General features: G+C 38.5%; 2 protein-coding genes across 2 annotated transcripts; one reads left to right on the top strand and one right to left on the bottom strand.

Annotated features, from left to right (window-relative positions):
• Window positions 1-30,420: 30,420 nt before the first annotated feature.
• Window positions 30,421-48,285, top strand: TRMT61B (tRNA methyltransferase 61B). The gene is given in 9 exon segments (XM_049903805.1): window positions 30,421-31,058; window positions 31,060-31,206; window positions 32,574-32,676; window positions 41,879-42,069; window positions 46,302-46,328; window positions 46,330-46,394; window positions 47,049-47,126; window positions 47,128-47,261; window positions 48,131-48,285. Coding segments are annotated over 9 exon segments (1,440 nt in total). The 5' UTR covers window positions 30,421-30,449; the 3' UTR covers window positions 48,217-48,285.
• A 312-nt stretch (window positions 48,286-48,597) lies between these two features.
• Window positions 48,598-90,107, bottom strand: SPDYA (speedy/RINGO cell cycle regulator family member A). Its single transcript, XM_049903804.1, has 6 exons — window positions 89,873-90,107; window positions 87,766-87,824; window positions 84,575-84,660; window positions 69,745-69,916; window positions 55,816-56,113; window positions 48,598-48,689 (listed from the first exon to the last, which is right to left on the bottom strand). Exons 1-6 carry the CDS (start codon window positions 90,105-90,107, stop codon window positions 48,598-48,600), a joined length of 942 nt encoding a protein of 313 aa, XP_049759761.1.
• Between the last annotated feature and the right edge of the window lie 26,114 nt (window positions 90,108-116,221).

Below are 116,221 nucleotides of genomic sequence, written 5' to 3'. Positions count from 1 at the left end.
GGGGAAAAAAACTCTTTTTTTTAAATCATGGTTGAAAGAAATGTTTAAAAGAAATATTTCCTTAAAAGTTCCATGATTGTAACAGCTGTTTCCATTTTTTCCTTATTTTCTTCCAATTCTTGTACAGCTGTGATAACAGTTTATTCAATCATGACACCACTGCTGTCCAGTGGATTGTGACTCATAGCGACCTATAGGATAGAGTACAACTGCCCCCGTAGGATTTTCAAGGCTGTAAAACTTTATGGAAGGAGCCCTGGTGGCCACAGTTTTCTCCCAAGGAGCATCTGGTGGATCTGAACCACCCCACCTTTAGGTTTGCAGTCTAGCGCTTTAACCACTGCACCACCAGAGCTCCTACAATCATAATAGTGTAAAAATAATAGGAGGAATGGATAGTCCCTCTAATTTTGTCAACATTTTTCCATGTTACTGCTTCAAGTAAACAGTTTAAATATCCCCATAATATTTCACGAAATCGATGCCTTAATTGAAAAAAAAAAAATGCCAGGTACAGTTTTGCCCACAAAGAGCTATTGCCTAGCAAGAAAGACAAAAAACACCATCCTGAGGGCTGTGAAAACCCATTACTGTGAAGTCATTTCGGACTCATAGCAAGACTATAGGATAGAGTAGAACTGCCCCCGTAGGGTTTCCAAGGAGCAGCTGATGGATTCAAACCGCTGACCTTTTGGTTAGCAGCTGAGCTCTTAACCACTATGCCACCAGTGCTCCTGAGGGCTACAGGAAGGCTGATTTTCACAGCTAGGGAGTAGCATGGTAAGATTCGCATTTTAGAAAGATTATTTGAAGGCAATGTGATGGATTAATTCAAAGGGAGTTAGGCTAGAGGTTTAAAGACCCAGGCAGAGATGATGGTGACTTAATGGATTAGAGAAATGGTAATAGGAATGAACAGTTTCAAGAGCTGTTTAATAAGTACAGTGAATAGGATTTCAAATGGAAAGTAAGAGGGAGGAAAGGGCCAAAGATGACTACTTGTGCAAGGAGTGCTTGGTGACCCAATTCACTTAGGATCACGAACCTAGAAGAAGAGCAGATTGTTGAAAGAGATGGTGTCTTCAGTCCGGGAATGTTAACTTGAGAAATCTAATTGCCACTTGTATTTATTTGGTAACTTAAACAAATTAAGTGCCTTCTATGTTCCAGGCACTGTTCTTGTGTTTAGGGTCACATCAGGATCCTAAACACAAGATTCCTGCTTTCATGAAGATTGCATTCTAGACAGAGAGGCTCATGACAAAAAAAATTAACTCTCTCTCTCAGGTAGTCCTAACTACCATGAAGGGAAATAAAGGCCAATAAAGGGAATATATTTTTCTAAAGGAAGGCCTCTCTTGAGCCATGCAAGGTCAGAAGGAAGAGAAGTCAATACACAAGAACTGCAAGTGCAAAGACTCTGAGGCAATCTTAACAGATTGAAGGAAAAGCAAGAATCCCCGGGTAGATACAGTGGACTAAAAGAACTGAAGGTGATAAATGCATTTAGAAGGAACCAAGTAATATAAAACTTAATAACCCATAGTAAAGTGTTTTGACTTTATTCTAAGCATGATTAAAATAAAGCACTAGACAGTTTTGAGCATTAAAGTGATATAAACAGATTTACATTTTTAAAAGACCTACTGGCTGCTGAATGGAGACTGTAAGTGGGCAAGAATGAAAGCAAAGAGGCAAGGTAGAAAGATGTTGACCAGTAATCCAGACAAAGGACAATAACGGGTAGGACTCAGATGAAAGCAGTGATGGTCAGAATCCAGGTGAAGATAGCAGTGAAGGTCAGCCGTGGTCAGAATCCAGATATAATCTGAGCAAAAGCCAACAGGGCCTGCTGAATGGGTTGATTGTGAACGGTGAGGGAAATAGACGAGTGAAGGATGAATCTAAGGAGTGAGTAAATAGGTGAGTGGTAATACCGCTGAGTGTCTGAATTGGAGAAATGTGCTTGGGTGGACTGGAAATCAAGAGTTCTGTTTTGAGCAGTTAAGTTTGAGGGGCCTGTTATACATCCAAATACAGTTGTTCACTAGGAAGTTGGATATATGAGTTGGGAGTCAGGGGAAAAGGTCAGAGTTAGAGTTATAAATTTTGGATGTATTACCACACAGATGCTATTCGAAACTGGGACTGGATAAGATTGTGAAGGGTGGAGTGCAGATTGAGAAGAGAATGAGCCCCAAGCTGCACTAATCTTTAGAAGTAGGAAGAGAAAGGACCAAGCAAAGGAAATTGAGAAGGGGTAATCAGTGAGGCTGGAGGACAACCCAGGAGAGTGTATCATGGAAGCCAAATTTTATAAGAATTTCGGAGGCGGAATCAAGATGGCAGACTAGTCAGATGCACTATGTCATCCCTGCACAACAAAGACCTGAAAAACCAAGTAGAACAGATAAAGACATCAATCCTGGAACCCTGAACTTTAAGTGAAGGAATAAAGTATTAGGTTGAAAATTACTGGGAAGAAGAAATTGAATACAGTGAACTCGTAGAGATATGGAGTGGAGGTTCCCTGCCAACAAGCACAGCATAGCTCAGCCGTTTTGAAATAAAACCAAAAGCCCCCACACAAAGAGGACAGAAAGGCACCTTCATGGAACTCCCAATAGAAGATAGAGAAACAGCATGGACACACCCAGAGCAAAGTAAGGTCCCATCTGTTGGCTGCAGCTCAAGGAAGTGCCCAGATACTCTCACATGATAACCAGAGGATCACAGTCCTAAAACTTCCACCCTCCGGTGAGTAGTGGCAAGAACCACCCCACCCTAGCAACCCCGACTTCCAGGGATGCAGTACAAACCTATCCTATCCCTCCCAGTCTAGACCCATCCACCTCCCCTTCATGCTCCCTCTTACCCCTCTCTTCCTGTCAGACACACCCCGCTGCACTGCAGCTGATTGACCCGAGTTATGCACACCTCCCTCCCTGACAGCCAGTCCAGCTGTGTCACAGCAGAGCAACCCATCCTGTACCCACTCCATCCCTGCCAGCTCTGCACTGCTGCACTGCAGCCAGGCAACACAGCACAGCACCCATGCCCCCACCTCCCCACCAGCGTTGCCCTGCTACAACACAGCAGAGTGCCTCTGCCCATGTCCCTCTCTCCCTGCTGGCTCTGTCCCTGCTGCACTGTAGATGGGCAACCCAGTGCACACTCCCTCCCTCCCTGCTGTATCTGCACTACTACACTGCAACCAGGTGACCTGGCACAGTGCCCACGCCCCCTCTCTCCCCACCAGCTCCACCCTGCTGCATTGCAGCACGGCAACCTGGCCCCGTGCCTGCTCCCTCTCTGCTGGTTGTGCCCCAGTGCCCCACAGCTGAACATCCCGGCCCATGACCCTCCCACCCAGCCAGCTTCACCCTGTGGCTCCATAGCAAAGCAACCCAGCCCTGAGCCCCTCCCCTCTGGAGAGCCATCCAGTTGCACCACAGCCAAGTGACCCAGCCTCTCATCTCACCCTTTACACTGGCTCTGTACACATTCCCTGCAGCTGAGTGTTCCAGCGCCATGCCCTATCATGCCATATCAAAACAAAACAAAAAAGCAGGACAAAACAAATATACAATCAATAAATAAAGAAAATAATACCTTAATGCCTCAGAGACAGCAGGCAATATCAAAACATATAAAAAAGCATACAAGGTGGCTCCAGCAAGTGACCAAAATAAAGAATCGGATGACCTTTAGGTAAAGAAAAGGCAGTGGAACTACCTATATGGAACTTGAAAGACTAATAATTAGGGCTCGCCAGGAGATTAGGAAAGAAATCAAGGAAAACACAGACAAAACAAAGGAAAAAATGCACAAAACGGAAAATACAGACAAAACCAACAAAAACATAGCCAAAATCAAGAAAACGCAGACAAAGCAATAAGAATTCAGGAAAATAATACTAGAACAAAATGTCAAAATAAATAAACAATTAGAAATCATACAAAAAGAGCAACTAGAAATCCAAAGATAATGCAATTTTAGAAACAGAGAACTCAATAGAAGGTCTTAGGAGTAAATTTGAAACAATGGAAGACAGAATCAGCAAGATTGAAGACAAAGCCATGGATGCCAATCGATTTGAGTAAAAATCAGAGAAAAGAATGAAGAAAACCTAAGAATTATTTAGGACACAATCAAGGAAAAAATTTGGCATGATCAGAGTTTCAGAACAGGGAAGAAAATAGAAAACAGAGAGTGGATTGATGAAGATTTGGTGGCACAAAACTTTCCTAATACCATGTAAGATGAAAAGCCGACCATCCAAGAAGTTCAACAAACCCCATTTAGGATAGACCTCAAAAGAAAGTCACCAAGACATATCACAATCACACTTGCCAAAATGATAGACAAAGAAAGAATACTTGGAGCAGCTCGAGAAAAAAGAAAAGTCACAAAGGAGAGACAGTAAGACTAAGCTCTGATTACAAAGCAGAATCTATGCAGGCAAAAAGGCAACAGGATGACATACATAAAAATGTGAAAGAAAAAAAACCGCCAACCAGGAATAGTATATCCTCGAATACGATGGAGAAATTGGGCCATTTCCAGATAAACCCAAATTAAGGGAATATGTAAAAACCAAAACAAACTCACAAGAAATATTAAAGGGAGTCCTTCAGGTAGAGAACAAACAACATGAGACAAGAACCTGAATCTAGGACACAGGACAGAATCAGCCAGATACAAACCTAGGTAAAGAACTCACAATAATAAAACTAAACTAAAAGAAATAAAACAAGGAACCAGAGATGTGCTTGTGTAAATGTTGACAACATCAAAACAATAAAAGGGGGAATAAACAGTGTAGGTATAGAACTTTCAAATGAACAGCAAATCAAGGCATATCAAGTAATAAATGACCGATTTAAACTTAGGAATATAAATGTAAATTTCAACATAATCACAAAGATAGCTGACAAACCAACTCATCAAAATAAAAAAAGGAAAACAAAGACTCATTAAATACAAAATCTACATTAATGAAAGAAATGAAAAGAAATTCCATTAAAAAAGAAAAAAAAAAGGAACTCGGCACAGGAAAATAACAGGAACAAAGAAAAAGTCAGCACCACACAAAAAAGTAACAGCAATAAACTTACAGCTGTCAATAATCACACTGAATGTACATGGCTTAAATGCTCCCATAAAGAACAGAGAGCAAGAGAATTGGATTAAAAACAACCCATCAAAAGAGCAATTAGGAGTATATAGCAAGGTGTTTATAAATTTTTGTATGAGAGTCCAACTTGATTTGTAAACTTTCACTTAAAGTACAATAAAAACTTTTTGAAAAATCAATATGCTGTCTACAAGAGACACGCCTTAGACACAAAGACATAAATATATTAAAAATCAAAGGGTGGAAAAAATATATCAAGCAAACAGCAACCGAAAAAGAGCAGGAGTGAGAATACTAATCTCACATAAAATAGACTTTAAGGCAATATCCACCATAAAAAACAAGGAAGGATATTATATAATGATTAAAGGAACAACCTACCAAGAAGATATAACCTTAATAAATACATATGAGCCCAATGACAGGGCTCCAAAATACATAAAACAAAGTCTAACAGCACCAAAAAGAGAAATAGACATTCCACAATAACAGTAGGAAACTTCAACACACCACTCTTGGTAAAGGACAGAACACCTAGAAAGAAACTCAATAAAGATACAGAATATCTAAAGGTCACAATCAACCAACTTGAAATCATAGCTATATATAGAACATTCCACCCAACAGCAGCAAAGTATACATTCTTGTCCAAAGCACATGGAACGTTCTCTAGAATAGGTTGCATTTTAGGGCGCAAAGCAACCTTCAATAAAATAGTGAAATAACACAAAGCATTTTCTGTGATCACAATGCAATAAAAGTAGAAATTAATACAGGAAGAGCAAGTAAAAAATAAGAAGAAGAACTTGGAAACTGAATAGTACATTGCTTAAAAAAACACTGGGTAATAAAAGAAATCATGGATGGAATAAAAAAAAATTATTGAATCAAACTACATATAAAAGCACATCATACCAAAACCTTTGGGACAGAGCAAAGGCAGTGCTCAGAAGTCATTTATAGCAATAAATGCACACATCAAAAAAGAAGAAAGGAACAAAATCAAAACGTTAGCCCCACAACTTGAACAGATAGAACAGTAAAAGAAGCCCACAGTCACCAGAAGAAAGGAAATAATAAAGATGAGAGCAGAAGTAAATGGAATAGAGAACAAGAAAACGGTAGAAAGAATCAACAAGACCAAAAGTTGGTTCTTTGAAAAGATCAGCAAAATCAACAAACCCATTGGCCAAATTGACAAAGAAAAACAGGAGAGGAAGCAAATAACCCAAATAAGAAATGAGATGGGGGACATTACAATAGACGCAACTGAAATAAAAAGATCATAACAGAGTACTAAGAAAAGTTGTACTCCAACAAATTTCAAAACCCAGAGAAAATGGACAGATTTCTAGAAACACACTACCTACCTAAACTAAAACAAACTGAGATAGAAAATCTGAACCGACCCATAGCAAGAGAAGCACTTGAAAAGGAATTAAAAAAAAAAAAAAATCCCAACAAGGAAAAATCCTGACCCAGATGGCTTCATTGGATATTTCTACCAGACATTCAGAGAAGAGTTCACACCAGCACTACTCAAACTATTTCAGAGCATAGAAAAGTAAGGGATACTCCCAAATTCATTCTATGAAGCCAGTATAACCTGATACGAAAGCCATGCAAAGATACCCCCGAAAAAAAATTACAGAACAATATCTCTCATGAATATACATGCAAAAATTCTCGATGAAACTCTAGCCAATAGAATTCAGCATCATAAAAAAGTAATATTAATACTCCATGACCAAGTGGGATTCATACCAGGTATGCAAGATTAGAAACCCTGGTGGCGTAGTAGTTAAGTGCTATAGCTGCTAACCAGAAGGTCAGCAGTTCGAATCCACCAGGCGCTCCTTGGAAACTCTACGGGGCAGTTCTACTCTCTCCTATAGGGTCACTATGAGTCAGAATCGACTCGACAGCACTGGGTTTGGTTTTTTTTTTTTTGGTATGCAAGGATGGTTTGGCATTAGAAAAATCAATCAATGTAATCCACCACATAAACAGAGCAAAAGAACAAAATCATATGATCATCTCAATTGACCCAGAAAAGGCATTTGATAAAGTCCAACACCCATTCCTGATTTTAAAAAAAAAACTCAATAAAATAGGAATAGAAGGAAAATCCCTCAACATAATAAAAGGCATTTTTTATACATAACCAACAGCTAACACATTCTCAATGGAGAGAGGCTGAGAAAGGGAACAAGATAAGGATGCTCTTTAACACCACTCCTACTTAACATTGCACTGGACGTCCTAGCTAGAGCAATAAGGCAAGAAAAAGAAATAAAGGGCATCCAAATTGGTAAGGAAGAAGTAAAACTATCCCTGTTTGCAGACAATGTGATACTATACATAGAGAACACTAACAATTCTACAAGAAAACTACTGGAACTAATAGAAAGATTCAGCAGAGTAGCAGAATACGAGATCAACATACAAAAATCAGTTGGATTCCTATATACCAACAAAGAGAACCACAAAAAAGGAAATCAGAAAAATGATACCATTTACAGTAGCACCTAATAAAATGCTTAGGAATAAATCTAACCAGAGATGTAAAAGACCTACACAAAAACAAACTACAAAACACTATTGCAAGAAACAAAAAGAGACCTACATAAATGAAAAAACATACCATGCTCATGGATAGGTAGACTCAACATTGGGAAAATGTCAATTCTAACCAAAGGGATTTACAGATGTAATGCAATCCCTTTCCAAATACCAACAGCATTCTCTAACAAGATGGGAGAGGGGGATTAATCATTACGTTTATATGGAAAGGAAAGAGACCCTGGATGAGTAAAGCATTATTGAAGAAGAAGGATAAATTACGCCTCACACTCCCTGGTCTCAGAACCTACTATACAGCTACACTAGTCAAAAGAGCCTGGAGCTAGTACAAACACAGACACATTGACCAATGAAACAGAACGGAGAACTCAGACGAAAATCCATCCACCTATGGTCAGCTGATTTTTGACAAAGGCTCGAAGTCCATTAAATGGGGAAACAACAGTCTTCTTAACAAACGGTGCTGGCAAAACTGGATGTGCATCTGTAAAAAAATGAAACAGGACCCATACCTCATACCATACACAAAAACTAATTCAAAATGGTTAAAGACCTAAATACAAAACCAAAAACTATAAAGATCATAGAAGAAAAAATGGGGTCAACATTAGGGCCCTAATATGCAGCATAAATAAGATACAAACCAAAATCTTAAAAAAAAAAAAAAAACACAGAACATACATTAGAGAGGCTGCAGGGAGACTGGAACTCTCATACACTGCTGGTGGGAATGTAAAATGGTACAACAATTTTGGAAAACAATGTGGTGCTTCCTTAAAAAACTAGACATAGAAATACCATAAGATCCAGCAATCCCACCCTAGGAATATATCTTAGAGAAATAAGAGCCATTATACAAACAGACATATGCATACCCATGTTCATTGCTGCATTATTCACTATAGCAAAAAGATGGAAACAACCTAAGTGCCCATCAACAGATGAATGGCTAAACAAACTATGGTACATACACACAATGTAATGCTACACGACGATAAAGAACAATGATGAATTTGTGAAACATCTCACAACATGGATGAATCTGGAGGGCATTTTTCAGTGAAATAACTCAGTCACAAAAGGACAAATAATACTGTATGAGACCACTACTGTAAAAACTCATAAAAAGGTTTACACATTAGAAACAAAACAATCTTTGATGGTTATGAGTGAGGGTAGAGTGGAGAAATCACTAACTAGATCGTAGATAAGCGGTAACTTTGGTGAAGGGAAAACAGTACACATTATAGAGGATGACCAAGGCAAAGTCACAGAAATTTCATAGACATATCTAAACACCCTGAGAGACTGAGTTACTGGGCTGAGGGCTGGAGACCATGGTCTCGGGGGAAAATCTAGGTCAACTGGCATACCATAGTTCATATAGAAAATGTTCTACATCTGACTTTAGTGAGTAGTGCCTGGGGTTTTAAAGGCTTGAGAGTGGCCATCTAAGACATATCTACTGGTCCCATCCCGTCTGGAGCAAAGAAGAATGAAGAAAACCAAAGACACAAGGGAAATGTCAGTCCAAAGGACTAATGGACCACAAGTACCACAGCCTCCACTAGCCAGAGCCCGCAACAACTAGATGGTGCCCAGCTACCATCACTGATCACTCTGACAGGGATCGCACTAAAGGGTCCCAGACAGAGCAGGAGAAAAATGTAGAACAAAATTCAAGTTCACCAAAGACCAAAGACTGTAGGAACCCCAAGTATGGCCCCTGGACACCCTTTTAATGTCAGAACTGAGGTCACTCCCAAAGTTCACCCTTCAGCCAAAGATTACACAGGTCTATAAAACAAAACAATAACACAAGTGAAGAGCGTACTTCTTAGCTCAATCATATAAATGAGACCAACACCTGCCCAAAAGCAAAGACAAAAAGGCAAGAAGGGACAAGAAAATGGGGAATATGAGGTGGAGAAGTGGAGAGTGTTAACACATCATGGTGATTTGCAACCAATGTTGCAGAAAAACTTGTGTATAAATTGTTGAATGAGAAACTAATTTACTCTGTATATTTTCACCTAAAGCACAATTAAAAAAGAGAATTTTATAAGGATTTCATAAGCAAGACATGATAAAGTCATATCAAATACTATAAGATGAAAAGTGAGAATTGACCAGTGGATTTGGCAGAATCAAGGTCATTGATGACTTTTCAAAAGCATTTTTGGTAGCTGGGGAAAAAATTCACTGGAGACAGAAGAGAAAAAAAGATGAGGAAGTCAATAGAGGATCCCAGACAGAGCTGGAGAAAAATGTAGAACAAAATTCAAACTCACAAAAAAAGACCAGACTTACTGGTCTGATAGAGAGTATGGCCCCTTGACACCCTTTAAGTCAGTACCGAAGTCACTCCTGAAATTTACCCTTCAGCCAAAGATTAGACAGGCCCATAAAACAATAATACAGGTAGCTCAACCATGTGTATAAGACTAAAGGTGCACACCACCCTAGGGGCAAGGTCTAGAGGAGGGGACAGGAAAGCTGGACAAGTAGAAATGGGTAACCCAGGGTTGAGAAAAGGAGAGTATTGACACGTCGCGGAGTTGGCAACCAAAGCCATTATCTCACTCTTGTACAAAGCCACACTGTTTCTTTACATAGAATATCTCATACAGTTCTGTTTGCCACTTTGAGGAGCAAATAACAAAACCAAAGAAAATGCAATTCGGCAATGTTTATTGAGTGCTTTTTATGCATAAACCTGAATATGATAAAAGGAATGTAACCAAATTGTTGCAGAGATTCAGAGGATTAGAACATCTGATTCAGTTTGGGAGATCTGATGAGATATCTTTAAGGTACAAATAAGATTTCTTGAGAGGACATTCCAGGCAGAAGCTACTGCAAGAGCAACGGCATGCAAATAGAAAAGTATGAGGCACATTTAAGGGATGGTATTATTGACTGAAACCAATGATCGATGTCCATGGAAGCAACAGTTAAATCGAATGTTGTATGGCATTGGGCAAATCTGCTGCAAAAGACCTCCTTAAAGTTCAAAAAAGATTGCATCGCTTTGATGACTACAGTGTGACCAACTCAAGCCATGGTGTTTTTAATCAATTAATATGTATGAAAAAGTTGAATCATGAAAAAAGAAGACAGAAGAAGAATTGGTGTGTTCAAGCTGTGTTTTTTGGCAAAGAATATTAACTCTGCCATGGACTGCCAAAAGAACAAACACATCATTCCTAGAAGAAATACAACTAGGATGTTCCTTAGAAACAAGGGTGGTTGAGTCTTTGACTTGCTTACTTTGGTTACATCATCAGGAAACACCAATTTCTAGAAGAGGACACCATGTTTGGTAAAACAGAGGAGCCAACAAAAACAAAGGAAACTCTCAATGACTTGGATTGACACAAAAACTACAACAATGGACTCAAACATACCAACAGCCATGAAGAAGGCTCAGGACTGGGCAACATTTCATTCTTTTATGTATGAGGTCACCATGAGTCGGAGCGTTTTCTAGGGAAACTAACAACTACAACATTGAGAGGAAATGTGGTCTTGGACCAATTTTAAAAGGCTTGAATGCTAGTAGAAGGAGTAAGAAGTCATTGAAAGTTTGGGGCAGATGAGTAAATCAACTGGAGTTGCACCTTACAAAAATTAGCCACATATCCAACTATCTATAGGGTATTTCCACATGAATAATTTACAGGCACCTTAAACTCAAGTCCAAATGAAATTCCCCGTTATTCCTTTTAAAACATCTTGTGGCAGAGGCAGGTAATTGTCCCCAAATTCTATTTTCCTCTTCTATATTAAAGAACCTTCCATTTTTACCTGGGCATGTGACTACCCAGAACAAAACCAAAAAACAAACCCATTGCTGTGGACTTGATTCCGACTCATAGTGACCCCACAGGACAAAGTAGAACTGCCCCATAGGGTTTCCAAGGAGCAGCTGGTGGGTTTGAACTGCTGACCTTTTGGTTAGTAGCTGAACTCTTAACCATTCCACCATCAGTGCTCCTCCCAGAACAAATACTGCATTTTAAAGCCTACGTTGCAGTAGTAAGAGGCCATTTGACTATCGGCCAGTAGAAAAATATTCTTAAAGTGAGAGGGTATGCTATTCTTCACTGCTTCTTCCTTCTTAATCCCTGGAACATAAGCTGGAACATCCATCTTGGATCTCAAGGAGAAAATAACATGCTGAGAATGGCAGAGCAGCAAGATAGAAGGACCTGGGATGCCCTGAAGTATTATACATGCTCTCCACTAACTTCTTTGGATCTCCTTTTTGTGAGAGAAAATTTAACTTTCTTCTGCTTTAAACTACTGTATTTTGGTTTTTCTCACATGCAGCTGATCTAATCCTGCTCCTTATTTTGTGTTCTTTGCCTCAGTGAATGATACCACCAGCCATCCAGTAGTCACTGTAGTAAGTCAGAAATCAGCGTATTTATTACCCAACCCCTTATGTCACTTCCACCCAAACACCTACACATATCCAATCAATCATCAGATTCTATTTTCTCTCTTAAACAGTTCCCAACTCAATTGCCTCGTCTCCATCCAATTCTAGTACCTCTGTTCTCGTATGAGCCCTTATCTCTCTCGCCTAAACTGACGTTGCTGCTTTTAATTGGACTTCCCTCTTTTTTTTTTTTTGACATGATCTTTGCAAATCATTAATCTGACCATGCCACATCCCTACTTAAAACCCTTCTCAACCTTTCTGACACCTACAGGAGAAAATCTATGCTGTTTAATGCATGTGGATGACAAGACGATCTATAACCTGATCTTTATTGACCTCCCCAGCATCATCTCTCACCATGAATTGCCTCAAATGTCACTTTCTAAATCCTGACCTTCTTGTGTTTTCCTGTCCTTACCACGCTTGTTCTGGGCTCTGCTGTTTTGCTCAAGCTGTTCTCTGCCTATAAATTAGTCTTCTGATACCTTCTCTGCTCCTGATTGTAGCCTTTCATCCAACTAACAGTTTAACTCAACTAATTCTTCTCAATTATAAAGACTCAGCTGAGGCAAGACAAGCTTTGATTCAAAAGACTTCTCTAATCCTTAACAAAATATTAGCAAACCAAGTCCAGCAACATATAAAAACAGTTATATACTATATGGTTAAGGTTGTGTGTCAACTTGGCTAGGCGATGGTTCTCAGTGGTTTGGCAGATGTATGATGCTGTGATGAGATTTGATATAATGTGATCACCTCTATGATGAGATCTGCTGTGAGTAGCCAATCAGTTGAAAGAGAGTTTCCTTGGGTGTGTGGCCTGCACCAAATATAAGTGGACATTCTGACAAGGCTTATGGGCTTTTGCTCACTCTGGGTTCTGCAGCTGGCTCCTATTTGTCTGACCTACAGTGCTTGGGACTTGAGGTAGCAGCTTACCTGTGGTCTTGCCTGCTGATATTGGGATTCATCGATCTTAGCAGTCTGTGAGCAAGAGCCCTGCTGTCTGATCTGCCCATCTTGGGTTCACCAGCACCTGTGACTACGTCAATCAGGCGAAGTCTATATCCTGACCCATGAATTTGGGATGTTCCAGCATGGATTTGGGACATTCCAGCCTCTACAAACACATGAGCCATTTGCTTTATATAGATATATATGTATATAAGCCTTACTGGTTTTGCTTCTCTAGAGAACTCAGCCTAAAGACGTATACCATGATCAAAATGGGATTTATGCCATGGATGCAAGACTGCTTTAACATCTCAAAATCAATAAATGCAATAAACCATAGAAATAGAATAAAGGATAAAAACCACATGAGCATCTCAAAGATGTAGAAAAAGAATTACACAAAATCCAACATCCATTCATGACGCAAAAAAAAAAAAAAGTTTAACGAATTAGAATATAAAAGGAAACATCCTCTAAAGGGAATCTACAAAAAAGAAAGAAAGAAAGAACCTATAGGTAACATCATGATAAATAGAGAAAAGATTGAAGTTGTCAAGAATTTCATTTTACTTAGATCCACAGTCAACGCCCATGTAAGCTGCAGTCAAGAAGTCAAACGATGTTTTGCATTGGACAATTCTGCAGCAAAAGGCCTTTTTAAAGTGTTAAAAATATATATATATATATCACCTTGAGGACCAAGGTGCACCTGACCCAAGCCATAGTATTTTCAATCACCTTATGTGTATGGAAAAGCTGAACAATGAATAAAGAAGACCAAAGAAGAATTGATGTTTTTGAATTACAGTGTTGGTGAAGAATATTGACTATCATAGTAAAAAAAACCTGTAAACAATATGAATGTCTATAGACTAGTGAGTAAACAAAAAGTGGTATATTCATACAATTACTATTATTCAGCCGCAAAAAAGGAATAAAACACCAATATATGCTACAGCATGGATGAACCTTGAAAGCAAGCTAAGTGGAAGAAGGCAGATGCAAAATACTACATATTGTATGATTCCATTGGTAGGAAATGCCCAGAAAAGGCATAGAGACAGAAAACAGATTAGTGGTTGTTTGGGGCTGAGGTTACAGCAGAGATTAAGTGCAAGTGGGCATGAAGAAAGTTTTTATGGTGCTAGAAGTTTCTACAATTGGATTGTGGTGATGGTTGCACAACTATAAGTTTACTAACAATCATCGTTTACTTAGAATGGATGGATTTTATGGTATTTAAATTAGACCTAAATGAAGCTTTAAAAAAGAAGTGTTCTTTTTTTAACACAGCAGAGTGCCAACAAATACAGAAAAAAACAGGGTTAGAAAATCACCGATGGATGCAAAAACTAATCTCAACCTATCTTCCCCTCAATTACTTACTAATTACAAAGGTGAAAATAGTAATTTTACAGTGGAGAAAACAGCTGTACTTGAACTAAGTGATCAAAGCTAACATCACCAAAATTGGGACAAAATGCCATTGCGTGAATCTTGATATGATGCACTAAGAAGGAAAATCTCATTTTAGTGGCATTTCTAAGAAAAACACATAATCGAATCAGGAGGAAACATCAGACAAAACCAAAGTGATGAAGAGTCTATAAAATAACTGGCCTGCATTCTTCAAAAGTATCAAAGTCAAGAAATAAAGAAAGAGAAAACCAAAGACTCAAGGGAGCAATTAGTCCAAAGGACTAATGGACCACATGAACCAGAGCTTACCCCACCCCCAGACCAGGAGAACTAGATGGTGACCGGCTACTACTAGTTACCGCTCTGACTGGAATCACAACAGAGAGTCTCAGACAGAGTGGGGAAAAAATTGTAGATCAAAAAATTAAATTCTCAAAAAAGACCAGACTTACTGATCTAACAGAGAATGGAGGAACCCCAAGACTACGGCCCTAAGATACCCTTCTGAACTGGTACTGAAGCCATTCCTGGAGACCACCTTTTGCCAAACCGTAGTCAGATTCATAAAATAAACAATAACATCTGAGAGGAATGAGTTCCTTAACAATCAATTATACAAGATCAAAAGGGCAACATTTGCCCAAAAGCAAAGATGAGAAGGCAGGAAGGAGTAGAAAATCAGGACAAAAGGAAATGGGGAACCTAGGACAGAAACGGGGAGAGTGCTGAGACACTGTGGGGAATGAAACCAATGTCAAGGAACACTGTATGTGAAAACTATAGAATGGGAGACTAATTTGCTCTGTAAACTTTCAGCTAATGCACAATAAAAATTAAAAAAAGAAAAAGTACAGCTGATGAATAGAGGCCACTCTGAGTCACAACAGTGGTATGTCATACCTCTAAACCAATTCCCTAACCTGAGCCAGTTCACAGGTCTTCAGCCTGAATGAACAAAAAGATAGGGTCCCTTGAAGAAAGAAAAAAGTAGAGGCTGAGAAACTGTTTATTCCAGATTAAAGAGACAAGACAGCTAAAAGAATGTGTGATCCTGAATTGGATCCTGAACTGGAAGAACCATAGCTATGAAGGACATTATTGGGCCGAGTGACAAACTTCAAATATGGTCTGTAGATTAGATAATGGTATTATAAGCCCGTACTATATCAATGATAAGTTGCCTTAATGTGATAACAGTAGTATGATTAGGGAGGAGAATGTCCTTGTTCTTAGTAAATACTCACTGAAGACTGAAGTAATAGGGTTAAAACGGAACAATATCTCCAACCTGCATTCAAATGGTTCAGAAAAGAAAAGTGTGTGAGTGTGTGTGTGTGTGTGTGTGTACAGGGAAAGAGAAAATAAAAAAAGCAAAAGGGGTAAAATGAAAAGAATTGATTGTACAGGGAGACTTGGTGCAAATTCAAAAATTACGTAAATATGAAAATTACCAAATAATTAAGTAAGGCTTCCCTGATCCCCAGACTCACCCTTAGGCGATCCATGTCTGAGCTTTCCCTATGACAATTTCTATCACTGCATTTACCATACTGTCCCAAGGTCAATCAGCCCAGTGACATACCTAGCATATCTGACACCCAAAGTGAAAGTTTTTTTTTTTTTAATTGTACTTTAGAAGGTTTACAGAGCAAATTAGTTTCTCATTAAACAATACATATATTCTTTTGTGACATTGGTTGGCAATCTCATGGCATGTCAACACTTTCCCCTTCTGGACCTTGGGTTACCTATTACCAGCTTTCCTGTCCCCTCCTGCCTTCTTGTCCTTGCCCCTTCTTGTGCCCATTTATTCTCGTTTTGTTTTATGGGCCTATCAAATCTTTGGCTGAAGGGTGACCCTCAGCAGTGACTTCAGTACTGATTTAAAAGGGTGTCTAGCGGTCATACTCTTGGGTTTTCTCCAGTCTCTGTCAGACCAGTAAGTCTAATCTTTTTTTGTAAGTTAGAATTTTGTTCTTCATTTTTCTCCTGCTCTGTCCAGGACCCTCTATTGTGATCCCTGTCAGAGCAGTTGGTGGTGGTAGCCAGGCACCGTCTAGTTCTGCTGGACTCAGTCTGGTGGAGGCTGTGATACTTGTGGTCCTCTAGTCCTTTGACTAATCTTTCCCTTGTGTCTGTGGTTTTCTTCATTCTCCCTTGCTCCAGGCAGGGTGGGACCGGTGGAGTATCTTAGATGGCAACTCACAAGCTTTTAAGACCCCAGATCCTACTCACCAAAGTAGAATGTAGAACATTTTATTCATAAACTGTGTTACGCCAGTTGAGTTAGATGTCCCTTGAGACTATGGTCCCCAATCCTCATCCCAGTAATTTGGTCCTTCAGCGAGTTTGCATATGTCTACGAAGCTCCCATGACCATGCCTTGGTCAAGTTGTGAAGGCTTCTGCAGCATTATGTCCTGTCTTACCCTTCACCAAAGTTACCACTCATCTATTGTCTAGTTAGTGTTTTTCCCTCCCACTCCTCCTTTCCCTTGTAAACATGAAAGATTTTTTTCTTTCTGTGTGGAAACCTCTTTGAGAGTTTTTATAATAGTGGTCTCATACGGTATTTGTCCTTTTGTAATTGACTTATTTCACTCAGCATAACGTCCTCCAGATTCATCCATGTTGTGAGATGTTTCATGGATTCATCATTGTTCTTTATCATTGCACAGTATTTCATTGTGTGTACATACCATTGTTTGTTTATACATTCATCTGTTGGTGGGCACTTAGGTTGTTTCCATCTTTTTGCTGTTGTGAATAACGCTGCAATGAACATGGTTGTGCATGTGTCTATTCCTGTGGCAGCTCTTATTTCTAGCTTTTTAAGGAAACGCTATATTGTTTTCCAAAATGATTGCACCATTTTACATTCCTGCCAGCAGTGCATAAGAGTTCCAGTCTCCCTGCAGCCTCTCCAACATTTGTTATTTTTTGGTTTTTTTTATTCGTGCCAGTAATGTCAGGTTAAGATGGTATCTCATTGTAGTTTTCATTTGCATTTCTCTAATGCCTAGTGTCTTAGGCTGGGTTCTTTAGAGGAGCAAAACCAGTAAAGCATATAAATACATACATATATAGAGAGATTTATATCAAGGAAACAGCTCATGTGATTATACAGGCTGGAACGTCTCAAGTCCATGAATCACGAAAGAGGCTTCTCCTGATTCACATAGCTGCAGGGGCTGGCAAACCCAATGGCATGTCAGAGAGCAGGGCTCTCGCTCACAGGCTGTGAAGGTCAACAAATCCCAAGATTGGCAGGCAAGAACGCAAGGCTTCTCCTGATTGATATAGCTGCAGGGTCTGGCAAACCCAAGATTGGCAGATTGGAGAGCAGGACTCTTGCTCACAGGCTGTGAAGATGGATGAATCCCAAGATCAGTAAGCTACTAGCTCAAGTCCCAAGAACCAGAAGTAAGATGAACAAGAGCCAGCTGCAGGATCCAGAGAAGGCAAAAGCCAGAAAGTCCACTTGTATATGGATGCAGGCTACAGGCCCAAGGAAACTCCATTTCAACTGACTGGCTACTCACAACAGATCCCATCATGAGGGTGATCGCATATAAACACTGAGAATCATGGCCCAGGCAAGCAGATGCACAATCTTAACCATCACATCTAGCGATCTTGAGCATTTCCTCTTGTGTCTGTTAGCCATCTGAATATCTTCTCTGGTGAAGTGTCTGTTCATATTCATTGCCCGTGTTTTAATTGGATTATTTGTCTTTTTGTCGTAAAAGTGTAGGGTTTCCTATACATTTTAAAGATTAGACCTTTGTTGGATTTGTCATGGTCAAAAATTTTTCCAAGCCTCTAGGTTCTCTTTTTACTCTTTTGGTAAGAATAAGTGTTTAATTTTTAAAAGATCCCAGTTATCTAGCTTATCTTCTGGTGTATATGTATTGATAGTTATGGTTTGTATTTTATTTATGCCACGTATTAGGCCTCTAGCATTGACCCTATTTTTTCTTCTATGATGTTTGTGATTTTTGTTTTTATATTTAGGTCTTTGATCCATTTTGAATTAGTTTTTGTGTATGCTCTGAGGTATGGGTCCTGTTTCATTTTTTTACAGATGGACGTCCTATTTTGCCAGCACCATTTGTTAAAAAGACTGTCTTTTCAAGCAAACTTAATGGTCTGACTGAAGACTGGAGGGACCCCAGAAGACATGGCCCCCAGATTCTCTGTTAGCCCAGAACTAAAACCATTCTGGAAGCCAACTCTTCAGGCAAAGGTTAGACTGGACTATAAGACATAAAATACTTATGAAGGGTATGCTTCTTAGCTCAAGTAGATACATGAGACTAAATGGGCAGCTCCTGTCCGGAGGCTAGATGAGAAGGCAGAAAGGGACAGGAGCTGGTTGAATGGACATGGGAAATCTGGGATGGAAAGCAGTGTGCTGTCACATTATAGGGGGAGCAACTAGTGTCACATAACAATTTGTGTATACATTTTTTTGTATGAGAAACTAACCTGAGGTGTAAACGTTCACTTAAAGCACAATTTAAAAAAAAAGGCTGTCTTTTCCCCCATTTAATGGATTTTGGACCTTTGTTTAAGGTCTGATTGCCGTAGGTGGATGGATTTATATCTGGGTTCTCAATTCTGTTCCATTGGTCAATGTGTCTGTTGTTGTACCAGGGCCAGGCTGTCTTAACTACCATAGCTGTATAGTAGGTTCTGAGGTCAGGTACTATGAGTCCTCCGATTTTATTCTTTCTCTTCAATAGTGCTTTACTTATCTGGCGCCTCTTTCCTTTCCATATAAAGTTAATGATTATTTTTTCCACCTTGTTAAAGAATACCATTGATATTTGGATCAGGATTGCATTGTATTTGTAGATTGCTTTGGGTAGAATTGACATTTTCAGCATGTTGAATCTACCTATCCATGAGCATGATATGTTTTCCATTAATGTATGTCTCTTTTGGTTTCTTCAGTAGTGTTTTGCAGTTTTCTTTGTATAGGGGTCTTTTATGTCCCTGGTTAGATTTATTCCTAAGTATTTTATTTTTTTAGGTGCTATTATTTTATTTATTTATTTTTTTAAATTATAAATGGTATTGCTTTCCTGATTTTCTTTTTGTAGTTCTCTTTATTGGTGTATAGGAATCCAACTGACTTTTGTATGTTGATCTTGTGTCCTGCTGCTCTGCTGAATAGTTCTACTAGTTTTCTTGTGGAGTCTTTTGGGTTCTTTCTGTATAGTATCATATCATCCACAAATAGGAATAGTTTTCCTTCTTCCTTACCAATTTGGAGGCCCTTTATTTCTTTTTCTTGCCTTATTGCTGTAGCTAGAACTTCCAGCACAATGTTAAACAGGAGTGGTGATAAAGGGCATCCTTGTCTTGTTCCTGTTCTCAGGTGGAATGTTTTTCAGCCTCTCTCCATTAAGAATGATGTTGGCTGTTAGTTTTGTACCCAAAACAAACCAAACCCAGTGCCGATGAGTCGATTCTGACTCATAGTGACCCTATAGGACAGAGTAGAACTGCCCCCATGGAGTTTCCAAGGAGCGCCTGGCAGATTCGAGCTGCCGACCCTTTGGTTAGCAGCTGTAGCACTTAACCGCTACACCACCAGGGTTTCCTAGATTTGTATAAAAAAAAAAAAAAACCCAGTGCTGTCGATAGTTTTGTATAGATGCCCTTTATTATGCTGAGAAATTTCCTTTCTATACCTATTTTATTGAGAGTTTTTATGAGAATGGGTGTTGAACTTTATCAAATGTCTTTTCTGTGTCCATTGAGATGATCATGTGATTCTTTTGTTTTATTTATGTGGTGGATTTCTTTGGCTGATTTTCTAATGTTGAATCATCCTTGCATAGCTGGTATGAATTCCATTCGGTCATGGTGTACTATTTTTTTACGTGATGATGAATTCTATTGGCTGAATTTTGTTGAGAATTTTTGCATCTATATTCATGAGAAATAATGGTCTGTAATTTTCTCTTTTTGTGATGTCTTTGCCTGGTTTTGGTATCAGGGTGATGCAGGCTTCATAAAATGAATTCGGGAGTATCCCTTATTTTTCTATGTTCTGAAATAGTCTGAGTAGTACTCATAGAAGCTCTTCTCTGAATGTTTGGTAGAATTCTCCAGTGGAGGCTTCTAGGCCAGGGCTTTTGTTTTGTTTTGTTTTTTAGTTATTATTACCTTTTCAATTTCTTCTCTTATTATGTATCTGTTCGGATTTTTGAACTCAGTTTGTGTTAGTTTAGTTAGGTCGTGTGTTTCTAGGAATTTGTCCATTTCCTCTAGGTTTTCAAATTTGTCAGAGTATAGTTGTTCGTAGTATTCTGATACAATTCTTTTTATTTCAGTTGGGTGTGTTGTAATGCCTCTCTTTTTGTTTTCTTGGGTTATTTGTTGATCCTTTCAAAGAACCAACTTTGGGTTTTGTTGATTCTTTCTATCATTTTCCCACTCTATTTCATTTATTTCTGCTCTTATCTTTATTATTTTCTTTCTTCTTTTAGCTGTGGGCTTCTTTTGCTGTTCTCCTTCTATTTGTTTGAGTTGTATAGCTAATGTTTTGATTTCGCCCCTTTCTTCTTTTTTGATTTGTGTGTCTATTGCTATAAATTGAACTGGAGTACTGCCTTTGCTGTGTTCCAGAGGTTTTGGTGTAATGTGTTTTCATTCTCATTTGATTCTAGCAATTTTTTTCATTCCATCTTTGATTCCTTCTATTACCCAGTGGTTTTTAAGCAAAGTGTTATTCAATTTCCATGTTTTTAATTTTTTCCCTTTCTCTTCCTGTTATTAATTTCTACATTTACGTCGTTGTGATCAGAGAAAATGCATTATATTATCTCAGTGTTTTGGATTTTCTTGAGGGTTGCTTTGTGGCCTATGATGTGGTCTATTCTGGAGAACATTCCATTTGTGTTGGAAAAGAATGGGTACTTTGCTGCTCTTGGGTGGAGTGCTCTATATATGTCTTTGAGGTCAGTTTGGTTGATTGTGGCCTTTAGATCTTCTGTAACTTCACTGAGTTTCTTTCTAGATTTTTTTTTTTGCCAAGTTGGTGTGTTGAAGTCACCTACTATCATTGTTGAACTGTCAATTTCTCTTTTCAGTGCTGTTAGAGTTCGTTTTATGTATTTTGGAGCCTCATTAGGTGCATAGATATTTATTATGGCTGTATCCTAAAGGTAGATTGTCCCTTTAATTCTTCCTTCTCTTTTATGGTAGACTTTGTTTTAAAATCTATTTTGTCTGAGATTATTATTGCCACTCCTGCTGTTTTTTGGTTGCCGTTTCCTTGATACATATTTTTTCATGCTTTCATTTTTGAGGTGTGTCTCTTGTAGACAGCATAGTGATGGGTCCTGTTTTTTTAATCCGTTCTGTCACTTTCTGTCTTTTTATGAGTGCATTTAAGCCATTTATGTTCAGTGTGATTATTGATAAATATTGAGTTTATTGCTGTCATTTTGTAGTGCTTTTTTGGGGGGCTGACATTTTCTTTGTTTCTCTTACTCTCCTGTGCTGAATTCCTTTTGTTTGTGGATTTTTTTAGTTCCTTCATTTTTGTAGATTTTGTGTTTACTGTGACTTTATATTTTTCTTCTTCTTTTTTTTTTTTTTTTTTGGATGAGTAGGTTTGTTAACTTTCTTTGTGGTTACCTTGAAATTTACCCTTACCTTCCTAAGTTTAAACCAATCTTTTATTACTTAATTACACTTTGACTCTCTCTTTGTTTTAAAGTTCTATACCTACACTGTTTATTTCCTGTTTTATTGTTCTGACATTGTTGTTATTTACCGAATGACCTCTCTGATTCCCTGTTGTAAACCTTTTAGTTTTGTTTTATCCTTGAGAGTTCATTACCTAAATTGATATCTGACTGATGCTGTCCTGTGTCTTAGATTCAGTTCTTTTTGCTCTAACTGAAGGTTCCCTTTAGCGATTCTTTTAAGTTTGTTTTGTTTTTTTTTCATATTCCCTTAATTTCTGTTTATCTGGAAATGTCCTAATTTTGCCATCGGATTTGAACAAAATGTTGTAGAATATAGTATTCTTGGTTGTCAGTCTTTTTCTTTCAAGTTTTTATATATGTCATCCCATTGCCTTCTTGCCTGCATAATTTCTGCTGAGTAATCAGAGTTTAGTCTTACTGTTTCCCCTTTGCATGTGACTTTTCATTTTTTTTGAGCTGCTCTCAGGATTCTTTCTATGTCTTAGGTTTTAGGGAGTGTGTTATGATATGCCTTGGTGATTTTCTTTTGCAGTATATTCTGTATGGGATTTGTTGAGCTTCTTCAATGGTCAGCTTTTCATCCTTCATGATATTAGGGAAGTTTTGTGTCTGCAGATCTTTGGTGATTTTTCTCTGTGTTTTCTGTTTTCTCTCCTTGTTCTGGAAGTCCAATCATATGCATTTTTTGCTTTTGAGTGTACCTCACATCATTGTCAGTGTTTCTTCTTTTCTCTGATTTTTTCTCAAAGTCGTATCAAAGGATTTGTCTTCAATTTTGCTGATCCTGTCTTTCATTGTTTAAAATTTGCTCCTAAAACCTTCTATTGCACTGTCCATTTCTGAAACCCTGTGTTTGTTTTTTGAATTTCTAATTGCTGTTTTTGTTTGATTTCTAGCTGTTTACTCATTTTGACATTTTGTTCTTGTATTATTTTCCTAAATTCTTCCATTGCTTTGTCTGTGTTTTCCCTGATTTTGTTTGTATTTTTCATTATTTTGTCTATTTTTTTTTTCTTATTTTGTTTGTGTTTTCCTTCATCTCTTGGAAAGCCCTGAATATTAGAGTTTTGAATTCCCTATCGGGTAGTCGGGTAGTTACAGTGCATTTTCTTCTATGGGACATCATCTGGTGTTTTATTTCAGTCTCTTTGTGGAGCCATCCTTTTTTTTTTTTTTTTAATATGATTTGATATTGTCTGCTGTCTCCAGGACTTTCAGGAATTATTTTCTTTATTTATTGATTGTAGACTTGTTTCATCCTACTTTTTTGTTTTATTTTGTTATAACTGCGCAGGCGGGCTGTGCATGGTTTGTTGTTTGCTCACCTGTGAGCATGAGACTTCTCATCGCCTTTTCCCAGTGTGCAGGGCTGGTCACTTGGCTATGGTACAGCAGGGTGGGTCTAGCAGGGGTTGAGGGGCAGAAATGGCTAGTTTGTGGAACAAGCAGGGGCTGACGGGGCAGAGCCAGAGGACAGTGCAGGGTGAGGTCCGGGGGACCACATCAGTTTCACTCAGGGATACAGCACTCAGCATATGGTGCAGATAGGCAGGAGGGGATGGAGAGGATGTGATCTGTGGGGCTAAGTGGGTGAGTGAATGAAGAGAAAGAAGAGAGATATAAAATCAAAAAAAGGTGAAATTAATTTAAGAAAAAAATTAAATTAAATGGCAGCATGGTAGAAATTGGTGGGTAGTGGCGGGGCAGACTCAGTAAGGCCATGAGCCCATCACTCTCTAGCAGAGTGGTGTGGCTTGGCCTGGGGAGAAAGGGCCTCAGTGGTAAATGGGACTAGGTGAGGAAGAGAAAGGAAACAGAGGAAATAGAAAACCAAGAAGAAAATATAAAAACAACGACAAAGAATAAATAAATATGGTGACGTGGGAGCTGGCTTTTGGGGGTGAGCTGATGTGTCTCTTGCTGTGGGCACAGCATGGCCCATCAGGAAGGGGCAGAGGCAGTGTATGGTCCTGGTGGGAGGGAGATGGGAAAGGGAGAATGGAAAAAAATAAAGAAAAATAAAAAACATGGCACTGAGGGAGCTGGTCTGTGGGGATGGTGCAGTTCAGGGGAGGCCATGTGCCAGCAGCTCTCCAACTCAGCGGTACAGCACAGCCACTAAGGGAGGAGGGCAGTGCATGGGGCTAGGTGGTTTGGGGAAAGGAACAAAGGGCAAGAGAGAAGAAACAACAAAAAGAAAAATAATAAAATGACACGAGGATAGCTGGTCCGTGACGGTGGTGCAGATCTGGTAGGCCGTGCACAGTGACTCTCCAGCTGAGCAGTGCAGCATGGCCCCTCAAGAAGGGACAGGCGCAGTGCACAGGACTGGGTGGGTGGGAGGAAGGAAAGGAAGAAGAAAGAAGAAACAGGAAAAAAAAGAAAAAGAAAACAAACCAAAAAAATCACAGCCCATCAAGAAGGGGAGGGGATGGCACATGAGGCTAGCTAGGCGGGAAAAAGGAAAGGAAGGAAGGGAGAGAGATAGAGAAACAACAAAAAAGCCAAAAATAAAAAAAATAGAAAACATACACACAAAATGGTGCTGAAGGGGCCAGCCAGTGGGGGTGGTGCAGACCCGGGTGGCAGTGGGCTCGTGTCTCTCTGGAAAGCTATGGAGACCTCGTAGAGGGAAGAAGGGTGTGTATCCCTGGTTTCTGGGTGCCCTGTCTCCTTTTGGGAGCTCCATGAAGTTGCCTTCCCATACTCCTTGTGTATTTCCCTGGTGGCTGTAGTCCAAGATGGTGAATCCATGTTGTGTTAACTGGTAGGGGATCTCCACCTCATAGCTCTCCTTATTCTCTGTTCTCTGTCAGTTTCTTATTACAACTGGTGCCTGATCGAATGCTCTATCCCCTCATTTGACACTTAGGGTTCCAGGATTGATATTTGCATCTGTTTCACTTAGTTTTTCAGGTCTTTGCTGCAGAGGGAGGGCATGGTGCTTCTGTCTATACCACCACGTTGGCTTCACCTCCTTTCTTTTTTAATGGCAATATATGGCAGAATCATTTTTTTATGAATAATCATGAAATGAAAAAAATAATAAAGAAAAGCAATACACTGATAATTTTCTTTTATTGAACTTCACATTAAAAAAGACAAATAATATAACAAATATTACAGTAAAAAAGAGGAAAAGAGTTATGGATCCATATTTTAATTACATTAAAACATTTTTAAAAGGAGGAAATTTATACCCACATATTGGTCCGTTGTAGTACAGAATATTAGTTTTTGTTCTCAAGTCTTTAACTCTGTAGGTTTGTCTATGACTTCAGCAAAATCGATCTTCACATACTCATGTTCAGTAAGTCAGTTCTGCTATATCTATATTTGTACATAATTGCTAGACAACACTTTGTATTAATTTTGAGCAGTTTTTTTTTTAACAAAAGCAAGAGATATAGAAATATTTAGGAAAGGTCTTAAACATAAGTCTGGCAGAGATTCATAAAAATCTCATTTCAAAATAAATTATATCTCGTTCATGTCTTTGTTTCTTTGGGTAGCTAAGTAGCTTTCAGATGTCTCTACATTCAAAACATTTTAAACACAAATGAAAATTCAAAGCAGTCACATAGAATGACAGAACTGAAGTAACTCAAGTTCTATTTCTTAATCTTTATGACCACTGTGCTATCATTGTTTATTTCAAATCTCCTGCTTAAACACAAGAATATGTAGTACCACAGGGGTTGGAGACATGAATTGTGCTCACAGCAAGCTTAAATGATTCTGATACTTTAAGAACTTAGTTCTTGGAATTAACTTTCTTACAGAACACAATGTTTATCAAAAGATAAATAACAAAAATGTGCTAATTTGAAGCATATATGGAGGACATGACCTTCTTCCTCTTCCTCCTTCTTCCTGACTGGGATTGGAATATGATGGCTGGAGCTTAAGCACTGTATCAAACTAAGAGGTGAGCTTTGGAATAGAGACTACACCCAGGAGTACCTGACACTTCAGAGTGCCATCTTAGCTCTGAATTGCCTACCTTTGCATGCAGCCACACTGTATCCTATACACAACCTTACCAAATTGTCTGAACTTACAAAGCATATGTGAGTCACTTAATTAGGCAGATTTCTTGTATTGTGAAAGCTCATAATGGTAACACTTGTATATGGTCTTTCTTAGGTGTCACTGAAAGCATTTACTGCTGCTTATGCTCATTCATAATCTATAACAGAAAGAGTAAGTATGAAAAAAAGTGAAAATATTACTGTGATTTTGCAAAAACTAAACAATAAAAGCAATGCATAGATGCAAGATTAGAACAGTATTTGTCTTGGGTGTTCAGGGAAGTCCTTCTGAGGTGAGATCTGCATGATTAAAAAATTTTAGGAGCCAATTAAGCACAGTAAATGAATTAATTAATTTGTAGATGGATGGATTTGCCCAAGGGTTTAAGACTTAGAGTTTATTTTATGTACATTCATTATAAGCTTAGTGAACAAAGTCAGAGAACATAAGCAAAAAGCTTAAATGCCTCATACGTAATTAACTTAAAAATCAGAGAACTGGTTGTTGAATTCTGCAGCGTGAGATGGTGGCAGCTAAGAGATGGAGGGGGAATGGAGGGACATAGTGAGGTGGTTCTGTGAGGCCAGCAGTGTGAGTGGGAGGGATGGCGGTGCAGAGCCAGTCCATTCTCCAAAACAAGGACCCTGAGAAGGAAAGAGCTGTTGCACATCTTGGATCCTCCTCGGGAGAGGAACTCTAGAGAGGACTGGTCACTTCTTGAGATTCTAAAAAAAAAAAAAAGAGAGAGAAAGGGGAGATTATTACAAGAATTTTGACGGCTCACAGTGTGCTAGTGAACTGATTCTGGATCATCCTGCATACTGTCCTCTGATTCAGGAACAAAAAAGTGTTTAGTGAAGGGTGATGAGTGCTGATAAGTAAGAAGAGCTGATAAGAAGAGCCTTCAGCTGCATAAATATGCATTTTTTAAAACAGGAACACATATTTGAGTAGTTTTAAAAACTAGATCTGAATTTAGATTTGCAGTTTATGCTAATGTACCAGTAAATCCTAGAGAAGAAGTTCTATAGAGTCTAGATTCAAGTTCAGCAGCAGCTGGGGGAAAAATGAAAAAGAGAAAAACAATTATATTCTTAGACTTAAATACTTTATACTTCGCTACAGGTCAATAAGAAAACAATCTGTGAATTTCAATAGTTCTGATAAAAAACTAAATACATCTACAGGTACGGAACAAAATATAGCACACCATTAAATTTAACTAGGCCATATTTATACCTTCAATTATTTATTATAGAGGCCAAGGTATCAGGGCTGCATTTTTTCTCATTTGCAATTTTCTTCATTTATTCAACAAATATTTATTGAGGGAATATTGTCTGCCAGGCATTGGAATTATGATGACCAAGACACATCCTCTCCTTAACAATCTTATCCTTTAGCCTGGGAAATGGATAAACAATTTCCATACATTGTGACATGGCCCTGACAGGTATAAAGACAGGGCACTTTGGGAGCACCAAGGAGAGTCTCTTCTCCCAGTGTTTCTGAGTCAGTATTAGCCACCATTATGGTGGTAATGTGAGGTTAATTGCTGAAGGACAAGAGGAAGGTGTACAAAATAGAGGGAGGAAGCACATGCAAAGAGCTAGAGAAGAACATTTGTGGAACTATAATTGGTCTAGTTTGAGTGGAGATTGAAAAACGTCAGTTGTCAGCCACAGTATTTCTTGACCATCATTTGGACTGTAAAGTAATTGCTTGACTACTTGTCACTGGAAGACAATGTCTTCCTTGGACTTATATCATAAACATGATGACTTGATGATGTCTCATATTTTCAGGTTCACAGGTTCATAGGGAAGATGGAAGCAAAAGATGAGTAGAGCCAGAAATAGAAAGGCACATACAGTGACTTTCTTGTTGTTGTTGAGATTTTAAAAGCTCTAAAAACTGTGAATAAGGAAAAATTATACTTTTAAGAATGCACTAATGTATTTCATTAGATGTGTATACCCCAAAAACTCCACTGCTGTTGAGTCGATTCCGACTCATAGCGACCCTATAGGACAGAGTAGAACTGCCCCACAGAGTTTCCAAGGAGTGCCTGGTGGATTCAAACTGCCGACCCTTTGGTTAGCAGCCTTAACACTTAACCACTATGCCACCAGGGTTTCCATATCGGACAAAATATTTACAACATTTTGTCTGTTATTCAAAGGAAAGATATGATTTATTTCTTAGTTTATTTCAGAAATCAAGGATACTTCACATATTTGTCAATACACCATTTTTTTCAATTCTTGCTCCTTCTGAAATAATAGTCAAATATTGTTTCATTCTTAAGAGATAACAAAGTAGGAATAAGTTTAAAAACCATCATAGGTTTTGGAATTCAGGAGGTTCCAACTTAGACCCATACTTGGAAATGATACCTTTCTTAATTTCAAGAACTTTATATTCAGTAATGACTTTTTCTCCAAGAAAGTCTACAATGAAAAGAGGCAGTGAGAAAAGCCCCATGATCTTGGAAAAGACTGGTCATAAAAACTTCCCTGAAAAAAACAAAAATTGAGACACCGCAGTTGGGGGAAGAGGGAGGAGCAGTTTCTTGATCCATTTTTAACATTGAGAAATCCAATAGTTGAGGTCTTACGAAGTGCAGACTAATAACAAGATTTCTTTTATCAAGTTTAAATGGAATTCACACTGGATTCGTAGCCCTTTGTATGGACTTTGACTTCAACTTTGCATTTCACTGCACTGTTTATCAATCTTTGAGAAGGCTTTATAGTACACAGAACATGGACTGCTTAACCAGACTGAACTAGGATGGAAAACCCTGACTTTCCACTTGTCAGCTATGGAGCTTGGCTAAATCAATTTCCCTGTGCCATTTTTTTTTTTTTTTAATGTGTAAAACAGGAATACTAACTTCAAACACAGCGTTGTTGTAAATTTAAATGAAATAAGTATTCACAGTGTCTGGTATTGCTAGACTTTCAAGTGAATTAACATTAAGCAAACAGCAGCTTAGTGATCTCTAATATTAATCTTTGGACTCTATTGTAAGGGTAGATAACTTTTCCTGTTTTACAATGCTTCTATTTAGCTTTTTTGACTGGATGGCAACAGGTTTCGTTTTGGGTTAGTTTTCTGGAAGAATTAGGTAACTAAATATTTTAATTGCTTTTTAAAATCCCGTTAAATAAGCACATAGTCAATAGTGTCACTTTTCTTGACCTTGTCACACTCTCTGGGCCTTACCCAAACCAAATCCACTGCCGTTGAGTCGGACTCATAATCACTGTAGGACAGAGCAGAACTGCCCCATAGGGTTTTCAAGGAGCGCCTGGGGGATTTGAACTTCCCAACTTTTGATTGGCAGCCATAGTTCTTAACCACTACACCACCAGGGTTTCCATTCTCTGGGCTTTAAGTAACAAGGCAAGGGCCGCTGGGTGCGGGGGCGGGGGAATCAGGCTGGTGGTCACTGCAAGTCAAAAGGGACTTGTCAGATGTTAAGGGCATTTGCTAGACATCAGCTGGCAAAGGGGCGGAGGTCAGTGCGTGGCACACCCAAACGCGGTCTGTCAAACACATCTGGGGCTAGTTTCACTTATACGCCTTGGTGGTGACCCGGTGGCCATCTTGCTAATTTCAGCGAGCTAATGCTTGCCTGTCAGTTTGTCTACTGGGATGACTTGCGTGTTGCTGCGATGTTGGGAGCTCTGCCACCGATATTTCAAACACCAGCAGGGTCACCTATGGTGGACAGGTGTCAGCGGCTGAGACTGGGAAGAATTAGCAAGTGAAAACCGTTAGGCTGCGGCGGAACACTGATACAGTGCAGAGCCGGGCAGCATTTTGTTCTGTTGTACGTAAAAGGTCCACATGGTCGCTATGACTAGGCACTCACAACCATCCTGCTTTACGGTTTACACAGCGCTTTGACAAGTTTTGTCGCAATCCTACCCCGCTCGAGGCAACCAGGGATTGGTAAACGGTACTCTGCCCTTATTCCACGAAGAGTAGGCCTCCCTCCTCGGAGAGTAACTGAACGCCGCCGGGACGCCCGCGTCCCAGGCGGGGCCTCCGGGTCGCCTCCTCTGCGCGCGCAGCCACAGTCGCGGAGTCCCTCCCACGTCGCTGCGAGTCCCTAGACCGCTACGTAGGAAGATTGAGCAGCAATGGCCGCCGGAAAGGGCGGCCCCGCCCCCGCCCGTACGTCACTTGTCTGCGACGGCGCCTGCACCGGATACTATGCTGCTGGCCGGGCGCGGCTGCCCCCTGCTGCTACACGTTCGGAAGCGATCGAGGCCTGGGCTCTGTTCAATCCCGGTGAACTTGGGCGAGAACCTTTCGGAGGAGCCCGGTCACTATCTTTCGAGTCCTCGCGCAGAGACGCGCGAGATGGAGAAGGAGGGCACAAAGTGGTGCGGCTGCGCGCAGAGTCGCTTCCAGGTCTCTCTCGGCGCCCGGGCATTGGGGTTCGATGTCTTCCGTCACTGGACAGTGTCAGACCGCTGGCGCCGCGGGAGATGTCACCTCCCCGGGAGAGCGAGGACTCGAACGGAGCCCAGGGCCAGTTCGATCTCGCACACAGAGGATCCGGGGATCACTCTCAGCCCGCCCTGGATCAGTCCGCTACCGAGGTCGCAGAGCTTCCTGACTCAACTTCCAGGGAGGGCCCCTTTCGGGCTGGGGAGCTGATTTTAGCCGAGACTGGCAAGAGAGAAACACAATTTAAAAAATTATTTAGATTGAGCAACGCCGGACATTTAAATAGTAACTTTTTGAGGGCTAGTCCTGTTCAGCGAGATCTTGGGGAAGTTCCCCGGCCAGATGCTGAAGAGTTCTTCGGGTAAGCACTTCATGCTGAGGAGGCCGGCCTTGGAAGACTATGTATTATTGATGAAAAGAGGGCCTTCCATATCATATCCAAAGGTAATGCGACGGGGTTTAGGTGCATGTTGGTTCCAGAAGAAGCAAAGACAATAGTAAGGTCCGCTGTATTGGATGGAGCCCTGGTGGAAACTGGCTCAACCCTACAGTCCTGATGAATGTACATAAAGCATGCCTCAGAACATTTAAATTTTTTTCTTGTTCTCAGTCTTTTTTTTTTTTTTTTAACCAATGGATACCTTATGATGAAAGTTACCATGTTGCTAATTTTAGGAAGAAACGCTCATAATTTAATTTTAAAAAATTTACCCAAGTATTTAAGACTTACTGGATATGACTGACATTGCCGTTGAGTCGATTCCGACTCATAGCGACCCTATAGGACAGAGCAGAACTGTCCCACAGGGTTTTCAAGGAGCCGCTGGTGGATTCAAACTGCTGATGACCTTTTGGTTAGCAGCCAAGTTCTTAACCACTGTGTTACCAGGGCTCCAGACTGACATACTACCTTGGCCTAATTTCATTTCTATTAATCCATGCTTCTTCCCGTTTAATACTTCTTCTCACTTAAGTAAGGCATGACTATGTGACCTTGGGCAAATTACTGAGCCTCTTTGATTGCTTGTCTTTAAAATGGGGATGATGAAACCTATCTCATTATCCTGATTAAACAAGATAACGTTTGAAAGTAGTTTTCATAATTATGGAAGCGTGGCACATAGAAAAGTTTTAATAAACAGCTCTTATTCTCATCCATGATATTTCTGTTAACAAGATAAGTCTTCAATTACAGTGTTTGGCAGATGGATCCTCCTGTTTATCCCTAATATTTTAATTGTAAATTAGAGGTTCATCATTTCATGTGGAGATTATAACTTCCTAACTAGTCTTCCTGCCTCTAGTTTTTCTCTACCCTAGTGCGTTTTGTATTCCCCTGCCAGATTAATATTCCTGAGATGCCCTTTGTGTCACCTCAGTGGCTTGGCCCAGATGCTTACCAGGTCAAGTTCAAATGCATTAGACTGACATTCAGGTCTCTCCATTCCTCCCTTCCTGAGATGGGCAAACTGTGTATTTATTCTGTCTCTGCTTTGTTTAAAGCTGTTTCTACTTTGTAGTTATTTCCTTAAATTCTTCATGCCTTTAAGATAGGGCAGTCCGCTGATCTCTTCCTTGTCTGAGCTCCTGTTGTACTTATTGTCTATAATTTCAGCATTATATTGAAGTACTGCCTTATTTGCTAATTGATTCTTGACACTCTCTTATTTTATCTACCAAAATACAAACTTTTTGTAGGTAGGACCAAAGTCTGATCCTATTTTTCACTCCCTTCCTCTCCATATGCAATATAGTATCAGGTACAGAGTAAGTGCCTAGTACGTATTTATTGGACTCTTTTTCAATTACAGGATATGAATATGATACTGCTGCTGATGAATATCAACCCAGGTGATACTGTTTTAGAAGTTGGTTCAGGCTCTGGTGGAATGAGCTTATTTTTATCCAAAGCAGGTAAGAGATTGGGATAAGTGAGCTGGATTTAGAGGACGGAGGAAATACTCAATTCTTTCATAGTAACAAAGTTAAAATACATAAAAATATTTGGGAAAATAATTCATATAACTTTGTGATTGCCTTGAAACCAAATGTAAGCAACTATTTTTCCTCTTTCTGTATATTTGTTCCAGTTCATCTGTTTCTGTCACTTCATTTTCTTTGCTTTCTAATACTCCCTCCATACTTTCTAATGCTTTTACCTTTTTTATTAAGTAAACTTTTTATTGAAGCATAACATACTTACAATGAGGTACACAGATGATAAGTATATACTTCAGTAAATTTTTATATGGGGAGCACACTCATGTGGTTATTACCCAGATCAAGACAGGGAATGTTAACTGCAGACAGAAGCCTCCCTCATGCTCCCTCCCAGTCCCTGTCTCCCCCAAAGGTAACAACTACTCTGATTTTTATTACCATTGATTAGGTTGCCCGTTTAGAACCTCATATAAATGGAATCATACAGTTTGTACTCTTTTGATTCTGGCTGCTTTCGTTCAAGGAGCCCTGGTGGCACAAAGGTTAAGTGCTCGACTGCTATCAGGTCGGCAGTTTGAGCCACTAGCAGCTCCTTGAGAGAAAAGACCTGGTGGTCTGCTCCCGTGAAGATTACATACAGCCTGGGAAACTCTATGGGGCAGTTCTACTCTGCCATATGTGGTCACTATGAGTTGGAATTGATTCGATGGCACACAACACACATGCAAACTTTAATTCAACATTGTTTTTGTGAGATTCGTCCATCGCATGCAGGAGTAGTTCTTTCATTTTAGTTACTGTGTGGTATTTTAAGTAAATTCCATTCCAATCTATTTATCCATTCTGCTGTTGGTGGACATTTGAGTTGGATATTTCGAATACTCTGCTCTGAACATTATTATTGTGCTTGTCTTTTGGTGCACACATGTACACATTTTTGTGGAGGATTTTTTTTTTTTTATACCTAGGAATGAAATTGCTGGGCCATAAGGTATATGTTTTCTCAGGTATAGTAGATACTGCTGAATAGTTTTTCAATGAGATTATACCAATTTACACTTCCATTTGCAGTGTATAAGATTTCCAGTTGTTTTACATCCTCACCAACACTTGGTATCATTGGTTTGTGTTATTTTTATTATGAATATTGTTTTGCTTTTTATTATGGAGAAATTCAGGCGTACACAAAAGTATACAGAATTGTATGAACTGTCATTTTTTTTTTTTTTTTTTAAATGAACTGTCATATTCCCATTACCCAGCTGCAACAACTGTGGCCACTTCTGTGTCCCCCTGTGTAATTTAACATGTTCCTCTGTCCTTTCTATTGACTTAAATCGGTGACTAGATCTAGAAAAAGTTTTAGAAAACTTTTTCAGTAAAGGGCATATAGAAAACATTTTAGGCTTTGCAGGCCATGTGGTCTCTGTTGCAGCGACTCAATTCTGCTGTTATAGTGCAAAAGCAGCTATAGAAAATACATAAATGAATGAGTGAGGCTGTGTCTAATAAACCTTTATTTACAAAAACAGAGAGCAGGCCAGATTCAGCCTGTGGACCATAGTTTGCTGATCCCAGATCTAGAAGTTTAATAAGGTTTAGGTTGCCTTTTCTTCCCCCAAGATTGCTTCATAGGAAATGTTGTGTTCTTCCAAAAGGAGGCACATGTTTGGTTGTTTCTCTTGGTGGTGGTAGATTTTTTAATTTTAGCCGTTCTATGGCTGTATCTCTGTATGGTTTTAATTTGCATTTCCTTGATGACTGATAATGATGTTGAATACATTTTATTGGCCATTTGATATCCTCTTATGTGAAGTGCCTGTTCAGGATTTTTTTTTTTTTTCATTGTGCGTTAGGTGAAGGTTTACAGAGCAAACTAGTTTCCCATTCGATAGTTTGTACATAAGGTGTTCCATGACATTGGTTGCATTCCCCACAGTGTGTCAGCACTCTCCCCATTTCCATCGTAGTTTCCCTGTTCCCTTTTGTCCTGGTTTTCTACTCCTTCCTGCCTTCTCATCTTTGCTTTTGGGCAAATGCTGCCCTTTGGATCTCATATAATTGATTGCTTTAAGGAGTGCATTCCTCTTGGGTGTTATTATTTTATGGGTCTGTTTATGGTTTGGCTGAAAGGTGGTCTCCAGGAATGGCTTCAGTTCCAGGTCGCAAGGGTGTCTTAGGGCCATAGTCTCAGGGTTCCTCCAGTCTCTGTCAGACCGGTAAGTCTGGTCTTTTTTGAGAATTTGATTTTTTGTTCTACAATTTTTCTCCCACTCTGTCTGGGACCCTCTGTTGTGATCCCAGTCAGAGCGGTTGGTAGTGGTAGCTGGGCACCATCTAGTTCTTCTGGTCTTGGGTTTGTGTATGTTGTAGTTCATGTGGTCTATTAGTCCTTTGGATTAAATATTCCCTTGGATCTTTGGTTTTCTTAATTCTTGTTTGCTTTGGATGTAAGAGACCAATAGTTGTATCTTAGAGCCTGTTCAGGTTTTTTACCCATTTTTTAAAATGGATGTGTTCCTTATATATTCTGGTTATGAGTCATTTGCTGAAAAAAAAAAATATATATATATACATATATATATCAGATATCTTTTCCTCTTTGTGGCTTGCCTTTTCACTAGCTTAATGGTCTTTTGATGATCATATGTACTTATTTTTCATGAAGTCAATTTATCAATCTTTTCCTTTATGGTTAGTACCTTTTGTGAGCTAATTAAGAAATCTTTATCTACTCCAAGGTCATGAAGATATTTTCTTATATTATCTTCTGAAAAGTTTGCTTTAGCTTTCACGTTTAAGTCTATAGTCCACCTGGAAGTGATTTTGGCAGACAGGGTGAGGAGGCAGTCAAGATTTCATTTTTTCTTTATGGTAAACCAGTTGACTCAGAACAATTTATTGCAAAAGCCATTCTTTTTTTCACTGCACTGCAGTGTCGCTCTTGTGAAAAATCAAATGATCATATATGTATGGGTTTGTTTCTAGTCATTGTTTTTTAATTGTGCAAATACCAACAAGTCTTGACATCTGGTAATTTAGTTCCCTCAACTTTAATTTTTTCCTAAAAGATTGTCATGCTATTCTTGACCCTTTGCGTTTCCATATAAATTAATAATCCATACAATTAAATTTACTGGGATTTTGATTGGGATTACATTTAATCTGTAGCTCAATTTAGGTAAAATTGATACCTTAATATTACTGAGCTTTGAGATCTACAAACACAGTATACCCCTCCATATTATGTAGGTCTTTCATTTCTCTCAGCAATGTTTCATAGTTTTCTATGTAGCCGTCTTGTACATTTTTATTGGTTTATTACTAGGTATTTGATGTTTTCTCATGCTGTGGGAAATAGTTTAATTTTAAACTTTCACTTTTTGCTTATTGCTGATACATACAAATACAACTGACTTTTTATATTGACCTATTACTAGTTTTCCCCACGTGTCTGTCAGTTTGTCATACTGTGGGGGCTTGCCTTTTGCTGTGATGCCAGAAGCCATGCCACCGGTATTCAGATACCAGCAGGGTTACCCATGGAGGACAGGTTTCAGCTGCACTTCCACACTAAGACAGACTAGGAAGAATGACCCAGCAGTCTACTTCTGAAAAGCATTAGCCAGTGAAAACCTTATGCATAGCAGCGGAACATTGTCTGATATAGTGCTGGAAGATGAGCCCCCCAGGTTGGAAGGCACTCAAAAGATAACTGGGGAAGAGCTGCCTCCTCAAAGTGCAGTCAGCCTTAATGACGTGGATGGAGTAAAGCTTTCAGGACCATCATTTGCTGATGTGACCCAACTCAAAATGAGAAGAAACAGCTGCAAACATTCATTAATAATTGGAACCTGGAATGTATGAAGTATGAATTTAGGAAAATTGGAAAACATCAAAAATGAAATGGAATGCATAAACGTTGATATCCTAGGCATTAGTGAGCTGAAATGGACTGGTATTGGCCGTTTTGAATCAGACAATCATATAGTCTACTATGCCAGGAATGACAACTTGAAGAGGAATGGTGTTGCATTCATCGTCAAAAAAGAACATTTCAAGATCTGTCCTGAAGTACAACGCTGTCAGTGATAGGGTAATATCCATATGCCTACAAGGAAGACCAGTTAGTACAACTATTATTCAAATTTACGCACCAACCGCTAAGGCCAGAGATGAAGAAATTGAAGATTTTTATCAGCTTCTACAGTCTGAAATTGTTTGAACGTGCAATCAGGAGTTGTGGAATGACATCAAGGACATCATACATGAAGAAAGCAAGAGATCGTTGAAAAAACAGGAAAGAAAGAAAAGACCAAGATGGATGTCAGAGGAGACTCTGAAACTTGCTCTCGAATGTCAAGCAGCTAAAGCAAAAGGAAGAAATGATGAAGTAAAAGAACTGAACAGAAGATTTCAAAGGGCGGCTCAAGAAGACTAAGTATTATAATGACACATGCAAAGAGTTGGAGATAGAAAACCAAAGGGGAAGAACACATTTGGCATTTCTCAAGCTGAAAGAACTGAAGAAAAAATTCAAGCCTCGAGTTGCAACAGTGAAGGATCCTATGGGGAAAATATTAAATGACGTGGGAAGCATCAAAAGAAGATGGAAGGAATACACAGAGTCATTATGCCAAAAAGAATTAGTCGACGTTCAGCCACTTCAAGAGGTGGCATATGATCAGGAACTGATGGTACTGAAAGAAGAAGTTCAAGCTGCACTAAAGGCACTGTCAAAAAACAAGGCTCCAGGAATTGATGGAATATCAATTGAGATATTTCAACAAACGGATGCAGCGCTGGAAGTGCTCACCTATCTACGCCAAGAAATTTGGAAGACAGCTATCTGGCCAACCGACTGAAAGAAATCCATATTTATGCCTATTCCCAAGAAAGGTGATCCAACCGAATGTGTAAATTATCAAACAATATTAATATCACATACAAGCAAAAGTTCATTGAAGATCATTCAAAAACGACTGCAGCAATATATTGACAAGGAACTGCCAGAAATTCAGGCTGGATTCAGAAGAGATCATGGAACCAGGGATGTCATTGCTGATGTCAGATGGATCCTGGTGAAAGCAGACAATACCAGAACATGTACAGTGGTACATGTTTACCTGTGTTTTATTGACTATACAAAGGCATTCTACTGTGTGGATCATAACAAATTATGGATAACATTGCGAAGAATGGGAATTCTGGAGCACTTAGTTGTGCTCATGAGGAACCTATACATAGATCAAGAGTCAGTTGTTCAGACAGAACAAGGGGATATTGAGTGGTTTAAAGTCAGGAAAGGTGTGCGTCAGGGTTGTATCCTTTCATCATACCTATTTAATCTGTATGCTGAGCAAATAATCCAAGAAGCTGGACTATATGAAGAAGAACGAGGCATCGGGATTGGAGGAGGACTCATTAACAACCTGCATTATGCCAATGACATACCCTTGCTAAAAGTGAAGAGGACTTGAAGCACTTACTGCCGAAGATCAAAGACCACAGCCTTCAGTATGGGTTACACCTCAACATAAAGAAAACAAAAATCCTCACAACTGGAACAATAAGCCACATCATGATAAATGGAGAAAAGATTGAAGTTGTCAAGGATTCCATTTTACCTGGATCCACAATCAACACCCATGGAAGCAGCAGTCAAGAAATCAAAAGATGCATTGCACTGGGTAAATCTGCTGCAAAGGGCCTCTTTAAAGGGTTGAAGAGCAAAGATGTCACCCTGAAGACTAAGGTGCGTCTGACCCAAGCCATGGTATTTTCAATCGCATCATATGCATGTGAAACCCACTCGACGGCACCTAACGACAACAACGTTATTAGTTTACTATAGGTTCTTTTTAGATTTCTGTGTACATGATGATGATGTCTGTGAATTATTATCATTTCTAATTCCTTTTCCCTCCCCTTCCCTTACTGCAGTGTCTAGAACTTTCAGCTCAGTGTTAAAGAACACGGTGAGATAGAGGGCATCTGTGTCCAATCCCTTTCAGGGTGGGGGGAAGAACTTTCAATATTTCACCATTAAGTGTAATATTTGCTTGTCCCCTGATTCTTCGAAATCCAACATGTCACCACAGTCAAATTCTATCGAATATCTTTTGAACCTACCTTTACTGCATCCTTACTCTCAGGCCTTTTATCATCTTTACTATGTTGCATCCAGATACATAATTATAATAAAATGATAACAAATACTTTAAGTATCAGACACTGTTTTAAACACTATACAGAGAACAGATCGTTCAATCTCATAATAATCCTGAAATTAAAAAAAAAACCAAACCTGTTGCCATCGAGTCATTTCCAACTCATACTATTATTATCCTCATTGAACAGCGGAGGGAGCAGAAGCATGAATCATTAAGTAACATTCCAGCGCCAACAGCTAGGAAGTGACAGAACCCAGCAACTGTGGCTCCAGAGGACGTGCTCTTAACCCCTACACTGTACTATTTTTTAGTTTCCTTGCCTCCTGTGTGGTTCTTCCAGGTCTTTCTCCAAAGAACGATCTTTCTAAATGCAATCTGATATGCTCTGTTAAAGCTTTGTAAGTGGTTCCGCAGTCTCCTTAGGGTAAAATGCAGTATTTTTAGCAAGGTACACGGGCGCCTAACCATCTGGCCCGTCTCATTTCTCACTATTCTTCATCTCGTATTTTATTCTCCACTAGTATTGACTGGCTTTTAGTCCCCTAAACGACCCAGGCTCTCCCTGGTTCCCCTGCCTTTGCATGCCAGGTCTGGAATGCTCTTCCTCATTTGCTTCCCAGCCAACCCCTCAACCTTCATCTCCTGCCGCATCCAAGGAGCTTCTTCCACCCTTGTGTTCCTCTCCTACACGTAGTCTTGTGTCCTGTACTTATTACTGTGACACAGCTTTGACATTGTCATGTGTTTGTTTACATGTCTGTCTCACTACTGGACTCCACACTGTGAGCTTCTAGAGGGTAAGGAACATGCCTTTGATCTTACAGTAGCCTCACACTTTGTTATAAATTCACATTGTTAAGTGAAAGCATTCATTTATGAATTTGTCACAGATTTGGAAAGAATCCAAATTTGGGTTTGCTGGATTTGAAAATGGGTCATAGATAAGTCATCTGAGCCACTGTTCCTGTTCATGTCTGATGACCCACAGAGGGATATAAACTGGCTGCAGCCTCTCCTCCCCTCTCCGGGAGTCAGGTTTGCTTTGGCTTGTCTGGCTGCTTGTGCCATGTCCCCTTCTTCACCTAATAATAGACTGCCGAGCAGTCACAGCATTCTCTTTGGGTAGATTTTATAAAGATTACAAAAAGAAATAAATTGAAATTAAACCGTTTGCTCTTTGGCCTATTCCCATCACATACAAACATAATCCAGATTATACTAGGTTAGTAAATTCATTCTGGTTCCACAGATCTTTTGTTTGACTCTTTTCTATACATAGTTAAAGGCAGTCATTCCTTCACAATATGTGACAAATTCATAAATGAATGCTTTCACTTAACAATGTGAATTTATAACAAATTGTGAGGCTACTGTCAGAGGAGTATTGTGGCATGAATAGTCCCAAACTATGAGTAGTCAAGAAATTATTGCTATTTAGCTTTGGAATGGAGGCCTGGTGGCACACTGGTTGAGAGCTACTGCTGCTATCCAAAAGGTCGGCAGTTCAAATCCACCAGGCACTCCTTGGAAACCCTATGGGGCAGTCCTTCTCTGTCCTGTGAGGCAGCTATGAGTTGGAATTGACTCGACAGCAACAGGTTTGTTTTTGGTTTTAACTTTGGAATGGATGATTTCCCTCCATAATTTTTTCCTCCAATTGTTTAGCTTATGCTATTATTAACATTAATTTTTATTCCCTGAGAACATAATGACTTACAGCTGGAGTTATGTTTCCAAAGACATTCTGGAATTTAAAGTTTTTCTTAGTAAAATCAGACTGACTGAGGTGGGACAGCCTCCAAATAGTATCAAATTGCCTCAGATAGAAGAGGGTGGAAGATTACTTGGCTTAAGTTAAAATGTAGCAGTCTTCTCTGGAGCTGCAGTACTATGCTAAACAGTTTAAAAGTTCTTCTGACACACGTAAAAATACAAATAGCTTTAAATATGTGAAAGACTCAGCCTCATTCATAGCAAAAGAAATGCCATTAAAACTACAGTGAAACCTGTGAGAGTCGGGAGCTCGAAGGGGACTGTTGTGTTTTTCTGGGTCTTGCATGTTTTCTGCCTTTGACAAGGTGCATGTCTTACCACTTTTCTATCATTTCTTTTAGTGGAAGATATTTTAGTTTTCCTTCTCTGACAGGTTGCTGCCTTTCACAGGTTCCAGCTTTTGCAGGTTAACTGTATTCATTATGGAGCCCTGGTGGTGCAGTGGTTAAGAGCACAGCTGCTAACCAAAAGGTTGGCAGTTTGAATCCACCAGCAGCTCCTTGGAAACCCTATGGTGGGGCAGTTCTACTTTGACCTATAAGATCACTATGAGTCAGAATCGACTCGATGGCAAAGGGTTTGGTTATGGGTTTTGGTATTTATTATTAGAGTGATACAGAAGTGTAAATTGGTACCACTTTTTTGGAGGACAATTTGGTAATAATTTTCAAAATAAAAATACCAATACCTCTTCAGCCAGCAATTCCATTTTTAGGACTTTATCCTGTAGATATACTGGCTCATTTGTACAAAAACTTAGGCATAAGAATTTTCATCATAGTATTGTTTGTAAGACCATAAGACTGGAAACAGCTAAACGTTCATTGGAAGGTAACTGGTAAATGAACTATGGCGTAGCCATATAATGGAATATAATAACTGTTAAAAAGAATGAGGTAAGTCCATAATCACTGAAATGGTGTTGTTAAGTAAGAAAAGAAGGTACAGGACAACGTGTATAATTTGCCACGATGTGTGTTAAGAACACAGAGAGATACTTGCACACTGGTGTAGGTGTCTACTATCTTGGGAAAGGCAAGTAACTGGCAATATGGCTGCCTCTAATGAGAGATTGGGGTCAGGGATGGGATGGAAACTTTTGTAACCCTGAACTCTTTGAATTATTTTTTCATGTACATGTAATACCCTTGCAAAATTAATGTTTGACACTCTCTTTATAAACTGAGTAGTACTATGAAATGTCATAAGTTATTTTTTATTTAATTAAGTTGGATCAAAAGGGCAAGTGATAAGGTTTGAAATAAGAAAAGACCACCATGATCTGGCTAAGAAGAATTACAAACAATGGCGTGATTCATGGAAAATAAGTCATGTGAAAGAGTGGCCAGACAATGTGGATTTTATTCATAAGGATATTTCAGGAGCAACCGACGACATGAAATCCTTCACATTTGATGCAGTAAGTTTTCGCAAGGAAAGTAGGTCTTATGTTATTAATACAGAGTACAAGAAAAACAGGACCAGGCTTCTTTTGTATGGGCAAAGGTCTTCCTTCATTATTTGCCCCATTTCTGTCTCTAAGGGTGGGAAGAATATTTTCCTTCAATGCCCCTAATGATCATGGTGGGATCTGGAGCAGAGAGAAACATCTAGTCAGGTGCCAAAGTTGTCAATAAATGTGGGGTAACAACCAGAGACTAAGAGGAGTAGTTGGGCATGATGAACCTGAGCGTTTCCAGGATGGAGGTGTGATAACTTGGAAGCAGCATTGGGAACATGTTGAGCCTGACTTCATGTTTTGATATTTGAGGGAATACATAGCTTCCATTTGAGAGGGAGCAGGCAAGAGGCATCTTTAGACAGTTACGATGTAGAGGAGTGTTCTTTAAAGATGTTGAGGATAGAATTTATCATGAACGAAGTTCAAGAAAGTGGAGAGGAGGGATTTGTGAGGAAGAGGAGCAGTGGAAGGGTGAATTAGGGGAGAAACAGTACACATTAGTATGAAGATAAAAGTATAGATAACAAGAGAGAAGGATATTCTAACCAAAGATGGCGGCGACATGGGACATGGAGGGACTAGCTGGCTTCAAAGTTTCAGAATTCTAGTAAAAGCTGCCGCATCCTTGGTGATGCCACTTAACAGCTCACAGCTTGACACTATAGACAGGTTTAGGTAAGGAGTCTCTCTTTCCTTAATTAGCTCCTGGAAAGCTAGATTATCATAGGACCTTAATGAAGAAAGCTAAGTGAGAAATGAGGCACAGTTCACAGAAGAAGAGAAATGATTTTATCAGAAGTGATTCCCATCTCTAGTGGCACAGCTTACTGGACACAAATGCCGTAACTCTCTCCTCATCCTGGTTTGGCTTCATATTTACAGCTCAGTAAGTGGAAATAAGAATTGCTCTATTTCGGCCATCCACAGGAATATCAAAAATACCTGGTGAGATAATTCATATAAAGTACACAGAACAGTGCCTGGTACATAATGAGCATTAAATAAATGGTTTTTTGTGTGTGTGTGTGTGTATTCATCATTATTATTTCTCTTTTTCATTTTTCTCCAACTGCTTAAATTCTTTTCCTTCAAAACTTAGATCATAGGCCATCTCCTTCATGGAATATCTCTTAATCATCTAGCTGGGGGATTATTATCTTCCTCTGAATTACTGAACCCCTTTGTTTCTTAATTCAACAAACATAACCTACACTGTGTCTACATACTATGATAAGTCAGAAATGAATGATACATTTAAAGGAGCAGCACTTTGGCATATAAGTAGTTATTAGAAAGACTCAGAATTATGAAACCCTGTGGCTATAGAATTGGGTACAATGAGTAAGCATGAGGAGATGAAGCTGGAAACACAGTCATGAGGGATTAGATAATGTAGAATGTTGTATGTATGTCAGGTTAACATATATGAAAATTATCTTGTAGATAATGGAAAACTTGATGAATTTTTAAGTAGGGGAGTAGAATGTCCAGATTTCTGTTTCAGAATAATTCTAGTGGAAGAATGGAGGCTGGAAGTCTCCTTAGGTAGCTGTTGTAATATTTCAACAAGATATGATGAGGTCTTGATCTAAGGCAGCAATAATAGGATGAATTTGAGACGTACTTATGAGGTAGATTTGTAGGGCTGGATCACTTTAATTCAAACAAGTATTAAAACCCCACAGATTGTCAAAAGAGAATTCAACGTAAAGAAAGTGATGACACTAAGTTTCTAGTTTGAGCAACTGGGTAAATGGTGATGCTGTTAACTGAGAACAGGGCATTCAAGAGCTTTAGCAGGTTTTTTGGTTATCTAACACTGGTCCTTGTCAATAACATAGTAAAACTATTGTCTAAGAACCAGTTTATGTCTGTCATGTTGATTCTTTGAGTCATTCACCACATCCACTGCTATTTACTATTGGAAGCCAACATCATCCTTCCTTGCCCTGTGTATGTTGTTGTTACTTGCTGTCAGGTCGACTCATGGTGACTCCATGTGTGCAGAGCAGAACTGCTGCATAGGGTTTTCAAGGCTGTGACTTTTTGGAAGCAGATCACTAGGCCTGTCTTCTGAGGTGCCTCTGGGTGGATTTGAACTGCCCGTTTTTCAGTTAACAGTCCAGTGTTTGGCTATTTGTGCCACCCAGGTTCTCCATTCTATGTATCCCATTGCCTTTGAGTCGATTCTGACTCATAACCCTGTAGCATAGAGAATTGCCCTGTAGGGTTTCCAAGGCTGTAAATCTTTATGGAAGCAGACTGCCGCATCTTTCTCCCATGGAGTGGCTGGCAGGTTTGAACTGCTGACCTTTTTGGTTAGCAGCCAAGTGCTTAACGATTGTGCCACCAGGGCTCCTTATTCTTTGTATAAAAAAACCAAAAACCACATCTGGTGCCGTCGAGTCAATTCTGACTCATAGCGACCCTATAGGACAGAGTAGAACTGCCCCATAGAGTTTCCAAGGAGCACCTGGAGGATTCAAACTGCCAACCCTTTGGTTGGCAGCCATAGCACTTAACCATTACGTCACCAGGGTTTCCCATTCTATGTATAAAACCAAAACCAAACCCAGTGCCTTTGAGTCGATTCCGACTCGTAGTGACCCTGTAGGACAGAGCAGAACTGCCCCATAGAGTTTCCAAGGAGCTCCTGGCGGATTCGAGCTGCCGTCCCTTTGGTTAGCAGCCATAGCACTTAACCACTATGCCACCAGGGTTTCCTATGTATATACTTTGAAAATTAAGGTAGACATGTCATTCTTTAAAACTCTCCAGTGGCTTTTCTCATTCTGAGTAAAGCTACCAATCAGTTGCTGTCAAGTCAGCTTCAACTCATTGCGATCCCATGTATGTTAGATTAAACTGTGCTCCACAGGGTTTCCAGTGACCGATTTGTGTAAGTAGATCATCGAGCCTTTTTTCCGAAGAGCCTCTGGGCGGACTCGAACCTCCAACTTTTCAGTTAGCAGCTGGGTGCATAAACGGTTGACACCACCCAGGGACTGCTTGATTAAAGCTAAAGCCTTTGTAACGGCCTGCAAAGTTCTACATAATCTGGCCCTCCCCAACTCCTACCATATCCCCACCATTTTACACCTCATATCATTTTCTTTTTTCTCCACTGCAGTGACAGTGGCCTCCTTACTCTTTCTCAGACTCACCAAGTATCCTATTGCCTTAGAGCATTTGTATTTGCATTCTTACCCTCTAAATTTCCACATGGTAAGCTTAGTCATTTTCGTGAAGTCTCTTCTGTATGCGCTTCCTCTCCCTGCCTTGTCCCTCCCCATACCTCTTATTCTGCTTTATAGTTGTTTGTATTACTAATTACCCTCTGGCATATATATTTATTTTTTGTTTAATATCTTTCCGTTTGTTAGAATATAAGTTTCTGTGAAAACAAAATAGTATATAAGCTCCTATTCATTGTACCCTTACTACCTAGCAAAATGCTTGCCTTGTAGAAGGGGCTCAATAAGTATTTAGTGAATAAATTAACAGTGAATGATGGCCCTTGGTCCATTAAAAGTTAAAATATATATAAACAATAGAGTAATTTATCATTTGGTAAGTATATTGATGTGCTAACAACTCTTAGCCTTCTGGTGTTATCCACCAAGAAAAATTATTCTTTTATATTTTGACCATATTTATTTTTGTTTTTAATTATTTGAAAGTTTCAGTCCTTTCTTTACTCATTGTATTCATTGAGCATCTTTTATGAGTACAGCCGTGTACTCTACAATTGAATGAAGAATAAAGAATCAATAAGGGATGTGGTCCTTACATTTTAGAGAACTCTAAAATTAATATTCAAGACTTTTCTTTTGAACATAAAAAATTTTAAACGTATGTGAGATAATGTGAATTTCTATTGGCAAAAGTTGAGATAAAGCATTTAAACTTTATATATGTACCTAACTTAAAAATTCCTGTATTATTAGTATTCCCAAGTGTAAGACATGCAATTATGCTTTTTATGTATAGTTAAGTACTATAACAAATTCTATAAAATAAACACCCTTTGCTGAACAGTAAAGTCACAGTTAATAGTACTATATTCTTAAAAGAAATACTTTAACTGGGAAATTGCTTTCCAAAATTATGCCATTTCACCACACTAAGAAAAGAAAACCTGTGCTTTATTTAAACAAAACTCAGCTCAACTCTCTTTTTAACCCCCACAGGTAGCTTTGGATATGTTGAATCCTCAAAGTCGCTTTGCCTGTTTTATACCCAAGTCTTAAACAGGGCGGCATATGTGCTGTATATCTAGCAAAGTGAGTAATGTGGTTTTTCTTTGTAATGTGATTTTTAAACATGCTTTTATTTCATCTAAGTGTCAAATTAAAATTTTCATTTTGTAATTGAGTAGGGTATATGTGTCATAGTAAAACTGTTATAAAATGAACACATGTCCCGAATTCAGTTTACCCAAACCCACTGCTATCAAGTCAATTCTGACTCATAGCGACCCTACAGGGCAGAGTATAACTGTCCCATAGGGTTTCCAAGGCCGTAAATCTTCACAGATGTAGACTCCCACATCTTTCTCTCACCGAGTGGCTGGCGGGTTTGAACTGCTGACCTTTCAGTTAGCAGCCAAGCGCTTAACCACTGTGCCACCAGGGCTCCTTAATTATACTGCTGTTTAAACCATCCTTTATATAAATGATAATATAAGATGCATATTTCTTCTTAGAATTTGGGAAAAAAAAATTTAAAAGTGTAATGTGGACAGTAACGTTAAGTTATGGTCTCTGTAATTTTCTACTTAGTATTATGTGAAATTGCTTATGTGCCCTATCTTTCATTTTCACTTTTCCCACCCTTGATTTAATTATAGCATTTCAGTTTGGGTAAGAGGTGTAATGAACCTAAAATAAAGCTATTACTTTAGTATAAATTTAAGGTATCTTTCCCTTTCCTGAAAGCATTACACAGGTTATTGAACTTTTAACTGGAATTCACATCTGTGAACTTGCTCTCTCGTGTGAAAAGACAAGCGAAGTCATTGGTTTGCTTGGCAAAACAGAAAAATGGAATTTTATATCAAAAAGTAGTACCTAAAATCAGCACAGATTTACAATTATATTCTCAAAAGAAAATTGGAGTTGAAAGTGAGATGTTTCAAGAGGATGACCATGGTGAGCTTTAATTTTATGTTATGCATGTATTTGCAGTAAAAAAAATAGAGAATGAGTGTATTGGCCAATACATTTTAAAAATATTCCCCATTTTATTTTCCTATAGAAATTGAAATGTAGTATTTATTCTGTTAAAATCTGTAAGGGATAAAATAATGACTTTTCCTGCCTTTTCTGTAAACTGATATCTCTGAAGAACTGAGCTTCTTAGAATACTCATATTTCACTTGTTTCTAAGAAGGAGCTTAGATTGTGAAACGGTTTAAATATTCTAAGGAATGTTTTAATTTAGATCAGTGAGTATTACTAAGAGAATGAGTTTAATAGGACCTAACATGCAAATGGAAACCCTGGTGGCATAGTGCTTAAGAGCTATGGCTGCTAACTAAAAGGTTGGCATTTTGAATTCACCAGGCACTTCTTGGGAACCATATGGGGCAGTTCTACTCTGTCCTGTACAGTCACTATGAGCTGGAATTGACTCAACGGATTTGGGTTTGGTTTTGTTTAGTATGCAAATAGCTAATATTCCAAACAACAACTTCTGAAATACTGCTGGAATTCTTCAAAGAACTAAATTTAGGTCCTTGTATGTACACATTATCTAGGCCATGAACAAGTTTTCAAATAGCCATTGATTTATGATATGGACTTATCTCTTTGATTATATCTATATACAATTTTGTCATATAACACTAACAAATTATTTATGTAAGATAAATGGCAGAGTAGCTCTAAAACAAATGCTGAAAAAAATATCTGGGAGAAAAAAACTTACAGTAGAAGCAGTAATTTGTATTTTAACAGTTTTTGTGAACAAATTATAAAAATTTTATTTAGCTTACAGTATATATTTTGTGTTACACCAGAAGAATCCTATTCTGATTTCTCATATGGATCGCTTCCCTATATTGCTAGGCCTGTACACTGGCAAACTGGTCACACAGTTGAGTAATGTTTTCAGGCATTATTAAATCATGGTTTTCTTCTAATTATTGAATTGACCTTACTTTTTCCCTTCTTAAATTAGCTTTTCTTGTCAAGTTGAGGAAGTTCAAACCACAACTGAACTGAATATCCCAGATGACAGCAACTGAATTGAAGACTGGAAAGTACCAAAAGAGAACTTTATATTGTAAATCACTGCTTTCATAGATTGGTATTTTTAGCTATTACTATCATTGTATAACCTTTTTTACATATAGTTTTGAAAAATAACCAGAGCTAAAGAAAGATGTATGACATTGCAAAACTGCTTAAATGTCCCATTTTGACATCTGTCTTACAGTTAGTTTGACATTTTGCAGTTAGTGATTCCAAGTTTAGTTGAACCATCTCATTCTTCACTTCCTGTAAACCACTCCATAGATTTGTCTTTCTCCATGAAATTAGTTTTCTTTTCTTTGTTTGATTGATGATCATTGGCTACTGAAAATAAAATAAGCATTTTAAGATAAATTTTATGTATTTGTGTATTTTAAATACATATTTTAATGACATGTATGTATATTAAAAAGTAACAGTGAAATCTAGGTTACAGCAAAAAGTAGGGGAAAACAGAAATACTGGTGTAATGTTATTATGTAAATCAAATGTTTGGGGAAATGTACTTTATAAACAAGAATTAATTAGGAATAGGATTTATTATTCATAGGCAGTAGTTTTGAGCATTTACAATAAGCCATGCATTGTTTGGAAACCCTGGTGGTATAGAGGTTAAGAGCTATGGCTGCTAACCAAAAGGTCAATGGTTCAAATCCACCAGACACTACTTAGAAGCTCTATGGGGCAGTTCTACTCTGTCCTATAGGGTCGCTATGAGTCGGAATTGACGTGACAGCAATGGGTTTGGTTTTTTTTTTTTTTTTTGGTTTTACACATTGTTTTAAGAAATTTATATATATTATTTCATTTAATATGCACAACTTCTCCTTAAGATTATCCGTATTTTATAAATAAGCAAATAAGCTTAGAGTGGTTAAGCCGTTGTTTACATATGAATGTGTTATAGGTTTTAAAGTAGTAGGGCCTGGGAGGATAAATGCTGCTATTCCTGGATTTATTTTTAAGGCTAAAATTATTTTAAATAATATGTATTCTAAAAACAGTGTACCTATTTCTCAGAATGTGGAAAATTTTCAACTAAAACCCCTGCCTTTATAGACTTTACTGTCTATCGTAGAGCTAGACACTGAATAATCACACAGATATATAACTAAAACTGTTGTAAGTGTTCAAAAGAAGTACAGGGTACTATGAGGGGTTTTGCTCTAGTCAAGTAATTACCCAAGCAAGTGACAACTGAACTGAGATGTGAATGATAAGTAGGAGTTAACTGTGGTGGGGAAAGGCCAGGGATAATGGGGTTGAGTGAAAGGTGGACTGCAGAAGTAAGGCTGGGAAGATAGGCAGGGGTCAGGCCATGCAGGATCTTGTAGGCTTGTGACGGAGTTTGTCTATTCTAAGAAAAACGGGGTACCATTGAAGGATTTAACTAAGTAAAGGTAACATATTTGATTTGTGTTGGAAAAAATCACTTCTAGCTGCAGTTGGGGAGAACTGATTGAATCGGAGCAGGAGTATTCTTCTGGTGTCTTATTTCTATATAACTATCTGAACATTCATTCAACAGTAATGCCTTTATAGTTTTTCTAACATTTTCAGATATACAGAAGCTCCGAAGTACATTTTTAAGTTCTGTCAAGGAATACTCCCCCTTCCATTCTTCTATTTAACTAGTAGCAAAGTTCTGTCATTCATTCATTGTTTTGTTATTCAGTGCTTGTTATGTGCCAGACCCTAATGGTACTACTTGGAGAAGGGGGTAGCTTAAGAGCAAAGAAAACTTCTGCGCTTTACTCCTGTTTCATATAGAATAGTTAAGTTTCTGTTCAGCATACTGTGCTCAGTCGTTGTTGAACTGAACAAAAGCTTTCTAACACCTCTTGACCTCTTTGGTCAGGAGTTGAAGACCAAACTACCTAAGCATTTATCTGTATAGTTAGTCAAAGTCCACCTTAAGCCCTTTCTCCACTCCTCCTCTGAACACTAAGCATGTTTATAGTCTGGCTTATGGGACAGATGCCTTCTTTTAAAGTTAGCTTTCTATGTCTCTGTCTGGCTCTCATCACCATACTGTAAACTCCTAGAGGCTTGGGACTGGCTCACATCTTCCCAGTACCTTCCAGAGGCCCCATTTTTCCATGCAGTAAATGGTTAACAAAAGTTTGCTGACAGCATTAAGCCTACACTGGATCATGTATTGTTTCATATATTACTTCCTCATCAAGTCTCCCACCCCACAGAATTAATTACACAATCCTTTGTGTTTCACCCTAAAACTAACCAGCTGCCATCAAGTCAACCCTGACCCATCGTGACAGAGTAGAACTGTGTTCTATAAGGTTTTCAATGGCTAATTTTTTTGAAGTAGACCACCAGCCTTTCTTCTGAGCATATAATTAGTGTAACCCTTATCACATTACTAATTTATACACCCTGATTATGCCTTCATTAAGTGTAAGAATTTTAACCTGGATGAGTGGAATACTGGTGATGACAAAAATAAATAAGAAATTTCAGAAAAGGATTTATTTTTGAGGAAAAATTATTTACTTTTAGAGTATAGCAATTGGAATCAACCATGCCTGCCTATATGATCCAGGGCTATTGCTGCTGTTGTTAGGTGCCATCGAGTTGGTTCCAACTCATAGTGACCCTGTGCACAACAGAACGAAACACTTCCCGGTCCTGTGCCATCCTCACAGTTGTTGCTATGTGTGAGCATGTTCTTACAGCCACTGTGTCAGTCCATCTCTTTGAGAGTCTTCCTCTTTTTGGCTGACCCAGGTCTAAGGCTTGGTATATTTTGCCCCCCTTGGCTTCACTCTAAAATCAGAGAGGTCCTTACATAATACATATCCATTTCTCAAATGGACTAGTCTAAGCTTAGTCCTAGGTCATAAGGCTTAAGTCATAAGTCTTTAAGCCTAGTCCTAGGTCATAAGGCTTAAGACAGTATAAGGTAAGGAGCTTAGAACAGTATAAGGTAAGGAGAAACAATGGTAGTTTAGTTAGTATACAAATGCTGTGTATTCAAATAGAATTCGGTTCCCATACTGCTGTTTTTGTTGCTCCTGCTGCTGTTGCGTTATCTGGTAACTGCATGACTTTACTGAGTTTGTTTCTTCACCAGTAAAGTGAGATTTCTTGCGGGGTGGGGGGAGGTGAAAGGTCAGGTGTTTGAACTTTTATAAATGCCTAGTGCACAGTTGGTGATTTTGATATATTGTATGTGAATTTGTAAAGAAGGCCTCGTCTACCCTCCGAAGATGTTTTAACCCCCACCTTGTCAAAGTGAAAAACATTTTGTTCTTAATAAATGTCATAAACATGTTTTGTAAAAATTTGTTTTTTGAACATGTTCTTTTCGAGAAAAAATCTTTTTAAAGTAAAAAAACGTGTTTTTACCTGAAAAGGGAGAAGCTTCCTGCTTGTGTTTGAAAGAAAGCCTGTGTAAGCACCTGCTAACCATCTGTGCTGAATTTTAACATAAAAACCTGGAGAAGAGTATCCGCTCTCTGTGTCTGAATTGGGTTTTCTGCAACCACATACCAGTTACTGTCTAGTCAGAATTGACTCATGGCGACCCCATGTGTATCACAGTAGAACTCCATAGAGTTCTTAATGGCTGATTTTTTGAAAGTAGATCATCAGGTCTTTCTTCGAGGCACCTCTGCATGAACTCAAACCACTAACCTTTTGGTTAGTAGCCGGGCACATTAACCATTTGCACCACCCAGGGACTCTGCAACCATATACTATCAGGCAATTTCAGCCACCTCATGTCAACTGGAGGAAGAAAAATTCGCTAGCAGAGGTCACTGATGCATTCTACTGGGACCCTGCAGTTGCTGAGGCAGTGAGAGACTGACCACCATGCCTATCACCTTTACAACCCGCCCCCCCCCCATTAACTCACTCCCTGCTAAGCTTAATTAAGGAAAATGAATGCAGATATTGTACCGGTCAAGTGTGTATGTGCCATCAGTAACAGAGGGTTTTAAATTTAACCTTGATTTAATACACAGAATAAAGTAATGATGAATAAATACTTGCTCCTTCTAATATGTTGTTGTTAGGTACGATCGAGTCGGTTCTGACTCATAGCCACCCTGTGTACAACAGAATGAAACACTGCCCAGTCCTGTGCCATCCCCACAATTGTTGCTATGTTTGAGCCCATTGTTGCAGCCACGGAGTCGATCCATCTCACTGAGGGTCTTCCTCTTTTTCGCTAACCCTCTACCAAGCATGATGTCCTTCTTCAAGGACTGGACCCTCCTGATAACATATCCAAAGTATGTGAGACAAAGTCTCGCCATCCTTGCTTCTAGGAGCATTCTGGCTGTACTTCTTCAGAGGCAGATTTGTGAGTGCTTCTGGCCAAAAAAACCAAACCCGTTGCCGTCGAGTTGATTCTGGCTCATGGTGACTCAATAGGATAAAGCAGAACTGCCCCAAAGAGTTTCCAAGGAGTGCCTGGTGGATTCAAACTGCTGACCTTTTGGTTAGCAGCCGTAGCTCTTAACCACTATGCCATCAGGGTTTCTGTTCTGGCAGTCCTTGGCATATTCAATATTCTTTACCAACACCATAATTCAAAGGCATCAATTCTTCTTCAGTCTCCTTATTCACTGTCCAGCTTTTGCATGGGTATGGGGCACTTGAAAACACATGGCTTGGATCAGGCACACCTTAGTCCTCAAAGTGACATTTTTGCTTTTTAACACTTTAAAGAGGTCTTTTTGCAGAGATTTGCTCAATGCAATACATCGTTTGATTTCTTGACTGCTACTTCCATGGGCATTGATAAAATGAAGTCATTTTACTTGGACCCTTCCTATATAGGACCTATGTAGGATCTAAACCAGGAGTTCAGGGCTTTCATCCAGAGATAGGATGAAAGCATAGAGTTCCTTACTCTTTGGATGTACTCCCATCTCCTGTTGAGATGTCAAGGCCTAGAACATACTCCCTTGACATCTACAGGGGTTAGTCTAAATAATATATAATTGCTTCTGTTCTGCTTTTGTAAATTCTTCAGATTGTTGGAATTCTCTCCAACTCACTCCATACAACCTTTCACTGGGGACTTGGCTCTTTGTGTGTGTGTGTGCGTGCATGCTTTAAGTAAATGTTCACAATTCAAGTCAGTCTCTCATACAAAAACCCATACACACACTTATGTGACCCTAGTTGCTCTCCCTAAAAATGTGACAGCACACTCCATCTCATCACCCTGTGTTTCTTGTGTCCATTCAACCAGCTCCTGTCCCCTTCTGCCCTCTCATCTCGCCTCTGGACAGGAGCTGCCCATTTAGTCTCATGTATCTACTTGAGCCAAGAAGCACACTCCTCACCAGCATCACTTTATGTCTTATAGTCCAGTCTAATCTTTGTCTGAAGGGTTGGCTTCGGGAATGTTTTTAGTTCTGGGCTAAGAGAGAGTTTGGGGGCCATGTCTTCTGGGGTCCCTCCAGTCTCAGTCAGACCGTTGTCTGTTTTCTTTTTTTTAACTGCAATTTGAGTTCTGCACCCCACTTTTCTCCCACTCCATCAGGGACTCTCTGTTGTGTTCCCTGTCAGGGCAGTCATTGGTGGTAGTCGGGCACCATCTAGTTCTTCTGGTCTCAGGCTGATGGAGTCTCTGGTTTATGGCCTTTCTGTCTCTTGGGCTCATATTTTCCTTGTGTCTTTGGTGTTCATTCTCCTTTGCTCCAGGTGGGTTGGGACCAACTGATACATCTTAGATGGCTGCTTGCTAGCTTTTAAGACCCCAGACACCACTCACCAAAATGGGATGCAGAACATTTTCTTAATAAACTTTGTTATGCCAGTTGACCTAGATGATGGGGACTTGGTTCTTAATGTTTTCACCACCAAAGGGAGGGTTTCTTCAAAGGGAGCAGTAGAGCATTACAGTTAAGAATTCAGGTTCTAGTCTAGTCAGACCTGAGTTCAAATATAGCTCTATCACTTTGGGCAAATAACCTCTCTAAGCCTCATTTTCTTCATCTGCAGAGTGGAATTAGTAGTATTTACTTTAAGGTTGGCTGTGAATATTAATTGACATTATGAATGTAAAACCTTCCAACTAGACCACAACTGGTGTTTTGTTGCAGAAAATCCAATTCAGAGAGCTGATGCTCTGCTTCAGGCTTTTATGCTAAAACTCAGCATAGATGACTACCAGGTGCCTCTACTTAGTACACTGCCTGAAACATTTCAAACTTCCAATAAATATTACTATGATAAAAAAAAAAAAGAAAAAATTTTTTTTCTTTTTTTTATGATAAAGATCAAAGAATATAGGTAAAAGGATCTGGGGAGGGAGAGGAGGGGTGCTGAAAGGCAATTCTTATAATTTAGCCTGTGGTAAACCTACTTGCCTTCAGACATGACTGAACCAATTAAAAACTATGCTCAGAGGTGCTGAAAAGGAAGAGACTATACTTGTACTGTCATTGAAATCTGTTGACTACTATGGCTAGGGAACAAAACAATGACTGATGCATGACCCCTACCTTCAGAAGTCTTACAGTCTAGTTTCTCTTTTAGTAAAACTTCAGGAGCCACTGTTAATCTCATAAGGATGTGGTAAAACTAAATAGGTGAAAATCTGAAATAATGCAGGTCTGTTCATTTCTCATCATAGAACTAGAAAGGATCATAGGAAATCTGTCAGTCTTATCTTCAAATGGGTGAAGATCTGGAGGAAAGGCTTTGTAAGAAGCAAAAAGAATCACTGCTAGCAGAATATTATTGTACTATTTCAAATCTAGAAGAGATATGCCAGAAAAATGCTATATCTTTATAAAAATAATTTTAGTGAAAATTATAGTGTGATTGACTAAAAGTATTTCCAGTTCATATGATTATTTTGTAATTAAGATACCATTATAAAAGCCACTTAAATTCCAATGAAAGTGAAATATGCAACTAAATTATGGTACATATATCATACCATATCATGTTTAAAAACCAGATTTTAAAAGATTATTTAATAGCATGGGGAATGCTTTTTTAGTGAAGAAAGGCAGGCCTAGATATAGTATGGTTCTAATTTTGTTAAAAATAGAAAATAGCAACAGAAAAGTGTATAGAAGGAAACACAATAGTTAATCAGTCAATAAGGCTGGAGTATGAGATTACATATAAATTTATTTTCTTCTTGCAACCACGTCTGAATAAAATAAACATTTCAAAGAAAATGGTTCAGGCTCTTATAATACTTATAGTTGAAATACCTGAACCTTATGGTGTATTAAGCTTCATTTTAACATAAGTCACAATAAAAATCCTTTTAGGTAGGCTACCACAAAACAGATAGGGATATAAGACAAAAAATGATAACTGAAAGTGGGAAAACTTTCACTACTAATTTAACTCATGTCGTTTTAGTATATAAATTATGTATCTCTGACTGTAAGGATCACTAGTGCTCAATAAATAACATGCATAAATCTAATTCGGATATATCACTAAATCATACCTTGAGAATAGCTATCAGCTTGAGAAGGATCAACTGCTTTGTTCATTGAGAACGAGTTGTGTGATTCCTGAGAATGTTTTTGCATCACTTCTGCTATACCAATGGACGAAGATGACGATGAAGACAATCCTAGTCTAACATATCTTCCTTTTTTGCCACAGAGTGAACAATCTACTGGTGTGGCACTAGGTCCCCGGGGCAGTTGAACTTCATCTCTGTTGTAGTTTCTCACAGCTCCACTGTGATGCACAGAGCGTTCCCGCTGCCATATATAGTGGGTTGGTGCAATGGCCATAACCTATAGTGGAAAACTTACTTTTAGAATTTTATAAAAATTTTATAGTTTAGTAAAATTAAGAACAAACATTTTAACTCAAGAATAGCTATCTCTAAAACTAAGTTAACAATGTTAAAATAATAATGTATTTCCAGATCAGGCAGTGTTACCTATAAAGTGATCCATTGCTTGGATCCTTAAGACAATAATTGAGAATGTATTTAAATTATTTCAAATAGGAAACAGGACTGAAGCAAACTGCCAGGCTATCAGGGTATTTATTTTTCAATTCTTAAATATTCTGAGTTTGGGAAAAATGAAGTTAACCCAAAACAAAATATAATTCTTAACTTTGGAAGGTGCTGGGATTAAAAAAAAAAACAAAAAACTTTGAGTTTCTAACTATGTATATTAGGCTACTCTTAAAATGTTTGCAATTATGGTAAGAAATATGGTGACTAAGAACACAGGCAAGTTACTTAACCTTTCTGTTCCTCAGTTTCCTGATTTGTAATATGGAGATAATAATACTGTTCATCTTAGAGCGTTGTTGTGAGGATTGGATGAGGTATTATTTGTAAAGCACCAACAGTCCTCACTACATGTCAAGCATTATTCTCTAAGGTTTGTTAAATAAATGGGCTTTGGAGTCTGGATAGACTTTGCTTCTTATCCTGGCTCTGCCACTTGTTCGCTATATGCTGGGCACATTATTTAACCTTTCAGAGGTTTCCTTTGTACATACCTAAAATGTACATCATAGGATTGTTGAGGATTAGAGGAAATGTATGTAAGTCTTTATCACATAGCATCTAGCAAATATGAGCCATTTTCTTTAAGAAGTAAGCAATACAGTAATGCTAGGAAGTGTACTTAATGTGCTGACCTCATGACTGAAGTTTAGAACTTCTAAGCATTCTAAGCAAAAATGTTTAGTTCCATTTATCAATAACCCAACATAAATGAGAACTGTAGAATTTTAGAGCTTGATGGAGCCTTATTAATTACCTGGACTACTGATATCCAAACTGTTTTGAGCCCTAAGTTTTCACAGAGGTATATTAGGGACCCCAGGAAAGGGTAAGGGAAGACTGAGCAGACAGAGCAGCTCAATACTTATTTTATATGGGAATGTGTGTAAAATTTTGTTAGGAAAGAAAGGCTTTTGACGTTAAAAAGAAAAATAAAAACCTTTAAAACCCCAGATTTAGACCAGTCCCCTCAGAAAAAGGGGTTACTCTGTCCTCCCCCCACATGAAGAATACTAGCTATGCTAATTTGAAAAAGGATATTTTAGAATTGAATTTATTTTATAATCCACTTCTTAATCCTTCAAAACATTTGAACCAAAGACCTAATAAAGTTACGTACATTCAAAAATAAATAAATAGATAAAGATATTACCTATAAACATTTCTATGACAATGTAAAACTAGGTTCAGAGTTTACTAAGGTGATGAAGTAGAATATTAGAATTTCTTATTCCTTCCACATTGATCTACTCATCTTCCCCAACACTTCTGTATCTTTATTTCCCATGTCTTGAGTGTCCCCTCCCTTCATTTGTCTTGGCATTGCTTCAATTCCTGGCATAAGTCCCAACTTTCTAACAACTCCAGCTTTCAGGTTTTCTTGTCTCTTAGGGCTTTAAGTGTAAAACTGTCTAGTACTAGATACACCTTTTTATGCACGTAACCTACATTAAGGAGCCCTGAGGGCATAGTGGTTAAGAGCTCAGCTGCCAACTGAAAGGTTGGCAATTCGAACCCACCAGTCGCTCAGAGGAAGAAAGATGTGCAGTCTGCTTCTATAGAGATTTAGCTTGGAAACCCTCTGGGGCAGTTCTACTCTGTCCTGAAGGGTTGCTGTGAGTCAGAATCCACCCGACGGCAACGGATTATTTTGGTGTTTGGTTTAATCTCCTATACTAAATGCCCCCTCAGGGCAGGAATTGCCTCTCTTATACCTCTGTACCAAATACTCTCCACACAACATTATGCAGTCAGTAAATATTTTTTAATGGTATATGAAAATAAGAATTGGAGGCCACCTTAACCAACATGATTTTTGTAGTGATCCTACAGCAAAGTTTAGTGAGAAGAGCAGAGGGAAATAGGAAGGGCACAAAATAGCAGGTGTGGTAAGCTCAGGAATTCAGGAACCTGTTATTTCTGCAATAAGCTAGGCATCGTGGGCTTTCCACATACTAGATCAGCTCGCTAGAAAAATATACATGCACTTATTTTTTAACATACAGTAAAATCTGAGAAAGCTGGAACCTGTGTAAGGCAGAAACCTGTCAGAGAAGGAAAACCCAAATATTTTCCATTAAAACAAGCAATAGAAAAGTGGTAAGACCGCACCCTGTCAATGGCGGAAAATTTTCAATACCTGGGAAAACAAGGCAGTCTGTCAAGTTCTGGCTCTTACAGGTTTCACTGTATATTCTGTTTACATATATTTTATACTGATATATATAATGTTATTGTGGTAACAACAGTGAATTATATAACTTCCTGGGCCACAGGGCACTTTTTTTTTTAAATAATTTTTATTGTACTTTAAGTGAAAGTTTACAAGTCAAGTCAGTCTGTCACATATAAGCTTATATATACCCTACTCCATACTCCCACTTACTCTCCCCCTAATGAGTCAGCCCGCTCCCTCCTTCCAGTCTCTCCTTTTGTGACAGTTTTGCCAGTTTCTAACCCTCTCTACCCTCCCGTCTCCCCTCCAGACAGGAGACGCCAACACAGTCTCAAGTGTCCACCTGATTCAAGTATTTCACTCTTCATCAGCATCTCTCTCCAACCCATTGTCCAGTCCCTTCCATGTCTGATGAGTTGTCTTCGGGAATGGTTCCTGTCCTGGGCCAACAGAAGGTCTGGGGACCATGACCGCTGGGATTCTTCTAGTCTCAGTCAGACCATTAAGTCTGGTCTTTTTATGAGAATTTGGGGTCTGCATCCCACTGTTCTCCTGCTCCCTCAGGGGCTCTCTGTCAGGGTGCCTTTTTTGTATGAGAAAAATGAGGTCACCTTCAGTCCTCAAGTTCTATGATTCTGTGGAAGTGACTTCTCTGAAACATTGGTAGCGGTTGCTGTACTAAAAATGTTATCCTCGTTTTTGCTTTATCTTACTCTCTGCTATTTCCACGTTTTTTTGTTGTTGTTGTTGTTGCCTTTGATGGGTGTTGCTAAAATTTAATTCTTGGCCCTTTGTTTTTCTCTCTTTATACTCTACCTCCCTGTTGTCTCGAGAGGTGTTAAAAGCACTGACTCTGGAGTCGGACTGCCTGGGTTTGAATGCTGATGTGCTGCTTTTCTCCACTGGAATAGTCACTTCTTTGTGCTTTAGTTTCCTCATCTGGGGTTACCTAGCTCTAAAAATTGTTATCAGAGTTAATATTTAGAAGTGTCTGGCAAGTATTACCCAAAAAGTACTAGTATTACTTCGCAAGTTCAAAAAGTATTAGTATTACTTTTACCTTGGATCTCTTATCTACTAAGCTTGAAACGTCACTTATATGTAGACTCACCTTAACCATACGTGTTGACCATTCACTTAACTATTCAGTTACCACTTTAAATTCATTATGTCTAATACCAAATTCCTTATCTTCCCAATAAACCAGTTTCTTTCTCTAGCCTTCCCTATTTCCATTATTAATCCATTATTTTCCTTGTTATATAGATTTTTAACTCTGATACCTCCCTCTCCTATATGCCTTATATCCAACTGGTCACCAAGCAGTGATGATAATAATTTTGTTATATTCTAGCACTGATTCTTTTTCTTCACCACTGCCATGAATGTAGTTAACACCCTTGCTTCTCTATATTGGGTCTCTTCTGCATACTGTCACTGGATTACCCTGCCCAAAACGCTCCTTACATCTCACCACTGCTTTCTAAATTCCTAATCTGGAATCAAGTAGTAGCTGATGGAGAACTTGGCTGTGATGATTTGTGGGATCTAGGCCAGACAGAGTACATAAGTGGAATAGAGAAAAGCTTCCTTCTGATTAAATAGCTACCTGCCATGATGCATGAGATTCTCTTTCTCATCAGATAGGCATCCTCCATAATCTGTGAACTAGGCTAGAAATTAAGCCATTACAAACCAAGTAAATTCCACCTCTGAGGAGCTGATGTCAAAAAAGGTAACTGATCGTAAGAAAGTAAGATCAGAATAAGTAGGGAAACAGTCTTTACTCTTTTCTGGAGAAGACCTTCGTATTTTTCTAATTTAATCACAACCCATCTCTTCCCAAAAAAGGATTTGAGCTAACTTACAAAAAGAGCAACTGCAAAAAAAAAAAAAAAAAAAAAGATTAAACTAGGACCCAAAAGGGAAAATTGAGCTAAGGGGAGGTAAAAGCAGATACGCCAGCAATAAAGGGTTACAAGTTGACCAGTTGCCATCAAGTTGACTCCTGCTCATGGTGACCCCATGTGTGTCAGAGCAGAACGTACTCCATAGGGCTGCCTTGCTGCCCAGGTTAAAAAAGGAAAAGAAACAACTTACAAACTCATTATTATCTGAGAGAATATGTTCTTTTTTTGACAGTGGAGTATAATGGAAAGTCTGCTGAGTTTAATGACAATGACAAGTCACAACCTTTCTAAGCCAAAGTTTCTTAATCTGTGAAATAGAAAGAACATTTATGCTATTTATATCCCAAGACACAATGATAAAAAATATACATTTTTTAAACTAACAAATAATGAAACTGTTTATGAACTTGGAGAGTACTATACCCAAAACCCATTGCTCTAGAGTGGATTCCAACTCATAGCCACCCTGTAGGACGGAGCAGAACTGCACAATACAGTTTCTAAGGCTGTAATCTGAAGAGTGGCTGGTGGATTCAAACTGCAGATCTTCATCAGTTAGCAGCTGAGCACTTAACCACTGTGCCACCAGGGCTCATTAAAGTACTATACAAATGTAAAATATTATTGTAAGCCAGTTGGAAGCTACTATCCTAACATGGGTTTATTTTAGGATATGGGACCATAGAAATGTGTAGCAGTATGCCAATACAGGGCTCTCAAAACCAAATGCATAGAATGTTTGCCTAATTTTCTAACAGTATGTCTTGCTACTTCAGTGCAGCAAACTGCATCCCTTCAGCAAACTTCAGGAATGATGTAATACTTATTTATAATAAACTTGATGTCTTACTCATAAATGAACTGTTGATTGAATACTTAGAGAACAAGATAAAATCTATGAGGTAGTTGCCTTTTCTATACACCAACATGATTCAAAGCCTTTCTGAAAAAGACATTTTTATCACTATAAAGGGTACCTACTTGGAACAGCCAAAAAGAAAAAAAAAAAAAAGCTTATCTATCTGCCACTGGAGTAGGGGGGTGGTGCTAAGTGAGCTCAGTGAAGACTTGTTTTATAGTTTATTGTTTTTCTATTTCATTGATAAGGTTAAGTACAAAAAAGAACTGGAAGTCATTCCATTCATTCCATCAGTCAGTAAATATTTATTGAGTACTACTAGGTGCCAGACACTATTCTAGGCACTGGAGACACAATAAAAACAAAATATCTTGTCTTCTTGGAATTTATATCCTGGTGGGGGGAAATAAACATTAGCAAGATAAATAAAACAGTATATTATATGGTGATTAAATGCCATGAAGAAAACTGAAATCAGGAAAGGGAATACAGAGTAACAGCAGGAGATATTAGTTGTTATTTTAATAGCTTTACTGAGATAAAATACCACACCATTCACCATTTAAAGTGTAACATTCAATGGCTTTTAGTATATTCACAGAGTTGTGCAACCATCACCATAAAAAGAAACCATCGTCCCCAAAAGAAAGCAGTCACACTCTTCCTCACTCTTCCCAGGCAGCCACTAACCTTTCTTTCTCTACGCCTTTGACATCTCCCTGCCACTTCTGTCCATTCTGGACATTTCATATAAATGGGATCACAAAACATAAAGTCCTTTGTGGTTGGTTTCTCTCACTTAGCATGTTTTCAAGGTTCATTCGTGTTGTAGAATGTATGTTTCATTTCTTTTTCTTGCCAAATAATATTCCAGTGTATAAATATGCCACAGGTTGTCTATCTGCTCATCAGCTGATGGACATTTGTGCTGTTTCCACTTCGGGCTACTATGAATAGTGCTGCCAGGGACATTCATGTACAAGTTTTTGTGTGCACAGAAGATTGCACTTTCCTTGGGTCCTGGATCATACGGTGACTCTATGTTTAGTCTTTTTGAGAAACTGCCAGAGTGTTTTCCAAAGCAGCTACACCATTTTGCATTCCAGAAGTGTATGAGGGTTCCAATTTCTCCACATCGGCACGTCTTTTTTATTATAGCCATCCTAGTGGGTGTGACGTAATATCTCATTGTGGTCTTGACTTGCATTTCCCCTGATGGCTAATGATCTTGAGCTTCTTTTCATGTGCTTGTTGACCATTTGTATATCTTTTTGGAGAAATGTCTATTCAGATCCTTTGCTCATTTTTTAATTGGTTTATTTGTCTTTTTATTATTGAACTGTTTCTTCATATATTCTAGGTGCAAGTCCTTTACCAGATATATGATTTGCAAAAATCTTCTCCTGTTGTGTGGATTATCTTTTTCACTTTCTTAATGTTGTCTTTTGAAGGACAAAAGTTTTTAGTTTTGATGATGTCTAATTTATCTATATTTTCTTTTGTTTTGGTGTCATATCTAAGAAACCTATCATGAAGATTTATCCCTATGTTTTTTTTCTAAGAGTTTTATAGTTTTGGCTCTTACATTTAGATCCTTGGTCCATTTTGAGTTAATTTTTGAGTACAGTATGAGGTAAAGGTATAATTTCATTCTCTTGTCCGTGGATATCCAGTTGTCCGAGCACCATTTATTGAAGACTGTTCTTTGTGCATTGGATTTTCCTGACATCTGTCTTAGTTATCTAGGGTTGCTATAACAGAAATACCACAAGTGGATGGCTTTAACAAACAGAAGTTTATTCTCTCACAGCCTAGTAGGTTAGAAGTCCTAATTCAGGGCGCCAGCTCCAGGGGAAGGCTCTCTCTCTCTATTGGCTCTGGAGGAAGGTCCTTGTCATCAATCTTCCCTTGGTCTAGGAGATTCTCTGCACAGGAACCCCAGGTCCAAATGATGTGCTCTGCTACCAGTGCTGTGTTCTTGGTGGTATGAGGTCCCCCGTCTGTCTGCTTGCTTCTCTCTTTTATATTGCAAAAGAAGTTGACTTAAGATACAACCTAATCTTGTAGATTGAATCCTGTCTCATTAGCATAACTGCTGCTAATCCCACCTCATTAACATCATAGAGGTAGAATTTACAACACATAGGAAAATCACATCAGATGACAAATGGTGGACAATCACACAATACTAGGAATCATGTCCTTTCCAAGTTGATACACATTTTTGGGTGACACAATTCAATCCATAATAGCACCCTTGTCAAAAACCAGTTAAACATAAATTCTATTCTATTGAGGGAGATACTTCTTTACACAGGGTGGTTAAGAAAGGTCTCTCTGAGGTAATATTTACATAGAGTACTGAAGTGAAGCATACTGATATCTGGGGGAAGAGTATTTCCAGCAATGGGAATGCCAAGTACAAAGATCCTGAGGCAGGAGTGTGCTTGATATGTTTGAGGAACAGCAAGGAGGCCAGTGTGACTGGAACAAAGTGAGAAAGGATAGGAGATGAGGTCAAAGAGATAAGGTGGAAAGAGTTGGCAGACCATGTAGAGCCATGATAAGGCCTTTGACTTTGACCCTGTGCAATGGGAAACCACTGGAAGCTTTTGAGTAGAGGAGTCATGATATGACTTACTTTTTAAAAGGTATACTCTGCTGCTGTATAAAGAATAGACTATAGGGGAGAAAGATTGTAAGAGACCATGTGGAAGACTATGGCAATAATCAAGGCAAGAGATGACAATCACTTAAAGGAGAGTGTTAGTGGTGGAGGTGGTGAGAAATTATGGGCTCTAGATAATTTTTTCAGATATGCATATGAGAAAAAGAAGAGTCAAGGATGACATATATTAGTTTTTTGGCCTGAGCAACTGCAAGGATGGAGTTGCCATTTATTTATTAAGATGTAGAAGACTGAAGGAGGAGGTTTGGAGGTCTGTCGGGGGGGGCGGAAATCTGGAGTTCAATGTCTGGCACGTTAAATTCAAGATATCTATTAGACAATGAAGTGTGAGTAGGCAATTAGACATGTAGGTCTGGAGTTAAAGATCAACTGGTAAGTGGTCCCAAAAGAGAAGAGATCCTAGGACTGAACCCTGGGGCACTTTACAAGATTGGTGGTGTGAAAAGGAACTGGCAAAGGTGAGTGAGAAGAAGCTGGCATCCTGGAAACCAGGTGAAGACAGTGTTTCGGGAAGAAATGAGGGATGGTGTCAAATGCTTGCTGCTGCTAAATTGCATAATCTGAGGATTGAGAACTAACCTTTGGATTTGGCAATACAGAGATCTTTGGTACCTGACAAGTTTCTATGGAGTGATGAGGAAAAGACTGAAATAGGTACAAGGAGAATGGAAGGAGAGGAAGTGGAGACGGAGTACAATGACACTTTTAAGGAGTTTAATTGTAAGGGACATGGGCAGTGAAATTTTGTTTATTGGAGATCTTAGAGTAATTTTGTATTGTTGGCAGTGATCCAATAAAAATAGAAAATGTGAAAATGCTGGAAAGAGGCTATAATTACTGGAGTGATGCTCTTTAGAAGGCAAAAAAAGGATGAGCTCTAGTGCACAAGTAAAGGGAATGGACTTGGGTAGAAGCAAAGATAGTTCTTTCATAGTAACAAAGGGAGCACAGATTCATGGGTAAATACACGGTAGGAGGGTAGATAGTGTGGGAACATTTGGTGTTCTTTTCTGGTTGCTTCTATTTTCTCAGTAAATGAGAACGAAAGCATGATACTTGTCAATGGAGTGTGACAGAAGTGGCAGGGAGATGTTAAAGGCGTACTATATTTTTGACTTCATTAAATTTAGTTTACAGTTTAAAGAGACAACAAACAAATAATTCTTAATTCTGTTAAGTGCTATAAAAGGAAACAAACAGGGTACTGCGATAGAGGATAAAGGGATGAAACTCATTTAAATAAAGTGACCCTTTTGAGGAGGCAGTACTACTTAGGTTTCATTTATCTTTTTTGTGTGTTTCATTCATCTTTAATAAAATGTTGATACATTTTAAAAGCATAAGTAAATAGTATAGCAAATATCCATATTCCTACCTCTCAGAATTAACAGCTGTCAATATTGCTATCTTTGCTTCAAGCCTTTTTAAATGACAAGAAATAAAATAGTTTAGTGTCTGGTAGATACTAAGTTCTCGTTAAATAAATATTTGCTGAGTGAATGAATGGATTCTAGCAATGTTAAGGAGCGGCCTAGCTTGCCCAGTAAGAGCGTAGGCAGTAAATATTTATAAAATATAACTGCAATTTCAAAATTTAGAGTTGGAAGAAACTTTAGTGGCCATCTAGTTTAATTGCTTACCTGAAGCATGAATTCCCTCTATAACATAACCATCTATGTGTTTAAAAAAAAAAATCATTAGTGAGACAGGAATCACTGCTTCAGGAAAAGTCATCTCATTTTTTAGAAAGATATACAACAAAACATATGCCAATTCAACAATTTCTACAGTATAATTCAGTGACATTGATTATATTCTTCAAGTTGTGCAACCATTCTCACTATCCTTTATCAAATTATCCCACCACCATTAACTTAAACTCAATGCTCCCTAAAGAAAAACTCCCCTTTTCCATGCTGGTAACCACTAATAATTTTTGGTTTCTATATATTTACTTATTTCATATAATCATACAATATTTGTCCTTTTGCTACTGACTTATTTCACGTGGCATAATGTTTTCAAGGTTCATCCATGTTGTGGCATACATCAGGACTTCATTTTTCTTTGTGATCATGTAGTATTCCATTGGATGTATATACCACATTTTGTTTATCCATTCCTCTGTTGAAGGGCATTTTGGTTGTTTCTGCATTTTGGCTATCGTGAAAAGTGCTACAATGAACGTTGGTGTACAGGTTTCTGTTTGCATTCCTGCTTTTACTTCTGGGTATATACCTAGGATTGGGATTGATGGGTCATGATAGTTCTATGTTTGACTGAGGAACTGCCAAACTTTTTTCCACAGCAGCTGTACCATTCTACACTACCACCAGCAATGGATAAGCATTGCAGTTTCTTAAGAACCTTGCCAACATGTATTATTTTCCATTTTTTGATCATTATCATTCTGACGGGGTAAGGTGGTATCTCATTGTGATTTTGATTTACATCTTCCTAATGGCTAATGAGAGGCCCTGATGGTGCAGTGGTTAAGAGCTCAGCTGCCAACCAAAGGGTCAACAGTTGAAATTCACCAGCCATTCCTTGGAAACCCTACAGGGCAGTTCTACTCTGTCCTATAGGGTCACTATGAGTCGGAATCAACTCAATAGCAATAGGTTTAATGGCTAATGACACTGAGTATCTTTTCATATCCTCTTTGGTGAAATGTCTCATTTTCAGATACCTGTTAAGATGATATTCTTCATATTGAGCTACCTTTCTCTTTTACTTTTCCATCCACAGATCTTAGTCCTCTGCTTTACAGTCAAAAAAAGACAAATCAAATCTATTTCCTGTCCAACGTTGGCCCTTTAAATATCTGAAAGTAGGTAGCAAGCTTCCTGAATCTTCTCTTCTTCATACTAAAAATATCTAATCCTTTCTATCATTCCACATATGACATTTTTCTTTTGAGACTATTCTCTCGTCTGGATAGAGAGCTGTTGGTCAATGTCAACAAATGTATGTTAGGTATAATCTATTTATCCTCCTTTTGTGGACACTGGAGTCCTTGGGTGGTGCAAATGGCTAATGTGCTTGGCTGCTAACTGAAAGGTTGGAGGTTTGATTCCACCCCGAAGCACCTTAGAAGAAAGACCTGGAGATCTACTTCCGAAAAATCAGCCAGTTGAAAAGTCTAAGGTGCACAGAGCTATTCTGACACACATTAATTATTAATGCAGCCAAAGTCTACATAAACTTTTCTGTCAGTCCCATTACACAACCATGTTTACAAGTGTCTAAAACTCTTTAAGTCTTTTACACATATATCATTAAACCACATCATTGTCTTTTGCTCTTTAGTAGTCTGGTATCAGTACCTGCAGGAATTCTCAGCTCCAATAGTGTATATTAAAGTTGATGCAGTTAAAATGATAATACTTGTTGTATCTTTTTTATCTTGGAAGGGGTTGGGTAGTCCACTGGGAGGCAAGTCACTGCCTATCCCCACCTATTGCCTCTGGTGTTCCCTCTTTGTTCTTAGCTAAGTGTCATGTATTGAATTTTGTCCCCCCAAAATACGTGTCAACTTGGCTAGGCCACCGTCTTAGTCATCTAGTGCTGCTGTAACAGAAATACCACAAGTGGGTGGCTCTAACAAAGAGAAATTTATTTTCTCACAATCTAGTAGGCTAGAAGTCCAAATTCAGGGCATCAGCTCCAGGGGAAGGCTTTCTCTCTGTTGGCTCTGGAGAAAGGTCTTTCTCATCAATCTTCCCCTGGACTAGGAGCTTCTCTGCACAGGAACACCGGGTCCAAAGGATGCGTTGTGCTCCCGGCACAGCTTTCTTCATGGTATGAGGTCCCCACTCTCTGCTTGCTTCCCTTTCCTTTTATTTCTTGTAAGATAAAAAGTGGTGCGGGCATACTCCAAGGAAACTCCCTTTACATCAGATCAGGGATGTGACCTTAGTAAGGGTGTTAAAATCTCACCCTAATCCTCTTTAACATAAAATTACAATCACAAAATGAAGGACAATCACACAGTACCGGGGATCATGGCCTAACCAAGTTGCCACATATTTTTGGTGGACACAATTCAATCCATGACAGTCCTGATTCCCAGTAGTATATAATTATCCTCCATTCTGTGATCTGATTATCCTCCATTTTGTGATGTGCTGTAAATCCTAGCCTCTATGCCTGTGGTTATGGTCCCATTTGGGAGTGAGGTGTCTATTATGTTAATGAGGCAGGATTAGGTCATGTTAATGAGGATTAGGTTATGTTTGTTATGTCACTGAGGTAGGATTAGGGTGGGTTGTATCTTGAGTCACCTCCCTTCACCACCCTGCAAGAGATAAAAGCAGAGAGAAGCGAGCAGAGAGAGAGGACCCACTGCCACCAAGAAGAGCTAAAAGTGAAGCATGTCCTTTGGACTGGGGATCCCGGGGCTGAGAAACTCCTAGACTCAGGGGAAGATTGATGAGAAGGACCTCCCCCAGAGTCAATACCCTGGAGTTGGAACCCTGAATTTGGACTTTTAGCCTCCTGAACTGTTTGAGATAAATTTGTTTGTTAAAGCCATCCACTTGTGGTATTTCTGTTATAACAGCACTAGATAACTAAGACAGTGTCCCATGGGGCCTAAAGTGTCTACTTTGAAAAAATTAGTGTTCAAATCAGGCCCACTACCAAATCCAAGGATGGCAGCAGGTGTGCAAATTACCCACTGTTGACACAGGAAGACAGTGACAAAATAACAATAAAGAACTCTTTCAAGGCCGTGTAATTGGAATGAGTCTACCTTAAATGCTTTAATGAGGACCCATTCATTTCAGGCGTGTATACACCAATCTTGACGTCTTTTTCTATTAAATTTAATCTTGTACACTCTTGCTGTACAGTCTTCTAAGTTATTTCTGAATCCTTGCATTTCCTCAACATTTAACAATCCTAATTTAATCCATAAATAGACATATTTGCCATATCTTCATCTCATTAAGAAATGTAATTAACATGGTTAGTTCTGGAAAGAGTTCTGTGACAAACCACTGAAGTCTTCCCTCAGGTTTGATATTAACCCATTAATTGTCTCTCTGGGGCAATAGTCATTTAACTGGATATGACTTCACTTAATTACAAGATCATGTAGCCTACATTTATCAAACTTTTCTGAACTAATACTGGCTTACAGTGATCACTGCTTTCCATTTAATTTTCTAGAATTTTTTTTTAGTTTAAAACACGAGCTTTCTTCTTTATTGAAAACCAAAGCATTTGATAAAACAATTGATCTTTTAAATGTTAGTGTCCCGCTGCTTTATCATAATAGAAACTGCCATCAAGGAAACTTACTTTATGAAGTCTATGTTAAAAGAGGTATGGTTTTTAAACAAATTTAATTAAAAAAAATTTTTTTATACCCTGTGGTTGGTATTTCAATCTTAGGAACTTGAAACTACACATTCTTTAATGTAAATTATTATTCAATTCCAGTGTTATTACCATTCTCAATAAGATATTTTGGTATGTTCATATCACCCTCTCCCAATATATTGATGATCTTTTAGATAGGAGGAACACACTAAAATAAACATGCTTGTTACAGAAATAGGCTGCCCTGAAATACAGAAATGACAATTTTTAATTATTGTGATACAAAATTAAAATGGCAACATTTTAATCATGATAATGATCAAGGATAACGGTCTACCCTTACATACACAAAAAGTGAAACATCAGAAGCACATTAAAAATAATACAAAGAAAATTACACGACCAGATGATAGAGATAACATATATACTTTAAAATCCTTACCTCCTCACAGCATCGCCTGCTTACAATAGCCCTATAGTCAATTCTATCCCAGAGTTGGTCCCTTAACTTTAAGAAATTAGGGAACAATTTTCTCCAGTTTTTTCCTAAAGCCCATGGAAAAATTTCATACTTCGATTCTTCTTCATCTTCTTCAACTGTATTTGCCAGATACCTAACAAAGATCAACAATCCAAAAAAGAAATGGGTAAAGGACAGGAACAGATAGTACACACACACACTCACACACACACACACACACAGCTTATAAACACATAAAAGATATTCAACCTTACTCACAATTCAAGAAATGCAGAGAATTCAAGACACCAAAAAATGAAAATACAGAGAATTTTACCTTGTTTGGTTCTGGATATTTTTGTATTTTTATAAATCTTCTTAAGGTTTGTTCTCAGATGCAGTTGTTACTTGGATACAGCCTGATCCTTTCAGGTCTTGTTTTTATGACTTGTTAGGTGGATTTGGGGCAATCGCACCACTTTTCAGTATAGAGCTAATTCCCCACTTTTTTATGAGTTGGAATCGACTCGATGGCACTGGGTTTGGTTTTTGGGTTTTTACTGAAATAAGACTTTCCTGAGTACTCTATTCAATGCTCATAATTTTTTTTTTTTTTTTCAGTTTGGCTGATGGAAACAGGCACTATTATTAAGTGAATATTACTGTGTGAATGAATGTCAGGCACTGTTCGCTCTAATCCTTTATTATGGTATTTCCCCAGAATTAGGTAGTTTCCTTATACACATAAGGAAATTAGTACTCTGCTTAATACTTGAGGGGGACAAGGCGTACATAGAAGCATACATAACATGACCCATAATAAGAATAATACTAAACTAATACACATTAATACACATGGTGGAAGTAACAGACAAGGATATTATAAGTTGTAACTATTCCAGATGTTCAAAAAGTTAAGTAGACACATTGAAGATGTAAAAAAGACCAAAATTGAACTTCTAGAGATGAAAACTACAACGTGTGTGATTAAAAAAAATACACTGAATGGGATTAATGACAGGTTAGGCAATGCAGAAGGAAAAAAATTTTTTTTTCCTGATTGACTATATATATATATATATTTTTTAAATTGTATTTTAAGTGAAGTCAATTTCTCATACAAAAATTTATACACACATTATTATGTGACCCTAGTTACTCTCGCTAAAATGTGACAGCACAATCCTCCTTTCCCTTGTCCATTCAACCAGCTCCCGTCCCGTTTTGCCTTCTCATCTTACCTCCAGACAGGAGCTGCCCATTTAGTTTCGCGTATCTACTTGAACTAAGAAGCACTATCTTCATGACTATCATTTTATGTCTTATAGTCCAATCTAATCTTTGTCTAAGGAGTTGGCTTTGGGAATGGTTTCACTTCTGGGCTAACAGAGCGTCCAGGGGCCGTGTCTTCAAGGGTCTCTCCAGTCTCAGTCAGACCATTAAGTCTGGTCTTTTCAATAGAATTTGAGTTCTGCACCCCACTTTCCTTCTCCTCCGTCAGGGGCTCTCTGTTGTGTTCCCTGTCAGGGCAGTCATTGGTGGTAGCTGGGTACCATCTAGTTCTTCTGGTCTCAGGCTGATGGAGTCTCTGGTTTATGTGGCTCTTTTAGTCTTTTGAGCTAATATTTTCCTTTTGTCTTTGGTATTCTTCACTCTCCTTTGCTCCAGTTGGGTTGAGACCAATTGGTGCATCTCAGATGGCTGCTCGCTAGCTTTTAAGACCCCAGATGCCACTCACCAAAATGGCACACAGAACATTTTCTTAATAAACTTTGTTATGCCAATTGACCTGGATGTCCCTGGAAACCATGGTCCCCAGATCCTTACCCCTACTACTCTGTCCATCTAAGTGTTTGGTTGTATTCAGGAAACTTCTTAGCTTTTGGTTAAGTCTAATTGTGCTGACTTACCCTGTATTTGGAAACCCTGGTGTCATGGTAGTTAAGAACTATGGTTGCTAACGAAAAGGTTGGCAGTTCGAATCCACCAGGTGCTCCTTGGAAACTCTATGGGGCCATTCTACTCTGTCCTGTAGGGTCGCTATTAGTTGAAATCGACTCTATGGCAATGGATTTTTTTTTTTTTACCCCGTACTGTGTGTTGTCCTGCAGAAGAAAAATTTTGTGAATTTGAAAACATAGCAATAGTTGTTGTTAGGTGCTGTCCTTGGCTAAGCCATGATTCCCAGTATTGTGTGGCTGTCCTCTATTTTGTGATCTGATGAAATTATCCTATGTGTTGTAAATCCTAGCTTCTATGCCTGTAGTTATGATCCTGTTTGGAACTGGGCTGTTCATTATGTTAATGAGGGAGGACACAATCTACAGATTAGGTTGTATCTTGAGTCAATCTCCTTTGAGATATAAAAAAGAGAAGCAACCAGAGAGGGACCTCCTACCACCAAGAAAGGAGAGCTGAAAGAGGAGCATATTCTTTGGACCTGGGGTCCCTGAGCTGAGAAACTCCTAGACCCAAGGGAAAATTGATGACATGGACCTTCCTCCAGAGCCAACAGAGAAAGCCTTTCCCTGGAGCTGGCGCCCTAAATTCAAACTTCTAGCCTCTTAAACTGTTAGAGAATAATTTTCTCTTTGTTACAGCCATCCACTTGTAGTACTTCTATTGTAGCAGCACTAGATAACTAAGATACTATGTTTGAGCCCATTGTTGTAGCCACTGTGTCAATCCACCTCGTTGAAGGTCTTCCTCTTTTCATAGACACTCTACCTTACCAAGTATGATGTGCTTCTCCAGGGACTGGTCCCTCCTGATAACATGTCTAAAGTACATGAGATGAAGTCTTCCCATCCTCACTTCTAAGGCGCATTTTGGCTGTACTTTCTCCAAGACAGGCTTGTTTGTTCTTCTGGAAGTCCATAGTATATTCAGTTTTCTTCACAAATACCATAATTCAAAGGCATCAATTCTTCTGTCTTCCGTATTCATTGTCTAGCTTTCACAAGCATATGAGGCAACTGAAAATACCATGGCTTGAGTCAGGCACGCCTTAGCCCTCAAGGTGCCATGTTTGCCTTAACACTTACAAAAAGAGGTCTTTTGCAGCATATTTACCCAACACATTATGTCGTTTGATTTCTTGGCTGCTGCCTCTATGGGCATTGATTGTGGATCCAAGTAAAATGAAATTCTTGACAACTTCAATATTTTTTCCTTTTATCATGATGTTGCTTATTGGTCCAGTTGTGAGAATTTGTTTTTTCTTCATGTTGAGGTGTAATCCATACTGAAGGCTGCATTCTTTGATCGTCATCAGTGAATGCTTCAAGTCCTCTTCACTTTCAGCAGACAAGGTTGTGTCATCTGCATATTGCAGGCTGTTAATGAGACTTCCTCCAATCCTGATGCTGCATTCTTCTTTGCATAGTCCAGCTTCTCAGATTATTTGCTCAGCATACAGACTGAATAACTATGATGAAAGGATAAAACCCAGACATATGCCTTTCCTGATTTTAAACCATGCAGTATCCCCTTATTCTGTTCAAATGGCTGCCTTTTGGTCTATGTACAGGTTCCACATGAGCACAATTAAGTGTTCTGGAATTCCCATTATTTGTAATGTTATCCATAATTTGTTAAGATCCTGTCATGGATTGAATTGTGTCCCCCCAAAATATCTGTCAACTTGGCTAGGTCATGATTCCTTTGTATGATTGTCTACCATTTTATCATCTGATGTGATTTCCCTTTGTCTTGTAAATCCTATCACTATGATGTAATACAATTGATTAGCAGCAGTTATACTGATGCAGTCTACAAGATTAGGTAGTGTCTTAAGCCAATCTCTTTTGAGATATAAAAGAAAGAGGTGAGCAGAGAGACATGGGAACCTCATACCACCAAGAAAGCAGCACCGGAAGCAGAGTGCGTCCTTTGGACCTGAGATTCCTGCGCTGAGATGCTCCCAGACCAAGAGAAAACTGATGACAAGGACCATCCTCCAGAGCTCACAGAGACAGAAAGCTTTCCCCTGAAGCTGATGCCCTGAATTTGGACTTGTAGCCTATTAGACAATGAGAGAATAAATTTCTCTTTGTTAAAGCCATCCACCTGTGGCATTTCTGTTGCAGCAGCACTAGATGACTAAGACAGATCCATACAGTCAAATGTCTTTGCATAGTCAATAAAACACAGGTAAATATCTTTCTGGTATTCTCTGCTTTCAGCCAAGATCCATCTGACATCAGCAATGATATCCCTCTTTCCACGTCCTCTTCTGAATCCAGCCTGAATTTCTGGCAGTTCCCATTTTTGAAATTATCTGTAGCAAAGGAAACTATCTAAAATGAAACACACAGAGAATAAGAAACAAAAGTACTGAAGAGAGCATCAGTGAGCTGTGGGACAACTTCAAGCAGGCTAATTTAGGTGAAATTGGGGTCCCCGGGGGGGGGAGGTGAACAGAAAAAATATTCCAGGAAATAATGGCTGAATATTTTTCCAAATTTGATAAAAACTATAAACCTACGGATCCAACAGAAGACCCAGCGGTGCAGAAGTTAAGAGCTTGGCTGCTAACCTAATGGTCAGCAGTTCATATCCATCAGTTGTTCCCTGGAAACTCTATGGGGTAGTTCTACTCTGTTCTACAGGGTCACTATGAGTTGGAACCGACTCGATGGCACCTAACAACAACATGGATCAAAGAAGCCCGATGAACCCCAAAGCACAAGAAACATGAAAAATAAATCAATGCACGTCATAATCAAATTGCTAAAAACCAGTAATAAAGAGAAAATCTTAAAAGCAGTCAGAGAAAAAAAGACATGTTAGATAACACAGAAACAAAGATGAAGGAGACTTCTCATCAGCAATAATGCAAGCCAGTGTAGTACCATATTTAAAGTACTGAAAGAAAGCAACAAACCTGTCAGCCTAGAATTCTCTCCCCAGCAAAAACATCTTCCAAAAATGAAGACAAAATAATAGGAGGAGGAGAAAATGGAATGTGTGGCTAATTGCCTCCATGACCAACTGCCTCTTTTGCCATGACACCAGAAAAACTGGATGCTACTCGGCTACCATTACTGAACATTTTGATCAAACATTCTATAGAAGAGTCCTGATCAAATAGGGGAAAATATAGACCGGAATTTCAAATTCTCATGGACTCCAGACTTTCTGGAGTCATGGAGGCAGAATGAATCCCTGAAACTACTGCCCTAAGATAATCTTTAAACTTTGGACCAAAAATATCCTTTGAAGTCTTCTTAAAACCAAAAAATAGTTTAGCTTAACTAGTAAAAAAGTCTGCGTTCAGTATTACGCTCTCTTAAGAACTATCTATATGGGATCAAAGTGACAACAGCAACTCAAAAGATTAGGTAGGAACCTTAGGGGGCAGTGAGTTTATGTTAATGGGAGAGGAACAATTCAGAAAAGGAAGGTGAGGATGGTTGCACAACTTGAAAAATATAATCAATGTCACTGAATTGTACATGTAGGAACTGTTGAACTGGTTTATGTTTTGCTGTGTATATATTCTCAACAATAATATAAATAAATAAAACTTTTAAGAATGAAGGCAAAATAAAGATGTTTTCAGATATACAAAAGCTGAAATAATCACCAGCAGATCCACACTACGAGAAATGTTAAAGGAAGTCCTCAGGCAGAATTAAAATTATACCAAATGAAAATATGGATTTATCCATACAAATAAAAAGCACCAGAGATGGTAAATATATGGGTAAACACATAAGATTTTTTAAAAAATCTCTTAAAAAGATAACTGTTTAAGCAATAGCATAGAGGCTTAGAGGAGAGAAACAGAAGTATTTACTGTAAGGTTCTTAATACATGTGAAGTGGTATAACAACATTTGAAGGTAGGCTGAGATAAGTTAAAGATGTATACTACAAGTCCTGCAGCAGTCACGAACATAACAAAACAGAGTTATGGCTAATAAGTCAACAAAGGAATTGAGAGGAGTGTGTATTTAATAAAATGGAGTCATAATAAATAATCCAAAAGTCAGAAAAAAGGAAACAAAGAACAGATGGGACAAATAGAAAACAAACAGAAAGATGATATCTTTAAACCTAACCATATCAATAATCACATCAAATATAAATGGCCTAAACACTCCAATTAAAAGGCAGAGTGTGTCAGACTGGATAAAAAAGCAAGACCCAACTATATGCTGCTTATAAGATATATACTTTAAAGACACATATAGATTAAAAGTAAAAGGATAAACAAACAGAAAGATGATATCTTTAAACCTAACCATATCAATAATCACATCAAATATAAATGGCCTAAACACTCCAATTAAAAGGCAGAGTGTGTCAGACTGGATAAAAAAGCAAGACCCAACTATATGCTGCTTATAAGATATATACTTTAAAGACACATATAGATTAAAAGTAAAAGGATAGAAAACTAATATTCTAACACTAGTCAAAAAAAAGCTAGAGAGGCTATGTTAGTATCAGATAAAGTAGATTTCAAAGCTAAGAATATTACCAGGGATAAAGGATATCAATTCATATTAACAAAGGGGTCAATTAATTAAGAGGATAATAATCTTAAATATGTAAGCCCCTAAAAACAGAGCTACAAAATATATGAAGTAAAACCAGATAGAACTGCAAAGAGACAGACAAATTCACAACTGTAGTCAGAAATTTCAATACCTCTCTTAATTGATAGTACAGGTAGACAGAAAATCAGAGATACAATAGATTTGAACAACACTATTAACCAGCTTGACCTAACTGAAATTTATAAAATGCTCCACCCCAAAACAGCAGAATACATATTCCTCTCACGTACAGGCAGAACATTTACTGAGACAGACCATAATCTGGGCCATAAAACAAGTATCAATAAATTTACAAGGATTCAATTCATACAAAGTATGTTCTTTGACCACAATGCAATTAGATATTAATAACAAAAAGATCTCTGGAAAATCATCAATAACCTGTAAACTGAATAACATATTTTTAAAGAACTCATGGGTCAAAGAAGAACTCAAAAAGGAAATTAAAAATTATTTTTGTACTAAATAAAAATAAAAACAGCATATCAGAATGTGTGAAATACCACTAAAGCACTACTCAGTGGGAAACTTACAGCACTGAACACCTATATTATAAAAGAAAAATTTCAAACCAATGACATCAACTGCCACTTTAAGAAACTAGAAAAAGAACAAATCAAATTCAAAGCAAGCAAAAGAAAGTAAATAATAAAGATCAAAGCATAAGCCAATGAAACAGAGAAAAGTCAATGAAACCAAAAGTTGCCTCTTTGAGAAGATCAGTAAAATTGACAAACCTCTAGCAATACTGATGAAGAGAAAAAAAAAGAGATGACACAAATTACTAATATCACAAATGAGAGATGTTTTCAATACAGCTATTAAAAGGATAACAAGGGAATATTACGAAAAAATGAGATTTTTTTTTTAACCAGGAGATTGGTAGAGAAAAATCTGATAGTATATAGTGGTTGTAACAGCGTGGAGAAAAAGACCCTCTCATAAATTGTTGATGAGAATGTTGCCTCTTTGAAGGAGATCTGGACATTTATTAATTAAACATACACAACTCTTTGATTAAACAATTCTAATTATGGAAATTTATCTTACAGCTGCACTTTTAAAAAAATATTTTATTGTGTTTTAGGTGAGAGTTTACACAACAAATTAGGTTCCCATTTAACAATTTTTATACAAATTGTTCCTTGACATCTGTTACAATTCTTGCAATGTATCAACATTCTCAGTATTTGTTTGTTCTGATTCCACTGATACAGCTCTTCTTCTGCTCCTTGCCTTCTCATCTTTGCTTCTGGGTAAATGTTGACCATTGGTCTCATATAGTTGAGTGTTTAAGGGAGCATATTACTCAAGGGTCATATTGCTGATTTTATAAGCCAATCTATTATTTGGCTGAAAGGTGACTGCCAGGAGTGGCTCCAGGGCCAAATTCAAAGGGTACCTTAGGGCAATAGTCTCAGGGGTTCCTCTAGTCTCTAAATGCCCAGTAGGCCTGGCCTTTTTTTTTTTTTTTTAGGAATTTGAGTTTTGTTTTATATTTTTCTCCCATTCTATCCAGGATCTTCTACTGTGTCCCTGGTCAGAAAGATTGGTAGTAGTAGCTGGGGCTATCTAGTTCTTCTGGTCTCATGTTAGAAGAGGCCATGGTTTGTGTGGGTTATTAGTACCATGGACTAGTTTCTTATTTGAGTCTTTAGTTTCCTTCATTCGCTTTTGCTCCAGATGAGTAGACACCTAGATACACTTTTACATGTGGGCAAAGATAGGTATATGGTATCTAATGTATTACAAAAAGATGGGAATTAATCTGACATCCACCAGTAGGAGCCTAGTTAAATGAATACAGTTAATTCCAGGTCGGGGACAGGATATATATAAGATGAGCCTGGAATATCTTCTCATACCAGAAATTAAGGGAGTTTATGACCTGGAATTAACTGTATTCATTTAACTAGGCTCCTACTGGTGGATATCAGATTAATTCCCATCTTTCTGTAATACATTAGATATACCATATACCTATCTTTGCCCATTTTTTTTTTTTTTTCATAAGCCAGTGAGATCATGTCAAAAAGACTCAGGAGTTAACTTGAATTGGCTCTCCCAGGCCAAAATGAGAAAATTTGAGCATGAATAATAACTGCAATGAATTGAAATATATCACACATATTTAAATTTACGAGTTAATAATTCTAAAAAAAGTCACTTTGGGGGAATGTTAGGGAGCCGACTCATCATTTTTAAAATTTGTAAAGAAAGGAAAATAATCTAGTTATTTTTTCTGCTTTCCATACATGAACTGGTATCTTTGAGTAACCAAATAATTGAGGAGGGGAAGTTTCTCTTTTTTGAAATATGCTAATAATAGTAAATGAAGCTAATAAATGAAGAAGAAATGGCAGAGTTAGAATATCACCATTTTTCAGCCCCTTCTGAAATAATCGATCCAGGTGATGACCATCAAAAGAGAACTAGACAATATGTGCCACCTGATAAAAGTACAAAAAAAAAAAAACCTATAAAGTATTTTTGGGGGTGAAGGAGAGGAAAAAGAGAAAGAACTTGAATCTGATAGAGCCTTATTTACCTTTACACGGAAAATACAGGGGACAGAGGAACATATTAAACAATATCATGGGGGATACTCAGCAACATCTGTGACTGTGAGAAATTCCACAGGACAAATGACCTGCTTCCTCCCCTCCCCCCAAAAAAATAAACTGCAAGGAAAAAAAGGAAGGGAGACCTATCTATTAAAAGAGACTTAAGGACCTATCAGTCACAATGTATGGGCCTTTCTGGGATGGGGATTTAAACACATCAAGAGAGGGGAGTAGAGAGGTGCAATCTAAACACTGACTAGATATTTAATGGTACTAAGGAATTAATGGATAATGAAATTATGGTTATGTTTTAAAGAAAAAAAATTCCTCATTTTTTAAATATGCGTACTGAAATATATGGATGAAATTATAAGTGTGGGATATGTTTAGAAATAATGGCTGGAGAGAAGTGGGTGGGGTATTAGTGAAACAAGATTGATCATGAGCTGGTAACAGAAGGACGTAAGGGCTTATTATATTATTCAGTCTACTATGTATATCCTGCAATTTGCCACAATAAAAAGATGCAAAATACTTCTATTTCTGACAATATGGCAGACTAGATATGCTGGATGATCACCTGATGAAAACAACTAAAGGGATGAAAAAAAAAATTTTTTTTTAAATTAAATGTCATTGAGTTGACAGGAATGGAAACCACAGAAAAAAAAACTTAAGGCATCTGAGGAATCCAGGAAGGTAAGTGAGTGTCAAAACTGGCTTTCATGATGAATTTTCTGCTGAATGCTGAAACAAGAGCTTCTGCTTAGACAACTGAATAAAGTCCAAGGAGCAAACTTCATGAACCACCTAAGACAGGGAATAAAAAGGAGACTTCCTGTCTAAAGCTGGAACTCCAAAAGGCTATGCCCACAGTGTAAAAGTGAATGGTAAACCCTGCTGTGCATAAAAGAATAGTAAGGAAACATGTTTGAATCAACCCTGGCACTAGATGGAGGAGGAAAAAAAGTGTCTCCTGAGAATACATCATCAAAAAAATGGCACTTTCATTAGTTTTCCATTCATACTGAATCCTGGTTCCCTGCATAGTTCAGAAAACCTCGAAGAAAGAATTGTGTTTAACATGATCCCAAGTAGGAAGCACCAGCTCTGGACAACTGGTGGGCACAAATACATATCCTCTCTGGAGGAACTCTGCTTCAACCTAGGCTTCAGAGAAGCCTCATAGATGACTTTCCCAGAAAAATGAGTAATTTACAATAAAAAATTACAAAGTCACATATGAAAACAAGGTACTATGAGCAGAAACAGACCCTGAAGTCTGAAGATACTGGAATTAATATACACTGAATAAAAAATTAACTATGTCTAATATGTATAAAAAAATTAAGAGAGTACATTGAGAATATGACTAGGGGATAAGTACATTTGAAAAATAAACAAATGCAACTTCTGTAAGGGAAAGATACTATAGAAATTAATTTCCATATTAGACTTTCATGACAATCTAATTAATGAACTGGAAGACAGATCTAAAAAAATTATCCAAAATGCAGCCCAGAGAAACAAAGATAGAAAATGTCAAAGATAGGTTAAAAGATACGGAAGACAGAGTGAGGTATTATGTGTTTAAATGGAATTTCAAAAGGGAATAACAGAGAAAATGGACAAGAGGAATATTTGATAGATAGTGGCTAACATTTTTCCAAGAATGATTGAAAGACACCAACATTCAAATTCGAGAAGCCCTTGAAATCCCAAGCAGGTGATAAAAAAGAAACCAATGCTTCAGTAACACATAGTGGAACTGCCAAACATCAAAGAAAAAGAGGTCTTAAAAGCAGCTAGAAAAGCTATAGAAACAGTAAAAAAAAATCAATGGTTGTCAGGGGTTCAGAGGGTAGGAAGGAGAGATGAATAGGTGGAGCACAGGACATTTTTAGGACAGTGAAACTATTTTGTATCATACTGTAAGGGCGGACACATGACACCATGCATTTGTCAAAACCCACAGGACTGTATAACACAAACAGTGAACCCTATCTTTAATAATGTATCAATATTGGTTCATCAATTGTAACAAACACATACCACATGAATGCAAGATGTTAATAAAAGAGATACAATTTTCAGGGGGGTAATGAGTATATGGGAACTCTGCACTTCCAGCTCAATTCTTCTATAAACCTAAAAGTGTTCTAATAAACACCAAAACCAAACCAAACCTGTTGCTGTCGAGTCAATTCCAACTCATAGTGACCCTATACAACAGAGTAGAACTGCCCCATAGGGTTTCCAAGGAGTGGCTGGTAAATTCGAACTACAGACCTTTTGATTAGCAGCCGAGCTCTTTGCCACTGTGCCATCCGGGCTCCGATCTAATAAATAGCCTATTAAAAAAAAAGGGGGGGGGCAGCCCGAAAGAAAGGAAAATAATCCTAAGCGGAAGGTTGCATATGCAAGAAGGAATGTTAAGCAAAGATATAAACATATGGGTAAATTTAAACAAATATTAAATGTATAAAACAATAATGACTAATGAGGGGCATCAGGTAAAACCATAAAATTGCAAGATAGGAGATTATAAATTGGGAAGGGGGTGATCAGCATTAAGGTATGCAAGATTCTTAAAATAAAAATAAGGATGGTAACTGCTAAAAGAATATATGCAGGCTGCATCATTTCCAAACATGTAAAGGAAAAAAAGGTCGCAAAAAGAAAAATATAAAAACCTCGATCAAAAAGAAGATAAAATGGAGGGGAAAAAAGAAATAGAAAAAAAAATGGGACAAATAGAAAGTACTTGACAGGATAGTAGGAAAAATCCAAATATATAAGTAACAATAGAATATATTATTCTGCACTGAAAATGAGCTGCATCTACCATGCAATACAATATTTGTATTGTATACACGCAGGTTGTCCTCTAGTTTGAACTAGTCAGATTTCCTTGGAGCAGAGTCCATTTCTTTTGTATAATAGTGATATTTATTTAAAAAGGATTAAGAACCTCCTATATATTAGCCATTAAAGGATATGAAAAATAATAAAATATACATTTCTTGACCTTAAGGAGCCTATAGTCAAGTTAAGTATGAAACAAATACCTGTGAGATAGAATATGGAAGAAAAGTAATAAAAGTTCAGTGTTATAAGAACTCTATATAAGAATATATAGAAATGTTATAAGAATACATAGCAAGGAAAAGAACTTGAGCTTTAGAACTGTAGCTGAGAAAAATATTTAATGAGAAAAGAACTATTGAGTAAAGCTATATAGAAGGTATTATTAGACATAAAATGGAAATTATACTTCATGTTATTTTGAATATGGAGCTTATAAAAATCTAAAATGCAATGCAACTGTTATGGATTGACTTGCATACCTCAAAAATGTGTGTCAATTTGGCTATGCCGTGATTCCCTGTGCTGTGTGATTTTCCACCATTTTGTTATCTGATGAGATTTTCCTCTGTGTGGTAAATCCTACCTCTACGATGTTAATGAGGCAGGATCAGAGGCAGGTATGTCAGTGATGCTGTGTCCTGAGTCAATCTCTTTTGAGATACAAAAGAGAGAAGTGAGCAGAGAGACAAGTGGACCTCACACCACCAACGAAGTAGTGCCAGTAGAACCTTTGGACCCGGGATCCGTGGGCTAGGAAGCTCCTAGATCAGGGAAAGATTAATGACAAGGACCTTCCTCCAGAGCCAACAGAGAAAGAAAGCCTTTCCCTGTAGCTGGTGCCCTGAATTCAGAATTCTAGCCCCCTAAACTGTGAAACGATAAATTTCTCTTGGTTAAAGCCACCCACATGTAGTATTTCTGCTATAGCAGCAGTAGATAATTACAACAGCAACCTTATAGATGACTGCAGTGTAAGCTGACATAGTGCTTTACTAGTAATAACTACAAAGCAAAGGAGACAAATCCAATATCAGTCATATTAAACTAAAGCTTCTTTGGGTTTGTTTTTAATTCTCAGGTGAGAAAAAAAACTACAAAATAGATATTGCTTAATCTAACCTAACCTTGACATCAAGTTGATTCCAACTCATAGCAACCCTATAGGACAGAGAAGAACTGCCACATAGGGTGCCCAAGGAGCAGCTGGTGGATTTGAACTACCAACCTTTTGGTTAGCAGCCGAGCTCTTAACCACTGGACCACCAAGGCTCCAGATATTGCATAGACATACAGATAAAATGCAAAGCTTCAGACATGTAAGTAGCAATATAGCTTAGTGGTCAATGGCTAAGACTTTGGCATCATGCCTGAATTTATGCCCCAGCTTTGCTGCTTACTAACTTTTGTGATCTTAGAAAGTACTTATCTTCCTAAGTCTCAGTTTCCTTATCTGTAAAATGGGGGTTAAGGAAAAAAAAAAAAGGTATATTGTAGAGAAGATTAAATGAGTTAATGTATTTAAAACATTTTTGTGGTGCCTCGCACATAACCCTTACACATAAGTATTAGCGAATACCATTATGCTGTTGTTGTTAGGTGCTGTCGAGTCAGTTCTGACTCATACTGACCCTGTGTACAACAGAACGAAACACTGCCCAGTCCTGCACCATCCTCTCAATTGTTGCTGTTTGAATTCATTGTTGCAGCCGCTGTGTCAATCCATCTTGTCAAGGGTCTTCCTCTTTTTCGCTGACTCTCTACTTTACCAAGCATGATGTCCTTCCCCAGGGACTGATCCCTCCTGATAACATGTCCAAAGTATGTGAGATGTAGTCTTGCTATCCTTGCTTCTAAGGAGCATTCTGGTTGTACAGATTTACTTGTTCCATTACATGTCTCCCCAATTTTGCAATCACAAAATTTTACACATGCTGACTGTTATCAAGTTCATTTTTCCCTAATTCACTAGAAAATGTGTCCCCTGAATACATGGAGAGATCAGTTTCTTCTAGCCCTACTTAATAACTCTTTGATTCTGAATTAAACACACTTGAGTAAAAAATTATTCTTCAGGACTGACAGCTACTGTAGTATTCAACGTAAATATTTTTATATGTGGTTCCCTAGTAAAGTACTTAAAATCATAATCAAACATTACAACTGTATCATTATATTCAGGTATAGGGTAGGTATGGAAATATATTCTTAAATTACATTGATTCTAGCAGCATTCTGACCTATTGATTAGAAAACCATGTCATTAAAACCATTTAACAGATCACAAAGCTAGTATGAAGTATCTAACATAAAATCAACAGAAGAATTGGGAAACAAACTATTCCTTTGTCACAGTCCATTGTGTTCAGTAAGATAGTGAATATTAATGGTATCAGATATAAATAACTCCTTATGTTATACACATAATTCCACAAAGAGTGTTTCCACAAGCTGTTCAATGTAAAACGACAATGATGATGATGATTTTACTATATATTAACTGGAAATCTCAGAGAATACTCTAGCTTTAAAATAATATCTAAGTCCAAAAGAGACAAATCTGAGATAATTTATATGGGAAAACTCTGAAAAAGGATAACAGACACAATACAAACTCAAGTGCAATATGGAACTGTAACAGCATGATGAGGTCAGTGAAAAGAACATAGAAAATACCCTAGGAAGGTAAAAATGTAATGCTTTTATACAGGAAGACCTATTCAAAGATTATATAAGACTTTAAAAAGCCTGTTTTAAAAAAGGTTACATACATTATAAGTAACTACCACAAAAATCACTTAGTAGAAAGCATACTTACAGAGCAATAAAGAAATTTATCCTGGTGTGCTCATTTATAGTAAATTTAGCCCTCTTGAAATAAACAAAGGTCATAGCCAGAAGATACTATAGGAAAAAAGTTAAAGATTAATATCAATGGTTTGTTTTAATAAGTAAAACTGCATTAAAATAGTTAACTTTTAAAATTTTTGATGAATAAGTGAAAACAATAGAACATTATTTATTTATCCTTATTATAGAATTATCTATTTATTTGAGCACTTTTTTTTTGTTTTCTGTAATCTATATGAACAATGAGAAATAGTTCTTGACCATCTATCATAATTAAAATTATAACTAGATGAACTTCTAAATTTTATATTGCCAATATTTTTTAACTAAAAACTCAATTTTTCCCTAACTTAAATTTCAAACCTATAGAGAAGTTGGAATACTGAAATGAATAACCATATATCCATTACCTAGAGTCAATATTTTGCCATGTTTGCTTGGTATCTATGATGTATGTATATATATGTACATATATATACATATTTCTTTCTTAAACCTTTTGAGTTCGTTGCACACATTCATACTCACTTTTTAAAATGACCGCCTAATCAGAAATTAGAATAACTTTGCTGTTTTCATGGGGAAAAGTCATTTAAATGCATTATTATAAAGATGTCTAGTCTGCTATTAGGACATTATGTCAAGTTCTGACTATTCAAATTACAAACAAGTTGTAATTTGATGTATTAGATTCCCTACCTAAAATGCCTATTCATCTCATCTTCACAAGCTTGGCCACAAAGATGATTCCAAGTTTTCCAGGTAACTTTCAGTAGCAAGCCAAAACCAAACCCGTTGCCGCTGAGTGGATTCTGACTCATAGTGACCCTACAGGACAGAGTAGAACTGCCCCCTAGGGTTTCCATGGAGCAGCTGTTAATTGGAATTGCTGACATTTCGGTTAGCATCCAAACACTTAACCACTGTTTCAGCAGAGGACTCTTGAAACAGTGTTAAAAGATATAGTACTCCTGGTTACTTTTCAAACACTGCCCCCTGCTGTCCAATGACTGTAATGTACTCAACTCAAAACATTAAAAAAAAAAAAAACTAACTTCACATGAACTGGGTATTTGATAATATTAAGGCATTAGTGATCATTTTCAAAAGTATTAGTGACACGGCCTCCACCAGACTGAGTCCAATACAACTAGATGGTGCCTGGCTACCACCACTAACTGCTCTGACAGGGATCACAATGGACAGTCCCAGACAGAGCTGGAGAAAAATGTAGAACAGAATTCTGACTCAAAAAGAAAGTCCAGACTTGCTGCCCTGACAGAGACTAGAGAAACCCTGGGAGTATGGCCCCTGGAAACCCTTTCAGCTCAGTAATGAAGTCACTCCTGAGGTTCACCCTTCAGCCAAAGATTGGATAGATCCATAGAGCAAAATGAGACTAAAGGGGGATACCGGCCCAGGGGCAAGGACTAGAAGGTAGGAGGGAACTGGAAAGGTGGTAACAGGGAACCCAAGGTTGAGATGGGGGAGCGTTGACATGTCATGGCGTTGTTAACCAATGTCGTAAAACAATATGTGTACTGTTTAATGAGAAACAAGTTTGTTTCAGTAAACCTTCGTCTAAAGTACAATATAAAAAAAAGATTAGTGACATCATGATTGTTTAAAAAGAGCCCTTTTTTCTTTTTTTTAATTTTTATTGTGCTTTAAGTGGAAATTTACAAATCAAGTCTCTCACACAAAAACTTATATACACCTTGCTACATACTCCCAATTGCTCTCCCCCTAATGAGACAGCCCGCTCCCTCCCTCCACTCTCTCTTTTCGTGTCCATTTCGCCAGCTTCTAAACCCCTCTACCCTCTCATCTCCCCCCCAGAGGAGATGCCAACATAGCCTCAAATGTCCACCTGATCCAAGAAGCTCACTCCTCACCAGCATCCCTCTCCAACCCATTGTGCAGTCCAATCCACGTCTGAAGAGTTGGTTTCGGGAATGGTTCCTGTCCTGGGCCAATGGAAGGTCTGGGGGTCATGACCACCGCGGTCTTTCTAGTCTCAGTCAGACCATTAAGTCTAGTCTTTTTATGAGAATTTGGGGTCTGCATCCCACTGCCCTCCTGCTCCCTCAGGGGTTCTCTGTTGTGTTCCCTGTCAGGGCAGTCATCGGTTGTGGCCAGGCACCATCTAGTTCTTCTGGTCTCAGGATGATGTAGTCACTGGTTTATGTGGCCCTTTCTGTCTCTTGGGAAGAGCCCTAATCTTTGAAAGATACACCAGGAAATATTTATTGGTAAAATGTTAGAATGTCTGGGATTTGCTTCAAAATAATCCAGTTTAGAGAGGAGAGTTTAGAAGAAACAGAATGGCCAAGAGTTGATGATCGCTGTAGCTGGATGATAGGCACATGGAGGTTCTTTGTTCTACTCTCTCTACTTCAAGTTGTAAATGTATGAAATTTTCCAAAATAAAAAATCTCCAATTTTACCTTTGTCTTCTTAAGCTTGAAATAAAAATGTTCACATCAATACTAAATTGGTATTTGATCACAAGCTAGTCTCTGTTCATTCCCTTTTCTGTAGGTTGTCACAGTACTGTATGATGTGAAGTCATGCTGAATTTTCTAATATGTCTAAAATGACATTTACAAAGCTGAAATCTTGACCATTTAGCTAATTCTTAAGGGTATAGAAACATCACTGTTCCTAGTATATTAAGCTAGTGGCATGATCTTCTTTTATGAAACACTGATTTCTAAATAAAGAACGTGTTGAACAAATTTTACCTTACAAGATTATTGGAATTTGCTTTATGTAAATTACTTACAAAATATTAAACATTAATATGTGTAACAGGTTTAGTGGGGTAAATCTCAGAATATTCTTTTTCCACAGCCTGATGAAAGATAACAATTCTAACAAAAAATATATTAAGTCTATATTGCTTCTTGCTTCCAATTAAACAAATATGAACTAAAGGCCATTTAAATCTGTCAACAATGTTCTACAATTCCCTGAGTATAGAATGGATCTATGGTGCATACTAATTTAAAAAGTTAATGTGTAAGGATTCTAGTTTGAAGGAACAATGCAGGTTCATTCTTTCCTAACTTTAATAAGACAAAATTCTTAAAAGGTCTCATTAACGTTCTGAGGGCTCAGGAACACAATGCTGGTTAATGCTTTTGTTACCAAATTTACCTTGTCTGCAATTTTACAGCAGCAGTCCATCCATAAGAAATCTTGAATTAAATCATCATCTACAACAAAAGACAGCTATGACTTGTCTTTTAAAGGCAGAATGTTTCTTTCTGAAAAATTAATTTCTACATAAGATTATAAATGATGCTTAGAGATCAAAGGCAAATGCACGTACCAGTGTTATCTTAGGTGCAGTTTCCAGCTCTTTGGTGTATTTACTACCATTACAAGCACCGGACAGACAAAAAGCTACCACCTCATTCTCTGTCTTCTCATCTGATTTGCCTTAGCGTATACCTCAGATTGGAGGGGTGTTAGAATTGTTTGATTTATTTAATGTCCATTAGCACTTTGAGAAACGCGTCTTGGGTAGTTCTAAACTACCTCGTTATTCCTTTACAAAATCAGTCTTTAACAGGTGGAAATGCACTCTGATATAAGCTAACTCAGTCTCTGCGAGATCATGACTTAATGAGTACTCTGTTTTCTAAATATGTTTTACTTTTTCTACTCCTTTCTCCTTTTAGGCTCCAGGGTATTTTTAGTTTTGGATTCTTCTTCTCTCCTCCTACTTACCTCTGTTCCACTTATCTATTATTTGAATTTACATGAGAATATTTACGTAAAAAGGTTCACAATTCATTAACAACTTATAATTAACATTTGAAAACTGAGTATCTGACAAAAAGATCTACAAAGAAAAATACTGTTAGAAAAAGAATAATATCCAAAAAGTAGGTCAAAACATTTATTGCAATTTTCAAGGGCTAAAATATATTGGTAGTTGTTAGACTATAACCTGGGAAAATCTGCTTTTTCCCCATCTCTTCTACTCCCTGCATTTTAAGTTAAGCAACAAAGCATAACTTCTTTATATTCATTTTACACCTCAGAAATCTCCAAGAATAGTTATTTTCTGAGAATAATCAATTTCTGTGACATTAATTACATTTCCATTTTTTAAGTGACCTAAAATGGCACAGCCAGGTATTTTCTCTTATTTCTCATGATCACTTATGGGTACTAAAAAAGTTTTTGGGTAGTAATTTTGTTCTACCCATAATAATGACAGAGAAACTTGTATTAACAGCATTCTAGATCCTGATGTTTTTCTATTTACATTCCCTATACAGTTTTTTTTTCTTCTAATCTCATCTTCTCATTTTGCTTTTCTTTAAATCTTAACAAGTTTGTGCCCCCCCGCTTTAAAAAAAAAAAAAGATTTATGTTCTCTCAGGAGTCCAAAGACTCTTGTCCCCAGCTCACTTCTTTTATATGCAGCACCTGGCCGTCCTCTACAAACAAGGAAGCCTGTTACAAGGATCTACAAGACTTTGCTTTCTACCTGACCAGATTTGTTCCATTCCCACAGATATTTACCAAAATCCATAAATCCTACCCCTTTTTCTAATCAATTCTATCACTGTCACTGTCTACTTGCTACCCTACCTAAACAGCAACAACAAAAAACAAAACCCCTTCTCTTTCTTGGCCAGTAGGAGTACTTATAACAAGTTTCATTTTGGCTATTTGTAAAGTAAAAAAAAAAAAAAAAAGTTTTTTCTTTTTTTTTTAAAGAGATTTATCAGAAAAGTAGCGTTGTCTCATGCTCTGAACAAATTCAAACTAATTTTCATTATATGAGCATAATGACAAAGGACAGTTAATTTTTAAGCAATATTTCCAAGGTGCAATACTGAAACTTCTCCCATTGGCCCTATTTAATACTGACAATCTCAGGAAACCCCTCAGGGCCCGGCAAACTGAGCCGGTCTGCTCACCTAAGACTTCATGCAGTAGTATTACTTTAGGTCAAGCAAAAGTCATGCTATGAACCTGAGCTGCCCAAAACTTACATTTGACATCTGGACCTAAGTAGTCTTAGAAGCTAGATAAGTCTGAATTTTTAATCCAAGAGCAAGCAAATTAAAACCCAACATAAAAAAAAAAAAAAAAAGATAAAGCAAAAACAAATATGGTCAAAGATGGGAAATGTGACATAGAAAATAACAGCATTCTCTTTAATTACTTGAAAATGATAAAAATAGATATTTACATTCTAAATAAGTACTTTACAATTACCAGTTTTGCAATATTTTAAACCTACCAAATAATTTAAAGAAAGCTGTCATTTCCTGACGCTGTATAACTAGACAAGGTCCTTTGGGGCGTTTAGATTTGCTGTTACTTTGTGCATTTTTTTCAGATGCTTGCCAACTATCTTTAAAAATAGGACGCTTCAGATTAATGGTTTTTTTAGGCTGATGTGATCTATTCGACCCTGATTTTACATGAACAGTGACAGTAGGTGGTGTCTCACAACACATCTGATTGTGCCTCATTTTGGTTTCCCAAGATTCCTGTGAAAATAAAAAATACAATTATTTATCATACTCTTACTCATTTCTACATAAAAACAACTAACTCAATGAAGCTACAAGATGCATTCATATAAAATGTTACTGAACTTGTTATTAAAATGTTGTGACAGCAACTCAGTGGGAAATTACTTTTAGAATTTAGTGCTAGGAAAAAGCTGTGTTTCCTCTGGGTAGCTGATATACTTCCTCTTCCCAAGTACTAAGAATTATATAAGAGATTCTGTATACCATTTTTCTTTGGCTACTAGGAAAGTCAAAACCAAATTTGAAAGCTAATTATAGAAATTATGCTAAGTTTATAATCTATTGGTGATGTTCTTTTTTTCCTGACAGTTTTTTATTCTACTTATATAGTAATATAATTTTATTATGTTATTTATGTTATATGCGACCTCAAAATTTTTACAGAACAAGGCAAACTATTTCTAGAACTTAATTATTATCAGTTTTACTTTTAAAAGTAACAGCCCCTCAACAAAAACATATTTTCTTATTGGTAAACTCTTTGGTATGTTCAACAAGCATTTATTGGTATTTGTTAAAAAATTAAAAACAATTCTAACAAAGAAATGTGTGATATATGTGCTTTGAGGGATTCTCATAAGTTGAGAATCTAATTTTTAAAGTTATGAGACTATGACAATGCTATGTGAGTAGCTGATTATAAGTATATATGAAATTGACTCCATGGCACTGGGATAATGTTATTACTGAATAAGCCTGAAAGGAAGTTAATCCACCAATATTTAACCATATGCAAAAATGTTACCATGTTTGGTGGTAATTAATAAACATTATACTATAGTTAGGGAAATGGAGGTATGAAGAGACAAAGCTGAAACTACTCTAAGACCCTAATGAGAACCTGAATCCATAACTCACAGTGACCCTGGCAGCCATGTCTCCCTTGGTGTTCAAGGAGTTAGGTACAGATTCTCCTTCCTGACCCTCAGAAACTTCCCTGCTGAGGAAGGAAGGGAAAATAAGACTGGAGGTAGTGGGGCTAGATGAGCACTGTGCAATATAGTGAAAGCTGTATATGTAAGTTCATATATTTTAAAGAAAAGAAAAAAAAAAAGAAATATTTTAAAGCCACATTAAAAAAGTACAAATAAACAGGTGGAATAAATTTTAATAGTACATTTTATGTAACCCAGTAATCCAAAACATCACTTCTACATGTAATCAGTATATAAGTTAATAATGAGATATATTACATTCTTTTTTTCATACTAAGTCTTTGAAATCTGGTCCCTTACACTTACAGCACATCTCAATTCAGATGCTAAATTTTCAACAGTTAAGGTGAAATTCAGTCCTACCAAAACCATGCAGTGGTTAAGGGAAAAATATTTTACATTCCTTAAGTTTTAAAGTTTAAAGTTCAGTTCTTCAGTTGAACCAGCCACATTTCAAGTGCTCAAAAGCTGTATGTGGCTAGTGGCTACTGTATTATACAGTCCAGGGCTAGATTATGAAAAAATTATACTTAATCCGTTTTATAATTGCTTCTTTTCCCCTACTTTGCTTCCCTCCTCTTCCCCATCTTCCTAGATCTTAAGGTCTAGGCAAATTAAAGACAATTATGGAGTTGTGGATGGGGTTGTACAAACTCCATAGAAAAAGGAATAGGTGGTTGAAGCTCAAATTGAGCCTTGAAACTTGTGTAAGAACTTCCTGCTCTTTCCTACCCACCTCATCTGGGAGACAGCTGGAGGTCTCATCTGTATCTTTTTTTTGAAGAATAGCCTTACATCTAGATGGAAAAAACTAAGTAGTAGTTAGTCATACTTCTGAAATTGGGGTGTCAGGGCTAGAGCGAGTGTACCAGAATATAGAATACATCTTCTGGGAAGTCAATTTTACTCAATGGTTGTTGTTGTTGGTAGCTGCTGACAAGTTGGCCCCAGACCCCATGCACAACAGGATCAGATCATTCTGATTTTCATAGGCTGACTTTTTGGAAGTAGATTGACAGGCCTCTCTTCCTACTCTGTTTTAGTCTGAAAGCTCTACTGACACCTGTGCAGCAGCATGTTGTTGTTAGTTGCTCAGAAGTCCGCTCTGACTCATGGTGAACTTTTGGATATAACACAATGAAATGTTGCCTGGTCCTGTTCCATATTCATGATCGTTGGTATGTTTGGGTCCATTGTTGTGGCTATTATGTCAACCCACCTCATTGAGGGTTTTCCTCATTTTCTTTGACCTCAACTTTATGATGTCTTTCTCTAGCAATTAGTCTTTCTTAATGGCATGGCCAAAGTAAGTGAGCTGAAGTTTCATTACCCTTTCTTCTCAGGAGCTTCCAGATTAATCAGACTAGGAAGAAAGGCCTGGCAATCTACTCCCCAAAATCAGCCAGTGAAAAGCTATGGATAACAACAGAACATCCAGCATCACAGCATGCTTAAAAGAGTGTTTATATATTTTTTAAAAATGGATATATCATGAAATAGTAAATTTTCTATCAATAAAAAAGATAAAATACAATAAATGTCATACTCGCAGTACGCCTTTCACACTATTCCCCTAAACACTTATGGATATATTGGGATACTTCATATAAAAATTTGAGAAAACAGGAAGGAAATTTCTGAAATGTCCCAAATAAAGATTCCTTGGGGTTGATAAGAAAATACTGGAGAGGATTTAAGGATAGAAGATATCAATGGTTCATTTTTGGTCAAATTTCACCTTGAGGTAGCTTTTAATTTTGCCTCAAGTTTAGATATACTAAGTGAATGAGAGTTCTGACGGCAAGCAAGAGGAGAAGAATGAATGGTAATTTAATATATAGGCCATTTGGGAAGGGCAAGAGACAGGAAAGGGAAGCCAGGTGAAACTATGCTCGTATGACAAAATTCTTTAATGAGTTTAACATGAACTGTAGCAGTGGCATAGCGGTTAAGAGCTATGGCTGCTAACCAAAAGGTTGGCAGTTCAAATCCACCAGGTGCTCCTTGGAAACTCTATGGGGCAGCGCTACTCTGTCCTCTAGGGTCGCTATGAGTCGGAATCAACTCGATGGCAACAGGTTTTTCATTTGGTAGCAATATTAAGAAAAATCATAGCAGAATTTTTACTTGAACAGGATGTCTGGGATTTTTCTTTTTTGTAAATAGACCATGGTTAATCTTTAGGCATCTGAAATAATTTCTTCTCCCTGGGGGCTATATAAAGAGTGGTGGTGGTTTACAGAATCATACAATGGAAGAAGTAGAAGTAGTTTGGAGATTCATTTGAGTACATAGCCCCCACACTCTTTAACTATTAAAGAGCTGTTTAAGGATTAAATGAAATCATATGTAAAACACTTATAGTCCCCTTGCCAGGAAACATAAACCCAACTATAAGGCTATGTTGTTGTTGTTAGGTTGTTAGGTGCTGTCTAGTCAGTTCCAACTCATGGAGACACTATAGGACAGAGTAGAATGGTCCCATAGGGTTTCCAAGGAGCAGTTGGTGATTTGAACCGCTGACCTTTTGGTTAGCAGCCAAGCTCTTAACCACTATGTCACCAGCGCTCCTTAAGGCTATAAAAAAAAAAAAAATAGTTTATATAAATTTAATTCTAGCATTAGCAGTGTAAATGTACACAATGCAATGTGACTTGGTTAAATAAGTCATTACTGTGGGAAAGAAAGACTGGCTTATCACCTTTTTGCTAAAACAAAATAACTCTTAAAAAAAAGAATTCTTATTGATATGTCTATAGCATTTTTTTTCCCACCATAACCAGGAGAATCTAATTATTGACAAACAATAGAGTAAATTTAAGAAAAATATCCTGGACTGCGGCTATTATCAAAGCTCTAATTTTTCTAATTTAATCAATCATCTAATTGTTATACTTTTGGCCCCAGCCCAGTGCTAGGTGCTATGGTGTCTGTAAAATAAACACTAAGGCATGGCTGTTTCCATAAGTTCAAATCTGATTGGAAATTCAACCCATGAGTGAATAAAGCAGTGTTACATTTTTGTTACTGGGTTACATTCAACAAAGCCGTGGGAATAAATGGAAATCAGATTGACTAGAATTAAATTAGTGATGTGCGAGAAAATGAGGTAGGAGGTATGAACCCACTCACCCTCCCCCACTCTTTATAATGTGGCAATGATTGGAAGAAAGAAAATTAATAGCAGCTAGAAGGGAAAACAGTGAAATAAGGATTTTTTTTTTTTTTTTAAAGACAGAGGATACTTATGTGCATCTGACAGCAGAAGGGACAGTAAGTTGAGATTATCTGTTAAAATATTGGAGAATGGACTTGAATTTAAGACCTCATTCTACCATTCGCTATGTGACCTTAGGCTACTTCTGGGAGTCTCAGTTTCCTCACGCACAGGACTGAGATAATAAAAGCATCTATTAAGAACTTGGTATGTTATGTGTTATTAATAATACATATCTTGTAGAATTAATGAGGAAAGGAACTAGATAATGCCTAGCACAGTGCTGAATGCATAGTAAAAACTCAATATATAGCAGCTCTTATTATCGTATCATTAGCTCTTTTATAAGAAGGGTGTCCTTCAAGGAAGAAGAGTCTGAATACTGGAAACAGTTAAATTTCTCCTGATCTACTAAATATACCTGAAATGTTAAGAAAATTGTATCGGTAAGAGAGATCATAGGTATTTTAAAATAGGCTTGTTAGAGGATAGGATCTGTAAAGAGACATTACCTCAATTTTAACATAGTGTGAGTTTGTTAGTCTCTAAATGCTACATTACTTCAAAGGTTTTTGTTTTTAAAGTTGTCTATTTGGTCTCCAACCGTACTGAAAATGTAAGAAAATAACATTTGTAAATTTGGAAAAATGAGCCAAGAGCCTAACACTGGGATTCACCAGCTTGGATTTCAAGATTCTGATGAGGACGGTCCTGAGAAAAATGTGTTTAACGGAGCGCAACTAAAAAAGAGGCAGTAAAAAAAAAAAAACCCAAAAACCTTTGCCGTGGACTCACAGGGACCCTATAGAACAGGGCAGAACTGCCCCATAGGGTTTCCAAGGAGCGGCTGGTCGATTCCAACTGCCTACGTTTTGGTTAGCAGCCTCTTAACCACTGCGCTACCAGGGCTCCAAAAGAGAAGCAGAGCTTATTGAAATACCACTGTCCTCAAAGAATAAGGGAGGCAAGCCAGCGGGGTTGGAAGCAGGGGCTACTGATAAGGCCGCTTCTTCCGGGCCACTCGGCCCGAAGAGGCCCGCAGCAGATCACTGCTCGCCGGCCACCTGACGGGAGCCCCCAGTCGCGGGCTTCGGGCCCGGTCACGTCTCCTTTTGGCCCCTGGACAGCACAGGCGAGCCCTTCCTCCCCCCGGCCCCACCACACGCTAAGCCGGGAGCGCAAAATGACCCCGATATCCCCCACAAACATCGCAAACAAAGAGTGCCACCTCTTGGCCTCCCTCCTTTTTCACAAACGCAAGGTGATCCCCTGCGTTTCCCCGCTCCACAGCCCAGAGCCTCCCCGCTGAGTCCCCCCCCGCACCCCAGCCCCTGAGCTGGGAACGCGGTGCTCTCGGGGCAGCGAAGTCCCCACGGGGCATTCCCAGGTGAAAGGATGTGGGGAAGAGGCTGGTGGCGATGCCGCCACATTCCGACACAAGGGGAGCGACGGTCCGTCCGGGTGGGAGAGGGAATGGAGGGGCCTGGCGCCACAGAAACTGGATCTTCGCTGGCGGGGCCCGACCTCCAGGTGTGAGCCGAAGGTACCTGCGAAAATCTGGGGCTAGGTGAGCAGGGGACCGGCCGGCGGCGAGGAGCCTCGACCAGAGCACTCCGGGCCCCTCAGACGGTTGCTCGCAGCCTGCTCGACGGCAGCACGATCTGGAGAGACGTCCCGCCAACCAGCCCGAGGCCAATCAGAGCGCAGCGCCCGCCGCTGGGGGCGGGGCTGGCCGGGGCAGCGCGCCTACACGCTGTGCCTCTCCCGCCCCCTCCTCGGGGCCTGGTGAGGGGGAGGTCCTCAGCCGCCCAGGCATGCGGAAGAGCCAGTTAGAAAAGAAACCAAACTTCCGCCTTTAGCCTGCCAGACTTACTCTGTGGGCAAGGCCCTGGAGAAAGAAAGTCACGCTACCCTCCTAGATTTTTTTCTTGCTTCCTAACTCAACCTCTTTCCCTTGGGTGCTTATCAAAGTCAGTCTTGTATTGTTAGGTGCCCTGGAGTAGGTTACCACTCACAGGGACCCCATGTACAACTGGACAACAGAAGGAAACACTGCCTGATCCTGTGGCATCCTCAAAATTGTTTCTATGTTTGAGCCCATCTTAGCAGCCACTGTGTCCATCTTGTTGAAGGTCTTCCTCTATTTCACTGACCCTCTACTTTATCCAGCTTGATGTCCTTCTCCAGGGACTGGTCCCTCCTGATAACATGTCCACAGTACATAAAATGAAGTTTTGCTTCTAAGGAGCATTCGACTGTACTTCTTCATTTGTTTGTTCTCTTGGCAGTCCATGGTATAGTCAAGATTCTTCGCCAACACCATAATTCAAAAGCATCAGTTCTTCTTTGGTTTCCTTTATTCATTGTCTAATCTTGTATTCCCCCATGTGCCTGTCAGTTTGTCCTACTATGGGGGCCTGTGTGTTGCTGTGATGCTGGAAGCTACACCACTGGTATTTGCATACCAGCAGGGTCACCCATTGAGGACAGGCTTCAGCTGAGCTTCCAGACTAAGACAGACTACTTCTGAAGAGAATTAACCAGTGAAAACCTTATGAATAGCAGTGGAACACTGTCTGATAAGATGAGCTCCCCAGGTTGGAAGGCACTCAAAAGACGACTGGGGAAGAGCTGCCTCCTCAAAGTAGAGTTGACCTTAATGACATAGATGGAGTAAAGCTTTTGGGACCTTCATTTGCTGATGTGACACAACTCAAAAAGAGTAGAAACAGCTACAAACATCCATTAATAATCAGAACATGGAATGTACGAAGTATGAATCTAGGAAAATTGGAAATCATCAAAAATGAAATGGAATGCATAAACATCAATATCTAGGCATTAGTGAGCTAAAATGGACTGCTATTGGCCATTCTGAATAGGACAATCATATAGTCTACTATGCCAGGAATGACGAAGAAGAATGGTGTTGCATTCATCATCAAAAAGAACATTTCAAGATCTATCTTGAAGTATAATACTGTCAGTGGTAGGATAATATCCATACACCTACAAGGAAGGCCAGTTAATGTGACTATTACTCAAATTTACGTACCAACCACTAAGGCCAAAGATGAAGAAATTGAAGATTTTTATCAGCTTCTGCAGCCTGGGAAACCCTGGTGGTGTAGTGGTTAAGTGCTACAGCTGCTAACCAAAAGGTTGGCAGTTCAAATCCGCCAGGTGCTCCTTGGAAACTCTATGGGGCTGTTCTATGAGTCAGAATCAACTCGACAGCAGTGGGTTTGGTTTTTTTTCCTGCAGTCTGAAATTGATCGAACATGCAGTCAGGATGCATTGATATTGACTGGTGATTGGAATGCAAAAGGTGGAAACAAAGGATCCGTAGCTGGAAAATATGGCCTTGGTGATAGAAACAATTCCAGAGATTGAATGATAGAATTTTGCAAGACCAACGACTTCTTCATTGCAAATACATTTTTCCACCAACATAAACGATGACATGGACCTTGCCACATGGAATATGCAGGAATCAAACTGACTGGAAAAGCTCAATATCATCAGTCACAACAAGACCAGGGGCCAACTATGGAACAGACTATCAATTGCTCATATGCAAAGTCAACCTGAAACTGAAGAAAATCAGAGTAAGTCCACAAGAGCCAAAATACGACTTCGAGTATATCCCACCTGAATTTAGAGACCATCTTAAGAATAGATCTGACCAAAGACCAGATGAGTTGTGGAATGACATCGAGGACATCGCACATGAAGAAAGCAAGACGTCACTGAAAAGGCAGGGAAAGAAAGAAAAGACCAAGATAGATGTTAGAGGAGACTCTGAAACTTGCTCTCGAACATCGAGCAGCTAAAGCAAAAGGAAGAAATGATGAAGTAAAAGAACTGAACAGAAGATTTCAAAGGGTGGCTTGAGACAACAAAGTCAGGTATTATAATGACATGTGCAAAGAGCTGGAGGTAGAAAACCAAAAGGGAAGAACATGCTCAGCATTTCTCAAGCTGAAAGAACTGAAAAAAAAAAATCAAGTCTCAAGTTACAATAGTGAAGGATTCTATGGGGAAAAATATTAAACAATGCAGGAAGCATCAAAAGAAGATGAAAGGAATATACAGAATCATTATACCAAGAAGAATTAGTCAGTGTTCAGCCACTTCAAGAGGTAGCATATGATCAGGAACTGATGGTACTGAAGGAAGAAGTCCAAGCTGTGCTGAAGGCATTGGTGAAAAACAAGGCTCCAGGAATTGACAGACTATCAACTGAGATGTTTCAACAAATGGTTGCAGCACTGGAAGTGCTCACTCGTCTATGCCAAGAAATCTGGAAGACAGCTACCTGGCCAACCGACTGGAAGAGATCCATATTTATGCATATTCCCCAGAAAGGTGATCCAACTGAATGTGGGAATTATCAAACAATATCATTAATATCACACACAAGCAAAATTTTGCTGAAGGTCATTCAAATGCGGCTGCAGCGGTATATTGACAGAGAATTGCCAGAAATTCAGGCCAGATTCAGAAGAGGCCGTGGAACCAGGGATATCATTGCTGATGTCAGATGGATCCTGGCTGAAAGCAGAGAATACCAGAAGGATGTTTACCTGTGTTTTATTGACTACGCAAAGGCATTCTACTGTGTGGATGATAACAAATTATGGATCACATTGTGAAGAATGGGAATTCCAGACCACTTAGTTGTGCGCATGAGGAACCTGTACACAGATCAAGAGGCAGTTGTTTGGACAGAATGGGATACTGAGTGGTTTAAGTTCAGGAAAGGTGTGTGTCAGGGTTGTATCCTTTCACCATACGTATTCAATCTGTATGCTGAGCACATAATCTGAGATGCTGGACTATACGAAGAAGAACAGGGAATCAGGATTGGAGGCAGACTCATTAACAACCTGTGTTATGCAGATGACACAACCACCATTCTTGCTGAAAGTGAAGAGGACTTGAAGCACTTATTAATAAGGATCAAAGACCACAGCCTTCAGTATGAATTATACCTTCACATAAAGCAAACAAAAATCCTCACAACTGGACCAATGAGCCACATTATGATAAACGGAGAAAAAATTGAAGTAGTCAAGGATTTCATTTTACTTGGATCCACAATCAACACCCATGGAAGCAGTAGTCAAGAAATAAAAAGATGCATTTCATTGGGCATATCTGCTGCAAAGGATCTCTTTAAAGTGTTAAAAAACAAAGATGTTACCTTGAAGACTAAGGTGTGCCTGACCCAAGCGATGGTATTTTCAGTCGCATTATATGCACGTGAAAGCTGGACAATGAATAAGGAAGATGAAGAAGAAGAATCGATGCCTCTGAATTGTGGTGTTGGCGAATGTTGAATATATCCTGGACTGTTCAAAAGAGTGAACAAAACTGTCTTGGAAGAAGTACAACCAGCATGCTCCTTAGAAGCAAGGATGGCGAGACTGGGTCTTACATACTTTGGACATATTATCAGGAGGGATCAGTCTCTGGAGAAAGACATCATGCTTGGTAAAGTACAGGGTCAGCGGAAAAGAGGAAGACCCTCAATGAGATGGATTGACACAGTGGTTGCAACAGTGGGCTCAAGCATAACAACGATTGTAAGGATGGTGCAGGACTGGGCAGAGTTTCATTCTATGGTACATAGGGCCTGTATGAGTCAGAACCAACTTGATGGCACCTAACAACAACAACAGTCTTGTACTAAAGCCATTTATTCCCTCTACCTAGCCGGTGAGACCGTGTTGAGCTGGGACTTCAGGTCTCATCTGTATCCCCACAGGACCAACTAGTGCCTTGCATACACACTGGCAGGTACTCCATAAATGGAGAATTCAATAGCAGAAGAACAAAGATTTAAAGGTGAACTTTACAGAGGCAATTATATTGTACATACAATTACAGCTATGTAAAAATAATTACATAAAAATAAGAAGAGACTACTTAAAAAGAAAGAGGTGTGACCACTATAGCTTTTTGTGAGGAGGGGGGTGTTGTTAAATCTACTGTTCTAAGCAGGAACCCTTTGTTTATTTATTTATTTTTTGATCTTGAACTAGCCCTTCTCCAGGTGCCTGGGATATACCCATTGCCATCGAATTGATTCTGACTCACAGTGACCCGATGGGGCAGAATAGAACTGTCCCATAGGGTTTCCAAGGCTGTAAATGGCTCTGGATTCTGCAGCCAGCTCCCGTTCGTCTGACCTCCAGTTCTTGGGACTTGAACTAGCAGCTTACCTGCTATCTTGCCTGGCGATCCTGGGATTCATCAATTTTCACAGGCTGTGAGCAAGAGCCCTGCTGTCTGACCTGTGGATCTTGGGTTCTCCAGTCCCTGTGGCTACGTGAATCGGGAAATGCCTCTATCCTGACCCACGGACTCGGGACGTTGCAGCATCTTCAACTGCATGAGCCGTTTCCTTGATACAAATCTCTCCATATATTTATATACTTTTCTGGTTTCGCTTCTCTAGAGAACCCAGCCTAAGACATTTGCAGACTGCCACATCATTCTACTACAGAGTGGCTGGTGGGTTTGAACCACCAACCTTTTGGTTAGCAGCTGAACTATCGCACCACTGCCACCGGGGCTCCTTGCCTCGGATATGTTGTCGTTAGGTTCTGTGGAATCGTAACATAGCGACTCTATGTATGACAGAACCCTATGTGTGCCATCCTCATAATTGTTGCTGGGGTATAGTAGGTTCTTAAACCAATAATCAAACCTATTGTGATCAAGTCGATTTCAACTTATATTGACCATATAGGACAGGGTAGAAGTGCCCAATGGGGTTTCCAAGGCTGTAATCTTTACGGAGGCAGACTACTGCATCTTTCTCCTTGGGGGTAGTTAATGGGTTCGAACCACTGACCTTTTGGTTAACAGCCCAGCACTTAACCATTGGACCACCAGGGCCCCTTAAAACTCACCCAAAAGTGCTTAATACATGCTTATTAAATGTATAAAAACATTTAAATAACAAAAAAGATTCTTCAAACCTTTTTGATTTATTTCCTTCACACAATTCCCTTCTCATTCCTGTGTAAAAGTATAACCTGTTTTTTTTTTTTCGGTTAACATATCATGACGTTTTTCATGTTGCTACAGTCTTTCTAAACATATTTTTAATGGCTGCATAATATTCCAGGGTGGATGGACCATATTTACTATTTATTTTATATTATATACATGGAAATCCTGTTGGCGTAGTGGTTAAGTGCTATGGCTGCTAATTAAAGGGTCGGCAGTTCGAATCCGCCAGGTGCTCCTTGGAAACTCTATGGGGCAGTTCTGCTCCATCCTATAGGGTCGCTATGAGTCGGAATCGACTCAAGGGCACTGGGCTTTTTTTTTTATTATTATATATATATTTAAATAATATTTTATTGTGTTTTAGGTGAAAGTTTACACAGCAAATTAGATTTCCCTTTAACAATTTTTATATAGATTGTTCCATGCTATTAGTTACAATTTTTACAATGTGCCAGCATTCTCATTATTTCCATTCTATTTGTTGTTTCCACTGATCTAGCTTCCTTTCCCCTCCTTGCCTTTTTATCTTTGCTTTTGGGTAACTGTTGACCATTTTGTCTCATATGGCTAATTGTTTAAGGGAGCACATTACTTACAGATGATATTGTTTATTTTATAAGCCAATTTATTATTTGGCTGAAAGGTGACCTTCAGAAATAGTTTCAGTTCCAAGTTGAAAAGGTATCTTAGGGCGATAGTCTCAGGGTTCCTGTAGTCTCTATAGTTTCAGTACTAGAAATTTCAGTAGGTTTGGCCTTCTTTAGGAATTTGAGTTTTAGTCTACATTTTTCTCCTATTCTGAGATCTTCTATTGTGTCCCTGGTCAGAATGTTTGGCAATGGTAGCTGGGCACCATCTAGTTCTTCTGGTCTTAGGTTAGAAGAGGTTGTGGTTCGTGTGGGCTATTAGTTTCTTCTTTGAACATTTGTTTCCCTCACTCTCTTTTGCTCCATTTGAGTAGAGATGAATAGTTGTATCTTAGGTGACTGTTGGCAAACTTTTAAGGCCCCAGATGCTACTCACCAAACTAGGATGTAGAACATCATTTTTGTGAGGTATGTTATGCCAATTGGCTAAGTTGTTCCCCCCAGACTATGGTCTCAAACCCTTTTTTTTCTTTTAGAAAGCAAAACATACACCAATTCAATAGTTTCTACATGTAAAGTTTAGTGACATTGATGACATTCTTTGAGTTGTGCAACCATGAATGGGCCATATTTAAATCATTTTCGTATTTAGACTGCTTCCAGATTTTTTAGCTACTTCGATTACAACACTTAAAAAGCAATTTGACTTGTACATCCCAGCAATTAGTTCCTCAGCCAGCAACTCTGGAGAATGAATGTTTTAGTTCCCTTCTTTCTTGGACTCCCACAGAGTAAAATGATGGCAAAATCACCTACAAGTGAGAGGGTGTGATCTGGGAGCTCATTTTTCCTTGCAAATGCCTTGACATTTTCTCCATGACTCTTAAATTGGGGAATGGGCAAAGAAGCATCAATAGGTTGTGAAAATCTTCAATACTGATACCCTTAGGAAAATGACTGCCTCAAGCTTCATTCCTCTGGCTATCCTTCCCTGGTTTTTCTCTTCCATTGCCACCCCCACCCCCCAAGGTATCAGGGTTTTCTGTGGCTACTCAGCCATGAGTACAGAATATGTTTATCAAACACGACATGTCCACAACATGGAAGGCACTGCCGTGAGTGGGAAGCAAGGAATGGTGCACAATGATAAACACAACATGGCTCTGCCCTTCTAGAACGATACAGATACAAATAACCAAAATATGAGGCACAATGTGTTGTGCTATGAGAGAGATGTAAATATAATGCAAAGGGAAAGTTATGCTACAGAAGGTATTCCTTGGGACGCCAAAATCTTCATAAAGGAATTTGTATTTACTGATGTAAAAGTTAAGAGCCCTGATGGAGCTCTGGTGGCGCAGTGGTTAAGCATTTGGCTGCTAACCAGAAGGTCAGCAGTTCAAATCCACCAGCCACTCCTTGGAAACTCTTTGGGGCAGTTCTATCCTGTGGTATAGACTCCAAGGCACACAACAACAATGTAAAATTTGCATACAAAAGTCAGAGACTACACAGATATGTAAACACAGTGACTGGGGAGGCAGCTTGGCACTAATGTTTTGGCTTCCCCTTAGGCTTCCAGTGAGGGCTTCATGAGTGTCCTCGTTCCTGGGTTATTCTACTATGTTGGCCCCACGGTATGGAGGAAAGAGAATATACTTTACAATCACAGACCGGTTTGAATTCAGGCACTGCTATTTTACTGTGTAAATGTGGGAAATTATTTAACTTCTGTATGCCTTGTTAAACATAAATGTGGAATACTACCTACTTTATAAGACTGTGTGGGATAAATTTGGTATTGCGCGTAAAACATCTAGCAGTGCTCTGGCACATAGCAGGTGTTGTTAGTTCCCTTCTTGCCTCCTTCTTTTGATCTGGGACTTGAGGGACGAGAATGATAATAACTCAATAAGCATTTATTTAACCACCTGTATTTATTGTCCTCAGTCCATTCCCTCTTCTTATCCATCCATCTAGTCCACCATCTCTGAAATACAGCTTTGGTATCCCCTTACTTAAAAGCCATTGATTGCCCATAGCCTGATCATCTCCTGTACTGTGTCTACATTGCCTCCAGTTTATCCCCATTCTACTTTCCTAAATGTATGTCCCCACTATTATCCAGTAAGAATTCTTTACTCTAGACTCACTGATAACATTTGCTTTCCTCTGAACACGTCATGAGCTCTTCCACTTCCTTGACCCTATGCATAATGTGCTCTCTTCTTTACTCATTTAAACTTTCTATCCAGTGTCTGTCCTTTAAGACCCAACTTGCATCTATTAGCTCAGCATCATTTGAATGTTTAGTGAGTGCAAGGCTCTGTGCTCGCCTTGAATTCCTGCAGCACTTTCTGAAGTTCTCATTTGTTGACATAATCTTATTAACCAGTTATTTTCTTTAAAGAATTGTTTCTATTATGTGTAAATATAAGCACAATTTTACGTAAATAGAATTGTATACACACTTTTAAAATATTTAATACATACAAAAGAATATATGTAACATATATGTAAGTTGAGGCATAATAATAAAAACTCATGAAGTTGCTACCCACCAAAATCTCAACCTAATATCTGAGAAATACTTGAGATTCTGTATACTCCTCCTCCTTCCATCCCATTCTCTCTTCCTAGAGAGGACTTTTGCTTTTCCTATTCCCTTGCTTTTCTTTATATTTACAGTTTCTTTAAACACAAGTTTTGATAGCGAACTTAATACTCAGTCTTTGTATTCTTCATAGTTTTGGAAGATTTAGCCATGCTAATTCATGGAGCCCTGGTGAATATTCTTGTATACAGACCTGGTTCTTAGTTGCGATGCCTCCGTTTATTTTCTAATTAGTTGGTGATTTGGTCAGTGACCTTGTCTAATAGTGAAATGTTCAAATATTACCTCTGCTTGTATGTGCCCATTGGTACACACCGGTAGTTTTTCTATAAACGCTTTAAAGTGAAACTGATGGGTTGTAGTTTTCAACCTTAGAAGATTATGAATGCTAACTTCACTTTCCAAATAGTTTTACCAATTTTATTTTTTTATTATTGTGATCTAGGGGAAAGTTTACAGAGCAAATTATTTTCTCATTGAACAGTTAATACACAAATTGTTTTGTGACGTTGGTCGCCAACCCTGCGAGGTGTCAACACTCTCCCCTTCTCCACACTAGGTTCCCTGCTTCCATTCATCCTGTTTTCCTGTCCTAGCCTTCTTGTCATTGATTTTGGGCTGGCGTGCCCGTTAGTCTCATATACATGATTTAACTATGAAGCACGACTTTCACGTATGTTGTCGTTGGCCCTATAAGGACATCATGTTTGGTAAAATAGAGGGTCAGTAAAAAAGAGGAAGACTCTCAACAAGATGGATTGACAACAGTGAGCAACAATGGGCTGAAACATAGCAATGATTGTGAGGATGACCCAAGGCCAGGCAGTGTTTCATTATGTTGTACATAGGGTTGCTATGAGTCGGAATCAACCTAACGACAACACAGGCCTCTCTAAATTTTGCATAACCTCAGGAATGAATTCACTACCGAGTTAAAAGAGCGTCTGGCAGTGGCGTACTCTTGGGATCTCTCCAGTTTCTGTCAGACCAGCAAGCCTGTTCTTTTTGGGTGTGTTTGAATTTGAATTTTGTTCTACATTTTTCTCTCACTCTGTCCAGGACCCTCTATTGTGCTTTCTGTCAGAGCAGCTGGTGGTGGTAACCAGACACCATCTAGTTGCTCTAAGCTCAGTCTGATGGAGGTTGTGGTAGTTGTGGTCCCTTAGTCCTTTGGACTAATCTTTCCCTAGTGTCTTTGGTCTTTTTCATTCTCCTTTGCTCTAGCCAGGATGGGACCAGTAGATATATCTTAGATTGCCGCTTTCAGGCTTTTAAGATTAGTCACTACTCGCCACAGTTAGATGTAGACCATTTTCTTTATAGACTATGCTATGCCAATTGAGCTAGATGGCCCCTGAGACCATGGTCCCCAGCCCTCAGCCCAGTATAGTAGATCGGTCTCTCAGGGCTTTTGGATGTTTCTGTGAAGCTTCTATGACTTTGCCTTGGTCAAGTTGTGCTAACTTCCTCAGTATTGTGTACTGTCTTAACCTTCACCAAAGTCACCACTTACCTAGTTAGCATTTCTCCCTCTCCAGCCCTCCCTTCCCTCATAACCATCAAATCTTGTTTCTTTCTGTGTGGAAACATTTTCATGTGTTTTTACAACAGTGGTCTCATACAGTATTTGTCCTTTTGTGGTTGCATTGTTTCACTCAGCATAATGCCCTCCAGATTTATCCATGTTGTGAGATGTTTTGAAGATTCATAATTGTTCTTTATGGTTGTGTAGCATTTCATTTTGTGTATGTACTATATAGTTTATCCACCTGTTGATGGACACTTAGATTGTTTTCATCTTTTTGCTATTGTAGAATAATGCTGCAATGAACATGGGTGTGCATATGTCTATTCATGTGATGGCTCTTATTTCTCTAGGATATATTCCTAGGAGTGGGATTGCTGGATCATATGGTATTTCTATTTCTAGCTTTTTAAGGAAGCATATTGTTTCCAAACAGTTGTATAGTTTTACACGCCCACCAGCAGTCCATAGAGTTCCAATCTTCCCATAACCTCTCCACAATGTTACATTTTTAAAAAATTTGTGTCAGTAATGTCAGGGTGAGAAAGTTTTGATTTGCATTTCTCTAATGGCTACTGGTCACGAGCATTTCCTCATGTGTCTGTTAGCCACCTGAATTTTTATTTTATTTATTGTACTTTAGATGAAAGTTTACTGCTCAAATTAATTTCTCGTACAAAAATTTATACACATATTGTAATGTGACATTAGTTGCAATCCCTACAATGTGACAGCATATTCCTCTTTTCCACCCCAGGTTTCCCATGTCCATTCAACCTGCTCCTATTCCTTTCTGCCTTCTCATCCTGCCTCCGGACAAGAGCTGCCCATTTAGTCTCATGTATCTTCTTCAAGGGTTTATCTGCTTCAACTAAGAAGCACACTGTTCACGAGTATTTTATGTTTTATAGTCCATTCTAATCTTTGTCTGAAGAGCTCACTTTAGGAATGGTTTTAGTTTTGGCTTAACAGATTGTCCAGGGGCCGTGTCCTCTGGGGTTCCTGTAGTCTCAGTCAGACCAGTAAGTCTGGTCTTTTTACATGAATTTGAGTTCTGCTCCACACTTTTCTCCCGCTCTGTCAGGGACTTTCTGTTGTATCCCCTGTTAGGGCGGTCCTTGGTGGTAGCTGGACACCATCTAGTTCTTCTGGTCTCAGGCTAATGGGAGTCTCTGTTTTACGTGGCTTTTATGTGGCTCTTTTGTCTCTTGGGCTAATATTTTCCTTGTATCGTTGGTGTTCTTCATTCTCCTTTGCTCCAGGTGAGTTGGGACCAATCGATGCATCTTAGATGGCAGCTCGCAAGCTTTTAAGACCCCAGACGCCACTCAACAAAGCGGGATGAAGAACATTTTCTTAAACTTTGTTATGCCAACTGACCTAGATGTTCCCTGAAACCATGGTCCCCAGACCCGTCCCCTGCTACTCTGTCCCTCACAGTGTTTGGTGTTATTCAGGAAACTTCTAAGCTTTTGGTTTAGTCCAGTTGTGCTGACTTCCTCTGTATTGTGTGTTGTCCTTTCCTTCACCTAAGATAATTCTTGTCTACTATTTAGTTAGTTCACTATGAGTCGGGATCGACTCGACGGCACTGGGTTTGGTTTTTTGGTATCTAGTTAGTTGCTACGGCTGCTAACCAAAGGGTTGGCAGTTCAAATCCGCCAGGCGCTCCTTGGAAACTCTATGGGGCAGTTCTACTCTGTCCTATAGGGTCAGTATGAGTCAGAATCGACTTGATGGCACTGGGTTTGTATTTTTTGTTTATCTAGTTAGTGAATTACCCTCTCCCTCCCTCCCCACCCTCATAACCATCAAAGAATATTTTCTTCTGTGTTTAAACCTTTTCTTAAGTTCTTATAATAGTGGTCTCATACAATATTTGCCCTTTTGCAACTAATTTTACTCAGCACAATGCCTTCCAGATTCATCCATGTCATGTTTCTCGGATTCCTCATTGTTCTTTATCGTTCCATAGTATTCCATTGTGTGTATATACCATAATTTGTTCATCCATTCATCTGTTGATGAGTACCTAGGTTGTTTCCATGTTTACGCTATCGTGAACAGTGCTGCAATGAACATGGGTGCGCATATATCCATTCGTGTGACGGGTCTTATTTTTCTAGGATATATTCCAAGGAGTGAGATTGCTGGATCGTATAGTATTTCTATTTCTAGCTTTTTAAGGAAGTGTCATATTGTTTTCTAAAATGGTTGTATTATCTTACATTTCCACCAGCAGTCCATAAGAGTTCCAGTCTCCCCGCAACTTCTCCAACATTTGTTATTTTCCGTTTTTTTTGATTCATGCCAGTAATGTCAGGGTGAGAAAGTATCTCATTGTAGTTTTGATTTGCATTTCTCTAATGGCTAATGATAGCGAGCATTTCCTCGTGTGTCTGTGAGCCACCTGAATGACTTCTTTGGTGAAGTGTCTTCATATCCTTTGCCAATTTTTAAATTGGATTATTTGTCTTTTTGTTGTAGAGGTGTTGGATTTTCATATTTATTTTAGAGGTTAGAACTTTATTGGATATGTCATAGCCAAAATTTTTTCCCCACTGTGTAGGTTATCTTTTTACTGTTTTGGTTAAGTCTTTTGATGAGCACACATGTTTAATTTTTAGGAGATCTCATTTATCTAGCTTATTTTCTGGTGTTTGTGTATTGTTAGTTATGGTTTGTATGCTGTTTATGCCTTATATTATGGCTCCTAGTGTTGACGCTACTTTTTATAAAAGCATCATCTTTATAGTTTTTGGTTTTATATTTAGGTCTTTGATCTCTTTTGAATTGTTTTTTTTGTGTATGGTGTGAGGAATGGGTCCTGTTTCATTTTTTTACACATGCACATCCAGTTTTGCCAGTACCATTTGTTTACAAGACTGTCTTTTCCCCATTTAATGAACTTTGGGCCTTTGTCGAAGATCAGGTGGCTGTAGGTAGGTGGATTTATATCTGGGTTCTCGATTCTGTTCCATTGGTCAATGTGCCTGTCATGGTACCAGTACCAGGCTGTTTTGACTACCACAGCTGTATGGTAGGTTCTAAGATCAGATAGTGTGAGACTTCCTACTTTGTTCTTTTTCTTCACTGATGCTTTTCTTATCCAGGGCTTTTTTCCTTTCCATATAAAGTTAATGACCTCATTAAGGAATGCTGTTGGTTATTTGGATCAGGATTGCATTGTATTTGTAGATTGCTTTGGGTATAACTGACATTTTCACAATGTTGAGTCTACGTATCCATGAGCATGGTATGTTTTTTCATTTATGTAGGTCTTTTCTGTTTTTTTTGCAGTAGTGTTTTGTTGTCTTCTTTGTATAGTTCTTTTATGTCCCTAGTTAGATTTATTCCTATTTCATTTTTTTAGGTGCTATTATAAATGGTTTTGCTTTCCTGATTTCTTTTTCAGAGTTGTCTTTATTTGTTTATAGGAATTCGACTGATTTTTTTATGTTGCTCTTGTAACCTGCTACTCTGCTGAATCCTTCTGTTAGTTCCAGAAGTTTTCTTCTGGAGTCTTTAGGTTTCTCTATGTATAGTATCATACCATTCACATATAGGAATAGTTTTATTTCTTCCTTACCAATCTGGATGTCCTTTCTTTTTCTTGCCTTATTGCTCTAGCTAGGACTTCCAGCACAATGTTAAATAGGAGTGGTGATAAAAGACATTCTTGTCTTGTTCTCATTCTAAAGGGGAATGCTTTCAGCCTCTCTCCATTGAAAATGATGTTGGCTGTTGGTTTTGTATAGATGCCTTTTATTATGTTGAGGAATTCCCCTTCTATTACTACTTTGTTGAGAATTTTTACCAGGAATGGGTGTTGGACTTTTTCCAATGCCTTTTCTGTCGATGTGATGGTCATGTGATTCTTTTATTTATGTGATGGATTATGTTGATTGATTTTCTAATGTTGAACCATCCTTGCATACCTGGTATGAATTCCACTTGGTCATGGTGTATTACTTTTTTGATATGATGCTGAATTCTATTGGCTAGAATTTTCTTGAGAATTTTTGCATCTATGTTCATGATAGATATTGGTCTGAATTTTCTTTCTTCTTTTTTGTGGTGTCTTTGCCTGGTTTTGGTATCAGGGTTATGCTGGCTTCATAGAATGAATTTGGAAGTACCTTGAAACTCTACAGGGCAATTCTGCTCTGTCCTATATGGTTGCTATGAGTCAGAATTGACTTGATGGCAGTGGGTTTGGTTTGGTGTTTGTTTCCTTTTCTATGTTCTGAAATAGTTTCAGTAGTACTGGTGCAAGCTCTTCTCTGGAATGTTTGGTAGAATTCTCCAGTGAAGCCATCTGGGCCAGGACTTTTGTGGGAGGGAGTCTTAGTCTTTTATTTTTTTTTAACCTTTGCAAGCTCTTCTCTTGTTATAGGTGTGTTCTGATTTTCTGTATCAGTTTGTATTAGTTTAGGTCGGTAGCGAGTTTCTAGAAATTGTCCATTTCCTCTAGGTTTTCAAATTTGAGTACAGTTTTTCATAGTACTCTGATATGATCTTTTTTATTTCACCTGGGTCTGTTGTAATGCCCTCCATTTCATTTCTTATATGGGCTATTTGCTTCATCTACTCTTTTTCTTTTGTCAATTTGGCCAATGGTTTGCCAATTTTGTTGATAATTTCAAAGAATCAACTTTGGCCTTTGTTGATTCTTCATATTGTTTTTCTACTCTCTATTTCATTTATTTCTGCTCTCGTCTTTACTATTTCCTTTCTTCCGGCAGCTGTGGGCTTCTTTTGCTGTTCTCTGATTGGTAGGGCTAATGTTTTGATTTTGTCTCTTCTTTTTTGATGTGTGCATCTACTGCCGTAAATTGACCTCTAAGCACTGCCTTTCCTGTGTTCCATAGGTTTTGGTATGATGTGTTTTTATTCTTATTTGATTCTGGAAATTTTTCAGTTCCATCTTTGATTTATTCTACTACCCAGTGGCTTGTAAGGAAGGTGTTATACAGTTTCCATGTATTTGATTTTTTTTCCTTGCTCATCCTGTTCTTAATTTCTGCTTTTATGGTGTTGTGATCAAAGGAAATGCTTTGTATTATCTCAGTGTTTTGGATTTTGTTGTGGGTTGCTTTGTGGCCTAAGATGTGGTCTATTCTGAAGAATGTTCCATGTGTGTTGGAAAAAAAAGTATACTTGGCTGCTGTTGGGTGGGGTGTTCTATATGTCTATGAGGTCAGGATGGTTGTTTGTGGCCCTTAGATCTTCTGTATATTTGCCAAGTTTCTTTCTAGATGTTCTGTCCTTTACCCAGAGTGGTGTGTTGAATTCTCCTATTATTGCGGAACTGTCAATTTCTCTTCTCACTGCTGTCAGAGTTGTTTTATGTATTTTGGAGCCCTGTTTGTTGGGTGCATATTTATTATGGTTATGTCGTCATGGTGGAATGTCCCTTTAATCATTGTATAATGTCCTTCCTTGTCTTTTATGGTGGATTTTGCCTTAAAGTCTATTCTATCTGAAATTGGTATTGCCATTCCTGTGGCAATTTTTTGACTGCTCTTTGCTTGATACATTTTTTTCCCCATCCTTTGGTGTTTAGTATATGTATGCCTTCATGTGTAAGGTGTGTCTCCTGTAGACAGCATATTGATGGGTCATGTATTTTTATCCATTCTATTACTGTCTTTTTACAGGTGCATTTAAGCCATTTACATTCAGTCTGATTATTGATAGGTGTGAGTTTATCACTGTCATTTTGTAGTGCTTTTTTTTTTTGTGGTGCTGACATTTTCCTTGTTTCTGTTACTCTCCTGTGCTAAGTTCCTTTTGCATGTGAAATTTCATTTTTTTGTTATTGTAGATTTTTTACTGAGACTTTGTTTTTCTTCTTCATTTTGATGAGTAGGTTTGTTAATTTCTTTGTGGTTACCTTGAAATTTACTCAAGTGTGAACCAGTCTTTTATTACTTGATATCATATTGACTTCCTCTCCATTTGAAAGTTCTGTATTCCCCCTTTAATTGTTCTGACATTGTCATCATTCACTGAGCGACATCTCTAGTTTCCTATTTTGAATCTTTCAGCTTTGTTTTATCCTTGAAAGTTCATTACCTAGGTCAGTATTGCCTGATACTGACCTGTGTCCTAGATTGAGGTTGTTAGCTGATGTTATTGGTTCTCTAACCAAGGGGATCCTTTTAGTAATTCTTGTAAGTTTAGTTTTTTACAAATTCCCTTAATTTGTTTTTCTGTAAATGTACTTATTTTGCCATCGTATTTGAGAGTTTTGCAGGATATATTATTCTTGGTTGGCAATTTTTTTTCCCCAAGGTTTTATTTATATCCTCCCATTGCCTTCTTTCCTGAATGGTTTCTGCTGAGTAATCAGAGCTTAGTCTTGTTTCTCCTTTGTATGTGACTTTTCGTTTTTCCTGAGCTGCTGTCAGGATTCTGTGGTTTTGCTGGGTGTGATTACTATATGTCTTGGTGAATTTCTTTTGGGGTCTATCCTATATGGGGTTCATTGAGCTTCTTGGATGGTCAGCTTCTTATCACATAGTTCTTAGGGTTTCTTCTTTTCTATTTTTTCCCACCAAAGTGGCACCCATTGGCTTTGTCTTCAATTTCGTTGATTCTGTCTTCTATTGTTTACAATTTGCTGCTAAAACCTTCCATTGAATTGTCCATTTCTGAAATTTTGTTATCTTTGGATTTCTAATTGTTGTTTTCGTATGATTTCTAATTGTTTATCTTGACGTTTTGTTCTTACGTTATTTTCCTGAATTCTTCTATTGCTTTGTCTGTGTTTCACTTGATTTTGACTATGTTTTGGTTGGTTTTGTCTGTGTTTTCAAAGATTTTGTCTACTTTTTCCTTGATCTCTTTCCTAATCTCTTGGAGAACCCTGAATATTAGACAGTTGGATTACTTATCAGGTGGTTCCAGTGACTTTTCTTCTGCTAGAAGCTGTCAACTGATGCTTTTTTCTGGTCACTTACTGGTGCCATCTTGTCCTGTTTATGTTTTGATATTGTCTGATGTCTCTGAAACATTCAGGTATTATTTATTGATTGTAGGTTTTTTTGTTTCATCCTGTTTTCTTTTGTTTGTTATTTCTGGTCAGGTGGGCCAGGCACGCTTTGTTGCTTGCTTATCTGTAGGTCCAACATTTCTCACCACTTTGCCCTGGTATGCAGGGCTGGCAACTCAGTTATGGTGCAGCAGGGCAGGTCCAGCAGGAGGGGAAGGGGTGGAGATTGGTTGGTTGTCTGCAGTGTGAACTGGGCCAGGGGCTGGAGCAGGGCTGCTGTGGGGGAGGGCCTGGGGTTGGGGTGGGTCCCCTCAGAGCTGTGGTGGGTGGCAGGAAGGGTCTGGGGTCCAGCTGTATTCCCGAGGGGCTGTGCAAGGTGGTGGAAGGAGTCTGGAGTTGACGGAAAGGGGCCTTGATCTGGCAGGAAGGGTCCTGGGGTCCAGGCCTACTCCCTTGGGGCCAAAGCAGATGAATTTGGTGAAAGGGCCTGGGCTCCTGGTGAGGTCCCCTGGATGATGCGGCAGGTGAAGGGAGGTGTCTGGAGCTGGTGGGAAGGGGCCTGGGCTCCTGCCCAGGTCCCCTGGGTGCCACAGTGGATGGTGGGAGGGTTCTAGAGTGGCAGGAAGGGGCTCAGTGTTGGGGCTGGGTCCCCTCGGGGCCGCGGATGGCAGAAGGGGTCTGAAGTCGGTGGGATGGTGCGAGGGCATAGTCAGAGGGGGCTAGATGGAAGACAGTAGAGTGGGTTGGTACTCTGGTTCCCAGCAGTTAGGGTTGTCGCGATGCGGCAGTTATAGCCACCGCTGTTCACCAGAGGGGTGGGGGTTGTAAGAGCATGCTCCTGTGGTTACCAGGTTAAAGAGTCTGGGCTTCTCAAGTTGCAGCCAGCAAACGTGGTCTTTCTTAGTCCTGGGTGTGTCTGCGCCATACCTCTGTCTACTATCAGGAATTCTGTGGAGGTGCCTTTCTTCATGTGGAGCTGCTGGCTTTACTCCAAGATGACAACGGTGAGTCATGCCATTTGGCCACAACCTCCTCTCTGTATCTGTATTCCTTCCCTGTTTCCTATCAGTTTCTTCTTCTCAGTAATTTGCAACCCAATACTTTATCCCTTCATTTAAGGCTTAGGGTTCTGGGATTGACATCTTTATCTGTTTTACTTGGTTTTTCAGGTCTTTGTTGCACTGGGCTAGCTTAGTGAGTCTGACTAGTCTGCCACCTTGGCTCTGCCCTCCAGTTGCACCAATTTTACGCAGGAGTTCCTATTACTCTATGTCTTTGCCAGCTTTGCATTTTCAGACCTTTTGTGACTCAGTACCCTTTAGAGTGTATCACAGAAGACACTTTTGGATTTTCTTTTCAGCTCCTTATTTCCAGGAATTATGTTCCTTAGCCTCCCAAACCACTAGTTGCTATCCTCAGGAAGTATGTTCCTCCACTTCCTCACTTGATGAGTCATATGGGCCCTTGACCCAAGTTAGGTCAATCAAATCCCTTTTCTGGAATTTTGCATTGGGACCAGTAATTCAGCCTGGCTAGTGTGCCTCAATGAAAGATATACAAGCTCTGAGACTTATCAGAACAGTAATTAATCTAACAAGATGAAAGAACTATATTAAAATTCTGTCTGGAACATTTTTCTCCACTGTATACCCCACTTCCTTTTTTGTTCCTTACTGAAAATGTCTTTTGTTGGTCTCTTTTTCTACGTTTGCTTCTAGGGCATAATGCTTGTTAAGTGAGGCATCAGGCTCTTCACTTTCACAGTGCTCATATTCACTGAGTGAATTCTGACACAAAATGTTACAAAAACTATACCATTTCCCTTAAGAAAATGCTAAGTGGTTTACAGCAAAGGTGACTTGAAGGTCACAAAGCAAAGAATCCAAAAAAAGGAAGGCAAGAAAGTAATCACAAGACTCTTGGAATGTTTGATTCTGAACAAATGAGGCAAACTTCTTCCCAATGTGCCTGTCAGAAAACGTTGCTTCGAGCAACTGAGCACATTAATTTCTTTTATTTACCAATATTTATCAAATAAAGATCATAATTTTGACCCTAAACTACTTCGATAGTATAGTCCTGGACCAATTTTCTCCTGAGGCTATTCCATCATTCTTGTCATAAGAGGCAAAAGCAGTTAGATGAGGATAAACAAAAATCAGAATAATATTTTTGGCAAATTTCTCCAAAAGGTCAAAGTGCCAAAGTAGTAACACAAGTAGTCATTTCTGAAACTCATTTGCCACTGAACAATTACTTGCACGCCCACTACGTACTAGGTACTTTAGGAGCTGGAGATACATCAGTGAACAAGAGACAAAAAAATCTCTGCTCACGTGAGCTTACATTCTATTCACATACAATTAGACTGATCTAGGCTTAAAGGCTTTTAGAACCACATGTAACAAAGTTTTAAATTAGCATTATTAATGGATCTAAGGAATAACTGATGCTGTCCTAAAAACGGCATAGATCATGGTTGCATTATCTGAAAGTGACTATATCCAAAAAGTTTAGTAACAGAAAGATTTAACCTAGGTCGTTGATATGACTGATCAATTAATTTCAGTGGAATTACCATGCCTCAGCTACAGATGGGCTACAATCTCTGAGGTAGTTGTTTTTCTGAAGTCCTGGTCGTTGTAAACCGTTAACACGCCTGACAGCTTAACCCAAAGGTTGGAGGTTCAAGCCCAGTCAGACGTGCTGGAAAGGCCTGGGCATCCACTTCTGAAAAATTCACCACTGAAAACCCTATGGAATACAGTTCTACTTGACACACAAGGTAACCACATGAGTTGGAATCAACTTGACAACTGCTGTTTGTCTCTAAAATTTCTTACTGAAGGTTGTAACACCACGTAAGTTACACATGCTGAGGGTTGGACATTGATTCTCAAATTTTTCTGAGATAATAAGTAGTTTATGAATATTTAATTTGGTAAACTGAGTAATTTCATAGGTTCTACCAGATACAAGCTTTCTGAAGTGATTCCACCTCCCACAACTTGTCTTCTCAGGAATCCTTATTAATATAAGAGCTACAGACAAAGCTCACCCAAGCGAGCTTACCGAAGTGTGAACAGTAGTCTGTCAATAACCTGTTGCAAGCGGCAGCATTTTCTGAAACTGGGCCAATTATCAGTTTGAGAA

Source organism: Elephas maximus, chromosome 12, assembly GCF_024166365.1.
Source record: "Elephas maximus indicus isolate mEleMax1 chromosome 12, mEleMax1 primary haplotype, whole genome shotgun sequence".
Classification (NCBI taxonomy): Eukaryota; Metazoa; Chordata; class Mammalia; order Proboscidea; family Elephantidae; genus Elephas; species Elephas maximus.
Note: the sequence above shows the minus strand (reverse complement) of the source record. Positions and strands in the feature narration are given on the sequence as shown.

Bases quoted from the DNA above. Each gene is read 5' to 3' on its own strand.
- SPDYA (XM_049903804.1), bottom strand. From the start codon at position 90,107: ATGAGGCACAATCAGATGTGTTGTGAGACACCACCTACTGTCACTGTT. The intron at 87,825-89,872 runs GTAGGTTTAAAA...CTTTTGTTGTAG, and splicing joins AGCTTTCTTTAAATTATTTG to ATGATGATTTAATTCAAGAT. The intron at 48,690-55,815 runs GTATGATTTAGT...TTTTATTTTCAG, and splicing joins AGCTGATAGCTATTCTCAAG to TAGCCAATGATCATCAATCA.